This window comes from Talpa europaea (assembly GCF_964194135.1).
Source record: "Talpa europaea genome assembly, chromosome: 16".
Lineage (NCBI taxonomy): Eukaryota > Metazoa > Chordata > Mammalia > Eulipotyphla > Talpidae > Talpa > Talpa europaea.
The window spans coordinates 17,603,518-17,747,696 of record NC_140084.1 but is presented as its reverse complement, the minus strand read 5'-3'; the positions used below and the strand labels follow the sequence as shown (position 1 = coordinate 17,747,696).

General features: G+C 46.6%; 2 protein-coding genes across 2 annotated transcripts; one reads left to right on the top strand and one right to left on the bottom strand.

Moving 5' to 3' along the window:
- Positions 1 to 4,003: 4,003 nt before the first annotated feature.
- BCO1 (beta-carotene oxygenase 1) lies at positions 4,004 to 40,046 on the bottom strand (the record flags this gene model as incomplete). The annotated part of the gene is made up of 11 exons (XM_084256838.1): positions 4,004 to 4,221; positions 6,095 to 6,206; positions 7,251 to 7,345; positions 10,071 to 10,176; positions 16,180 to 16,437; positions 19,398 to 19,615; positions 21,950 to 22,097; positions 23,676 to 23,823; positions 25,385 to 25,514; positions 34,902 to 35,030; positions 39,983 to 40,046. The coding sequence occupies 11 exons, from the start codon at positions 40,044 to 40,046 to the stop codon at positions 4,004 to 4,006; spliced, it is 1,626 nt and encodes a 541-aa protein (XP_084112964.1).
- Positions 40,047 to 52,703: 12,657 nt separating this feature from the next.
- On the top strand, positions 52,704 to 138,325 carry LOC311185950 (polycystin-1-like protein 2; the record flags this gene model as incomplete). Its single annotated transcript, XM_084256837.1, has 43 exons — positions 52,704 to 53,004; positions 54,943 to 55,107; positions 56,853 to 57,038; positions 58,810 to 58,920; positions 61,351 to 61,498; positions 70,057 to 70,277; positions 72,376 to 72,783; positions 73,539 to 73,616; positions 75,679 to 75,728; positions 77,441 to 77,558; positions 78,915 to 79,122; positions 80,623 to 80,743; positions 81,407 to 81,548; positions 82,606 to 82,782; positions 84,585 to 84,730; positions 85,384 to 85,578; positions 85,947 to 86,078; positions 87,404 to 87,586; positions 89,202 to 89,326; positions 90,251 to 90,374; positions 90,986 to 91,117; positions 94,982 to 95,204; positions 95,682 to 95,875; positions 99,389 to 99,619; positions 101,613 to 101,714; positions 103,253 to 103,431; positions 104,988 to 105,134; positions 106,753 to 106,952; positions 107,605 to 107,822; positions 108,362 to 108,575; positions 113,197 to 113,428; positions 114,333 to 114,537; positions 115,785 to 115,881; positions 118,604 to 118,741; positions 120,156 to 120,341; positions 121,838 to 122,165; positions 123,831 to 123,964; positions 125,473 to 125,600; positions 128,910 to 129,070; positions 134,270 to 134,480; positions 135,990 to 136,091; positions 136,618 to 136,749; positions 138,167 to 138,325. The coding sequence occupies 43 exons, from the start codon at positions 52,704 to 52,706 to the stop codon at positions 138,323 to 138,325; spliced, it is 7,392 nt and encodes a 2,463-aa protein (XP_084112963.1).
- Between the last annotated feature and the right edge of the window lie 5,854 nt (positions 138,326 to 144,179).

Sequence of the window (144,179 nt, the reverse complement as noted above, 5' to 3'; positions counted from 1 at the left end):
CCCGCGCTTCTGACTGTACCCAGTGCTTGTATAAACAAAACAAACAAACAAATAAATAAATAAATAAAACATGCCTCTATTAAAAAAAAAAAAAGAAAATAACAATAACAACCACCTGAAGAGAGAGCAGAATGAGGGGGAAGATGTGAGTTCTAGAAATGGAGGCATAAAGTTGCTGATCTGGCATTACTGACAATAACCAAAAACTGTAAATAATGTAAATTTCCAAGTGAAGGGCTGTGTACACACCATTCCATTTCCTAAAGAGGAAATACTCTGTACCCCCCGCTTAGATTTTAATGATCTGGGCAGTGTCTTGTATCACATGTTAAGTGAGAAAAAGCAGGTTTTAAACAGGTGGGCAGGTTACAAACTGACCACCATACCGTACACAGACCTATAAACTGTACACAGAAAAACCTGTAAACTATACACAGAAAAAAAACAAACTTTCAACTAGAAAGAGACACACCAGAATGACTTCAGGGGTTTCTTTGGGCGGCGGGCCTGCGGGTATGCTCATTTCTTTTTTTAATGTGTCCAGGTGTTCTATAGTAAACACATATGACTTTCATAGACAAAGAAAAAAAAATCCCCAAAATTGCTCAGTCTTTCCGCTGCACTTTCTTGAGGAATTCATACTATGCCCACATCTGCCTCCAAATCCTCATCCCCAGCTGCAAACCCCAGCCTGCGAGCACCTCTGGCCACACGAGGGTTTCCTAAAGGTTCATTCAAGCTTTGGGGAAGCCCTTCCTGATCACCTGGAGGAAAGAGGGTAGTTTGTCTCCACCCAGCCCAAACACAATGCTCCCACGTCTGTTTGCTCGCCTGGTCCAAGAAAACCTTTGGCTTCTTTCCTGGTGCCTGACCTCAAGAGACTACTTCCTGATGCAGCCCAGCAGCTGGGGCAGCCTGTGTGCATCTGCACCTGGTGGCGAGTCTGAACTCCGGAGTGTTGGATAGAGAGGAAGGAGGTGACTTCTGCCAGCATGTCCTGATTTGCCATGGGAAAACTTCTCTTGGCCATTTAAAAACCACCCAAACAGTCTTTAAACAACATAAGAAGTAAGTGATCAAAGGTCTTTGTATTAACCTGGGCCAGCAGCCTTCTTAATGGAGTCAGCCTGACGCTTGGTCACTCTGGCTAGAAGGAAACGAGTATGAACCCATATTTGGGATGTAGCTTAACCCACTTAGGTTTTCATAAATTGAATTGTCCAATTATACATCCAGCTTATTTTTGAAATGGTAGAAAATTAGAGAAAGTGTGGAAAGGAGGAGTTGGTGGTCGGCAAACTTTTGAGGGCTGAGACTTCTCAGAGCACCCTGGGAATAAATAGATCTGGGGTATTTTTCCTTCAGGGACCCCTGGTCACATATCACACCCATGTGAAGGCTCAGAGGACAAGATGGATGGACATTCCTTGCAGAAAGCCACATGCCTCTTAGCCAGGGAAGCTTTTTGACTCAGTTACTCTGGCCTGTGTTTGAAATACAATGGAATGAAGGATGAAGATAAATCGGATATCCTGGCATTGGCCTTTGATGTTTTTAAAACTGAGGGGAAAAAGGTTTGGTGTGCCAGACTTCCTCATCAGCCTGGTATTTCACCTGTCATCTTAAACAAGGTAAACAAACCAGCGACATATTTTTCTTCCCTGCAAGACTGCACCCTCTTTCATGATTAGGTCTGGGTACTATTTGGCAATTGGAATTGAGTAGAATGGAGGTGGGGAAACGTTTCATTCCACCCTCTTCTCAAATATTTAAAGTAGAATAACGAGTAGGTGAGTGACGGTCATGTTTGTCAACTCTTTTCCATTCTGACTGCCCGAATCAATGTGACCTCAATCACGTTTTTCTTAGGCCACAACAGCTGACATTTCCTCCCCATCCACCTTATCAAGACCAGAGGAAAGAGAGACCGAGGAGGAGCAGATGGTCTTCATCCTGCCAACTCCAGGGCTTGGGGTTTGTTTAATGGAATGTATCAGCTGAGGGTAAAATGGAAATTCAGGTTTTGAGGGTGGCAGGGTAGGGCAACCTCAGTGGGGAATTTTATGTGCTGTCATCAGATACTGTCTAAACATTTTTCCTCAGTCTTCCCAGGAGATCTTCAGTAAAATATCCATTTCTTGTTGGCCCATGATGGAGTTCAATCTTCATTGTTTGTTCATTCATCCAACAAATATTTAGTGGGAGCCTGCCTTGTGCCAGATCGTATTCTAGGTGCTGAAGATAAAGTGGTGAATAAAACATATCCTACATAGGATGCCCTGGCTGAATCTCTAAGGAATTTTTGCTGTGTGGAAAAAAAAAATCCCAAAAGGTTAATACCATGTGATTTCATTTATGTTAAATCTTTGAAATGACAAAATTTTAGAACTGGTGGTTGCTGGGACTTGGGGATGTGGAAGGGAAGAAAAAAGGGGTGGTGATAATAAAAGTTCCAGCAGGGTTCCTTCCACCAAGGGACTATTTATTGTCTTGACTGTGGTGGTTATGGGAACTTACATGTGTGATCAACTTACATGTGTGATTGTACACATGCATACACACGCATAAAACTGGAGAATTCTGGAAAAGATCTGTGGACCGAATCCATGTTAATATTCTGTTTGTGATGATGCACCATCATTTTGTAAAATGTACCATTGGGGAAAAATGGATAATGTCTACATGGCATCTCTGTGTATCATTTCTTAGAACTGCATGAGACTCTACAATTAGTCTATTAAAAACTTCAATTGGAAAAAAAAAGCCAACCAACTCCCTGATCTGAGAGGCTCACATTTTAGTAGAAGCTAAGACTGGGCTAAGAGGGCAAAATCAAACTCTTCCAACAAAGGTCCCCACCTCTGGAGTAGCCCATGCATGGTCACTAAAGATTCCGTCCTGTCCTCAAGACATGTCACTGAGTTTCCATTGCGGACTGAAGGAAATCCAGACTCAGGGGAGGAGGCAGATACAGAATTACCCCAGCACCCCTGATCCCATCATACAAGTACTGGAAGTTATCGACCTGCCCCAGGCACACCCTGGACCATACAGCTGAGACACAGATGTCCATTGGGGCTCTGTTTGGCTTACTCCCAGCTTCCTCCTTCCCCACCACCAAGATGCTTGCATCTCTGCCCCAAATGCCTGGTCTGGTCAAGACACCCAGTTTGGAGAGCCTCCATGTGCTCTGGTGTGGCTCATAGCCCAGGTTCTCAGCATCAGGCAAAAACTCCTCAGGCCAGCCCTGGCCCTGGTATACAATCCTGAATCCTAGCCCTGGACCGTGGCCAGCCAAGTCAGTGTCCAGCCTCTCCGCCCCTCCTATAAGGGGATGCCCCATAAGATCTGTCCTCCCTTGGCTGTCCAATGAGACACCTAGCTCCACCACTTGATTTTATTGCCTTAGAAGAACTTCAGAGGAAAGAAGCCATGTAAAACAGAATAAGGTCTGAATAGACTTTCAAGTTTTTATTATTTTATATTATGCCATACCTTTCACAGATTGACCACAAAGCAACATGCCTTCCTGGCCACACGATTTACCAAAACGGCATGGTTGAGAAAGCCAGAACTGCTGGACATACAAGTTAGGTGACTGGAAAAAAGAGAGTGAGGCCAGGAAGAGAAGGGCAGGGAGAAAAAGCGATGAGAAATACTCAGCTATTTCTCTAATAAGTCCATGATTTTTGTTCTAAGAAGAGTTTACGTGATACAGTGCAGTTTTTTGAATCATGGTTACAGTCTTTCTGATAAAGCAAGCTTTCCTAGAGTGCTAGAGCTGATGAATAAACAACCGATGAACTTTCAAAGAAGGTTTTGATGATCAGTACAAGAAGATGATCAGTATAACTTCTCCGTAGAAGTTCAATCTCCACAGTTTTGTCTCAAAGCCACCACGGACAGAGTAAGTGCAAAGTGAAACGGAAGCTCTTGTTCCAAGGCCTTGGGCTGGTGGGGGCCTGCTAGTAGTGCTGTTCTTCCAGACCCAGCCTCTACCTTGTCAGGACATTGAGGCCGCGTAGTCAAGTGAAGCTTCCATGGGAGGACACTCCAACTCTGCTTCCCAATCTGGGGCCGGGATGAATAACCCATGGAGGTCCATGTACATTTCTACATCAAAGGATGCGCGAGCCAATTCTGTAAAACTTTTGGCATCCAGAATAAGCAGAAAAGGATGCTTTTGGGGAGTGGTAGAGAGAACCACTGATAAGATAATTCCTTTGGAGAAATAAGAAAAGACACTTTGTAAAAGTGGAGGGATACATTTCTCAGTCTTCTCCCTGTCCTCTTTGAACTAAAGTAGTTCATCAAAACAGAAGGGCAGTGAATTGGACACTCTGTGTGAGCAGAACAGAAAGGCCAGAGAGCTGACCCAGTTCCAGCCCAGGCGGAGTCTCTCTGAACCTCAGCCTCTTCATCAGGAGCATGGAGATAACCCCCCAACCCTCACAGGATAGCAGAGAGATTCTCTTGCATGGCGAATTATGAAAGAACTTTGTAAATTATTCATGCATTGAGGAATGGCTATTTTTCTACCATTTAGAAACTCCAGTTCAAGAGAATCAGCTTCCAGTCTGCACTGAACCTCATCATTGACCCTCAGCTAAGCTTGCATCAGTAATAGTCGAATAATAGTCTGGCACAAGCCACATAATACTGACACCCTCAGCTTTCCTCTGTAAAACAGAAGCCTCCTAAGCACTGACTCTCAGGGGACAGAAGCACATTCATGAATGCGAACTTCCAGCAAACATTCATGATTCCTCCCCCAAACCTCCCCGGTCTGAGTGGTTGCACACAACTGAGTTAGATCAGTTGGGATTCAAATCCCACCTCTGGAGGCTCTGGGCATGTGAACTTGAACAAGCTCCTTCCATCTCTGGGCCTCTCCTTTGGTGACGTGGACACAGTGCTGCTTCCTGCTCACAAAAGAATGTGGGCTTCCTGTCCACAAGGGAAGCTATGGCCCAGCCCGGCGGGAGGCTGAGCTCAGTGGGAGGTGATACCCACAGTGACACATGACAGTGACTGGTCCCCTGCCTGGTGAGCCATGCTGTGCAGAATCAATAGGAAGTTGTGGCCCAGGTAGAAAACCACTCCCGTCTCACCTGAGGCAAGCAGCTGGCAGGCTCCTGGGGTAGCCCGCCCTTCCCTGCAGGTGTGGGTAGCCCCACCCCTGTTTCTAGTTATGCTCCTTGGCATTCCCAGGGGTGTAGGTAGGGCATTTCTGGGGCAAAGGCAGAATGAAGAAGGGAAAGGACCATTTGGTCCACAGATTTCAGGTGCTCCACAAAAATGGTTCACAGTAGGGTGCATGAAGGGTTCTGACTCAGTCATTGCAATGGATTTTAGAACCAAGATTCTATGCTCTGGGAGGGTATGGGGCTGTTCAGTGGGAAGGAAGTAGGCTATTGTATAGTAAAAAGTGTATCATCTTGCCCAAAGGGAGGCCCAACCTTTGCCCTGGAGGTAACCTCTGAGCCCATGGAATGACCTGCCTGACAGGTGTCTTTATTTCCCCTGGGTCACATCATATTTCCCCAGAAAGTGATTTAGGTGGGGACTTTGGGCCACAAGGTATCAGCTTGACCTTCAGAGGGGCTGAAGACTAAAGGTCAACCCCATAGACAGCCAACCATGTCTACATGACCTGACACTGAAAAGCCTCTGACACCAAGGCTTGGGGGAGCTGGCCTGGTTGGTGATACTCCATGGATACCGCTGGGAGAAGTCAGGGGTGTCCATAACTCCCTGGGGACACCTGGAAGTCCAGGCCTGGGACTCTCCTGGGTGCCACCCCCTGTGCCTCTTCTCTTTTAACCTGCCTCCTTAGGCTGTGATAAGCCGTGAGCCAGAGTACAGCAGCTCTTGGTGTGCCAACTGCACATCCTTCAGTCCAATCCGAGGCTGGTCTTGGGGACTCCCTAACCCCACAGCTTTGGGCTTAGACACACCTGGGCTCCAAAGCATGACTCCAGCAGCTATGTAGTCAGGGTTGGGAGGGGGGTCAGGTAACCTCAAACTCTGTCTCCATTTGAGGGTTGGTCACAAGCAGAGTACAGTGGGTGGGCTCTTCTTTGCAGAGTCTTACCATCATCCTCAGCCTCCGCGTCTGGCTTGGCTACGAATACAGGTTCCCCTGGCCAGCAGTGTTCCTCTCCCCATTCCACGTACGACTTTGTAAGAAGGTCATATTTGAGTATCTGTACATTCAAAGAGCAGAGACACAGGAATGAGTCACCCGGAGAGTGGGCTTCTTCCCTGTGGAGAGGAAACCACCGAGGGCCGGGAGGTTGGGGTGGGTGGGGGGCTCCAGTTCCTCAAATGTGGGCTCCAGGTGTCGATTGTGCTAGACAGTATAATAAGAGAAACAAAAGCAGCTCTCTTCCTCCCCAACTTTAAGCAGAGGTCCTCCTGCTACCACTAAGCTGACATACACACTGAATTCCTTTAAAATAAAATTCCTGAATCTATCTGGTATTGGGTATTACATTGCAGTATTTCTATATGTCTCAAAGCAAACATTTAAAGAATAAACACAATTTCTTCATTGTTTTAAAAGTGCGTCTCTCTCTCTCTTTTTCCTTTCTCTCTCTCTCTCTCTCTCTCTCTCTCTCTCTCTCTCTCTCTCTGGCAGGCTGGCTTCCCTGTAGGGTACAGGATTAGTGGGGAGTGACTTGGGGTGTGTACCTGGTTGTGTGGGAACCTGCATTTTATTGTCTTCTACATTTCTGCACTGTTTGCATTAAAAAAAAGATTTTCCATTTTATTATTAAGAAGTGAAGACATTAAGGTAAAGTAATGTCTATACAGCACTTAGCAGTCTCTGGGTTACATTAAGTGTTCAAAAAAATAGTAATTTAAAAAGCAAAATTAATCCTCCAAGTTTCTGCGATGACCTGTCTGCTTGAGAGGGTGAGTTCCTTGGGGCAGGGGTTGGGATCCTCCTATCCAATTCCTGATCCTCACAGTGGAGCACATAATCGGTGCTCAAGAAACATCTAGTGAATAAAGAAATCAATGGATAAACTCCAGCCACGACCTCCATCCTGAGCTTCACCCCCTTTTCTCTTGGATGGTTCATTATTGCTGCAAACGTATTTTGACATATTCTGTCCCCAAAGGGCTTCCCTCAGACCTCTCTATTCTGATCCAGGGCACACAGTCTGCAAAACTGAAAATTCAGCTTTGCAGACAGACACGATGGCTGTAGGGAAAGCCAGCCCAAGATCACACAGGGGTCGTACCTTGGTTGGGATGGGATTCCACTTAACTTCAGTAGCAAAGACATATCTGTATGGCTTCCCGTTGTAAGCATAATTGATCTGAGGCATCTCTAAGCCTAGGGTGAAAGACAAAGCTGATAAAGACCCCATTAGCAAGAGGTGGGGACATCTGCCTTCTGGGCCAGGTAGGGTACCCCTTTTCTAAAATAGCTCCCAGGCTAGAATCCCTGAATTTGATCCAGACCCTGTACTGGGTCAAACGTGGTCCTAGCTGAGAAGGGGGTAAACTCGAATAATTACCCCCACTCTATTAGAAGGTTCAGGAGCAAAGTTAGATAGACTTGAGTTAAGTGTATAAACATCTTTAATTAACCAAGATAGAAATCAAAGAGAACTGCATGATTAAAATCAGAGTCCACTGCAATTTCTTAAAGCTCTAAAAAAAAAAAAAAAAGGCCTCATGGGCAGGTATTGTGTGTGGGTGTAAAAGAAATTTCTGAATGCGTGGAAAGGAGTGTCAATGGGGAATAATTTAATTAAATATTCCTGGTGAGTTCATATAATGACATTATTTAACAATAATGTTTCAAAAAAATTTTAGTAACATGGGAAAGTGTTCATAACATAAGATTATGTATAAAAGGAATCATCTCTACTATGTTACAAACGAAGAGACAAAGTTTAGACTGAGATTATCACCTCCTCACAATTTATATTTCGTTGGCTATGTTTTTCGTTCTGTAAAATTCTCATTATAAAAGTGTTAAAATTTTGCCCATATAAACACCTATATATCTATAAATGCTTGTCGTGTCAAATTAAATTTCTAAGTCTAAATAAGAAGTAAAAGCTCCCTCTTATGAAATAACCCAGGTAATTGGAGCCAATGGTCAGTGAAAATGGAATATTCAAGGAAAGAGTAAGCTGGGATGGAGTCAAATGTAGGCCTCTTGAAAAGGCCTTCAGAACAGGAATGTTTATTAGGTCCTGGGGGGCTGAGAATGGACCATGAAGTTGGGAAAATGTGTGCTCCCCCTGACCAGTAATCCTGAAACTTCCAAGAGACAGATGAACCTGATCACCAGGAGGAGTGACAAACCATCTACTTAAATCAGAAAAAGATGCCGCCATTGGCCCCAGAGTAGAACTGAGTCTTCCACCCAACTGTAGGGCCCCCTCCCCCCACCCAGTCAATGGCCAGCCAGAGGCACTTGGTTATGTAAAAGATGATTCACCCCTGCAAATTCTGCATGTTTATTAAGATCCACGCTCTTGAAGGATCTCTAGGATGTGGGAAAATACTCAGCCTACATTCATGAAGTGGAAGAAGCCATCCCAGAACATTCTAGATGGTCTGGTACACATTTCATAAAAGCATAAATGCAGAGGTTAAGGGCTTTCAAGTCAGATCCTGGCTTTGCTGCCTGCCAGTGGGCAAGTTAAAGGATTATTCTCTGCTCTGAAACAAGAACATGTGTCTCTTTGAGAGGTTCTAATAATGGCTACCTCTTGCCAGGCCCTGACAATGGGTCAGGCCCCAAGTCATTCCCTGTATGTGGGTGAACCCACAGAATGTTAACAAAATAGGATGAGACCGTCAGGATGAAATGAAAGGAGAGGATGTGTGAAGCCCCCAGGAGAGGGCTTGACAGATGCCCAAAGTGCACTGCAGGACAGGAGACTGGGAGGTAGGTACAAAATGGGTGGTCACGGGTGGATGGCTTATGAGGATTTTGTCTACTGTCATATTTTTCAGTATTGCCTAAGGTGGCAACAACAAGCAAGAATTCTCTTCCCAGAAACAAAAAGACCATAATGTTGGAAGCCTGCATCTGCCCACTCCATGTGGCAGGTGCGTGGAGATGGAAGGGAAGCTGATGCCTTCAGACCAGGGATGAGGACTGGTCTTGTTGTTTCAGATATGCTGAGAGGCCCGGGTGCCACCCAGAACCCGTTCCAGGTTCGCATGGGGTGTGGTTGACAGAAGTGGTGTTTGGTGGGCAAATACCCATTGGTCCTAGGAGATGTCCCAGGACCATGCCCTTGCAGACGCTGGCACCTGGCAGGCGTGGGGCAGCCGATGCGGGAGAAGGGTCTCAGTTTGGACCACATCCTGCTGCTCTCTAGCTGAGTGCCCCTGGACCAATCTTTTGCTCCCCACGTAAATGTTGAGCACACACCTCTCTCAGCTAGACTTTTGTCCTATGCTGGTGACAGGCAGAACACAGAAACAAGGCCCCTGCCTCAGGGGGCCTGTTGTTTTCAATTAGGGCAGTGGTAACCCCCCCTCCTCACTTTGAACTGAGAGCCCCTCATGGGGCTCTGGGTACATTTTGGGTGGTTCCAATTCAGGGTGGAGGTGCTTCTGGCACCTAGTGGGGTCAAGGTCAAGGAAATGTTCAACACCCCATCATGCCTAGCTCCTGACTCCAAAAATGACCAGGCTCCATGTCTTGTGGCCCCAGGTTCAGAAGCTTAAGTTGCTATGGCCTCTGTTCCAGGCCATAGTAGGATCCAGTAACACCTACACTGCAGGGTGTTGTGAAGGAACTAGGGCAAGAAACCAAAGGGGCTGTGCCTGTTCCATACACCGCAGCTTTCAAAAGAGGGCTCTCCATGAAAGTCCACCCCAGAGTCTTCCTGTGAGGGTGTCTCAAGAGACAGAAGACAACTGTCCCTGAATGCTTTCCACGGGGGGGCATCCCAAGAGCCTACTCCATCTCTCATCCTTCATCCCCCTGCAGGTTCTCTGCGTGGGAGGAGGAATCATGTAAAGAGCAGGGGTCATTCTGAAATTCTGCCCATCCCTAAAAGCACAGAGAGAGGACACCTTCATTTTACCTTCACGGAGCACCTCCGGCTGGCAGTAGACCTGGTCACCTTCTTCCTTCAGGGCTTTCGCTGTTGTAGAAGCCAGTTTTATTAAACTGGAGCCCTTTTCTGCATCCTGGAAGAATTAGTTCCCCAAAACATGAAAATGTGTTATCCAGCCCCCATCTTTGCTGTGCTGTTCATGCTGGGAAAATGCTTTAGCTTGTTCTGGCCTCACGTTAACCACAGGAAGCAGCTACTCTATTTTTGGTGTTTTTATTCTCAGTTCAAAGTGAGGATCAGCTATTTGAACTGGCTCCCCAAGGTAGCAAAGCTGGGAGGTGGTCAGACAGGAGCCCCAAAACGCTGACTCCTTGTTGGAGCTGCCTCATCCCTCACAGGTGAAAGTAATGTAGTAAGAAGTCCTCACTTTTTAAATACCGGATGATTCATGTAGAAAACGCTATTTAGAAATAGTTCATAATGACACGGGGAGTGCTCATGTGAGCATCCTGAGTGGAAAAAACAGCAGAGCAAATTGCATATGCCATCTGAGCTCAACCACATTCAAAAAAATGTATACACTAAAGAGAGTCCGGGAGGAATAGACCAGATATTAATAGTAACACGGGGAGCGGTTTCTGGGGATTTTCATTTCTTTTTCTATGCTTATTTATATATTTTCAGTATTTTCTGAAAAGGAATCACTGTTAAAAAAAAAGCCCACATGCCACCACAATTACTTGGGAGAAAACTATCTTTCATGGGCAGTCGTTGGTGCCAAGTTACAAGCAGACCTCACTCTTTCGGTGCCTTCACCATTACCAGCATCCGTGACCCAGGACGGGGCTTGAGCACAACTGATTAAATATTTAATGAGCATCTGCTATTCCTTGTTTCCCCACATTCCAGCTCTGGGACCTTGGACAAGTTACTTAGCATCTTGTTTCTGCCTCTGTGGAGGGAGGTACAGTATATGCATCGCTGAGTAACTGCACAGATTAAATAAAATCATCTGACGAGAGGCTCACAAGAGGATGGGGTTAACAGTTGGTGCCAGATGATGTTTGCTGCTGCTGGGTTTTTATAATGAACCTATTCAATGAAACAAAACCTATTAAGAAACAGGTTTTTGTTGGGAACGTGGTGAGGGGGGGCAAATTTACTGCAGGAATACTTTGCCATGTGTTAAGTTCAAACCCTCAAATTACAGAAGAGAAAACAGGACCAGAGAAGGAAAGTGGCTTTTCCAAGGTGATTCTGGAAGAAGCAGAGCATGGGCCCAGACCTTCACAATGCCATGTTTCTGCTCAGAAACTGGAGCACTGCGGGCAGAGGGAAAAGCAGGTGCAAAGGCCTTGATGCTGGTCGGTCCCACCTTGCCAGTCCCTAAGCAAACATCCTCTAATAACTCAATCTGCAGTGTCTCCAAGGCACTTGTCCCATGCTGTCATATCTCCTTCAGGGTGCTGCTTCCTTCTTTTATGCTTGTCTCCCCTCTGAATGCCAAGACCAGATTTTGTTCAGTGCATGGCACATAGTCAGTCCTCGGGATGAATGGGTGACTCAATAAGTTCTTCCTTCAACTGCCAAGGGGCAAAACATGTGCTTTGCAGGGTGGTGATTAAGCATTCACCGAGATGAAGTGCAAGAAGCGGTCGCCCAGTGCCCGGCACATCGTCGACGTTGATAAACACAAGTCTGAACGCCTCCACCTTCCTTCCCCAGACACCACCTCGGTGGGAGGCCCTGCCTAGTACCTGGCTAGGCACGTGACAGCAACCAGCCTCTTGTACATGTCCCGGGCTTGATTCTCAGGGAGCCAATCTGCAGAGCAGGCCTGTAACTCTAGCCTGAAACTGGTCAGACTGGTCGAGGGATAAACTGTGAATTTTTCCACACACAGCAGTAACCAACATGACTCGGTTGCTTGCGGCAGCCAACATGCTTGGTTTCAGGAAGAAACTGCATTCCAGCCAGAATTTTACAAATCCTGCAGCTTGCTTGAAATCCCTAAACCCGAGGGACTCCCATAAGCAGCAGCAGCATTTCAGTAAAGCCCCCAAACACTGGCTTTGGGTGTGAGATCTGATTCCTGGCTTTTCTCTATGAACCTGATCAGACCCCTGGGCCTCATGGAGGCTGCTTCATTGTTTATTAAATAAAGGGATGATTTATAGTTTTGGGATGGGTGGTGAGTACAAGGTGAGGATAGGCGAGGTTACTTTGACCTGTGTCTGAGGATTATAGTGAGGATTAAATTAAATCTTGGTTATGAAAACACCGGGTCCAGGGCCAGGCACGTTGTCGTTAGCTTGGAGCAGGACAGACATTCCTTCCAGACCCAACTCAAATCCCATGGATAATTCTGCAATGTCAGCAAAGGCCTTTCTCCCTCCTCCATGGGGATGATAAATAATTCAGAGGGGTGTCCTACCAATTAGGTGAGAAATGTGCAAAGCATTCAACAGTCCCTGAAACTCACAGGACCCAGGACAGGATGTCTACTAACCCTATATCCAAATATTTCAAGCAAACTGTTTGCTCTCCCTACCTTGAAACGTAATGCTTCAGAATGCTGAGGAACTGCAGTGGCCAATGTGGTCAACCGCTAGTTATTTAATGTTAAATTGAAGTAAAATCAAACTCAATTCCCCCTCTACATAGACCACAGTTCAACAACACACGTGGCTGGTGGCAACTGTATGGCACCGAGAATGTTTCATTTTGGCAAATTCTATCCACAGTGCTGGTCTGGAAGGACTAGTGTTTGCTTAGAATTGGTGGGGGGGTTCCTGGCATTCTGAGTTGGAAGAAGATGGCGGAGGAGAGACAGTCTCCAGACCTGGGCTCCTATTCCCTGTCCCTGTCCCTTCTCCCACAGCATGGATGCCCGGCCAACATCACCAAATCAACGGCTAGCCCTTTAGCCCTGGTCCCCTCGTGGGCTGAGGTGGACACACCAGTGGCACCACCTATCTTTAGGAGGGCAGAGGCAGGCCCTGGAAGCAGCTTTTTGGGCTGGGGATTTAAGGCCCGCAAGTGTCTAGCTCATGACTGAGGGGGAGGACTCCTTCTAAATGGGCATGACCCCTTGACCCTGTGATTCCCTCCTCCAGCCCTCCTCCCCCACCCATATATAAGGGATATTGCTGGGGAAAGGCCAGATCGGGGCTCTTCAAAGTGCCAAGATCCAGAGCTCAGGGCACTCTGGTCGGGGACTAAGAGCAGAAAAGGCCTGTTACATGGCGCCTAGCACAGAGTGTGCACTCAGCAAACGGCAGCTTCTCCAATTACTGGCTCTTCAGTTTTGCATCTAGAGACACGCAGCAAACTTACTTACTGAGTGAGGAGTTGAAAGCACCCTTCTGGGGCCCGGGTGATGGCTGCCATGGAAGTCAGGTGCTCGAGGGCCCCCCCTAGAGGCAGGGCCCGGCAGGACAGCCCTGGGACTGCTATACACACCCACACCCCTGTGGGGGGGGGCCTGCCTTAGAGTCCCCACATACCTTCCATAAACAGGTACAGGCTGCCAACAGGCCCTCCCTTCCTTTGACCCCAATTGGCCCAAACGCAAGATAATCTAGGGCAGTTGGGAGGATTCAGACTTTAAATTTACTCTACTCTGGCCCATTCTGTGTGGAAAGGACTTTCCACTTGGGAAACTTTCCAAACGCTACAGGAACACTTCGTGTCCTATTAGAGGCCCTGTTTCATGGTTTTCTTTCATTCATTTAAAATGAAAACCAAAGCCTGGCATAGGTGCTGGGGACAAACTGCCTACAAGACAGAGTCCTGGCCTCCCTGAGCTTCAACAGGAAGAGGGCAATGAATGGGGTCCTTATACTTGAGTTAATGTTGAGCCATGAGCTGTGGGTGCCACGAGGCTCTACAAAGGGCAGTAGAGGGGCTGGGGCCTGAAACTTAAGCAGTTTGCCAGACTCTGAGGCTCCTCCCTGGCTGACCTAGGAATCCCCTGGGGGCTCTGAGACCACACCCTTCTCAGGCCCCCATTCCTGGAGGTTCTGCCTCCATTGGCCTGGGCTGAGCACAGGCATGTTCTTGGAGATCCCAGGAGATTCCTGCCTTTTTGCAGAGGCTGAAATGGGAGCCTCTGCATCTGGCCATAGAGGCCACATCCACCTGCTCAACCTTCCAATTTCAATATGCAGGTGGCGTGACTTGAAAGTGAAGCGAGAAGACATTTTTAAGGGACAATAAAATGCAATTAAAAAGCGTGGCCAGAGCTACCTTTCCCAGGGCTGGCTCTTTACTGTTTCAAAGCAGCAGATGGCTCATTTTTAAAATGTATGCGCTCAACTTCTTAGCTTGGTTCCTAGGAAGGAAATCACTTCTCGAGCCTGATAAAAGGTTATAAAATCCCCTGGTGTGTGGGTAGTGGGAGGGAGTGTTTCTTCTCGGTGCATCATCTCCAGCTGAGGTTGGCGTGAGGTGGGGTGCGGCCTCATGATTTCCACCTGTTTGCTTTGAGACACCTCCCCAGCTCCCTGGAATCTGGAGCTGCCATCCAAGTCACCACTCTGTGGTACTTCCCAGTGTGAGGGTGTAGGGGTCAGGGACCCAAGTGATGATTGTTGGGGGACACAGCCATTCATTTAAAAGCCCTGAATCACACAGGTAGAAAGTTAAGCCCTTTCTTCCAATCTTTCTGGCTGGGGTCAAGAAGAGCATCTCTGTAGGTTCTACCATGCCTTTGACACCCAACACTTTACAAGTTTCTTTTTGACAGAGCTCAGGTCTTGGCAAGCAACAGTGTCTGCTAGGGCGTAAGACCTCTGCTTTATTTCCACTGTTTTATGCCCATGCTTGTCTGCAGCTGACACTGCTGGCTTTCTATCGGGTAGTAATATGTATCCTTTCAAAGCAGTTATGTAAAGAGCCAGTTGATTTAAGCAAAATGATGACCTTGTAAATGTTATAGAGAGGAGAGCAGGAAATATGGTAAAAATCAGGACAGAGGTACACAATGCCTGCAGATGGGGAAATGCTGGAAGAGGGGGAGCCCTCCCCAAGTCTGGAGTCAGACAAACCTGGGTTTAAACAGTGCCCTGCTCTCTGGCTGGAGCTGGGCTGAATCCTTGCATGAAGTAGCCCAGCAGGGATGGTGGAAGAAGTCCCCTAAGCCCCCCACCCCCCAGGCTCCTATAGGAGCTTCCTCTAGCCTATGGAGCCTGAAGACGGTCAGTGGGTCCTGTCTGGGGCTCTTTTTAGGAGTCAGCCCGCCTGGGAGAACAACAAAGTTACACATCTTACCAGCTACAGGTATGGATCAAGAGAAAGGCTGGTGCAGGTGCCAGTGCTACCTCTGCTACACTGGGCAGTGTGACCTTGGGCACTGTCCTTAACCTCTGTGAGCCTAGCAAGTTTCTTCATCTGTGAAATGACGCTAATATGAGGACCTTTCCCATAGGTTGTTTTGGTCATTAAGTGAGGTAAGGAAAATAAAATGCTTAGCAAAGTGCCGGGAAGATACAGGGCCTTTAGCAAATATGAGCCATCAAAATGTAATTGCACTGAATTCAGTTTCATTTAAATTAATTAAGGCATGAAGTCAGTGAGTCCTGGAGCCAGAAGCTTCTGTAGCCTCTGAAACCAAGCCCAGAACCTGGGCAGCATCTCCTTAATTGAGGATAACATCTGGCCTAGTATTTTTTTTTTTTTAAGATTTATTTATTTATTTGTTTGTTTGTTTGTTTGTTTGTTTATTTATTTATTTATCCAAGCACTGGGTGCAGTCAAAAGCACCAGAGGGTGAGAGAATTCACCAGAGCCAGAGTGGGGAGCAGAACAGGCAGACTGATGAAATACACTGCTGAGGGGAGCAGCGGGCGCGGCAGGAGCCATGCCATGTGGGACCCTCGCCGGTGGCCGGGGATCAAACTTGCGCTGCAGAGGCTTCAGGCAGCTTCGCAGCACAGCAGTCAACCGCTGCGCCACCAGGGGAGGCCTTAGTGGTCGTTTTTAATGCAAGAATGGGGCTACTCAACAGTAAGTCACTGGGTAAGCAAATGGTGACGCACCCCTGCCATGTCAGATACATGTTTAAAAGGAAGATTTAATGTCAGGGAAAGCTGTTGAGATATACAAATAGATGAAAAAACACCAAATAGTGTGTTACCTTGTCCACATGCAGGGGCACAGCGAACCTCTTGAGAACAGGGATGGAGGTGGGCTTGGTGTTGTCCTTGAAGTTCTGGGTCAGGTTGTCTAAGTAGAAGAAATCGTAAAGGCTGCTGTCCTCATAGGCCACGACGTCAAACACAACGCAGCCGTCCTCTTCGTAGGCATTCACATGATGGAAGACCACCATGGGGCCCGTGTAAAACTGGGTCATAACAGGCTTCCTGGTCCTCTGGTCAATGATGTGAATGTAAGTCTGAAAGAAGATAAACACCCAGCAGTCAGCTGTCCCTCTGATGACCCGGCACGGTGGCATGGGGCATGGGGTGAGACCCAACAGGGCCACACACCACCTAGCTGGTGACCCTGGAGCTGCCCAGAGGGCCAGCCTGGCAGAAGCATTCAGAAATGGAAACTGGTGATTGTATTGTGATCAGCTCTTTCTGAGAGAGAGGAGGGAAGCGTCACCGTGGGGCCTCTGTATTACCAGGAGGACAGTATTTGGGGGAGGCCCCTGAGGGTGCACTGTCCCTTCTCCTTCACTTGACTGTGATGTAGCGACATGGCAACTCCCTAGCAATGGCCAAGTGGGGGAGAACCTTGCAGGTGCCAGAGCTCTAGGTCTTGCCGGGCTTCATCCATAGCCAGGTTCCCTAGAACCCTGAAGGGCCCCCTGTCCTTCTGAATCCCCTCTCCCAAACTCCGCCTTGCATTGTAATGCCTTTACTGGTTCATCCTGATTGGCTGCCACAGCTTCCACCTGCCCTGGAGGACTGCTGTGTGAATGACGGGTTCTAGTGAAGGAGCCCACATGGGGCTCGGGGCTCCACACACACCCTGGGTGTCTCAGGGGATATTGCTCTGGGTAGTGACTAGCCCTGCCTGCAATTGCAGTTGCCAAATCCAAAAGAGAGTATATATGTGAGTGTATGTGTATGCATGTGCACGTGTATGTGTGTGTCTCTGTGTATGTACATATGAGAGCCTTGTATTTGTGTGTATACCTGTGTTTCTGTGCATGTGTGTGCATGTATATGTGCATGTGTGTTAGAGTATTTGCCTGTCAATGAGTCTGAGTATGCATGTATGTGTATACATGTGTGAGAGTATATATATGCATGTATGTGTGTATTTGTGTCTATGTGTCTGTGTGTGAGTGTGCCTGTGTGTCAGTATATATGTATGCATGTGTGTGTAATTGTGTCTATGTGTATGTGTATGCATGCAGGTGTGAGTGCATGTGTATGTGTGTGTGTCTAAGTGTGAGAATATATGTATGTGTGTGTAATTGTGTCTTTGTATAAGTATGCATGCAGAAATGAGTACATGTGTGAGTATGTGTGTGTCTTTGTGTATGTATGCATGCATGTGTGTGTGTGATTGTGTCTGTGTGTATATGCATGGATGCAGATGTGAGTACGTGTGTGAGTATATATGTGTGTGTGTTTCTTTCTTTGGGCAACTCTGGCTCAACCATCCTCCTTTTGTAAGACTGTCTGTTAGACATTCCAGGCTGTTCTTTTGCTGTCTCCTACTGGCATATTTGGCTCTACCTCTCCAGCCCCAGAAGCAAGAGGAAGGCTTTGATAGAATCATGGGAGTGAGGGGGTCAGGCATGGAGAGGTGAATACAGGGTCATTATTTTGTGCCTTTTCTTTCCCGTTTCCCAATGCCCAGATCAGCTGCAAGGACTTCTCTGAAAGTTCCCCTCCAAAGCTATCCCCAGGGCCATCTGCCCTGCCCTCGGGGGCGCTCAGCCACTTGTGAAAATGACTGTGGAGCAAGTCCAACTTCAGCTGGCTGCCCTGCTAGCCCCCTGCACCACTCACCCACCCGCACACATACAGAGAGGGCCCCCCTTCCTTTCTCAGGATCTGGGGAGACAAAATAAAAACAATCCCCTGCTATCATGGAGTTTCTATCCCAGTGGCGGGGGGAAGCCAATACCAATAATCCAGCATAAACCCTGCCAGGGACATGAGTACACTGAGGAAATGGAGCAGATGGTGCTCTTATAAGCATCTCAGTCAAGGAAGGCCTCAGGCATCAGGGACCTGGAGACCTGGACATACTGGGGGAAGAAGCCACCTGGGGAGAAACAGTCCTGATGGAGTGACAGAAAATGCAAGGGTCCCGGGACAGGAACGTGTTTGGCTCGTTTGAGATACAGGAGATGCAGGAGGGTGAGAGGGCGGGTGGCCAGTGCTGGGGACAAGGGCGTGTAGGGATACACAGGCTGGTGAGTGAAGCCTTCGGATTATATTCGGAGGAAGATGGAAGCAATTAGAAGATTTTGAGGAGAGGAGGGACCTCGTATAGGTCTTTGTTTCTTCAAACACCTCACTCTCCTCCTTGAGGAGAGGGGATAGGTCTTAGAGTGAGTAGCTGAGACGGACACATAAAGATATGAGTGAGGCATAGAAAGAGGAGGAAGGCAATGAATGGATGTTTTCCTCTGAAGAGGGGAGTGGGTGGGGGGTAGAAGAGGGTGTGATACACTGCTCTCTGTGCTTGGGTATTATTTATATACTTAAGCATTTAATCCACTGAGAAATCCCTTGATACTTTTCACAAGCAACAACAGGGAAAAAGCACACATTTACATATATCCACATACATCTACAGACACCTGTGCATATATGCATATATGCACATAGACATACAATGACTCAGGCCTATGTACACACACACACACACGCATGCTCAGACAGATACTTAGACACTTGGTGTATCTGAATTGATGATGCTTCTGTTGTACCATTGAACAGAACTTTCTGTCACTGTGATGTCTAAATCATCCATGGTCCCTGCTCTCTGACCCCTGACATTACACACTGGCTTCAGGGATGTGGAAAGGGTCTTGTCAGTGGCTGGTGGAGCCTGCCAGGAGCCCAGATATTGGTCAGCCCTGAGGAGCGGGCCCTTTGGGACTCCCTTGGCTCCTGAGAGTGGCCTGGCCTAAAGTCATACTCCCTTCTGGAGACAGTCCTCTCTACTGTCACTGAATTGAGAGTATAAATTCTTATCACACTTGCCCTGATTTGGGACTACTGGGAAGGTTCTTCAGAACTCTCTGGAAAAGCCAGGTGAAGTCTCTGGAGAGACTGCATGGTAGCTCCCTCCCTTGCTCCTGCATGCTGACTTCCACCTCAGAGTCTGCTTTTGGGGACACCTTGCTCTGGGGGCGTGCCTTGTGTGTGCCCAGCAAGGCCTTACCTTGTCATCCTTGTGGAAGTTCAGGCAGGATGCCCAGCTCACTCCCCGGACATATGCCGTCGCCATCTTGAGAATATCCATTTTGAAAGGCTGCTCAAGAAAAATGATGTAGTTTTCCGTCATTCCAAAGCTGTGGTAATAGCTCGGGGAGAGGAGGGAGCGAGAGTTGATGGAGCAGAGCACCTCTGCGTGCTTCCAGCAGTTCTTCTTTTTGCCTTCTAGAGAAAAGTAAGGAGGAGGGCCTGGTCAGGCTGCCCAGACTTCACACCCCCTCCTGCCCCCAGGCCTCTCAAACCCACCCAGTAGCCAAGAACCCCCTTGGAGTAAGGGTGACAAGTGAGTGGGTGAGGGGGTGCTGCCTGACTACAGAGGCCTGGGGCCCTTCCCACTCGGGCCCCACTCCCCCTGGTCCTATAATCAGAAGATTCTGAACCAGAGTCCAGTGTCTGGGCCAGGGGTCTTCAGGGCAGCTTGGGGGTCGACTCCAGCCTCCACTCCCTTTTGTGCACTGCTTCAGCCTCTGCACACCGGCCAGAGCAGTTTGTTTTCCAGCCACAACAGCGCTGAGGTATATTTGCCCCAGAGGCTACATGTCTGCAAAGCCTCAGATATTTATTCTCACGTCCCTTAAGGAGGGGTCAGCCCTGCTCTGAAACAATGCTTCTCAAACTTTAATGTGCATAAGGGCCCTGGGGGTCCTGGTAAAATGAGATGTTTGACTCTGTATGCAGGGCTGGGGCTATATGCTGCATTCCCATCCAGCTCTAGGCATGTGGGTTTCTGTTTTAATGCACCCCAGAGTTTGGCATGCCATTTCTGGCGTGTCCATGAGGTTCTCCTGGCACTGCCATTGAGAGCATTGGGAATGAAACTGAGGACCTGCCATGGGGGTGGATGGTTGGGGGGGTACTTTTAATATGTTGTCACAGTTGAGGGAGGTTGTGTGAATCCCATTTAAAATATGGGAAACATGTTTGGTAGAACGATCCCTCTTGTTATGGCCAAATTTGCAGAGTTCAGGCCAGGAGACAGAGCCCCTTAGCTTGACTACCTCCTCTGTTACTTGGGATTATCATACAGAGAACAGGGAGAAAGAGTGGAGCATTGTCAGCACCTCACCCTGTGTGTTTGGGCCCAAACACCCAAGGAACTCAGCACACATTGGGTTTTCTTAAGCCTCTGCTGGGTGAGTCACCGCCGGCCAGAAGGCCTCCCCGCCCAGACGTGGGGCAGGTTGGTAATGAGTTATCGGTGGAGCGTCCCCGCCTTTCTTGTGGCCACCTGGGCACACCGTAAACAGCAGTGGTGGGTGGGATGCTGTGGAGCTGTGGGGAAGTTCTTTTCTTCACAAAACAAGTAGAGCACAAAGCAAACAGAAATGAAAGCAGCCTGACTAGGCGGCAGGGCACCTCCATGAATCCCAGGGAGGCCCCCAGCATGGAGCAGGAGCTCAGAGGAGGTGCTGGTGGCTCCTGTGAGCTGCAGGACGATGGAAAGGTGACCTCATTCCCCTGAGGGCCCCAGAGGGCCTCACAGTTCAGCTTTGCAATAGATGCCTAGAACTCAAGTGGCTAGACCACCCCAGGTCTGCTGTGCTGGCAGTCTCAGCTGGACCCTGTACCCCTTTATTGGCTTAGTTAATGGAAGTCCATTTAACTATAATACTTGTTGGACCTTCTGCCCTTGGAGACTCACATCTGCTGACAGAGCCTGGTAATTTGCTCAGGAGGTTCTACAGGTCTGGGGGGAAGGGGGAATCAGGAGGATCACAAGATAGAAACCAGTTTTCCAAAACTAGAAGGTCAGGCCGAGCACCCTTGTACTTGTGCATGGTCTCCAGGCCTTGGAGGCCTGGTCTCTGGGGTGTGGTTCCCAGAAGGGTCCTGGAAAATAAGGGCTAGGAGCTCCACCCTCCTCCCCCTCAGGAACATGCAATCACAATCGGCCTGGATCCCAGCCCTACATGGAGAAGGTCCAGAAAGCCCAGAGAACAGGGTGCGGATCTGGAGTGGATCCCAGCAACCTGGCTTAAGGGGCTGGGATGAAAGTGGAGGAAACAACCCTAACATATGAAGATTTGTTACATGACTACAATAATGCATGGAGGGAAGGATGGATGGATGAATGGAGGGAGGGAGGGAGGGAGAAAGGGAACAAGAGAGGGAAGGATGAGTGGGCAATTGGATGGATAAGTGGATGGGTAAATGGGGGGTGGATGGGTGGATGGATGGATGAATGGATGGATGGATGGATGGATAAATTAATGAACTGGAGCCTAAGAAAAGACTGAAATAAGATAAATGGTGGATGGATGATGAATGGATGGATGGATAAATTAATGCACTGATGAACTGGAACTTAAAGAAAAGGCTAGAATAGTAACAGGATTCATTTCTTCCAGTAACGTGTCTTTTCAAAGGGGAAAAGTGAGGTCATGGTCACCTGACCCACCTATGAGGGAAGTTGACAGATAGAGTCTTATGTCGTCAACAAAAATCAGAGCTCCTCCGAAGGTGGTCTCAGCGCTTTGTTATCGCTCCCAAATGACCTACCTGGCACTGTGGCAGGGACCTTAAATATCACATATTTTGTCTTCCCCTTGTTCATGATGGATGTGCCTATGTTGATAACACTTCCAGCCTCATCATAATGAGGATGCGCTGTGGCCACGTTCACACCCACGTATTTACGATAATCAATCTGCAAAATACAACAACCGCTTGACTTTAAAAAAGGGAGAAGGTGAAATACTATGAAAAGATTGATTTTAGGTTCAGCGAGATGATATATATTTTTGCATAGCTCCTGATCTGAAAATAAGGCAGACTTCACCTTGAACGAGGATATTTACTCTTGTAACCTGATTATTCCCTCACAGAGACCTTCAATATGTAAGCAGCTGGTGGGAGTGGGGGGCAGGGGGTGAGTGGCCTGCATGTGCTTTCTGTGACAGGTGCTCCCACCCTGCTGCCTGGCCCTGCCAGGTGTCTGCTCCCATGGAGACAGTACATGGCACCACATGGAGATCTGAGCAATGACCTGGGCAGAAGCAACCTTAGAGCGAATCTTGCCCACTGTTCTGTGTCTTTCTGTTTAAGTCACTTAAATTCTCCTCCTTTGCATTTGACAGAGGCATAAATCTCCAGACCTCTCTGACAGTTACTCTGGGAATGGAGAAGTAACCAGAACTTTCGGTTAAAGCAAACTTGACTAACAAGCTCCATAATGACCCAGCTCCCAACAGGCCTATATTATAGAACAATGGGGCACAACCATCTGTCCTTCCTCCCTAAACAGTACAACCTCCAGCTGAAAATCGGGCAATGCTCTCTGCTGTCCTAGTGCTCCCTTCCTGTAGTTTTGTAAAAGCATACATCAGTAGGATCTGTGCCGCCTAGCTTAAGAAAAGCTGGTCATAATTTCACAGCTAAGAAAAGCACTCCTTTTAATGGATCATTATAAAGTACTGTGAAGACACTGAGGCTTGAACACCCAGCTGGAGAAGACTGTAAGTGGGTCTATTGATTTTCACAAAAATGTTGACTTGATTCTGCCCAGGAAAGGTATCTGCTTGGGCACACATTTTTGTATCCTTGCTCTCTGCCTAATGCTACCCTCTTCAGGTTAATATGAGGTAGGACTTCTGGGAATCCTGATCATTCCAGCAAAGTCATTCATTCAAATTTCCATTGAGTGTCCACTCAATGGGCACTTTTATGGGGTGAACTATTCCTTCCAAAAGGGGAGAGTTGAAGTCCTCACTCCTGGTACCTGTATGAGGATCTTTGTAGGTATCTGTAGATCCATACAAGTTAAAATGAGGTCACACTGGACTATGGTGGGATTATGGTGGGCCTTAATCTAGTAATTTGTATCTGTAGAAGAAACTGAAACGATGCATTTACAAGTCAAGGAAAACCAAGAATGTCTGGCAACCACCAAAGCTGGAAGAGGCAAGGTCTGATCCTCCCCTAGAGCTGTCAGAAAGAACATAGCCTACCAAAAACCTGACTTCAGATTTCTAGTCTCCATAATTGTGAGAGCATAAATTTCTTATTTTGTTATGGTTGCCCAAGGAACAAATACACAGAAATGAAAGAGATAGCCTCTGCCCTAAGGGAACTTAGAATCTAGTGCCAAGTGCTATATTGAGGAAGTTCAAGGTCAAAGGCATTAGAGGAGGGGGCTTGCCCCTTGAGTTCCTTCAGGCTACTTGGGCTCACCCAGGGGTCCCCCTTCTTGAGTCAGTAACAGGTGCTGGTTGTAGACTTGTGATACCTTCTCGCAGACCTGCAGATTCAGTAGATCAATTTTCCAGATGTAATTGGTCTCCGTGAGCGCATAGCAGTATTTTCCACACTTCATGATGTTAATCAGGCAGTTATCTGTGAAATCAGGGATAGTGTGGGACAGGTAGGAGAAAGCTCTGAGGAGGAAAGCAAACCAACAGGAGTCAGCAGTCACCCAGCTGGAAAATTCTACTCTAGATGACTTGTTTTCCTACCACTTAAAATGCTTTCCTCCAACCAAGGGCAAAAAAGTTCTATATCTCAATGGGTCACTGGAGGACTCCTATGACACAGATATGAAGTTACCCAAAGATAGTAATATGTTGAATTAACTAAGAAGTGAGTCAGCTAGGAAACATGGCTGCCAACCCAGTCCTCCTGGGCTCCCCCAAATCCAAAGATCTCCCACATTAGAGCCAGTAAGGCCTTGTGGATTATTCCCAAGTATTTTAAGCTCTACAAAGAACATACATATATTCACAATGGCGCCCAGAGACTGGCAAAACACCACACTCTGGGCAGAAATGTGAGTATACATTGTGTATCTCAAATTTGTTCAAGAAATTAGTTTTTTTTTTTTAAAGGAAAGCAAGCAAATTGTGAGTTAAGAACTAATAATTAATTTGATTAGAAGGCAAACAAAGCAGGAGAAAAGGAAGGTGAGCTCACGACAGTCTCCATGTTAGCGCTCCCCCTACTGTTAAGTAGTCTAACAGCAAGGATGCTCCACAGCTTGTGGTTTTGGATTCATCCCCAACCCCCTCCCTCACTGGCTCAGCAAATGTGAATGCAGTGTCTGCTGGTGTGCCAGCCCTAGCTGGCTCCTGGAACTTGTCAGATGATGTCAGTTCTGGAAAAACAGAAGCAGTCTTCCATCTCTGGCTACCTTTAACACCTTCCATAGCTCCTCCATTAGCGAGAGCACCAAGAAAGAAATTCTGATGGCAAGACTGAGTCCCTACCAATATTTTTTAATGATCAAATACAAAATATATTCATAGGTATCAAAACCCGGTAGATTTCAAATGTCTACAAATAAAAGTCTTTCCCTCTCCTTTTCCATTTGTCATTTTCCCACTTCCCTTCAGCATTTTTACAGTTTCTTCTTGTAAGTACAAGTGAAAATAAATCTAAATTTCTCCTGCTTTTCTGCACAAAATATAATCTATGATAAGCTTTTTGTATACCTTGCTTTCTTGCTTGTTTTTTCACTTAACAGTCTATCTTGGAAATCTTTCCATTCAGTATATAAAGGGCATTCTCATTCCCCTTCACGTCTGCTTGGTATTTTCTTGCATAATTTTACTGTTATTTATTCAACCTCTTCTCTGTTGATAAAACATTTTGGTTATTTTCAGCTCCTCATTAGAACAAATGACGCAGTCACAAATAACCTTGCATGTTTGTCATATTAGATGCAAGCAAGTCTATCTATAGACGGGAGGGAAGGTGCATTTGTAATTGTGATAAATAATTCCAAACTGCTCCCCCTCCAGACATGGGAAGCAGTTAACACTTCATTAGATGCTATCTGCCTGTCTTGCCTTCAGTGACCAGAATTGCCCACCTTACATGGTTCAAAGGCTACTCATAAACTTCTTCATGCACTGTAGAGAGATTTGTCAAAGGAGCACATGCTGGTGGTTTGGACCACCAGGGATATAAAAAAGCATGGTCAAATTAAAAATGAACAGTTACTTGGAAAATACACTTGTGCTAGGATCTGGATAGGCCATTGTTCCAAACTCTGACACCACAATCCTGTTTGCCTTGATGTTGGCCTTGTAGGTATTGCTCTCCAGGTACCTGTTGAAGTAGTAGACATTACCTGAAAGAGAAGAAACAGAAAAATCCCAGGATGACATCTTTACAGTTTTAAATCAAAGTCAGTGGTCCCAGGGATTTTGCTGGGGAGGCAAGGTGAGCTCATGGGGACAGTCTCTATTAACATTTGTGCCAGATGTAAGGAGCATCTGGAATGTGCTTCCATACATTTTCTCACTTAGACCTCAAACAATAGGGCAGGGCTATTACTTCATGTCATTATGAGGGAACTCAGGCTCAGACACATTCAGTCTCCTGGCCCACCATCACCCCGCCAAGTGATGCTGACCGGTCCATTGACCATCCCTTCCACCATGTTGATATCTGTGCAGTGTTAGGTTCAGATATGAAGGCTGGGGCTAAAAGGCTCCCAACCTGGCTGGGTTTCCCACGGGCCCCATTTAATCCAGGGAGCCCACAGTGACCATTTTAACCCCTCAAGTAACAACTGATAGTGATTACAACCAACAGTGACTGATGCCCAATTCTGTATAGAGAGAAGGTCAGTATGTGTGCTGATGTCTAATTCATCTAAACCTGGCCTAGATCCATAAAGATCAACATGAAAATATACCAGATGGTTCTAGACTCATTTCTGCTTCCTGCTGCTGCTGTAACAAATTACCACAAACTTAGTAGAGCTTGAAACAACACAAATGTGTTCTTACTATTTTAGAAAAGAAAGTTGGAAAGGAGTCTTACAAGGCTAAAATCAAACTATCATCTGGGTGAGGTCCAGATGTATCAGGAGAGGCTGCATGGAGGAGGTTTCACTTAAAATCACTCTTGAAGGATTAGTAGACTTGAACCGCAATGGACTTGGGGGTTGGAGGTAGGAGAGACAGTAGGATGCTCCCATTAATTCTTTCCAGAGAGTCTGTTAGCAAAGGCTTGGAGGAGGGACATCCAGGATGCTTCCTGTTAGAGCTGAGTAATTTTGGGCAGGAGCACCAGGTAGGGACTTGAGAGCAGCAGGAAAGAGGTGAGGTCTGCAGGGCTGTGAAGACCAAGGCTTTTGAGCTTCATTTGGTAGATAATTTGAAACCTTGGGGAATTTATTGTTTTGTTGTTAATTAGAAAATGGCATTATGTTGATTTCTCTCCCTAGAGGACACTTCCCTTGTTGAGTGTAATGAATGCTTCCAATATGATCATGTATGCTTGGTACTACTGTGGTGCATTTTTATGGTCAAATGGCACTTTAGGAACTAGGGGGTGGGGTCTTTATACTGGGGGTTGGGCTTTAGGTTCAGCATGACTATATAATATTCTATTGATATATATACTGTCCCTAAATATTAAGCTAAAGTGCTGTCATATAAACATTTCATTTCCATAAAAAAGAATCTCTCAGAAAAATGCCCATTACATACTTGCTATCATGACCACTAGCTTCTAAAAAAGAGAGAATGCATTTCTGAGAAATTCTTGACAAGTGCCCTTTTATATTTTAAGAAAAGAAAAACAGAACTAAGAGCTAACACCTATTGAGCTTATGGGTATTAAGCACTGTGTAGGCACTTTATGTGATTTATCTGGTTTAATCCTCCAAACAATGAAAGTATATTGAGTACTACAACTAGAAGTATGTTCTTAGGGGCAAAAACTGTAATGTGATGCCATTTTCTAATTAACAGCAAGATAAAATATCATCTGATGGTTTCAAATTTCTTTTTTTCTTTTTCTTTTTAAAGATTTATTTATTTATTTATACAAGCACTGGGTACAGTCAGAAGCGTGGGAGGGTGAGAGAATTCACCAGAGCCAGAGCGGGGAGCAGAGCAGGCAGAAGGACCGAAGTACACTGCTGAGGGGAGCAGCGGGCGGCAGGAGAGGTCTGCGCCATGTGGGACCCTCCTTCAGTGGCCGGGAGCAGTCGGGGATTGAACCGGCGCTGCAGAGGCTGCGGGCAGCTTCTCAATCCAGCGCTCAACCGCTGCACCACTGGGGAGGCCCAGTTTCAAATTTCTTACTACACGAAGCACAAAGGGCTAGGGCACTCACAGCCCTGCAGATACATTTCCCAGCTTATAAAATTGAGGCACAGAGAGGTTAAGTACCTTGCCTTAAGCCACACAGTTAACGAGTGGTAAGTTGGATACAAAGGTCAGCAGTTGGAAGACCCTAACACAGCAACTACAATCAGTATGACCATTCTTTCTGCTCCCTGTTATTCAAAAGATACCTTAGGGCCTCCCTGGTGGCACAGGGGGTTAAGATTCAACCTATGAAGCTATCCACAGAGCCTGTGCAGCACGAGTTCGATCCTTGGCCAAGGAGCAACCCACATGGTGCAGCAGACCTCTCCTGTCTCACCTGCTCCCCTCAGCAGTGTATTTCAGTCCATCTGCCTATTCTGCTCCCCACTCTGTCTCTGGTGAATCCTCTCACCCCCATACCTCTGGCCTGTATCCCAGTTCCTGTATGCATAAATAAATCTTTAAAAACAAAACAAAATACACCTATAGAAACATGCACTCTTAACAATATGCTCCCAGACTGAACATACCCATATAAACTATATCTTGGGGCCTCCCCGGTGGCGCAGCGGTTGAGCGCTGGGTTGCGAAGCTGCCCGCAGCCTCTGCAGCGCCGGTTCGATCCCCGGCTGCTCCCCGGCCACCGGAGGAGGGTCCCACATGGTGTGCAGACCTCTCCTGCCGCCCGCTGCTCCCCTCAGCAGTGTACTTCTGTCCTTCTGCCTGCTCTGCTCCCCACTCTGGCTCTGGTGAATTCTCTCACCCTCCCGCGCTTCTGACTGTACCCAGTGCATGTATAAACAAAACAAACAAACAAACAAACAAATAAATAAATAAAAAAATAAAAAATAAAAAAAAAATAAACTATATCTTGGTCGAGAAACAGAATCTGAGCAGCCCCCGGGGAAGCCTCCCTCCCATCCAACCCAGTCACTAGCCTCTCCCCCAGTCTAGTGGATATTGACTTTGAACAGCCTTGATTTGCTTGCCCCAAGGATTGTGTCCTCATGTCTGTCCCTGAAGGATGTGAGGGTCCATTGTAGTGGTGCTGTCTCCCATGCTGCACTTACAGGAAAATCAGAACAAAATATTGTTACCATCAAGTAACACTAATAATAATAAAACTGCAAGAGACTACGAAATACCTGCCAGTGTTTTTTCCAGTTTTCAGCAGGTAAATTATGTGTCCCCAAGGGCATGAGATCATCTAGCCCCTTCTCAAAGGTGGCTGCTATGAATAAGTGTCCCTAAGATGCTTCAGGTGAGGGAGCTTTGTTGCTAGGGCAGCGGGAGAGGAGCTGGGGTTCGGGGTTAACCAAGGCTCAAGGGTTTAACCAGCATTTGTTTGGCATCTTGATAGGTCAGGAAGAGGGGATAGACTGTTGAGACTAACTGGCAAGAATGCTGAACCCTGCAAAGATTCAAATCTTTACTTAGACATGAACGTTTGGCTCCAACACCTACCAGTGAGGCACTTGACCCTGCCAGATGCCAGTCTCAGTCTCCTCTACTGTCACAGTCTCCTCTACTGTCTACTGTCCTTAAAGTTGCTGTGACTTCTGAGGCCAGTAAACACAGCACATAGTAGGTGCTCCATAGGCTATTGAGAGGCAGCTGGTAGAGTGGGCAAGGCTCTGGCTCTGGTGCGAGTCCCATTGAATCTGTTTCCTCAACTGGAAGTTGGGGATCACACCATCCTCCCCAACTCAGGTTGCAGTTTTTTTTTTTTTTAATTTATTTATTTATTTGTTTGTTTGTTTTTATACATGCACTGGGTACAGTCAGAAGCGCGGGAGGGTGAGAGAATTCACCAGAGCCAGAGCGGGGAGCAAAGCAGGCAGAAGGACCGAAGGACACTGCTGAGGGGAGCAGCGGGCGGCAGGAGAGGTCTGTGCGCCATGCGGGACCCTCCTCTGGTGGCCGGGGAGCAGCCGGGGATCAAACCGGTGCCGCAGAGGCCACAGAGGCTTCGCAACCCAGCGCTCAACCGCTGCGCCACCGGGGAGGCCCTCAGGTTGCAGTTTTAAGTGAGAGGGGAGGATAGAAGGAGTTCAGACTGTTGGCACTCAGCTTGCACTTGGAAAGTGCTGGCTGCTGAAATTCTGGATTCTCCAACAATATCCTGGACACGGATACACACTAGTGTGGACCAGTGACACCACACGCACTGGTCTCCAGCCACGTGCTGCATAAAACCCACTCTGGGGCCACCCTGGTCTCCCCACGAGTCAGGCTGTCCCTTGCTGGTCACTCTCTGGGGGTTGCCATCCACAGGCAATGGCTGCCTAAAATGCTGAATTCTGTTCGCTTGAAATGTAAACATCCAGCCTAGGCTGCCTGTCGACAGGCTCCCTATTTCCTATAAACAACCAGCCCACAGTGCCAAGTGCTCAGAAGTCACAGGACAATGTGTCTCTGGAATTGCTCAAGGCTGACACTCAACATCGAGGTTGAGATTAAAGAAGGAGCCATGGACAGTCCACACCACCCTGCTGGCAGGGGATCCCAATTAGCCACAGTCCTTCTGAAAGGACACAAGTGAATAGCTGTGCGCTTGCTGGAATCTTCTAGAATTGTATTTGTTAGTTTGGACAGGGAGGAATATATATATCTATGTATAATCCAAATATTATATAATTATATATCCCTCCCTACCAAACTAGCAAACATTAACTATTATGTAATATAAAGGGAATTCCCTATTATGTAAAATATAGGGATTTTACATATACGTAAAGAGCTGTTGAAAATTTACATATATCAGTATATCAACATTGATATGTATTTTAGATATATAGCAGGTCTTCAAATAATGTTGTTCTGTTCAATGTCATTTTGTTATGACATTGAGAAGAAAAAAATTCCCAACCACGCTGAATTTGGCGTTAAAGTTCATTTTGCTTGCTGTATGTGAGGACTTAATGTGTATATGTGTATATAAACACCTATATTTTCTATAGCTATATAGAGTTTTTTTTCTTTCTTTTTAAAAAAAATATATATTTATTTATGCATGCAAAAACTGGGGTGTGGGCCAGAGATGTGGGGGAGGGGGCGGTGTGTGTATCACTGGTGTGGGGAGCAGAACAGGTGGATTGACTGAAACACACTGCTGAGGAGAGCAGTGGGCGAGACAGGAGAGGTCTGCTGCACCATGTGGGTCACCTCCCTGCCTGGGGATCGAACTCCTTCTGCAGTGGCTGAGAATAGCTTCATAGCGTTGCGACTTAACCCCTTGCACCAACAAGGAGGCTCTCTTTCTTTTCTTTTTAAAGTATACTTTCCAAAAGGCTACCTTGGAGTAACAATTGGAAAAAAAAGTCAGATTTTGATAAGTTTCAATTCTCAAGAGCTCTTTGTACCTCTAAATCTCGTTGACTCTGGCTCTTAGCATTCATGTATTAAAAGGTTTGTGGGACAATTTTGCCTCAAATCATATGGCTGGGTGATTTGGCTTAGCTCATCTCTATGCCTACTTTATACAAAATTTTTATTTTGAAGTAATTTTTGACTCATATAAACGAGCACTCCTATATGCCCTTCACCAGCTTCCTCCTCTCAGCTCTGCTCTTTATTAAAATCTTTGTTCTTTTGAAGCATCAACATCCACTGGCCTATGTTGAAGGTCACACACCCTCTTTTTCTTTATGCTTTCTTCTCCAAGGTCTTTTCTCATTATTTGACACACTTTAGATGTCTCATGCAGCCTATAAACTAGAACCACCTGGGTATTTTAAAAAAAGGCAGAAGCCTGAACCCCATGGCCCTCTAATAAACTTGGTCTTGGGTGGGTACGGTAAGCAGGTCGGAGGACCACTGTGCAGGTTTGCTGAAACCTCTGTGTGCTCAAAGTCGACGGGGAAAGGTATTAGAAACACAGAAATTCTGTTCCTACCCTTCAGGACTACCAGTCACTCAAGCCCCAGGGTAGAAGGGCTGGTCTTGGGGTTCTCAGCTTTAAGGAGTATGGAAGGTGGTGGTGGGTGGCTACTGAAACAGGCGATTCACAAACCTCCTTTAAGAAATATTCATTTTTTCAGAGACATCCTGCAGGGGAGGAAAAGGGAGGGTGATTAGAGAGAGGGAGGCAGGAGCACAGGGGACTATGGTGATGGTGCATGGGTGCACTGGTGAAGGAAATTCTTTGGGGACTACACCTAAGGGGGGTGGGGGAAGCAAACATTATTTAAAAATGAACAATGATGTAAAAAATATATACAAAAATAAATTTAAAAAATAAATATTGATTTTCTCTGCAAGCCAGAGAACTCTGCTTGCCCCCTGCATGCCCTTGACTCATGTACTGTAGTATTAGCATGTTTGGCTTATAGTTCCATTGTTAGACAACGGGAGCCATTGAGAGTTCTGGAGGAGAGGAGAGAAAGGACAGGCTGTGCCACACCAACAGAGGTAATGTGGCAGCCTCTAGTGGACTGTATGGGAGAGGTGTAGCTTGCAGCAGAGGAGATCAGAGACAAAATTACATAAGGTTTAGGACTTGAGGTTCAGGATTCAGAGAGCTTTGGATTTATATCTGACTGCTGCCACTTCTTGGCTGGGTACATTTGGACAAGTGACTTGGTTTCTCTGGGCTTTAGACAATCATCTGTAAAAAATGACATAATATAGTATCCTCCTCAGGAGCTGTTTGGGGCTGAGAGCATGAAACACACAGGTTGGTGATCAGCCAGTACCCCCTGCAGTGAGGATTAGAGACGGCCTGGGAAAGGACTGAGTCCTTCTACCAAGAACTTCTACCAACACTTGACCTTGTTTGTGCCATTTGGGCTCCATAAAGAGTTTCTAAGTGTCCGTCTGGGCCAGCCCTCACACCAGGTGATGAAGACGCAATGCTTTGGACAGGCGCTCTTCTGAGGTTCCTGTCTATGCTGGAGAGCAGAGCACAAAGCAGGCTGTACCTGGACTTGTGCCGGTTCAAGGGCAAGATGGGTGAAGGGCAAGAATTGAGTGTATTCTCACTGCCCACTTTCCACCAGTTCCAGGTTGCAAATAGAACTACCTCTTTCATGCTACTGCACTATATTTATTTTTAATTTCCTGTTTATTATGATGCTATAACATCTTAGAAAGCCATTTTGCCTGGGGAGAGACTGTCCTTCCCTGAACCAGCCAGTTAGAGGCTGAGAAGGCCAAGTCTGTCTTTGATATACAAATTAACCAATCCAGAGTCAACTTCCTGCATCTGGGCTGTACACCCCAGAAGGCCTTCATTATCCCAGGGCCTGGTGCAAGAACTCAGACCACCCTTCAGCCCAAGGCATGCCCACCAGAATCATTTCAACCAGCTAGTCCTAAGTTGGTCACCCTGCCTTGCCCTTGGAAACCGCAAAAAAGGCTGTGGCCAAGGAATCTACCCTGCTGCTGCCTTTCACCTCTTGACCTCTGCTGTCACCCACACAGCCCAGGGTACTCTCCTGTTTCAGCATCTGTTGGCACAGCCACTGTTGTCTTCCTGAGCCTTTCTGCTTGTGTTCACACCAATTCATGAAAGAACACAAGCAGCTACTTACCTGTAATTATGCTTTTTTAGTACGAAAATCTACTAGAATTATTTAGAAAGTCTAAAGCATGTGGGATAACTTTCTGATGAAAGTTAGACACATAGTACTTGCCTGTTTGGCTCATCAAGAATTTTGGTGGAGGGCACTCAGTCGGTCATGCCTTGCTGGTTCCAGTGTCCCTTGAGCATCCATGGACGAATATAGGAATCCCCACCCCATAAGCTACGAGAGGTGAGCTCAGCAACCTGCCAGTTGGTCTGTGTGTGTATGTGTGAGCTGAGGTGAGGAGAGGGGAGACAGGTGCAGACTTTGCCCCAGACAACCAGGGGGCTCAGATCCTAGCCCACCTCAGTGCCCTCCCTCAAAAGTTGCTCACCCTTCCTCAAGTTCTGCCTCTGCAAAGACAAGGCAGCTCCTCCCACTCCCCTTAATGTGAGACCAGAAATGGAGCATGAAGGACCTGGCAGCTGATGAAGCTGGTCCTCCCAGAAAGGAGGCCTCTGGTCCTTCTACCTCATCCGGAATAGTGTTATTTCCCCAGGAATCGCTGGTAACTTCTGTTTAGAGACACCCACTCAGTGGCTGAGTCTCTGCTCAGGAGATGTTAGAGCACGTTGCTACCAGGGAGTCTGTGAGCAAAAAATAACTGCTGTCTGGCTTGAAAGAAATAAATCCCGTGAAAGTAATAGCTAGTGCTTACGGAGCACTTTTCATGTGCCATACATTATACAAAGCTCTGTACACATTAATCCCTCTCAATTCCACAGCAACTCTATGAGCTACGCTATGAGAATCTCCATTTTACAGCAGCCCAGAGAGGAACAGTAAAGGTAACTGAGTGAAGTTACCAGTAACTCGGTGAAGGTCACACAGCTGAGGTGCATGCTAGGATGGTGGAGCAGGACTTCCAACTTGGCCATAGCAATGGTAGTTTTAGCCTTTGTCTGAGCCTTGCTAGACAAATAGTACTTGGAATCACCCCAACAGCTCTCCAGGGGACTATCAAGCTCTTTTTACTGATGAGGAGACAGAGGCTGAGGGAGGTGAAGTCACCACAGTTTAGTCATACTGGAATATATGGGGGGTAGAGAAAAATGTCATCAAGCTAAAGCTTTCAGACATGAATTTGCCCACGATGTGACCCTGAACCTGATGATGCCCCTTACAACCCTACCTGGGGAGAGGAGAGATGCTGAACTTTTGCTTGAGCTTTGTGGCACCCGTGGGCTGGCAGCAAGCATTGGTCTTCCAGCATTCTACTCTTCCTCGTTTGGTTTGATGTGCGTCTGACTCTGAAGCCTGTGACATTCCACAAGCTCTTGATCATCTTATTGAGAATGAGTAATATTTTGCAAGTTAAACTCTGAAAAAGATCCTTGGCTACCTTTCCAGAGAGTTTTGTGTTTGTGATAAATAATGGCCTCCTCAAATGTCCATGTCCCAATTCCTGGAACCTGTGAATATGGTTCTTTATGGGGCAAAAGAGGTGTGATTAAATGAAGGGTTTTGAGAAGGTGTATGATCCTGGGTTCTCTGGATGGGCCCCCTGGCATCACAAAGGTCCTTGTAAGAGGGAGGCAGGAGGTCAGAGTCATTGAAGAACTGATGATGGAAAAGAGGGGGGGCAGGGAGAGAGGGTGAGAGGAGAGTGGGCACCACAGGTCAAGGAATGCAGGCGACCTCTAGAAGTGAGAAAGGGCAAGGAAATGGATTTTCTCCTGGAGACTCCAGAAGGAACATAGCCTTGTCCATGCCTTGGTGTTGTCCTACCAGACTCATTTTAGACTACCAACTTTCAGAACTGTAAGAGAATAAATTTGTGTGGTTTTAAGGCACCAAGTTTGTGTCATTTGTCACAGCAGCAATAGCAAAGTACTCGAGGGCTCTTACCGGATTTGATTGTAAAGCAGTGGAGCAGGGCCAGGCCATCAAACCAGTGGCTGTATCTGGTCTCACCCACTGTATGCATCCCAGGCCCATTGCGCAACAGCCTTCCTTGTAGCCACAATGGAATGTTGCCTGTTAAGGAAGGAATGAGGTTGTATAGCTCAGTACTGCTCAGGGCATCCATCCATTTACTCAGCTGTCACTTCTGGGAAGTATATAATGCACCTGACATTTGCTCACACTGAGGACACCAAGATGAATAGACATCACCCCTGCCCTCAAGTATACTCACTGTCCACTGAGAGGCAAAAACAGAGGAACCAACAGACACTAAAAATACAGGGTGAGCATTGGAGAAGATGCGGAGAAAGAGGAGCCCTATGACACGGCTGGGGAGAATGTAAACTGGTGCAGCCATTTTGGAAAGTGACCTGGATTTTCCTTAAAAAACTAAAAATTGAGGGCCTCCCTGGTGGCGTAGCAGGTTGAGCGCAGTGCTATGAAACTGTCCACAGCCTCTGCAGCGCGTGGTTGATTCCCGGCCAGCCAGAGAGATTCCCACATGGCGTGGCAGACCTCTCTTGTCTCGCCCATTGCTCCCCTCAGCAGTGTATTTCAGTCAGTCTGCCTGTTTCGCTCCCCACTCTGTCTCTGGTGAATCCTCTTACCCTTCCGCACCTCTAGCCTGTACTCCAGCTCTTGTATAAAAATAAATAAACCTTAAAAAAAAAAAAAAACTAAAAATTGAAATCCTCTGTGGCCCAGCAATTCCCCTCTTGGGGATCTTCCCAAAGAACATTAAACCATGAAGTCAAAAAAATCCTATGCTCCACAGTGTTCACTGTGACATTGTTCAAAATGGCAAAGACATGGAAACAACCTATGTGCCCCCCTGATAGAGGACTGGATCAAGAAGACACGGTCTATCCACACAATGGAATACTGTTGATATTTGGCCATAAAGGAAGATGAAATGTTGCCACTTACGGCCACAGGGAAGGAGTTCCAGGAAATGATGTGGAGTAAAGCACATCAGAAGGACAAAGATAAATATTGGGTATTTTCATCTATATGACAAAAACGAGGAGTCATAGCAGATGAACTGATGAAGCAACATAAATACAAATTAGTGGATGCTAAAAAATGAAGCGAGGGGGGCCTCCCTGGTAGTGCAGGGGTTAAGACACAGCACTGTGAAGCTATCGGCAGCCACTGCAGCTGGCCAGGGAGGTGACACACATGGCGCAGCAGACCTCTCCTGTCTCGCCAGCTGCTCCCCTCAGCAGTGTATTTCAGTACACCTACCTGTTCTGTTCCCCACTCTGTCTCTGGTGAATCCTCTCACCCTCCACATCTCTGGCCTGTACCCAGTTCTTGTATGCATAAATAAATAAATCTTTAAAAAAAAATGAAGTGAGGTTTCTGAGGTTAAAGAAGGTAGCGGGAGAAAGAAGGATGGAAAGAAAGAAAAATTAAACAAAAGATACTAAGACACTGTGAGAAAGACAACTTGAAGCCTCAGGAACAAAGCCTCCCTCTGGAATGGGGTGAAGACAGGAGGGTGAGGATTCCTTCCTGCGGTACGGGCAGGAGACAAGCTGCTGGGGTCTGAGGGGGTTGAGTATTTGCCTCACAAAGACATGAGGAAAGAACATTCTAAAGTTCTGATAGGCAATATGGCGCCATCAGCCCTGAGAGGACACTAAGTGTGAAAGACAGCCCAGATTTCCAAGATTTAACATGGGAAAAAGGGTAAAAGAGCTCATGAGCAATTTTACAATATTGATTACACGTTGAACTCATACTACTTTGGATATGTCAGGTTAAATATACTGTTACTTTTAATTTCACTGGCTTCTTTTTACTTTTTGAATGTGGCTGTTAGAAAATTAAGCATGACACCATGGCATGTGTTATATTTCTGTTGGACAGCACTGCTCTAGAGATAGGCTTGTTGGGATAACAAATAAAACTACTTATACCTGAATGGGTATCACTGGAGGAAGGTGATCCAAGGGATCAAAGACCAGGAAATGTTACAAGCTGCTTAGTAAAGACTAGACGGTAATTGTCATCTAAGCAAGTCCTAAGCAAGTTACCAGGCACCAAGTGACACAGAGGTCAATGACACCACCCTAAGGGTTTTGATTTGCTGCTCAGAAGGGGGCCCTATTGACAGAACAGGGAATGACAGCATCAAGTTTGTCCCTTGCAATATTTTTATTGCAATAAAATTCATATAACAGAAAATCTACCATTTAGAAGTACGCAGTTCAGAATATTGAGTGGCCGCTACCTCTAAATAATTATAGAATATTTCCATCACCCCCAAAAGAAGTACCCATTGGCAGTCACTCCACATTCCCCACTCCAGCCCCTAGTAACCACAAATCTACTTTTCTCTCTCTAAAGATTTACTCTTCTCGGTGGAATGTGCTCGGATTGGTTTCTAGCATTTGTCTCTGATGGCAGGTAGTATGCAGTGTGGACCGGAAAGGAGCCAAGGGGAGGCAGGTAGACCAGAGACCCAGGGTAGCAGCAGTGGAGAAAGAGGAAAATGATGGAGGCCAAAGACATGGATAGAATTTGGGAGTTTGACTAAATATGGGTAAAGGACAAGAAGCACTCAATGCCAGTGTGTCTTGCCTGGAGCAACTAAGTGGGTGGTGGGACTACTCAGAGCCCCCAGACGCAACAGAAAGAGCAGGCTGAAGCAGAGTAGGGCAAGGAATCTGAGAAGGTGGAGAACGTGCTAGATAGAATCATGTATATTGTGTATATGCAGCAGCTGTTGCAGGTGGATTAAATCACTGAGTCATGGCATAATTCTATGTGGCAGGTGCACAGTGGACAAAAGAGAAAACTGAGGCAAGAAATACCTAAGAAACTGACCAAGGAAGGCCCAGAGCCAAGCATGCAGAGCCGGGCACAAAGCCAGAGGCCTGGACAAACAATTTCACATAGACACCACCTTTAGTTTAGCTGTTAGCCAGTGGCCCCTGGCCAGTTCAGTGGACTTGACCCAGGGTTGGAGGATGAGATTGAGATCAGAGGCTGTCTTATCCTGGCCACCTGGCTTTGGGCACATCACTGCCCCTGTCTGACCATCAGTGTCACATCCATCCAGTATGGAGACATGCTTTACAGAAGTGAGTGGAATCAGCTAAAGGGCTGGTGAAAACAGATTTCTGGGCTCCAACTGCCCCCCACCAAGTGCTTGATTCAGTGGTGTGAGTGGGCCCAGGAACCTGTGATGCTAGCAGGTGCCAGGCAGGGCTGGGGGCTATTCTTTAAGAATAGCAGAGTTAGAGGATCTTTGAGGTTGACTCAGTTTCCTAAGTTCTGGGATTCTTGTTTTATTGACTTTCCAAGCATTTCCAGGCAGTCATTAAGTGTGAGGTGTAAAGGGAGGGAGAGTGGCAAAATGCTGAGGGCATAAAAAGAATGCTGGATATAGTGTGACCTCTTTTATAAAATTAAAAAAAATACACCTTTGGTTTTTTGGAAACAAATAATTATAAATATAGTATGTATTAGTACTATCTATATCTACCTTTTAAAAACTTAAAGAACAGGGGCCTCCCTGGTGGCACAAGGGGTTAAGATGCAACCTATGAAGCTGTCCGCAGCCTCTGCAGCACAAGTTCGATACCCTGGCTTGCCAGGGAGCAACCCACATGGTGCAGCAGACCTCTCCTGACTCACCCGCTGCTCCCCTCAGCAGTATATTTCAGTCAGTCTGCCTGTTCTGCTCCCTATTCTGTCTGGTGAATCTTCTCACCCCTCATACCTCTGGCCTGTACCCCAGCTCTTGTTAAGCATAAATAAATAAAATCTTTAAAAATAATAAATCCCTAAAGAATATACTCATAAAATATTAATAAAGTTTAAGAAATGGAATACATTGATTTTAATTTCTCTGTTCTCATTGTTCTTTCAAGTTACACGCACATGCATGTACACACACAACTGTGCATTACCTCCCTAATCAGAAAAAATATACATAAAAGCTACTTTTCTTTCAAAGCCTTGCAAGGCAATTCCTCAGTCAAAAAGCTCCAGTATGGGGGACCTCCCTGGTGGCCTAGGGGTAAAGTCTCAGTGCTATCACTGCTGCAGCCTAGGTTCAATGACTGGCCAAGGAACTGACCCACATGCTGCAGCAGACCTCTCCTGTCTCACCTGCTGCTCCCCTTGGCAGTGTGTTTCAGTAAATCCATCTGTTCTGCTCCCCAATTTGTCTCTGGTGAATCCTCTTACCCACCACACCTCTGGCTTATACCCCAGTTCTATGCAAAAAAAAAAAATTAATTAAAAAATAATAAGTAAATAAAAGCTCCAGTATGCCTTTCCTCTTAGGGGGCTCCCACTGTTGTCTTCTGCTAGTGAATATCATTCCATCCATCTACCTGAAGATGAGAACACCTGTGTGCCCAAGCTGACCTGCTCAGAACACCCCATAGTCACCCTGGGGTCCAAGAGTTCAGAAATAGCCACTGTCCTTTACAATCTAAATAAGATGGTCCAGGAAAGTGGACACATGGAAGAGGAGGTGAGAACTGGAGAAATAACGGATGAAGAAAATGAGACCCACAGCCCTGTGAGGCATCTCATTGGGCTCTGCAGGTCCACGTGATGCTGAAACCACCCCTGTGAGCACCCGAGAGATCACACTGGCTTCTGCATGTACACCCATGCAGGAGTAGGAGCTCACACACATGTCTCGAACCATTTTGAAGTTAATTTAGGATGCACACATTTGTACACATAGACCACGGATATGGAAAGGGCACTCTTTGGTGGAATCATCTGAGTGCACAAACCAACTGCAGCATTTCTGAGATGTTTCTCTTGGAAACTGTGAGAAGAATTCTTTGGAAATGGAGTTTTTGTGCACAAAAAGCATAGCGAGGTTTTCAGAGAATGTGTCTGGATTGAGTCATCCCCCTGCTCCCCCAACACACACACTCACACACACACACACACACAGCTTTCCAGATTTCCCAAAAATAAATTACACTATTACTTTCATAAATAGAAAAAAGAACACAGCTGAGAAGAGCCAGTGATTTAAACACACTCACCTCTCACTTTGGCAGTCACGGCTTCCTTGTATTCTTTCATATTTTTGCCAAATAACATATCCATCCTAAAAGGCAATGAGTGAACGTGATATTGACAGTGACTGGTCCTCCTCTGTGCTCTTCTGTCCTGTTCTTCTTCGCTTCCTCTTCTGCTGCAGCTTCTTTCTTTGATATCACCTTCCCTTGGGATCCTGTTTCTCTAGTTGCTTCCCCCACTTGGTTGGCTCTGAATTTCTCTCTGAGGGCCTGGTATATCTTGGCATATGTGGGGAAAGCTGTGCTTGGTCAAAGGCCACTTTCCCTAGCCGTGAGTCCTAGTTAATCTTCAATCCTCCTATTGTACTCCCAATTCTGCCACGCTTGTTTCACTTTTGACTTTACCTTCCTCTTGCCCCCTCCTCCAAAAAAAAAGCAGGTTTCTGGGCTTAAATTGGCCAGATGATTTAGTGGTGCTATCAACTTAGATATGTTTTCTGAAATGATCTAAGCCAGGAGGTGGAAGGTTTAGGATCAAGATAAGAAATGAGGCTGTAAGGCCTGACATCTGGAATCGGGGGTGCCCAAAGCACGTCCATCAGCAGAACTGCTGCTGCGCATGAACTGGGCTTCCTCTGCACAAGTGGTTATGGCTTGTTGCTTTGTTTTGCATAAAAGTCCCTGAGGTTCCTTCTCCTTGAAAAATCATACATAAAGAATGACAAAATTTATTATATATATATTTTTTGAGAAGACAAAATGCTTTGTGTAACCCATTTAAACAATAAATCCAGGGAACAAAATGCTCTATTGAGAAGCTATGAGAAAAAAGTGAAACATTAAAATTCAGCTCTATTTCCTGGTCTATCAAGAGGGGGCAATGATGCCTAAATTTGACTCCATTTGATGCCATGGCCTAAAATCCTATTCAAGTAGAGAGGAACATGGGATGAGGAACACGGGATGAGTTAGTGAATTCATCTGAACTCATGTTGCTTAAGGAAAGCAGCAGCCATTCCCTCTCTGGGTAGAGTAAGAAGAGGTTCCCTGATGTAGCAGTTGAGCATGGTCGTGAGGTTTGGGTGGAGACTGTTCCAGCCTCCTTGGCATTTATGGCTTCTACCCATGACCACACATTCTGGTTGACAGCTTTAAAAAAGTGCCAGGGTAGGTCCCATTCCACATACATGGATTTGAAAGAATCTTTAGTATCTTAAAAATACGTTTACCATATTGAGTTGGCTCACACACTGTTGTGGAGGGCTGGTAGATCTAGAATCTACAGGGTAGTGTGGCAGGCTGGATATCCAGCCTTTAGTCCAATGACACCCTCTTGTTCAAGGGACGTCAGTCTTTGTTCTATTAAGGTCTTCAATTGATTGAGAGAGGCCCACCCACATGATGGATGGGACACAATTCAGTCCATGACAATATCACAATGGCACAATGAGTTTATGGTAGAAGCTTAGGCTGAAAGTAATGGAATATCCACTGAAACTCCAAGGATGTACATGCACCTCAGCTATTGAATATTCTGGGTGTCCTGGGGGCTTGAAAGCCCATCTAGGCCAGAGTGTCCCAACCTCACAGCCATCCCCAGGGGGCTGGTTGAATTCACATCCTCTTCACCATCAGCCTGAGTATAGATGGTTAGCCCCATTTGACAGATTAGGAAAGTGAGGCAGAGAAGAGCACCCAGCACTGGGCTTTATGCTGAAAGCAAAGGTGTTCCAAGCAAGAGACCACATCCAAAGAGGTCATTAATGTGGCCATTTATCTATGCTGTCCCTCACAGTAGCCACTAATCAGACATGGTTATTTAAATTTAAATATAAACATAAACAAATTACAATGACATTAAATTCCTCCTTTACACTAGCCATATTTCAGGGTTCCAGAGACACCTGTGGTCAGTAGCTCCCCTTTTGCTCAGTGCAGACACCAAATACTTCCATTCTTAAGGAAAGTTCTATTGATAGTACTCAGCTAGCAGGGGAGCTGAGATGGCATTTCTATGTGATTAAGATGGACAGAGGCTGGTATGACCACATGACAAGCTGGTTAAGGGGTTATAAGTGTCACAGCAGTCCCTGATGGGCGATAGTATAATTGTGAATTAATCCATCATGCATTCATTCATTCAATCATTCTTAGTTCCACAAATACAGAGTCCCACCCAACCAGCAGGAGCAGTTCTGCCTCTGAGGTAACACAGCCTGGGGACAGAGGAAGGAGGAAAATCCTCCAGGGCAGGGAGGCATGGTGAAGAGGTAGGAGGTCCACAGGCTTCCTGAAAGGAGCAATGCTGAGCTACCTGAAGGCAGTGACTACATACAGAAGCCAGGAGGAGCCCTTCGAAACAAAACAGCTTCTACAAAGACTTGGAGACATCATACCACATGGATTAAGGGAAAAGTGTGCATGCAGGAGAGGGAGTGGGAGCCAGAAGAAAAAGTGAAAGCCAGAAGAGGGAGGGAGTGAGGAAAGAGGCAAATTGTACAGACTGCAGACTGGAGGCTGGAGTTCCCGAGAGGGCAGAGAGAGAGAGGAGGGTTGGGTTTCCCTGCTGATCAGCAGGTCCCTTCTCAGAGTTCAGCTGGGTGTCTCCTAGGGATTCCTCCCAGTTCACCAAAGTTTGCATCCATTGGAAAGCTGCCTCCAGCACCAATCCACAGTGCAAGAGGATTGCTTCCACAGGGGGCAAGGCATGGTACACAGTCTGCCTTGGGAAGGCCCCAAGATACTCATGAGCTGAGCAGGAGGCTTCATCTCCTCCCACTGGGTGTGCTCCCCTCTGGATCTTGCACACACCATATCCTCTAATCCCACAACAGACCTGGCAGTCACTAGTGTTACCCACAACTAAAGCTCCGGGAGGTAGTGCCCCTGGGCCAGAGATCACATGACAAGTGGCAGGGAGGAAGATTAAAAAAAATTTTTTTTAATTGTTCATTTGTACAATATTTGATTTCTCCCCTCATGTGGAGTCCCCATAATTCTCCCATTACTACAGAACCTGTGACTATGACCATAGTCCCTTGTGCTCTTCCCTCCCCTGCTTTTACCCTTCTCCCTCCTCTTCTCTTGCTATATGGCTCGGATCTATGATTTGCCTGCAAGTTTTGTCATTTTCCTGATTCTTTTGTTCAGTTTCCCTATATTCCCCCGATAGGTGAAACCATCCAATATTTACCTTTTTCCTTCTGACTTATTTTGCTTAGCATAATCCTTTCCAATTCCATCCGTGTTGCCACAGATTGCATGTGTTTAACTTTTTTGATTGCTGAGTAGTATTCCAATGTGTGTGTGTGTGTGTACACATACACACATATATATACATATACTACATCTTCTTGGTGCATTTATCTGTTTTGGAGCATTCAGATTGTTTCCATATCTTAGCTATTGTAAATAGTGCTAGAATAAACATAGGAGGACAGGTTTCACTTCAAATTAGCATTTCTTTGCCCTTTGGGTATATTCTCAGGAATGGAATCACTAGATCATATGGTAGATACATTTTTTTAGTGTTTTAAGGAACTCCACACAGCTTTCCGTAGTGGCTGAACCAATATGCATTCCAACCAGCAGTATAGGAGAATTCCTTTTTCTCCACATCTTTGCCAGCATTTGTTGTTGCCAGTTTTTTTTTTTTTTTTAATATGGATCATTCTCACCAGTGTGAGGTGGTATCTCATTGTGGTTTTGATTTGGATTTACCTGATTATAAGCGATGTTGAGCATTTTTTCATATACCCATTGGCCATTTGCATTTCTTCTTTTGAAAAGTGTCTTTTAAGCTATTCTGCCTATTTTTTCAATTGGGTTGTTTGCTTTGTTTTTGTTGAGTTGTGCAAGACTTTGAAGATCTTTGCTATTAGTCCCTTATCAGTTGTATGGTGTGCAAATATTTTCTCCCAATCTGTAGGGTGTCTCCTCATTTTGGTTACTGTCTCTCTTGTCCTGCAGCAGCTTTTTAGTTTGATGTAGCCCCAGCTATTTATCTTTTTCTTCATTTTCTTTGCTTCTAGGGATGAGTCTTCAAAGATATTTCTGAGGTGTATGTCATGGAGTGTTTTGAGAGGTAGGAGTTTTGAACATTTAACCTCCATAATTTGGGGAAGGATGTGAGAAAAGGAGGCCAGATTTCCCAGAGAATGTATCACATCCATAGAACAAGTCATCACGGGAAGAAGAAAAGCTGGATTTTATAAGGAGAGCTTTTGTGCCATAAAACAACAGGCTTATTTTGCAGTTCTGTATCTCCTGTTATAAAGTTATTGCTTAAAAGGAGTTAATATTTCCCTTTTGGAGATAATGGTATCATATCTAAATTGCTTTGCAATTTTCCAATTAAGCTAGCTTATAAACGGTGCCTCTAATTAGCCAGGGTGATACAATAGTTAACCCAGTAGTCTCAGATAGCAAGGTTCAAGGTAACAGGCAAAGGCCCAGGGGAAGTGTCAGTCCCCTCCCTGAGAGAGAAGCATGGGTGGCAAGTTCAGAAAACTCAGCTCTCCACAGGCCTGTTCAGGAAATGGGGTGTTGGGAACGTGGAGGGAACTGCCCTAGGACTCCCAAAGCAAACACTTCATCACCAAACAAAGGACCACAAATTGCACCATTAACAATAATGAGGATTCATTAATTCCACAAAGTATTCTGGCACAATAGAGTCTGGTGTCAGGTTGGGTATTAGAGATAGAACAATGGGAAATCATAGCCCCTGATGCCAATGACCTGAGAGCCCAACAAGGGGGAAAGGAATACAGATGGCAATCCCAGTAATATCAGGTCACACATGGAGAGAGACTGAACTAACCTGAGACACAAGGGCTTTACTGGTAGAAAAGAAATGCCTTTTAAATCTAGAGCTAGAAGGCTTCAACTTCCCACCATGTACTTCAGGGCCCAATCAGTGAGGCTTAGCAAAACTTCAGAATGGCCTAAATGATAAAGACTAGGGATCACAAGCATTGGCAAGGGTGTAGAGAAAAAGGAACCCATATGCACGGTTGGTGGAAATGTAAGTTGGTGACCCTTTTATGGAGAACAGTATGGAGATGCCTCTAAAGAGTAAGACTAGAAATGTTACAAGGCAGTCCCAATACAAAACGAGTTGCCTGACTGTGGGTCCTCACCCGCGTGCTTAAAAGGACTTATTAATACTCTACTGCAGGCACACACAAAAGGTTAATAAAAGGTTTATTCACAAGGGAAGGGGAAATGAGGAAATGTACAACTCAGGGAGAAAAGTGGGAGACAAAGTTTTAAATGAGTCCTACCCGATCCGCCGACCTGGAAACCCAATGGCACTCTGAGAGCTGGCGGTGAGCCACAAGCAGTGAAGCCAGGAGGCGTGCGAGAGCCCCCAAGGCCCATGTGTCTGGTTTTTATACCCAACCTGGCTGCTTAACTCCACCCTCAGGTCCCAGCCACCTTCCCTTTGGTGGTGACGGGATTTGTCTTTCCCAATGTCTTGATGGCTCCGGTCTGGAGTGGGGGTGGGGTCCACAAAGCCTGTATGAAATTAGCTCAGGACATCATTTCCCCCCAACAGAAACACCATATGATCTACCAATTCCCCTTCTGGTATTTATCTGAAGAATATGAAAACAGTAATTTGAAGAGATAGATACACTCCTAGTTTCAGAGCCCACACATAGAAACAAGTTAAATGCCCATCAACAGATGACTGGACAAAGAAGATGCAGTATATATACTCAGTGGAATACTACTCGGCTGTTAAATCTTGATGAAATCTTGCCCTTTTTGACCACATGGAAGGATAGAACTTCAGGTGATTATGGTAAGTGAAATAACTCAGAAAGTAGAAGACAATTACCAGATGGTTTCTCTCTTAAGTGGAATATAAAGAAGCAAAGCAAGTGAATTAACAAAATAACTCAGAATCTGACAACGAAATAGAGGCTACTAAAGAGGCAGGGGAATGGAGCTGGAGACACTCTTCTCCCTACCAGCAATCCCCCCATTTCAACCCCCACCCCATACCCATTTTTCCTGGTTTTTTTTCAAGATTCAGTTTACCAGACAATCTCTAGAAGCAAACAACTAAGCACATGTGAGTGAACCTGCAGGCCTCACCTATACACATGTCTGAAAAATCAAGAGAACACTGCCTACTCTTTAGTGACCAAGGTCATTTTTCACTCAGAGATGGTTCTCAAGTATGGAATTGAAACCTCAAGCATGGAAAGTAGCAGGACACAGCTCAGCTGAACTGTGTGAGTGTGTTTCTCAGGATTTGATCTGACAATCTGTGACGTGAAGTGGAATCAGCAACATGAACACCAGAAAGATAACTTAGTTAAATAGGGTGTGGAGTCCACAGTACGAATTATGAAGATGTTCATGCCAGACATCCCAGCCCTGGGCATTGACCTTTGTAGGCAAACCCCAAGACGAGGAGGTTTACTTGGGTGGTAAATCCAGGAGATGGTGCATTTGTAAGGCTGTTGCCAAGATAGGCAACTGAAGCTCCTTCTGGCTGAAGAACGCTGGAGATGGTGTGAACATACCTTGGCATTATCTAGAGGGAACTGGGGGATTGATCCATCAACTCTTGTCAAACAAGGATGAGACTTTTTCCCAAGAGACAATAACTTCCTGGTACTTCCATCTGCTCCTCATGCAGAGGGAGACTTTGCAGGTGTTTGCACTTTAGAAGGCTTACAGGGTGAGCATAAGGGTCAAGGTGGGTCATGGTGTTTGTTATATTAACTGAAACTAAAGTACTCATTAAATAAAGCAAGGATTCGAACCTGGGAAGCAGTCCCGTATATAGATATCACTCTGGGAGAGCTGTTCTAATAAACACAAGTTTGAATTTAGTTTACATAGGTAGGAGCAGTGAGTCACAGACATTAAGAATGCAATTATTAACAGGAGGGGCTTCTAGTTCTAAATTGTTCCAATCGAAAGATACGCTGGTGCTAGAGGAAGGCCATGGGGGGTTGACTGATTATTTTAGTGAGGTAACATTGGTTAACAACACTGTATGTGATCCAGAGGCACAGGATCATATATCTTCAGATGCATGTCACCACAGCACACCCACCACCACCACACCATAGTCCTTTACCCTAGACAATTGTGCCCCCTTCATTCTGCAGATTTCTAGTGACTGATATTGGACTGGGTTTGGTTTACTCTTTGTTTTATTTCTTTATCAGTGAAACTAAGTAATGCCTGCAGGACTTAATTGTGCCCCCTTCATTCTAGAGATTTCCAGTGACTGACAATGGACTGGGTTTGTTTTACCCTTTGTTTTGTTTATCAGTGAAAGCAGGCAAAACCTGCAGGGTTTAATCCCTTGCTAAAGAATGCACTGCAGGGATGCAAAGCCTGGATACCCATTGTTAAATGTTCTTTACCTGGCTCCTAGGTCTTGGGTCGGTGTGGAGACTGACTTTTTCTTCAAGCAGCAAAATTCCTGCATAAGTGACTTGATGGATCCCGTTCACACAAAATAAATCTATGAAAATGGTTTTGCATGCCTGCTAGACAGCAGGTTCTCAGAAAATTTGACAATATGTTCAGTTACAATTCTTAGGAGATAATGCAGCCTAGCTAAAGGGGTTAGTGCGAGAAGATATTCACCGCGGTGTTGACTAGAAGAGCCACGCTGAACACAACAGATAACTGGAAACCACACAAACTAGCAATAAGGGAATGGTATTTAGTAAATATCCATTCAGTAAAAGGAGACTTAGTCACCACCATCCCAATGTCAAAGCCCTTAGCTACCTGGAAAAGGTTGGCCTTCTATCTGGGAATGCAGGCTCAACACGAACACTCTAAGAATGATTCTAAACATCTATTTTCTGGGAAGAAGTATACAAAGAAAGCACACAAAAATGAAAATATATTAGAGTGATGCAGCCATGAGGATTCTTTTGCTAGTGCCATTTAGATGGAATGGAATGCAGAGATTCATTATGAGCCATGAAAACTCCAGTCCATATGCGATACTGTACTCTGGTTGTTGTAGAGCAACCCCGATACAAAACGGGGTGCCTGACTGTGGGTCCTCACCCGCGCGCTTAAAAGGACTTATCAATGCTCTACTGCAGGCACACGTGAAAGGTTAATAAAAGGTTTATTTACAAGGGAAGGGGAAATGAGGAAATATACAGTTCTGGGAGAAAAGCGGGAGACAAAGTTTTAAATGAGTCCTACCCGATCCGCCGATCTGGAACCCCAAAATGGCGCTCTGAGAGCTGGCCGCCAGCCAGGAGCGGTGAAGCCGGGAGGCGAGCGATCGCGAGCCAGAGAGAGCCCTAGGCCCACGTGTTTGGTTTTTTATATCCAACCTGGCTGCCCAACTCCAACCTCAGATCCCAGCCACCCTCCCCTTGGTGGTGATGGGATTTGTCTTCCCCAATGTCCTGATGGTTTTAGTCTGGAGTGGGGGTGGAGTCCACAAAGCCTGTATGGGATTAATTTAGGACATTACTTCCCCCTAACATGGTCTCTGCCATTGTTCTCTGGATCCTCTCCTGAACAGACAGCTTGCCCTTAAATTCTTGCTTCAGTTAGCAAGAATAGGTTGCGAAACCCAACCTAAGTGGGTCTATTCCTAGGACTGAGAATATGTGGGCCACAGGCATGAACATATTTGTGGCTCTTTTTATGGATTCCATGCCTGATTTAAACCTAACTCATTCTCTATTTTCATTTGCTGAGCCCCAGAATCAGGATATGGAGGCTCAAACTGCTAAATGAGATGACTGGAAATGCACTCACATGGACCCAGCCATGTCTTGCTCCTTTTCTTCATCCACACAGAGGTCAACTCATGCTGGGAGCTGACATCATCCAGATGGATTTCATGGCTAGGAGTCTGCAATTTAAAGAAAGGGAAAATGGAATTTAGCCTGCATATTTGCACTTGTTATCAAATGTCTTCAAGCACGTTCCATGAGGGACATAAATTGCGCCTTTATCCCCACAGATACATTATCTCTGCCCGCAGCGCTCCACGTAGTCTTCCAATGGGAGTCATTAGAAGCTTGGCCCTAGTGATAAGAGACCAGTTCTGCTCAGTCCGAGCTGTAGCCTGTGAGTCAGCGAGGACATGGAATCCTGCCCCGGGTGGGGTCCAGATGTTAGAGCCACCCCAGAGGGCTTGGAAAGGAATCTGGGAAATACAGGGCAGTCCCAGGGTCAGTCCCAAGGCCCTGGAAGATGGGCCAGGCTGATAAATTCTCCTGGAGGGGTACTGGGTGCATGGCACAGAGGCTGAGTGATAATACTCCTTCCCCTTGAGAAATTCGCAGAATAAACTGACCCAAGTGACCACTGCTGGGTGATGGGATAACAAAACCTGGTAAAGCTCTACAACCGGATGTCATTCAGCTATAAAAAGGAATGAAATACTGGCACCTGGTACAGCACTGATGAACCTTGACAACGTCATGCTGAGTGAAAGAAGCCAGATAAGAAAGGTCACATATTGTAGCATTCAGTTTACACGGAATGTCCAGAGCATGTGGGCCCCAGGGCCTACGAGGAGAGAGGGGTGGAAGCAAGTTAACAGCTTAAGACCAGGTATTAGACAACTGTGTTCTCTAGAGTCTTTGGCTGTTTACCTGACACCATTTTTGAAGGTTCCAGAGCCCCACCACGTGGCCTGGCTCCCTTCTCCAACCTCTAACTGCTAACTTAATTTTGAAAGTTATCATGAACAAACAACATGATTCTAGAAGGGAAACCAAGAGCTAAGGTGGGGGATCTATTTGTTCTGGGAAGACCTTCATTCAACATTTATCCTATAAACATATTGAGAACCACAAAAATGAACAAGGAGTGAAACATGGATTCTTGTGACACTATCGATGAAACTTGAAGACAATGATGCTAAAGGGGCCAGTCACAAAAGGCAGTTTATATAAAATTCCCAGAATAGGCAAATGTGCAGACACACAAAAAGGACACTTGTGGTTGTCAGGGGTTATGAGGTAGCAGGCAGGGTGGGGCTGCTAATGCGTCTGGGGTTTCTTTGGGGGGAGATGAAAATGTTCTAAAATTGGTTGTGGTGAGGGATGTACAATCTTGTGTAATATTTAATAAAAAAAAAACTATTGCTTGTGTTAAAAAAGAAAATTAGAGAACAAAATGGCTTTATAGAATGATTCATGAGTCAGGCAGCATTCACTTAGATACTGCAATGAAATTAAGTATTAAGTCTTAATTTGGGGGTCTTTTCTCCTTATTTTTAACACTTTATATTTTATTTTTTAATAATAAATTTTATTTTTATATTCCCCATTCAATTGCAACCCCCTTATTTTGACCCCAATCCCTCCCCTCCTGCCCCCTACCCCCATAGAGTGTCTCTGGTTCATAGTTTTTTGTTGATTTTGATTTTCACTTTCTTATAGTTATTCATTTTCCTGGTCCCTTATTTAAGTTTTCTAGATTCCTGCTATGAGTGAGACCATCCGGTATTTTTCTTTTTCTTTCTGGTTTATTTCGCTGAGCATGATCCCTTCCAGCGCCATCCATGTTGCTGCAAATTGCATGTGTTTATCTTTTTTGAATGCTGAGTAATATTCCATGGTGTATATGTACCACATCTTCTTGATCCATTCATCTATTTTTGGGCATTTGGGTTGTTTCCATATCTTAGCTATTGTAAACAGTGCTGCTATAAACATAGGGGTGCAGGTGTTCTTTGGAATTGATGTTTCTGTGTCCTTTGGGTAAATACTTAGGAGTGGAATTGCTGGATCATATGGAAGCTCTATGTTTAGTAGGTCCAGAAATCTCCTCACAGCTCTCCATAGTGGTTGGACCAGTTTGCACTCCCACCAGCAGTGCAGGAGAGTTCCTTTTTCTCCACAACCTCGCCAACATTTGTTGTTGCTAGTTTTTTTAATACGTGCCATTCTCACTGGTGTAAGATGATATCTCATGGTAGTTTTGATTTGCATTTCCCTAATGACAAGTGATGTTGAACATTTTTTCATATGCCTGTTGGCCATTTGCATTTCCTCTCCAGAGAAGTTTCTTTTTAGTTCTTCTGCCCATTTTTTGACTGGATTATTTTCTTTGTTGTTGTTGAGTCTCATCAGCTCTTTGTGGATTTTTGTGATCAGTCCTTTATCATTAGTGTTGTGTGCAAAAAAATGTTCTCCCAGTTGGTGGGGTTTCTCTTTGTTTTTGTTATTGTCTCTTATTTTAAATGGGTGGATTGTATGGTATATGACTTGCAGCTTCATAAAACTTTTTATCAAAAACAACATTAAAGAAACCCACAGGGGAGAAGCATATTATACAAAGTTACCAAAGAAAGTGATGTTGGAGGTGAGATTTAAAAGGGATCAAGGAATGATGGAAGGGAAGGAACAGCACAAGCAATGAGTTAGGATACTTAGCAGACTGTGATTTTGACCTTGTGAGGAGATGAGTCCTTGAGATTTGGGGAGAAAAAAAGAAACCATTATTTTTCGAACAGGTGAAATATTTTCATGGCATAAAAAAGAAAAGCTCCAAAAATGTGGCAAACGAAATAAAAGTCCCTTCCACCTCTGACTCCCACTCACCAGCGATCCCTTCCTCAGGAAATCACTATTACCAGGCTCTTACATGTTGTTCATGTCAAACGTGTACAAATAACTCTACATACATGTGTATATGTACATGGACCACTGACATGTCTTCCACTTTGCTTTTAATATTAGCAAACATTTTAGAGAGACTTCCCAATTTGTATGTAAAGAATTCGCCCACTTCTTGTGGGCTTGTAGGATGTACCACATTTTGTTAACCAGTTTTCTAGCAATGGGCATTTAGTTTGCTTCAATTGTTTCTTCTTGCAAAGTTCTGTAGTGAATAATCTTTTATACATAGGATACTTCACATAGGTACAACTTCATTGGCACCAAGTTTCCTGTAAGTGGAATAACTCCAAGGCAGAGTTTGTGCTTTTTAATGCTGATTGATATTATCAAGCTGCCCACAATGGTCAAGGGTCAGAGAGTCTACTTTCCCCACATATTGGGGGTGTGTTTGGAAATATTGTCAGGGCCCAGCTCATACATAGCATTGTCTACAAAGCTAGGAATTTTGGACTTGATCTCAAGAACATAGGCATCTGCTGAAGGCTTTTGGCTGTGGGTGAGAATAGGCAAGTCTGAAGTTTTGAAGATAATTTTCATGAGGACATAAATACATTCTCTTTACAGACATGAAATGTCTGACAGGGGAAAACACCTCCATCAGGATTGAAGCCATGCTGGGGAGACAGTGATTATCTTTTGGGTACAGTCATCACTCTAGACAATGGACTTGGAGATGAGCACACCCCAGGGTTTTTTACCCATAACTCTCACTTTCCTGACATTTTTCTTTTATCACATACTTCCCACATGCTGATGGTGTCTCATGAAACATTTGGTAATCAAGGGTAAATACATAAAACCAATAGCAAGGAGTTTTTATCTGAAGCCAAGCATTGACCAAGTGACAAGCAGACCGGTGATAGAACAGCTTTATCTTTCTCTGCAAGACCATTGTGCAATTTAATTAAACAAAGAGCTGGGGAAAGCAAAAGGGCAAATACATTCACCCTGAGTCTTTTGTTTCTTCAAGAACAAGCAGGTGCTATTGTTTGATGCAAAGAGAGAAGGGATGATGGATGGCAGGTGGTTGCAAAGGCACCGGCATATGAAGGACCGAAGAACGTGTTCGATCCATCCAGATATTCTGGGGGTGGTTAAGGATGAGTGTGGTAGGCTTGATACTCTTGGGGTTGGCTCTGTGGTTCAAGGTCACCACAGCTAAGGCAGAGGAGAGCAGCTTTTGCTCTAAGAACCAAGTGACTTTCAGAGATGCTTGCTATGAATTTGTGCCTCTCGAGCGTACCTTCTATGGTGCCCAGAGCTGGTGCGAGGTTCAGGGAGGCCATCTGGTCTTTATTCAGGATGAAAGCACTCAGAAGTTTCTGCAAAAGTACATCTCCCAGGACAGAGAATGGTGGATTGGACTCACAGGAAGCTCAAGTCAGAATGGAACCATGGAAGGTAGGTGCTGTGAGGGTTGTCGTGTTTTACAGGAAACATATTGCTGTGATTCTTTTTTTTTTTAAAGATTTATTTTTATTTTTATTAATATTTATTTTTATTTATACAAGAACTAGGGTACAGGTCAGAGGCACGGGAGTGTGACAGAATTCACCAGAGACAGAGCGGGGAGCAGAACAGGCAGATGACCAAAATACACTGCTGAGGGGAGCAATGGGGGAGACAGGAGAGGTCTGACATGCCATGTGGGTTGCTCCCTGGCCAGCCAGGAATCGTACCCACACTGAAGAGGCTGAAGACAGCTTCACAGCGCAGCGCTCAACCCGCTGTGCCTCCGGGGAGGCCCTTGCTGTGATTCTTACCCAGAGCTCCCTGGAACAAATTCACCTGTCTCAATTCTCATGGTAAAGATACGTCCCTCTTTGGTTGTTTCAGGAATCGAATCAAAAAACCCCTGACAGTGCTGAGCACAGAATCTGGCATGCTGAGGATAATGGCAGCAGCTATGACTTCTTCGGTTCTTGCTAGAATAATGCTGGGCACAGTCCTGACTGCTTGCTATCCATTATCATGAATTCTTATGGTAACTGCTGAGATCATTCTTATTGCTGTCCCTATTTTACAGAAAAGAAGTCTCAGAAAAGAATTGCTAAGTTATTAATATGTTCAAAACCGTCCACATGTCTTTCCCCACTCGTTCTGAGACTAAAGTAGGTTGAGTTCAGCAAAGCTCAATTTGAGTTAGCTTGTCTTGTTCCACGTTCCTTCTGGGAACTCTTATTTTTCTTGGGGAGGGGTCCTATCCCCAACACAGCCAGGTGGGTCCTTCTCACCTGTGTACCTGAGTGACCTTGTGCTATGTTAGCATTTTTGGTGTGATTTAGCTTTTAGGTATCTTCCCCCCTACACTAGGAATCCTTCAAAGGAAGGAACCACATTCTGAATTTTAGTTTTCTCAGTGGCTAGACATAACACAGAATGGACAGATAATTAATTCCATTAATTTCTGATACCTCTCCAACAAGGGTTAGTAATACAATGTGCCTCTTACTTAACCATTGAGGAAGATGAAATCCTCGGAGAAGAATAGACTCGCTGCAGCTAGGGAATGGCAGTGAGGATTCAGATCAGTGCTGGAGTCACACTGGTACCCAGATGCTTGCCCTGTACATGCTACTGGGTTTTAGGAATGAGTAACTTGGGCTGAGCGAAGCACCCACAGAAACACACCAGCAGAGATGGAAAATGCTTTGCTGAAAGATCAGTGGGAAGATGCATTTTTGGAAATCCTCGAGACAAGAGGTTTGAGTTCTAAAAGGCACCTTCAGGCAATATCTGCTGAATGGTTTCTTGATTTTAGATGCAGCAGTTACTCGGTTTACTGAGCATCCATTCAAATGCAATGAAAGGAGCTCTGTCTATTTAAAATCTCCAAGGGATACTGCTTGGCTGTTAGAAAAAACAGAGTCCACCCAAGTAGGCTGATCTGTAACAGTCTCCAATATCAAAGGTTATTTAAGATGTGAGGGACAGAGTGCTGTGTGCAAGATGCTGGTGTTTGTGTAAATAGATTTCTGGTCCTCAAAAGTGTTGCTTGGTGGGTGAGATTCAACATGGAACAACTAGCAAGAAATGTAACCACCATGGGCATCAGCCTTTGGTGGTAAATATGTTCTAGCTAGGGCTTTCTTGATCTCTAGTGTCCTAGAAATGCCTTTGTGTCACGTGTACACACACACACACATATTTCTGCAAGGGCCATATCCAGGCAAGCAAGACTCTGCAGAGTCCTGGAAACTGCTTCCACTGTTACTCAGTGCTGCCATCCGTCCGCACTGCTGGAGCCTTTGAGGCACACGAGGACTGAGCTAGGGTGAACCCTGGCCATAAAAGAGGATCAGAAATGCTTCCAAGTCCTGAGCTCACCTTTCATCCCAGGGTCGGGGATCTGGCTGGACACCTCAAATGTGAGCTACAGCCACTGGCAAGCCGGGCAAGCTGCTCCTGCCCCCAACACCTGTGGCTATATCGGGAGAGATGCCTCCTCCAGGTGGGCAGCCACAGACAACTGCACCCAGCCCTTCGCCTTCATCTGCGAGTTTGGTGAGCTGGCTCTGGTGTGGGGTCTCCCTCCCTCTCTTTGTCTCTCTTTGTGTCTCTATCTCTCTACGTCTCTTTGTGTCTGTCTCTTTTTTCTCTGTCTCTGTCTCTGTGTCTCTATCTTCCTTTCTGTCCCACTGTCTATATATTTCCGTGTCTCTTTCTCTGTCTCTATCCCCCTCTGTGTCCCTCTACCTGTCTCTCCATCTCTCTTTGTTTCTCTCCATGTCCCTGTCTGCCTCTGTCTCTAAATACCCACCTGTCTCTGTGTGATGCTCTGAGTCTTCAAAAATGCAGCCCCAGGAGGCTGTTCTCACTCACCCTGGACACTGGCTGCAGGGGCCAGCCTGGGTCTAAGCCCTCAGCCCCTGGCTCCTGAATTCCTATCTTCTATTCGTGTGTCTTCCCAGCCACTGCCTATGATTGACCCCTTTGGGTCCCTGCTACATGGGGCCTGATCTTGATGCTGACCTGCCCCACAATTCCTTGACACTCAAGCCAGGCTATATAGAAGCTTTTGGGGTTTCTGGGCCTGCCCCCTTTCCTGGCTATAAGCCCTTCACCAAAGACTCTCAACTCACAGGCCCCAGTGTAGGTTTGGACACTAAAGGGATCCCTGTCCTACATGCCCCACCACAGGCTTACTGACTTCTGCTGTCATTCTGAAAGTCTGCAAGCTTTGGGGACCTGTATATGATGCAACTTCCCTCTTTTTACCACAGGTCCCCAAATTCCCACCTCCTCCGCTCCAACTTAAGCCTGTCTCTGACTCTGCCAACCCCGGGGTTTTGGAGCCCTTGGCACAAGTGTTAAATTCCTACAGTATATTTCTGGTCACAAAAACATCACCAAACTTGTAGATAATGGCCCAAAACAATCCCGATATGAAATAGTCCTTTGTGTTCATCTACCCACTCAGTGTCCAACCTGCTTATTCCAGTTCAGGGTCATGGAGGGCCATAGCCTTTCTCAGCAACTCAGGATAAAGACGGAGGGACCCAATCATGGACAGGATGCTCTTCTAGCAGAGCGCGCGTGCGCGCACACACTCACACACACACTGGCCGGAATATTGAGACCTGCCCATGAATCTCACATACATATCACTGTGGTGAGGGAGGAAACCAGAGTCCCCAGAGGAGACTCTACATAGTCATGGGGAGAATGTGCCAGCTCCACCCAGTGATCCTGGCTGGGAAATGATTTTTTTGATCCTCAACATTGTAGCAACATGATGTTGAATGACATAAGACTATATGTCTATGGTGTCCTCTTATGCCCCGAACCTCTGGCCTAGACCCCAGTTCATCTATGCAAATATAAATAAAATTAAAAAAAAAAATTAAAGAAATGTGACTATATGAAGATCTGCTGCATTTAGTACCTATCATTTATGAGGCATTGACTTCAGCTAAGGCTTGGGAGGTATTTGTAATAGGAGCAGTAATGGCTACCACCTGTACAGCCCTTGCTCTACATGTCATCCTCCTAATAACCCTCTGGGGTGTGGCATCCACATAATCTTCTACAGAGGAGGCGCAGAGAAACTAATGACTTTGCAGAACATCACACATTTAGCGGATGACTGGGTTGGCTCTGACCCTGGACAGCCTGGATCCAGACCTTCTTATGACCACCACATTACATTTCTCACAATGCTCTGCACCTGTGTGTCTGGAATCTCACAGTCCTAAGATGCTGCCCATGACCGTGACCCCTCCTAAGTTGTCACCTTCCCTTTATCGCAGGTGTGGGCCAGAGCCTGGCCTGCGAGGGCTTCAATGCCACCATGCACTGTGGCTCAGGGGAGGTCATCCAGATCCAAGATGCCTTCTACGGGCGCCAGACTCCCCATTACTGCACCCAAGAGCCTGGGCACCCCTTTGACCGGGAGGAGGAATGCAGTTGGGTCAGCGTCAAGGACGAAGTGGCAGGTAGGGCACTTCCTGGTGTTGTGTGCCCAGCAGAGGACTCTGGAAGGCTCAGACTATCTGCATATCTGAACTTGGGCTTCCAACATGTGGGAGAAAGTAGCCAGTCTCTGCTCATGGCCCTGAGCAGGAAAGCCAAGGGGCCGTGCTTTACCCCTCACCTGTCATCAAACCCACCCCTATGGGCCAGGAGCGCATTTACTCTCAACCCACTTGGGTTCAAGGAACTTTACTTTCTTAATTTAATTTATTAAATTTTGAAAGATTTCAGACATACAGACCATGGTAGAAAAAAATTTCAGTGAATTCTCATAGATCCACTGCCCAACTTGGCCAAATCTGGACATTTGGCACTAGTTGCTTCAGATTCCCTCAAAAGAGACAAAAACCTCACTAGATACACAGCTGCACTCTTGTGAGGCCCTCCTGGGTCTGTCCCATCACCAATTCAGTATTTAGTGATCATGTGCCTGGTCTGTTCCTGCTACTTTCTCTCTATGCATCCCTGAGCATTGCATGGTATACCCTGGCAGGTTTTTTTTTTAATGTTTCTGTGAATAGTATCCTATTATATAGTCATTTTGCAAAAACTTTTTTTTCTTTTTTCTTTTTTTTGGGGGGGGGGGGATCTGGGGGATTTGTTTCTTTTTTTTTGTTCAACACTGGGTTTTCTCAGCCTATTATTTATCCTGATACATGCCATCCCCGTTTATTAATTTGGTCTGTTGTATTACTATATCACTTGTCTCTTCCTCAGTGGAGGTGTGCACAGGTTGCGTTTAAATCCTTGCTGTTGTGAATAATGCCCAGCTAAGCTGTCCTGGGGGGATCTCTGGGCTCTAGAGGAAGAGATTCTCTAGGGCCTTGTTTCCCTAAATCAGAGCTGCATTTGTCCCATGACGAGGATTCCATTTCAGCGTTGACAGGGGCTCCCGGTACTCTCCTGGGGGGTCCAGAGACCTCAGAAACTTCTATTGCCAGCACACAGGGGGGCCTTCTCCTGCAGGGTCCCTTGAAGGCAGGTGCTCTGCTACTTCTCAGCCAAGTGAGGACACAGTAATCCTGTGCAGGAAGTTCTAGGGCTTTGGGGCCAGACCCCGCACCCCCAACAGATGCTGCTCAGCAATCACCCATGGAGACCTGCCTAAACCCAAAGGCCCTGCAAAGATTCAGAGGGGATGCCTACAATGCCCAGAACCTGCCTCCCCTCCCTTGGAAGGCACCCATACCATCCACATGGCACCCACACCGTCCTTGCTACGCTGAGCGCAGATGTGGGGGAAGGAAATGCTGAAATCAGCTACTTGGTTACTTGGTTCTCTCCTTCTGGCTGCAGCACCCCTGAGGCTGTGGTCCCTCCAAGGAGGAGGAGCTGGGCTGGACTGGCTGTTTCTACTTTAGGCCAGTGGTTCTCAAAGTGGGGTGCCTGGGTCAGCAGCATCAACATCAAATTCTCACATTGCCCTCACATCTATTGAATTAGAATTGCTGGGGGTGGGCTCATGAAATCTATCTTCTCAGAGCTCCTGGGGATTCTGGTACATGGCAAAATTTGAGAGCTCCTCTGATGCACCCTGAGCTACTTGAGGGAAGAAATTCTCCTGTTAGTTCCCCTGAGTCCCTGGCACAGTGCCTGGTGTTTGGTAAATAGCAACAGAAGGTGTTGGGAGGATGGCAGGTGAATGAATGGAATAAAGCTGATTCATCTCTGTCTGCACCTGTCCCTTTCTCTCCCTCACACCTTCGGCTTCTGCTGTGATCCGGTGCTGCCCAGGTCAGTGTCAGGGGCTGCAGGCATGCCAGGTGGCAGCTGACAGAAACTACTTTGGAGACCTGTGCCCCTCCTGGGGCAGCTACTTGTGGGTGCAGTACCAGTGCCGAGAAGGTAAGTTCCGAGCCTCCTAGGGTGTGAGAAACACCTTCTTTCAACACCAGGTTGGCCTCCCTCAGGAGCAGACCTCACCCTAAACAGCTGCCCTGAACTAGCCCTCCCCACCTGCTTAGCCTCTGCTCTGGGAAGTTGGAGGGTCCTGTTGTAGAAGCAAACCATCAAACCAGAAGTGAATATATATATGTATATGCTTGTGTGTATGTATGGATGTACGTATATATGTGTGTATATGTATACATATATTTATAAATATATATACATATAATACATATATATTATACACATACATTATACACACATTGTATACATATATACATATCAATGCATGTATGTATTATACATGTTAATGCATGTGTATTATACATGTATTATGCGTATATTATATGTGTATGTAAATATATACATATACATATATACATATATATTTATAAATATATATACATATATATATATATTTAGTCCCAAGATGCTGAAAATTAAATTTCATGGGTGAAATAGACACAATAGACACAACAGACAACTGTAAGTTTAGGTTGCCGCTGATTCCTCTTTGATATATATCACTCTGCAGTGATTATTCTTCAAATACATTAACATGTGCCTGGGATTATGTCCAGGAGTGAGATCCCCAGTGGTGGAAATGCTGGGACACAGGGCATGTACATATTAAATATTAATAGATATTGCCAAATCACCCTCCCAGATGTTTTATGGATTTACATACTTATTGGATATGAGACAGTGATCGTCCCTAAAGGCTGTAAAATCACATCCTGCCAGCATCCAACTTCTACCTAGGTAGTGAGCAATGGTGCAGGGGTTTCTGAAGGAAAACAAGAAGTCAGGGAATGCTGGGGTCCCCTGGGGCTATCCAGGGGAGCAGGGTCTGAGGGAAGAAGAGGGAGGCCCACCAAAGGTGAGGATGAAGGAAGGAGAGAGGGCATGAAAGAGAAGTTTTGGCAGGGGCTTTAGCCTTCTAGATACACTGGGGTGGAATGAGCTTGGGGAGAGGTCTCCACTCTTTTTTCTGGGAAGAGGTGGCCATGTGCTTCAGCAGCGATTTCTATTTGGTGGTTTTGCTAGCTGGAAAGGATGTGCCTTTGGAGATCTGCCAGTCGCAGCGTGGCTGAGATGGCATCATTGGACACACAGGTAGCTTAAGGCAGGGAGTGTGTGTGGGGTGACCACCATGTGGATCAGATTTTCTGCCCCAACCTTAATTTCAGATCTCCTCTCCCTTGTGAGTTAGTGTGTTCTGCGAGTCAATGGAAAAGAACAAATCTGTGATTTATCTAGAAGCCCCTTCACCTCCTCCCACCCTCCATGCCTGTGCCCAGTAGGGTCTGGCTGCTCCCTGAGTCTCCTGAGGTAGTTAGGAATCAGGCCACCAGGGTTTTCTCAGCAGCTCAAGAAAGCCCCTTTCAGTCACATTCAGCACCTTACATCTTTTCCCTTCTCATCTGTGCTCTGAAGTAGTAAGATGCTGCGCCACAGATGAGCCCAGCGCTGGGGGAGGCCCCCGGCCATCAGTCATGTACCCTGCCCTCCGTGCCAACTCTGTTTTGTGCATGTAATGTGCATCAGATGTCATGCAGTGAGTCATCGGCCACCTCAGCATGTAGATTTTCTTAAAGGTGTTTCACCTTTTGTCTTTTTAAACATTACAAGATAACATTAGGGCAATCAATAGAATCCTGGTTACATCACAATCCACCATGCAGCTCTTGATCAGCACGGGAGTTTTGACCTGCTCCGTTTCCGACCTGGGCCGGTTCACCCCTCCTTAGGCAACCTGGTGGTCCCCCGCTCCCGGGAGGTCACCATATTGATGCCGAACTTAGTGCGGACACCCGATCGGCATAGCGCACTGCAGCCCAGAACTCCTGGACTCAAGCGATCCTCCTGCCTCTGCCTCCCGAGTAGCTGGGACTACAGGCGCGCGCCACCACGCCCGGCCACCATGCAGCTCTTGAAAAGAATGAGGCAGCTCTAACTGAATTCACGCAGAACAAGCTCCCAGACACGCTGAGTGAGAAAAATGGAAGGTGGCAAGAAGTGAGTGGAGTGTGAGCCATTGGCTGCAAGAGCATGTATGTGCTAGTGAATGTGAAGATGTTTCTGGAAAGTGACCCAGGACACGGTAACTGCGGTTGCCTCAGGGCAGCAGAATTGGGGAGTATTCCTTGCATACTCCCTTTCTACATTTCAAATTCTATACCTTGGGCATGCATTACCTTTGAACAACAACAAAAAAAAAAAAAAAAGAAGAAATTTAAAAGAACTTTTAAAAGTAAAAACAAAATATCAAAAGCCCCAGCTAAAAATAATAAAGCACAGGTGAATAGGAGAGAGCAGGTTTTAAACAGAAACATGCACTTGTGTTTTGTGACAATGGCACCGTACATTCTGCATCTTCGCCCGCAGGCCTACAGCTGATGGTGTCCCGGGACAGGGTCGTCTTTGACAATGTCACCATCTGCCTGACGTGGCTCCTCTCTCCCTACAATGGAAACCTGTCCTGTATAATCAGCACCGGAGATGGTCACACTTTTGATCCCTACTACCCCCCCAGGTGAGAGGAATCTTTGTGCCTTGAGTCAAGACGTAGCAGTTTTCACTGCTTAACAAAATCTAGAGGCTTAAAACAATGATGGAATTTCTTATGGTTCTTCCTTATCGGCTAGGTGGCCTTTCTTTTCTTTCTTTTTTTTTTTTTTTAAGATTTATTTATTTATTTATTTATTCATTCATTCATTCATTCAAGCACTGGGTACAGTCAGAAGAGCGGGAGGGTGAGAGAATTCACCAGAGCCAGAGCGGGGAGCAGAGCAGGCAGAAGGACTGAAGTACACTGCTGAGGGGAGCAGCGGGTGGCAGGAGAGGTCTGCGCGCCATGTGGGACCCTCCTCTGGTGGCCAGGGATTGAACCGGCGCTGCAGAGGCTGCGGGCAGCTTCGCAACCCAGCGCTCAACCGCTGTGCCACTGGGGAGGCCCTAGGTGGCCTTTCTTGTCCGGGCTGATGTGGTTGGGACTGGATGGCCTAGAGAAGTCTCCCTTGAGTGTCTGTGGTCAGCTAGATCTCAGCCATGGGCATGTGCTTCTCATTACCCAACAGGCTAGCCAAGGCTCATTCTAGAGTGTGAAGGGTCTCTGGGAGCAAGTGGGAACAAAGCCCACGGTGTGAGCATTTTCAAATTTCTACATGTGTCCCATTTTCTAATGTCCCATTGGCCAAAGCAAGTTCTATGGCCAAGCCCAGATTTAGCAGGTGGAGAAGTAGACTCCCCAGTGGATGGAGAATGGGGCACAGTCACAGTACAGAGGGGCAGGTCTCACACTCAGCAGTCCTCTGAAGCTGTCAAAGAAAATGGTGCCCAGGAGCTGGAGTTCTAATCGCAGCCACCACCAATACAACATGAGACAGACAATCCCTGCTCTTAGGTGTTCATTTCCTTCTTTGTCACATTTACATGGATGGCTGCCTTGGTTGTATCAAGGAGTAAAAGAAATTACATGGTGGGGGGGAATGGCGAAGTGATACCAATCCCTATGGCACTGTTTTGTGGGTTTCTTCCCATTCACTACTGCTTCATCAGGCAAACAAGTGCTAAATTACATAATCTTTCAGCCCTCAAATCTTATGCAATGTGAATTTGATATCAGCAAAAAATTGACCGTATGGACCCCTGGCTAAGACCTTTAGACACCAGGAACTTTCCCAGTGATAAGCAAACAGCGTCTAAAAACCACAGCAAATGGCACCAACTGCTAATATTTGTTAACTCTGTACGGTGAGCCCGAGGGGGTGGTGACATTACCCTTTGGAGTTCTCTGTGTGATTCAATTTTTTCATAATCTAAGAGAAGGAACAATGAGCCACGCTTTACACTGCAACACCCCTGGGTATTAGTTCTAGTGAAAAAAGCATTCTTTTTTTTTTCCTTTCAAAGGAAATAGGCTGATACTTTTCCCCATCACTGAAACCAAATAATGCAATTTCATCTGCTTTAAAGACTTATTGGACCTTAAAGCTATCCTGTGCCTTCTATGGTTTTTATTAATGCTGGGAGATATATTTCTGGGGTTGTCTTTTCAGCACCAGCCACCTCAGCACTCTTATTTACAATATAAAAAATGCATGTGCATATATATTTGGCATGTCACTTTTATGTGTCTGTGCAGATTCCTACTTTTTTTTAAAAAAAGATTAATTTTGTATTTATACAATAGCTGGGGAACAGGCCAGAGGTGCGGGAGGGTGAGAGGATTCACCAGAGACAGGCAGGCAGACAGACCGAACAGGAGCAGAACAGGGGAGCAGAACAGGCAGAGAGAACGAAAGCACTGCTGAGGGGAGCAGCAGGTGGGTGCCAACAGGAGAGGTCTGCTGAGCCATGTGGGTATGTCTCTGGCTGGCCAGGAATCGAACCCGCGCTGCAGAGGCTGCGGACAGCTTCACAGCGCTGTGCTCAACCTACTGTGCCACCGGGGAGGCCCAGATTCCTGCTTTTGATTATGGTCTTGTTAGGCTAAGAGGTGCGCATTTTAAAACTGGATGTACCATCCCCATTGTAGATAAAACACAGAGAATCCAACCTCAAATAGAAACAGTGGGAATAACAAGCAAAGGATTTCTCCTTTAGAATCTCCTTCTCACCTTGCTCTCCCTGAGTCTCATGTTCATTTGCACAGAAGGATGTTTCGTTTCTCTGTTGGGGGTGGACAACTTTCTACATATCTGACATTGTAGGATTTTCCTCCTGGAACAACTGGCAGATGTGATTTGTCCAAGTTCTGCAGTGGGTGACTCAGCGCCACCTACTGACACGTCCCGGGAAGGAAGACATTTTTCTGTCTCCCCTTCAGTTTCTGCACACCACTTGGTCTGGAGTGGAGACTTCCCTAAAACCCGTAATTCATAAGACAGTGCAAGCCAGAGAGTGATCTAGATGCACTAAATTGTTGGGTGATGCAGAGGGAAGAACTCTGTGGAGAGTGATGGTCTGAATGACCCTAAAGTTGAGTCCTCCGCAGCAGTGGTGGATCTATTTAAAGATTTATTTATTTATTCATACAAGAGCTGGGGTACAGGCCAGAGATGTGGGGGGTAAGAGGATTCACCAGAGACAGAGTGTATTTCAGAAGTGGATCTATTTAAAAGAGGAAGCATATGGATGTGAAAGTTGGAGGCCACCTCAGGTACCTGCAAGCACCTCACTATACCTGGAGTTTAGGGGTGTGAGGAAAAAAAGGAAAGATGCTGCTGGGAAACTCATCAGGGATCTGGAGATGAAAAGCCTGTGGTGCCAGATAGTTTAAAGAGAGCCCGGTGTTAACAGCCTAGGACGCAGAGCTGAACCCACCTCTAGGTTATTTCTTACCTGAAGGGAGTTGGAACTTTAGCTCTAGAGTCATTCTGATCTACAGTTTTCATTGGTGCTGGGGGAATGCTTACCTTAATCTTGAAGGTGGGATCTGGGCAACAGATCACTGCATCTGCTACAGAGGATAGATGAGAGTCTTTAGCCATTGAAGTTACATGCTCTGCCAGTATTACTGAGACTGTTGGGTAATTTTAAGGAGTAAATGAGACTATAGTAACTGGTGCAGAGTAGGTTCTTTAAAAAAAGGACACTGTTTCTACTATATTAAAATTATATAAAAATATATAATTATTTTTAATAGGCAAAGTGGCATAAATGTCATCCTATTATACAAAAAGTTACAATAATTAACTCTACTACACGCCAGATACTCACTCAATCATGGTCTGATTTAAACCTTACAACCACCCAGCCAAAAATGGTTCTTACCTCATTTCACGGACATGGGAATTGAGACTTAGTGACTGGGCTATGCCGTGAACTGATGGAGCGCAGGGGAAGCTCCTGTCCAGTGTCCTGCCTTTCCATTTCACCACATGGTCCAACTGGGTCAGTTGGCTTCATCCACCAAGCTGGCCGGCAACTTCAACAACATGACACAGACACGGTATTCTTAACAATTGGACAGTATGAGCTAAGACCAAAACAGTGAGCTTTCTATCCCCCTTTCTTCTTAAACAACAGTTATATCTCATTGATGTCAACTATCCAAGCAATGTATACAACTTTGAAGGCATTTTTGAAGCATTTTATACACACACACACACACACACACACACACAAGTGCTCCAAAAAGACACAATTCAACTGATTTTTCCACAATAATTACACCCATGTAACCAGCACCCAGATCAAGAAACAAAACATGACTTGTCCCCCCTTGGGTCCCTCAAAGCTACTAACTTCTTCCATCATCAACACAAGTGACCTGTGTTTGAAATTTATACAAATGGAATCATAAAGTATATATTTGTTTGTGTCTGACTTCTGCTCAGTACTTTTTGAGATTCAGCCTCATTGCTGTAACTGTGATTCCTTTTTTTTCTTTCATTGCTGTGTATGTATTTCTTGTGTGAATATATCTCACTTTACTCATTCTACCACTGATAGGCATTTTGGGTGGCTTCCCACTGAGTTATTATAAATAGTAATCTGTGAACATTCTAGTACATGTCCTTTGGTTTCCTATGTATAGAGTGCTATTGGGCTTATACCCAGGAATTGCTAAGTCAGAGGATGATAACAAGAATTTTTAAGCTGTTCATCTCCTTGTGCTCTGAACACATTTTCTCTTTGCTAGCAGCAATTTCCAAAAGCACTTTGCAGTCTTCTCCCTTGGGTGAGCTCACTGGGAGGGAAATCAGGAAAAATCCATTTCTCTGCTTTTTAGTCCTGGGCAATTTCAGCTGGCACCAGAATTCAAAGAATGGGATCAATTTCTTCTTCCAAACAGATCACTGAAAAACAGATGGGATTTGCTCTTTAAAACCATCTTTCACCTATCAGTCAAGAGCTAGTGTTTTCTTCTTCTGAAATCTACTTTAACTGATGTTAGCAGGACATTCCAGCCTACTTTTCACTAGTGTTTGCTGGTGTCTCCTTCTTTTAGTCTACGTATATGATTATTCCAAAATGGGTTTCTTCTAGACAGTATAGGTTGAGCCTTGGTTTTTTAAAATCCCATCTGGCCCAATAATTGGCATGTTAAGATCATCCTTAATTGAAGTAATTATCAACACAGACTTAAGTCTACTATTTTGTTTTACCCCTTTATCTCCTGCCCATCCTCTCCTTTTTTTTCAATAATTTGAATCTTTTTTAGTATTCTGTTTAAACTTATCTTTTGGTTATCTATCTTTTTGGTTATGTCGCTTTACATTACCTTTTTTTTTTTTAAAAAAAAAAACGACCCATAAGGTTTTGTGTGTTTTTTTTAAAGATATCTTTATTTATGCATACAAGAGCTAGGGCACAAGCCAGAGATGTGGGGGGTGAGAGGATTCATCAGAGACAGTGGGGAACAGAACAGGCAGGTTGACCGAAGCACAATGCTGAGGGGAACAGTGGGCGAGACAGGAGAGGTCTGCTGTGCCATGTGGGTTGCTCCCTGACCAGCTGGGGATCGAATTTGTGCTCTGTGCTGCGGATTGCTTCATAGTGAGGACCTTAACCCCTTGAGCCACGAGGGAGGCCCTGCATTACTTTTTTTAAAAAAAAAGATTTATTTATTTATACAAGAATAGGGGTACAGGCCAGAGGTGCAGGAGGGTGAGAGAATTCACCAGAGATAGAACGGGGAGCAGAACAGGCAGACGACTGAAAACACTGCTGAGGAGAGCAGTGGGCAAGACAGGAGAGGTCTGCCTCGCCATGTGGGTATATTTCTGGCCAGCCAGGAATTGAACCCGTGCTGCAGAGGCTGCGGACAGCTTCACAGTGCTGTGCTCAACCTGCTGCACCACCAGGGAGGCCTTCTTTGCATTACTTTTACCCAGTTGCTTCAAGAGTTACAAGAGTTATACATATCTAACTTTCCACAACCCACTCTGAGTTAATATTTACTACTTCAGGTAAAATGTTGAAGTCTTACTAGCATATTGTGACCTTGCCTACCCACCTTTAAATTACAATTGTTATATGTAAGACATTACACTTGTTGACCAAGATACAGAATTCTGGTCAAGTCACAGCAACCTGGTCACAGCTAGTATGTCACAGCAGAAGTGGTAAAGCTGGCATGTTACTGCAAATGTTTATTCTAGACTTAAGACTGGTCTGGGGGATACAGACTCAAGCAGCACCTGAACTAAATGCAGAGCTCTTAGCTTTGCAGGAACAGTGCTTACATAAGCAAAATAGACTGGACAAGGTAGGCTTCATGCAAATGAGGTTTTCACTCAGTACAGTTCTGATTGGTAAAGTTTGTTAAATGGTGATTGGTTGAATTTCAATCCTGGGCAAGCCTTGTTGATGTGTTTCAATTCTATATTGCGGACTTGTCTGGACCCCAACATGCCCAGGCACCTGAATGTCCCTGGGACCTGCCCCTCAATAGCCTCCCTGCTCTATTTGACTGAAACCTAGGCTTGGGATGGCTCCAAGTTAATTTTTCTGTATTTGATGTTATCTGTCATACATCTGAAACCACCTTAAATAATCATACATATTTAAAAGCACTTAGAGGAAAAATAGTCTATACATTGGCCAAACTAGTTACCATTTCTTGAGCACTCCCATCATTCCTGAATTTCCAGGTTTCCCTCTGGCATCATTTTTGTTAAAAAGACTTCCTTTGGCATTTCTTGTAGATTTTCTGGCAACCAATTCTGAGAGAATTCCTCTAATCCTGAGAATTTTTATTTGCTTTAATTCCTGGAAGATATTTTTGCTGAAAGAGAATTATGTGTTACTTGTTTTCCCTTGACACTTTAAATATGTCATCCACTTCCTTCTCACCTCCGTGATTACTGAGGATAAATCTATAGTCATTCAAATCACTGTCTTATCTACATGTATTATTTCTTTCAGGCTAATTTCAAGATTGTATCTTTAGTTTTGGTCTTCAGAAGTTTAATTATACATTTGTGTGTGGGTTTCTTTCAATTTTTTCCTGTGGAGGGTTTCACTGAGCTTCTCAAATCTTCAAATATGTTTTGCCAGATTTGGGGAGGGGTTCAGCCATTATTTCTTTAAATATCTTTCTACCCCAATCTCTTTCTCCTCTCTGGAGATACAATGACACAACTATTTTCCCTTTGATTTTTGCTACACAGATTGCTGGTGCTCTGCTCATTTAAAAAAAAAAAAAAAGAAGTATGTTTTCTGTTTTTCTGATTGGGTAATTTCTCTTGCTCTATCTGTAAGTTTATTGACTTTTTCTTTGGTTACTCCTATTCTGCTACTGCACTCATTCAGTGACTATTTTATTTCAGACATTTGGGTCTTCATTGCTACATTTTCCAGTTGATTCTTTTTAATAGTTTCTGTTTCTCGGCTGAGAATGTCCATCTTTCCATTCATTTCAAGAGGTTGGTTTTATTTTTACTCAAGAGCATGGTATATAATAGCTGGTACAAGGCCTTAGGTCATTCCAACATCTGAGTCATCTTCAGTCTGACGTCTATTATTGGGTTGTCCCTGGAAATTTGGTTAGCTTTTCCTAGTATTGTGTATATTGAATAACTCTGGATTACATACTAGATATTCTGAACAGCAGGTTCTGAGAATGCTCCCATTAAACTTCTCTGGAAAATACTGATTTCTTTTGTTTGATTTGTTTTTGCAGGAAACCAACCCAACCAGGTTGAGACCAGACATTCTGATTTGTCTTCTGTGAGCTTTGATTCCAAAGTCAGTTCAATTTGCAAAGCTCTTTTGGGTCTGTCCCACTCAAGCAAAAGACTTTGCTGTGTATCTTTGGCTCTGTCCTGCATATGTGTAGTTTGTGGGTAAACATGATTTATACTGGATAACACACAAAATTAGGTAATAGTTTTCTAGACCTCTCCTTTCCAGGATTTCTTCCATAATCTCTAGCACCCATAAGTCCAATATCATGTTTCCTTTGTACAGAAAGATGGATTTTATCTTGATGACGTAAGTGTCTGCCTTACCCCACGCAGTCAGTGCAGTTCTAAGAGAGAGGGCAGCCCAGGCAAGGTGGGGGTGGGGGGGAAATAAAAACAAAAGTGGGTGTTTCTTCTGTGCTCTCTGGCTCACTGGGTTCCTTTTCCTGGTTCTCTGGTTAAACAGAGCTTGCTTTTGGGATTTTTGTTGTCTTTACACGGCTGTGAAATTCTGTGACTCAAGCTGCCCTCAGGGCAGAGCCAAGAGATGGACAACAAAAACAAAAAAAGTACCAAAAAAACTCCATCTTTGTGGGTGATTCTTAAAGTTGTGACTTTCTTCTCTAACTTGTCTGCTGCTGTCTACTTTTCAGAGTCTTCAGGTAGTTTCTTTTTGTATTCTGTTCAGGTTTTCAATTGTAAATAATGAAGAAATAGGCTGTGGTGGGCTGACTCTGTTTTGGCCAACAAGAGGAACGAGGTTTACTGTTTTCTCAGTTTTTTTCCACAAAGATGTTCATTTGTCAATGATTTCTCAAGCCCTCACTATATGCTCAGTTCTGTCCCAGGTCTCAGGTATATAGCAGATTACTAGACAGACCATCTGCACTGACAACCTAGCAGGGAAGAATGACAATGAATAAACAAGCACACGGGATGAGAATCACTGGGGGAGTATCCAGGCAGTGGCAGGTATAAAGGGAGGTCAGAAGGGGAGGTCATGGGGATCTTTCAGATCATGTTAGAGATTTTTAACTAGTCCCACTGGGTTACTGAGAAGCAAAACATACCCATACTTTTGATATGACTGGAATTGGATACCATCTTATAGCTCAGGAAACTAAAGCTCAGAAAGTAGCTGGTGGCATGGTTTTTACAAATGAAATGAGAAGGTCCAGAGAAGGGGTTTATGTAAGCCACAGAGGGAGTACACAGCACAAAAAGGACTTGTTGCTAAATATCCAACTCCCTGGTTGGTCAGTGCTCTGTCTTGCACTTCTCCCCTGCTCCGGGATGTCTCACTGAGAGCCTGGTTTGGTTCTGTTGTCTTTTTCTTCATCTTTTCATCTTTGAAGGGCAGGGGGAGGTGGAAGGAGGGTGAGTATATATGTATGAATGTGTGTTGCTTGAGTGTCCCCAGAGCTGGTACCATTTCTGATTGTTGCCTCAGTTTGTCCAGCAACGTGATTCACCAGTTCACAGCTCCTGGAGAATTCACTGTGTTTGCTGAGTGCACAACCAGTGAGTGGCATGTGATGGCTCAGAAGCAAGTGACAATTCGAGACAAGATGGAGAGGCTCAGTGTAACTGGGTGCTCTGGCCTAGCTGCATCAGGAGCCACTCCTCTCTGCCAGTCTGTCTTCAGGGACCCTCTGTGGATTCAGGTGGAGCTTGATGGAGGTAAGTCTGCAGACATGGTCAAAGTCAAGGGAACCTTGATTTCCCTGAAATCTATTTATCCAGGTTTTAATTAAATAATAACAGTGATCACTTATGGAGTTAGCTTTATACCTATCCATTTATTTAGCACCTAGGGTATGCCAGAAACCAGTATAAATGCTTTAGGTATACTAGTTCACCCAATATGTACTATTATCTCCATTTTACAAATGAAAAAATGTTCAGAAACTTGCCCAAAGTCACAGGCTAGTAAGCTAGTGAGAACACCCAGACCTACAGACCCTTTGTTGCATGCCAATACTCCCACTACAATAACTGAATTTCCAAGCTATTCCCTGTTGGGGCAGTTTGAATAGGGCTCAGAGTGCTCATCAGCATAGCCAGCATTGATCAATTTGGCATAATTCTGTTGCCCCAGTGAGGGGTGGTATTCAGCTGTACACATTGCTATAGTCATTACAGCTGCTGTGGCTGGTGTTCACTCTGATTGGCCACAGAAACTGTTTTTTTTTTTTTATAAATTTTATTGTTATATTCCCCATACAATTGCAGCCCCCCCATTCCACAGAAACTGTTTTGATTGGTCATCATGTCCATTCTGATTTGTCAAGACATCTATTCTGACTGATCATAACAACATTTCTCATTAGTCATAATGTCTGCTCTCACTGGTCACATTGTGCATTCTGATGGTCACTACATCCATTCTGACTGGTCACAATGTCCATTCTGATCTATCAGAACATCTGTAGAGAGAGATGACACACATCCTCACTTAAGGCAGTATCTTCCCTTACAGCACAGGTTCAGTTTGAGATCTGGGCAGAGGCCTGTTGATGTAACCTGTGGAGTACAGCACTCCAGAGGTGAGGGCTGATTCAGGCCAACTTCACACCACCTGGAGTCTGACTCATAGCAGTGACTTAAGGGAGTTAGAACAGGCTTTAAACACCAGGCTTGGGCTCTTTTCTGCTCTTGCATGCTTGTTGGCTGAAGATGGCAGCTGCAGTGTGCATCTGAGGAAACTTAAAATAATCCTTCATTTATTTATTCCTTCTACAAATATAATTGGGTACCTATGCTTTGCCAAGTAAGGGGAGCAGCAATAAATGTGAAAGTCAGGGTTGTTGCTCTCAAAGGAGATATAGCATCATCATTATCATCATCATCATCATCATCATCATCATCATCATCATCAAACAAGAAATATACCAGCCTGACTTCCATTGGAAAGAATCAATTTGGTAGCTTAAATCATATTTTTGAGTCAACCGAAATACTCAGCATCCACTTTGGACAGCCATCCCCAAATGTAAGGGAGCGCAGCCCATCTTATTGTGAGCAGATTGAGTTTCAGCAGGGGGAAGAAAGCAGCTACTTAAAACAAGAGTGAGGCTAATTCTCATCTATAGTAATCAGATGCCCTTAAGAGATGCACCCATTTCTTGGGGCCTCCTTGGTGGCACAAGGGGTTAAGTCTCAGCACTATGAAGCTATCAGCAGTCATTGCAGCAGGAGTTCAATCCGCAGCCAGGGAGCTGACCCACATGGCGCAGCAGACCTCTCCTGTCTCGCCCGCTGCTCCCCTCAGCAGTGTATTTCAGTCAATCAGCCTGTTCTGCTCCCCATTCAGTCTCTGGTGAATCCTCTCTCACACACAGACACACATACACCTGTACCTCTAGCCTACACCCCAGCTCTTGTATGCCTAAATAAATAAATAATAAATCTATAAAAAAAAGAGAGAGAGAGATGCACCCATTTCAGTCTTCTTCCCCCCAAGGATATTTCTATCAACAAAATGTTTTAACATTTATAATATAAACTTTTAAGTTTATGGTTAGGACATGCATCATACAAATAAACTGGAATCTGCTGTATGCAGGTAAGCAGAGAGGACACCCCCTTCCAAGAACATTCATGAACCTTTTACTACTAATATCTGGGGGGTGGGGTATACTTTGGCATATGTCTTCATATCTGCATGCATATCCATGTCTGTATCAGGATTCACACCTCAGAGCTTGAGTCTGAACAATATCGGTATCATCAACAGTGGTTGTTACTGACATTCCTAAATGTGTCTTTCTCTATCTAGGAAAAGGGGTCGTGACTTACACTGTGTTGTTGAGAAACACAATCCTGGCTGAGTCTGCCACACAGAGGGGCCCACTCCCCTACAACCTTACCTTGGACAGCGCAGCCCAGGAACAAATGGGCCCAGGGATGCATCACCTGGAGATCCGAGCCTCCAGCAACACCAGCATCGCTGCCCTATCCAGAAACATCACCGTCTGCCTTGTGGAGCCTCTGTCGGGGCTGCAGGCCTCCTGGGCCTCTGACCAGCTAGAGCTGGGGCAGGACTTACTGGTTAACGTCTCGGTGGCTCAAGGCATCCCAGAGAGGCTGACCTTTGAGATGGTGGGACTCAATGTAACTTTCTCTTATGAGGAAGATAGTCTTGGGGGATCATTTGGCATTTACCACCTGGCAGTTCCTTTTGAAGGTACTCGAAGTCAGTGGCTCCCCTTCCAAACTTCCCTCCTCTTCTTTTCTGGACTTGGCATCCAGGGTCCTGCCAGCCAGTATTTCAGTGTTTCTGGACACAAATATGGTTCATAGCATCCAGCCTGGGTCACAGAATAAGAAAGAGAGAAATAAGATCTGCCCTCTTAGAGTTTACAGGGGTTTCAACTTTGGGGACCAGATTATTCTTTGTGGTGAGGGTTGTACTTTACCCCGTGAGATTTTTAGCAGCCTCCCTGGCTTCAACTTGACCCCCCAAGTCATGACAACCAAAAATGTCTCCAAACACTGCCAAAATCCCCGCCCCCCTGCCCTCCACCACACACACACTGAGACCACTGGCAGGCAGCAGGATATCCAGATTTCTGATTATCCTTGGAACTTTGGCTCTAGTCTAGTCCTGCCTCACCCTATAGGCCACTCCTCCCCACTCTGAGTTTGGTGTGACCCCAGCACCCTCCCACCACACACACACACTCCCCCTGCTGATTCCTCCACAGTTTGACACTTAGTCCTGCATGTGTCCTAGACACTCTGAGGACATGAGCATGATTTCTACGTTCCTAGATCACTGCCTGATGCCTGACATAATGACATTATGCATTAAATGCTCTGAGGTTGAAGATCCTGGCACTGCCAGCAGGGGACTGGAGAAGCATGAGCTAGGAGCCTTATCTCTGTGCTGGTTGAATCAGGGATGACAGTGGCCACAAATCTCCACCCTCTGCATTGCAGGCTCCTTTCTGGTCACTGTGGTGGTGAGGAATGCCTTCTCCAACTTGAGTTTGGAAATTGGAAGCATCACTGTCACAGGTAAGAGGGTATATAATTTATGACCAGGTATATAGGGTGTGACAACTACTTGTAATCTAGTGAGGACCCTAAAACAGAGCTCTGAAAATGCATATTGTTCTATAGATGTTAAGAATTCTCTGGGTACTGTGAAGAACCAAATAATGTCTGTAGTCAGACATTCAACCATGGATACAGAACCCCAAAACATCCAAGTTTGTATTGGTTTAGGGTGCTTTAGGCTGCAACCTAAGTAACTTTAAATTCAAGCCTTTACTATCTCATATATGCAGAAGTTAGGAGGTTAAGAAGTTTCAGGGCTGGCTTAGTATTGCCATTATGGACCCAAGCACATTCTGTCATTCTGCTCTGCCAGCCTCAGAGCTTTTGCTATGTCATACTCTTGCATCTCATTCTATCAAATTGGCTGCTGCAGTTCCAGATATCACATCAAGTTGGCTGCCACAGTTCCAGATATCACATGCAGGATCACAGCATGATCCAGTGGCAGAAAAAGTCTCCCATGCACCTTTTTTTTTTAAATGAAAAATATTTCCCTCGAGTCCCTGGCTATCTTCCCCTCCAATATCATTTGGCCAGGGTAGGTTCTTGGGACTAGTAGTAGTAGTAGATGCCAGGAAAGTAGGTATCTGGCATTTTCAGTTCTGTGGGAGATGGTGGATTTTGGCCAGGACTCTTTGAGTAGCAAGGGGTAGAAAAGCAGCTCAAGTTGAGAGGAAATGTTATCAACACAGAAAAGGAAAAGTCTAAGGCTTAGGCACATCTGGATCCAGCCATGCCGTCTTCAGAAATCTTTCTCCATGGCTTTGTTCTATGTTGGCTTCATTCTGACTCCTGCTTCCCAGGGAGCCTAAGATGGCACCAGTTTTTGATCCTTAACCTCAGAGAAGCACCACACCTTTTTTGGTATTTATAGCAGAAATCCTGAGGCTCCCTCTTACTGTTCCAAGTTCAGTTCATATTTCTTCTTGTTCTGGCTAATGAGACCCAAGGGAACCTGCACTTAGTCTGGATGGACCATGTCTATACATTCACCTTGGAACAGGATGTGGGGTCAGCTTCACCCAAGCCAAGGACTGAGTGTGGGGCAGGATGGTTCCTCAGGGAAAACATCACCTATAACTTCCAAAAGAAGGGGGGTCTAGATGCTTAGACAGGAGGAAAAGCAGATGTTCACTCTATTGTGCATAGCCCTGTTTTTCCACGTGAAGAATTTGAAGTCCAGAGAGGTTAATTCACTTTGCAAATGTCACTCAGCTAACTCGTGGCAGAATTGATGGTAGCAACTACTCCTGTTGATTTCTTCATTTGGGGTTATTAGACTATCTTCCTTGTTAAGGTCAAGCTCTATATCTGACATCTTAGTTGTGTTTTATATAATTTAACAGAGCTTTGAAGTTATAGTTGTGAGAATGAGAATTTACTGGGAGAGAAGTTTTTCAAGATCAGTACTAGCCAGATCTTAAAATATCCAAGCCACTGAGGTCTAGTGAATTACATGTATTTTAATCACTATGCATAGATTCAACATTAATCATATTCATATTTCAGTATCTTCAGCACATGCCAGTTGAGAGAACCTTCTTTTTTTAACATGACACATTGATCTTCTTTACAGACACACAGATGACAAAGCAGTAGTATATTCAAAACAGTATGCAGTCTTCTGGTTCCTTAAAAATGGGGGCTGCCTTCAGCTTTTTCATAAATGGGAAACCTAAGACTCAGAAAGAATAGCTAACTTGTGCAGGCTCACACAGCCAGTAAGAGGCCAATAAAAGGCACTGGTCACACACACCATGATGAGTTCGGGCCAGCTCCTACAGTTAGAGCTGATCATATCTGCCTTTTTTTCCACTGCATTCAAGGAGGTCGGCGTGGGAGTTGGCCTAGTAGTGAACACCATGGTTTTGCTTTTGACCCACTTCCTTATTTCCCTGAGTGTCTGCTATGTTCCCCTAACCCACTTCCAAAGACTGGAGGATACCCCATCTGACTCTGCCCTTTGGCAATCTCATAAGCAACAGTCAAAGTTTAATACCCATCCCCACTGTGTTCACAGCTCCTTCTGATCTCCAAGGACCATACGAAATAAATGCTGAGGGAAAAAATGTGAGTATTTTTTTTAAAAACTTAACCTCACAAGAAAAAGATATCGAAGTACTCTGTTTTAGTTTAGACATTTAGTTTGTGGTGTTAATAACTAGAACATTAGGAATCACCAAGGTTTCTTCCATTTGAAAAAATATGCAGAAGGTTGATGTCAAACAAAATACATTTTCTAACCACAACAGAATTATATTAAAAGTCAATAACAGGGCATCTAGGATATGTAGATATCTTTTAGACATCATGAAAATTAAATAGCACACTTCTGAAAAAGTAAATGAGCAAAGAAAAATTCACAAGGCAAATTTTAAAATATTTTTAAGGATAATGACACTACAACCTATCCACATGTATTTTGGGGATGTAGCTAAAGCAATACTTTGAGGGAAAATTATAGTTGTTATATCAGAAAACAGGCCCAGGTTCTTGACTCCTGGCTGTTGACATTGCTCATGTATGCATTTATTTAGCAACAGACTTATTGTGGATGTACAATATTCAAGTCTTGGGACTACAAGAGATGTGGTCCTTTCTTTATGATGCTTAGTCAGTGAGACTAACAAATTAGTATAAAATTAGCAATTGTGATAAAAGTCTAACAATAGGGTTCAGTGATAGCAACTGACCGGTGGTCTAGCAAATGTGATCAGACAAGGCTTCTTAAGAGGTGACATTTAAATGAGGAAATAAAGATAAGATGGTCAGCTAGGCTGGAAAGCAGAACAAGAACTTTGGGACTGCTCAGATGAGAAGGCCTGAGGCTAAAAGTGGCCTAAGATCTATGTGGCGAGAGCCTGGTGTGGGAGGAGGAGGATGTAGGAAATTACAGAGATTAATAGAGGCTAGATCACATAAGGCCTTAGGTGCCAAGGCAAGGAGGGTTGGATTTTATTCTTAGGCCATGGCAGGCCATTGGCGTGAAAGTAGATGGAGATAGGGGTGAGGGTTGAACTCTATCGTAGTAGCCTCCTGTTATTCCAGGCCACTCCTCTGGGTCTGATCTGTTTAGCAGGTCCTACCAAAATCAACTCCAAGAACCTATGGTATGCCTGCCCATTCCCCTTCCTAGAATCCACATGCTCTCGCCATTTTTGCCCAGCTAACCCTCACTCCTCCTTCATGACAGTTCTAGGGTCCTGTCTTCTTAAAGCTTGCCCTGAAACCTTGCTTCGTAGAGGTAACAGTTTAGCACCCTCCTCTGCTGCAGATATGAGAGGGAGAATGTCATTAGTTTCTCTCTTCAAATCCACAGCAACTCCAGAAGTCAGTTGCTATTAAATCTCGAAGTTCAGGGAGGCTTAGACACCTCTCAGTGGTCCGAGTGCCAATGACCCAGTCTGAGATCTGGCTGGACCCAAAGCCTATGTTCCTAACTTACTACCTCCCTCCTCCATGTTCTCACAGTTCCCTGAAGCCTCTCTACTGTAGCAGTTAACTCTGTTTTAATCACTAATGCCCTTGCCTGCATTCCCTGTTAAATGTAACAGCAAGGGCTGGGTCTCCATTGTTGTATCTCCAGCATCAATTCCAGGGGGGCGTCCAGAGATGCTGAACACATGGTAGACCCTAGCATGGAGCCCAAACTAGGGGAGCCAGGTAGATCGAACAGTTTGCTTCTATTCTATAACCTACACCTTGGCACAGAAAGCTCTGGAGTAGAGGAATGTATACAAGCCATCGAGGGGAGACTCACCAGCCAGCTGTTTTTTCTACAGAAAGATAAAGGGCATGTGGAGCTGTACGTGGAACCTGGTCCATACGTGGATCCTTTCACAACAGTGACTTTGGGCTGGCCGGACAGTGATGAGGACCTGCGTTTCCAGTGGTCGTGTGGTAGGTGGCCTCAGAGCTCTGCATCTCTTCTATCTCACCGGGAAGTGACGGATGACAGTGGCCAACTTTGCTGTTCTTTTTAAATCTTCACATGGGCATTACTTATGCCTGATATTAGCTGCATAACATGGGGAGAAATGGTGGGTATTTGCAAACTAAGGTGAGGTGGCCACGAAGAGAGGAGATACGTAATCTATAGAGAGTTTAAGAACAGTAATGAAACTCTAAAAGACAGTCAGTTCTCCTGTCTTCAGTGGGTCCCTCCTTTCACCTCCAAGCCCTGGGTAAGCCCCTGGGAGGAGTCTTGGAGGGTGAAGTGATGAGGCATTTTATTGTAACAGACCAAGATGGCAGCACTAGTGAGTGCTCAGTTGTTTCTATTTTAGAAATGGTTGTCCTCCTTAGTCCAGGGATAGAGCTTAGCCACATGGGTATTCTTGTCAAAATAAAATGCATGTCTTTCATACTGTATCTCATTGCTTTTCTTTAAATGCACAAGATATTCCACATATTTGAATGTCACAGTATCTTCTCCATTTTGATTTTCATAATACAAGTATTCCTTATCATCTGAAAGTAGAATGCTCCTATTTTGTATAAATTGATAGGTTTTGGGGGGTCTAGGGATTGTATTTCCACTCATTTATATGGGGATTTTTTTGAACATTCCTATATAATAGAATAAGAGAGTCAAAGATCATACAAAATTGGAAGACTTTTGAGTTTAATTGGTAAATGTTCAGGTTACCCTTCGGAATATTAGTTCTCATTACCTAGATTAATAGGGTATACAAATACAGAGTTTAGGAGAGTAAGTTGATGACCTCACTCTTGACATGTCCCATGAACAGCTATCATGTTGGGTGTTGTGGGGGAGCAAGGAGATTGACAGGTAAACAATCAGTCAAAGGTTCAGAATATGGAGACTTAAATGAGTTGGAACCATAAAGCTGGAGATAACCCCAGGTTCCCCAGGGCTCCCCATAGGAACACATAGCTGTGGATGATTGCTTCCACATGGAGTGAGAATGACACCAAGGACCAGAGTTGCTATAGACTTTCTCCAGGGTGGGGCTACATGTTCTCCTGGCCCCTCTCTTGCCATAGGCCTGCCTGCTCACCTGTGCTAGCAATGGGTACAAAGCAGCAACATGTCCTGCAGGTATATTCAGAGACTGGATGAAACAGGTCATTTTCCAGAAGCATTCACCTGAGGCACCATTCCTGCACATCTGCAAGAGAAATTGTATTTGGAGTTGATTTTCTTGTCCATCACCTTTTCTTTGAAACACCCTGAACCTGAAGATAGCCCCATGGGTTTGTAAATAGACACCCATGTTTGCCCATTTCTCCCAGGACGCTGCTGGGTTCAGTGGGGTAACTGTGTTGAGAGGAAGCTGATCCACACAGACCAGAGGGAGCTGGTGGTTCCACCATCCTGCCTGCCCCCACCTGGCTCCGCCGTGACCCTGCGCCTGGCCATCGGGAGAGGCCAGGAGCCGGATAAGCAGAAGGAGCAGTGCCTCTATGTGTCTGCACCTCTGGAACTCAAGCCTCAAGTCAGGTGGGGGCATGAGAGCAAATTTCTCTGAGGTTGTCATTCGTTTGTCTTTCAGTCAACATTTACTGACAGCCAGCTTGAGCTGGCGCTAACTTAGTGGTGGGAAAAGCCAGATCCAGACTCGGTTCCCTATAGTTACTGCCTGGGTCAGAAGTGATTTGCACAGACATAGAGGGTGTGATTCTGTGACTGCTTCCCCAGTTCAAGGTCAGGGAAGGCTTCTCTCAGGAGAGAGATAGAAAAGGAATAGGAATTGACTTGGCCAGGAAAATGGGGATTGGAGAGGGAACAGAACGGCCAAAGGAGGAAACAGAGAATACTCTGGATGTGAAAGAGGCTGGCATGGCTAGAGCATGGAGGAAGAGAGGGGCAGGAAGAAGCTGAAAGAGTAGGCAGGGGCTGGCTCAGCATGGTTTTGCACATCAGGTTTAAAATATGACTTTGGATTTCATCCTAAGAGTTCTGGAAAGCCATCTCAGCATGAAACAGGCCTGGGGCATGAGCACATCTTGCTTCAAGATGCTCTGATAGCAGGTGGAGAGCAGACTGGAGGGGGCAAGAGAAGCCCAAAGAGATTATTTAGGCTTTTCCAGGAATCAAGGCAGGAGCTCAAGGTCTTGCTCTACGAGCCAGGTGCCTGCAGGAAGCAGATGGCTCACTCAAAGTAGGAATAGATGAGGGTTGGGTAAAGGGTCTATTTAAAATGTGGACAGGTAAAAATGGAGCTTCCATATGATCCAGCAATTCCACTCCTAGGTATCTATCCAAAGGACACAAAAACATTAATTTAAAAGGACACCCGCACCCCTATGTTTATTGCAGCACTATCTACAATAGGTAAGCTATGGAAACAACCCAAATGCCCAAAAATAGATGACTGGATCAAGAAGATGTGGTACATATACACCATGGAATATTACTCAGCAATCAAGAAAGATAAATTCATGCTATTCTCAGCACATGGATGGAGCTGAAAGGGATCATGCTTAGTGAAAAAAGTCAGAAAGAAAAAAAAAATACCAGATGGTTTCACTTATAGGAAGAATGTAGAGAAGCCAAATAAGGGATCAGGAAAAAAACGTAATTATAATAAAGTAAAAATCAAAATCAACAGGCACCTGTAAACCAGAGACATTCTGCGGAGGCGGGGGTGGGGGAAGGGAGTCACTCTGCTCTTACCCCAAGACTTTGCAGGTGAGGAAACTGAGGCTCTGAGATCAAGGTGACCATTTTGAAGTGGCAGTGACAGGATTCTAGTACCTGGGGCCTCCTGTGCTTTGCATATTATGACCCTATGCAGTGAATGAAGTGGGAATCCAGCCCATTACTAATCACCCCACCTTCATCACCTGGGACGGTTATGGGGGCAAGGGGTAGGAGGGAAAGGGCTTGCTTTTATTCCATCTTTTATTTCCCACCTTCTCAAAGGACTTGAGAAGAACAGGGCAAACAACCAGGCAGGTGGCCACCATGCCTAGTGACATTCGACTGTCTCCTTTGCAGCTGTGAGAAGAACTGCAGGCCAGTGAATGCTAGTGACAATGTCATGCTCAGGGTCACCATGGGGGATGATTTCCCAGCAGCCATGTTCACCTGGTACTTAGATGTCACCCCATCGGAGAAGGTGAGGACACTGGCAACCATTCAAAATGGAATTGTCCCCCCACCACACCCCTTGATTGACCAGACTCATGCCAAATTCCAGTACTGGGCCAGGGGGAGAGAGAGAAAAAGAGAGAGAGAGAGAGAGAGAGTGAGAGAGAGAGTGTGTGTGTGTGTGTGTGGTCTCCCCAAGGAAATCCAGGGAGCCAGTCAGGATAGAGATGGAATGCAGCAGATGCTGTTGGTGCCCTAGCTGAGTCCCTCTTGCCAGGCCCCTGTACTCATCCCCAGTTGCTTTGGAGTAGAGTGGCCATGGGCTAGTACCAGATAGGGAATCAGGCTGAGGCTGGAGGCATTCAGGAACTACTGCTTTGCATAGTTCTGTCCTCCACTCTGCTCCACACACCCATTCCACCCCCACCACCTATACTCCCAGAGAATCTCCCTCAATACCAGGCTTGCACAGGAACCCCTGGCTCAGAGTCTACTTACAGGGAACAGCACAGGACAAATGTCCTTAACAAGGCTGGGAGCGGTTATTTGGGTTGAGCTGGGGAGGCAGGTGGTACCTGCCATCCATCCATTGGACACAGAGCAGAAAGGCCTCCTTGGGGTTAAAAGCCATCGTGTTGTTGAGGTTCAGGCCAGCTACAGACTCAGGGAATCTGGGCCTGTTCTCTTTCAGGCTGAAAGCCTGCCGGCGATCTGCAGACTTCCAGGACTCTGGCCCCGTTCTTTAACCCTCCTTCAGAGGGACACATCCACGCTGCTGCTGAACAGCTCCTTCCTGCAGACTTGGGGCAAGGCCATCCGGATCCGAGTCACAGGTATGAAGTCTCCCTTTGATCAGGGATGCTGCCTGCCTTGGAAAGAGAACCAACTAGAACCCAGAAGCCAGAATTATGGGCCATCGGTGTAGGGTGGGGACCACACTGGGCTCTGGTATTCATCCCTCCATTTTCCAGCTGGGTGGCTTGAGGCAAGGGACTGAACCTCTCTGGATCTGTGTCCGTACATATTAACTGTACGGACATATTAACTGTATAACATATTACATATCAAAACTCCCACCTCCGAATTACACCATGCAGACGGATGAGATCACAGCATGGTACAAGCAGATCAACCTGAGGTTGTGCCAGCTGCCCTTCTCATGAAAAACCAGCCCAATGTGGCAAGAAATGTAGATTCTAAAAGAGACCCTAAAATGGGGTGATTAATCCTTTTGAGATGGTTACCTTCGATTCAGTGTTTCTCAGAGCAGCCCATAGACCACCCAGCAGGGTAAAATGCATACCCCTAGGCCCACCACAAACCTTCTGTATTAAGTCTAAGTCAGACATTAGTTTTAGTTGCTGAAAATTCTCTTTAGACCCCACTCTTCCACATTCTTTTTTGAAAAGCCAGATGATGATACCAGGTGACGTACAGGAAGGAATGTGGCTTTGGGTGGGATCTGTCTAGATCTGGCTGGGACATTTCCATGGTCATCTTGAGCGAGTCATTGTCTCCCTCCTCCCCGAGTTCAGTGAGGAAGGTGGTCTTCTTAGCCTCATTTTACAGATGAGGAACTAACTCTCACAAAAGTCAAATCCAAGGTCACATGGCTAGTAAATGGCAGAACTGGGGCTCAAGTCCAGGTCTCTCTGATTCTGTTCCTCTCTCTGTACAATTTTTAAGTGAGGCCTTGGGAAGGCCTGCATCAGAGGCCGCTGTTGGATATGCAGATTTCTGTGCATTGCCCAGAATCTCCAGAGGCTGAGGCTCTGGATCGGGACAGGGGTCAGGGAGCTGAGTGTTTAACAAGCTGGGGTGATCCTAAGACATGGTGGAGTTACTGTGACCCATACAGCCCCCTAACTATCCTCTGTCTTCACTCCCCAGCAGTGACCGGGCATGCCTATGGGGAGGACACCTATGTCATCAGCTCTCTGCCTCCCCCCGAGGTGCCCACCTGCACCATTGTCCCAGAGGCGGGCACCATTCTGACAAGCTTTGCCATCTTCTGCAGTGGCTCCACCTCCCTGGGCCCCCTGCAGCACTGCTTCTGTCTGGAATCAGGTACCACCCAGGACTCTGTGCTCCCTTCAGCACCAGGGCCCTTCCGCTCTAAGAATAGGGCCCTATCTCTCTGGGGGCTACAGAGAGTATATTACACATGTGAGAGGTGTGAAGGATGAAGACACCCCTCTCTCATTTCAAACCTCAGCCACCACCCCAGGTACACACCTCAGAGGGAGGAGAAACAGGTTCCCTCAGTATCTTTTCTACCATTACAGAGGCCAAAATGATCTCTGTCCTGGAATGAGGGACATGAGAGGACTGAATGGCTGAGAAAGCCCACAGGTATGGCCATGTGGGCCACAGCCAGGACCCCACACCCCAGCCTACTCTCAGGGGAGCCATGAGCCCTTGGAAGTCTGCAGCTACCCAGTAGAGAGGGGTCTCATTCACAGACTTATCGGTGCTCTTGCTGACCACTTAGCAGGAGGCAGCTGGGAATGGGGGCGTCACAGAACACACTGAGCTGAATGGTAACATTTCTGGTGGGACTGGGCTTCAGACCCCAATCCCACTGTGCAACACTCTGCAGCCTGCATCACCTCAACAGCTCACACCCCAGGATGGCAACAGGGCATCAGCAGGAGACACAGGGTGATGGCCCACACAGCATGTGCTCTCCCGGTTTGGAAATGACTGGCCTCTAGAGGGCTCATTTGACTCCTGGGCTGTTTCCAGTGGACTCTGGCATTTGACAACCCTCGCAAGAGCTCTGAGGATGTTCAAGTCAGATGGAAACTTTCCTCCAAACACAGTCACCAGAACAATGGCTGGAGGGCTCCCTACTATCCAACACAAACCACAATGACATAAATGAAATGCCTCGATTAGGGAAAGGTGGGTGTAAGCTATCCTGAGACCCCAGGGAGGGTGGTTTAATCCATGGATCTGACTGGACCTGAGCTTGGAGGAAAAACCTCAAGGAATGGAAGTAGATTTCACTTCAAACCTGCATCCCCCTAAATGCAAAGGCCAGGCTAGTGCTCCAATCGCGACTGGTGAGGCCCCTGTCCTTCCTCTGTCCGTCCACCTCACACAGGTGAGTAAGGAGGCAGGAAAGTGTGATCACCTGAAAATGAGCCATTAACTGTCACCCCATGCTTCATGATTATTGGCACATGACAAAGTGACCAGTGATTCCAATGAAGGGGGTCCCCTTTAGGGACAGAAAGGACACTCGTGGATACATTTTTACAACAGATGTGTACTGAATGTCAGATTCTGTTTTAGGTGCTAGATATGCAGCAGTGAACAAAATAGGGGTGCTGCCTTTGTGCCCCCACGGTGAACAAAGGGCTGTGTATACAAAGCATGGTTGGGACAGGCCACACCACACAGCCGGTGTAATTACCTGTGCGTGTTCACACGTTCATCACAAGTGATGCTTGACTCCACAGCTAGAGGTGGCAACAGACAACAGGAGGCGCTGCTGTGGAGATGGCAAAGCCTTCGTATGGACAGTGACCTTTGAGCTTGGATAGGCTTGGAGCTAATCTTGACTATCTCCTCTTCTCGCTCCTCCTCCTTTCTTTTTGTAGTTAGGTTTTCCATCTTTATTTTAAAAAAAGAAAAAAACCACGAATGAGAGATTTTTGGAGACATTTTCTTAGATTTTAGTAATATTAGTCCAAAGTCACAGCACCCTGAGATTATCTGGAGAGGAGAGTAGATTGGTATATATGACTGTCTTCATGCTGAAAATATTGAGTCCCTGAGTGTCTGACACGCCTTCATGACATGTGGCTCTTTATCTCTCCCTGGTTGGGGTGCTGCCCCCTGAATTGTTCAATTTCCACTTCTAGGTTCCTGTCTGCGCTGTGGCCCTGAACCTGACCTCCTGTCAGTTTATCTGCCACTGGGAAAAGAAAACAATGACTTTGTGCTGACAGTGGTCATTTTCGTCTCCAATGAAGTGGGTGACACACGGCAGACCCATGCAGCGGTGAAGGTAGGGGGTGGCCACTGTTGTTTCTTTACTGAGAAAACCTGACCCACCTGAACCTCACCGAGAGGGTGGCTGGTAAACAGAGAGATGAGGGCATGACCACATGAGCTGATACATTCGTTTCATCAACAAATATTTACAGAGCTTCTCCTGTGTGCCAGGCCCTGGAGATGCAGCAGTGGTCTTCCCCTCTGTAGATTTTATGATGTGTAGTAAGAATAGGGGTAGGGTTGTAGTGGGGTTGTAGTGGGGTGTGGGGTGGAGGCTTGTGGGGTTGGAGCAGAAGGACCCAGGAATGTGCTAGATGACCACTTCATCAAGTCACCTTCAGAGCCCACAGAAAGAAGGACCAAGATCAGCCAACAGAGCTCCAGGCAGAGGCAGGACAAAATCCTAGTAAATGTAAGGATCAGAAGCCAAGTGGAGTGGGGAGGGATGGAAAGACTGACCAGGAGGGAAGTGAGGGGTGAAACAATGACTTGCTTGGGCCTTGCCTGGTACAAGAGAGTCCCAGCTGCCCTCAAAGCCCCAGAAAGTACCCAGAGCCCCCACGTCATGTCTGCTCTGGTTTTCCACATGAAGATCCCTGGCTTCACACCCCAGGCACTTGAACAAGTGCTAGGGCTTGCAGCCGCCCCAGGAATGCTTCCCCTCAGGTGGGACTTGGAGACGCCCGTGTTGAGGATGTGGCATTCCAGGCCGCAGTGTCTGAGAAAATCACTGTTGCTCTGCAAGATGAGCAAGGTCCTGAGAGACTCTTCCAGCTAGTCAGGTCCGTGTCCTCCATGCTGGACCAGGAGCGCCAGGGGCAAGGCTCTGGGCAGTCGCCAGGAATGGACGCCAGACAGAAGGTACTCCAGATGGGCTCTTTTATCCCTCTGCTGGGCGCCCTGGGGTCTGCATGCAACCAGGTTGGAAGTGGGGTTCATGATTCTGTATATTCAAGGCAATCAGAGCCATTAAACTCAATTTCCAAAGTGATTTTGCATGTGAGGTGACATAGTCACCGATTCCAGGGTCTAGGATGTGCACATCTTTGGGAGGTTACACCCTGGGCACAAGATGCCTACCAAGCACCCTATGGGGAAAACAGAGGTCTATGGGTTTTGGAAAGCCACAGATGAACCCAATCTTGCTCTGACCCCACGATTTTCTGAAACCACTTCATCAAGTCACTGGAATTACATTCCCTCTCTCCTCTTCCTCCCTCTGTGTCAAGGTCAGAGAACGCATGCTGGTATCACTATCTTCAATCACTGCCACCCTGGGGGACATGCAGAGGGTGCACGGGCTGGCCAAGGTATTGAGAGAGGTGACCCACCACAGTGAGGAACTCTCGCCCTTGGCCCAGGTGAGTAGTTCACCTACTCAGTCAGGCAGAAGGTCCCTAAATGTTGGGGCCACAAAGTCTTCAGCCATCTTATTTCCAAGGTTCTGCCTGGGTGGCTCTAAGGTGGCTCTAAGAAGCCCCACAGTCCCAACTGGTGAGCACCTTGAGTCAGTAACTGCCTAACTAATCACTGGTTCATGTGCATGTCCAGATGCTGAGGCCCACTGACCATTTCCCCTATTTCAGCCTGATATCCAGCTGCCAACTCCTGCCTTTCTTTGTTGGGAGCCTTCTCTGACCTCCACTCCCACCCTGAGCCCACTCTGCCTGCCCACATTGAAGACTGGACTTATCAAGAGATTGATGCAGCACTGAATGACTATTGGAGCCAGGGTGCAGATACCCCGGCTCTCTCCACTTTGTGGATAACTCCAAAGCAGGACCAAGCCCCAGTAATAGGCTGATCACACCTACTGTATCACACCTCCTGCTCTTCCTGGTCTCATGTCCTATGTGTTTCCAGGGATCACCTCCAGATGCCTCAGGGCATGCTTCTCCGAGAACTCAAAATACCAGATTTCCAAGGCAGCCAAGGTTTGAAAAAGAATCCCTAAGACAGTAAAAAGGGATCTACCCTGGCTCTGCCCTCCCACTATGTCAGGAAGTTGTGCCCCTCAAATTACCCAGCCTGAAGCCAGTAAAGGTGACCTTTAATTCTGGAGCCATAATACTGTGATCATCACACTTCCCTTTTACACACCCATTTGCTCATCCATTCATTCTATGTGCAGGCATCTATACATGCACCTATTTCCATCCATTCCTCCCCCCTTCCATTCATTTATGACTGCATTAATATACTCATTCATTCAACAAAAACCTCCTGAACGTCTAGCAACTTGAGAATTCAGCAGCAAACTGTGCAGACATAGCTGTACTCATAGCACTTTCAACAGCCAGACATTAAAGAAATAATTTCACAAATACATACATAACAAGACTATATAAAGTTCTATGCCCATCCACCCATCCACCATCCATCCATCCATCCATCCGTTCAGTCAATGTTTCCTAAATGCCTACTATGTGCTGGTTGTGCAAAGCACTCTGGGAAGGATTCAGAGATGGATTAGGCTACTCTTTTGAAGGAACTTACCACATTGTAGGGCTGGAGGACCTAGTTTCAAGTCAGCAATACAGGCAGCTCGTGTAATAGGCGTGGCCCAGATCTTCCTTGTCGGTGTCTACAATTCACTCCTCTCCACTGCAGCCCTTGAGTGGCACAGGGGATGGCCTATCCCAGGGAGCATTCATGCTGTCTTTTCTTCTCCTTTGGGTGAACCCAGTGGGAGGCCAGCTGGGTGTTGCAGCATGCCAGTGAGGCCCTGTTGGCAGCGAGTGCCAAGGCCCATCCTGAGGACCAGAGGCGCAAGGTGGCCACGAGGGACCTGTTTCAGGCTGTGGGCAGCGTGTTGGAAGCTTCCCTGAGGAACAAACCAGAAGAGACTGAGGCGGCCAGTGATACCCAGGTAGGTGTCCCAGACCAGACGCAGACCTCTACACCCATGGTGTGCCCGGCTCCCACCAGCATCTCTACATGACTCTCCCCCTTGCAGATGAAGAAACTGAGGCACAGAGGTTAAAGTCCTTTCAAGGGAGCTGGGAGAAAGGTTGCAGAATACAGCTTCCAGGACTAGTTAGTAGACTGAATGCAGGCTCCAGAATGGGGCAGGCTGAGTCTAAACCCTGCTCCATTGCTATAAGCCTTGTGACTTGGGCAAGTGACAAAACTCCCTTAGCTTTACTTCATCTAAAAATTGAGGGATTCTGCCTCATCCTGCATAAGCCACCAGTTGGAGAGCTCACATTTCCTTCTTGCAAGTTTGGATTGAAATCCTCATTTACTTAGCCAAGAACATGAAATATTCTTAGAAGAAAGGCAGCCCCAGAGTAAGAACAGATACAGCCCAGCTACATCTGGTACTTAAGGGGCCCGACCTCCCAGGACCGCATCACAAGTTGCCTCAAAGCCCATTTCTGGCTGCTTCATGGTCTTTATCACATGGGGCCATCACCTCTATTCAGGAAGAACTGAGACACACATTCAGGGACGCACACACTTACCTACAGGTACTCAAACACATCTGCAAATTCATACACACCCATCAACACCCATCAACACACATTCAATCACACCCACTTAGAGACACTCACACATACCCTAAGCGCACAGCCTCCCACACTCACAGAGATGCACATTTATACACGTCATCACACTCAACCACACATACACTTACAAACACACAGACTGTCACCTATAGTTGCAGTCACATGCGAAATGACATTCACACATCCATGCTCCAACATTTCTACTTACCCTGAAACCCACACTCACACCCACACACATATTCACCAACTCACACACATACTCACACTGACACCTACACACTCAAGCACACTCACACAGTTACCTTCAAAGACATAGTCTCACATGCACACACGCTCCCTGGGCCCTGATAGGAACTCTGTGCAAATACCCAGCCCTTCCTGGGCCTCATGCCAGCCTTGACTTCAGTGAGGCTGTCTTTTCACCCAGGAGTTGGGTAAGGTGGGGGGTAGCTTGAGCCCAGGTGACCCCGTGATATGACTTGGCCTATAGTTTTCCATTTTGCCATGGGTAAGACTGGGCCACGAGTGGATGTTGGGGAGAAATGCAGTGGCAGGAGAGACCCACTGTAATGGCCCAGCACATGGAGCCACATGCTTTGCTGCCTCATCGCTTCTTGCTGACTCACCTGGCTCTTCCCTTGTCAGTGTATGACCTCCATAGGTCACCAACTCTGTCTGTGCCTTTGTTTCCCCTTCTGCCAAAGAAAGACAGTAAAGGCACTGGCCTCAGAGTTGTCTGAAGAGGAAACGGGCTAGCATGGGCCTCGGGCTGGAATCTTTGTAAGCGCTCACTCTTTGTTTCCTACAGCACCTGGCACTAACTAAACAGTGTTCCTTCACCATCCCTTCTTATTCCTCTGCCCTCTCTGGGTTCCTGTTGGGTCCCTGCGGAATGTCCCAGACTAACCTGATGACAGTACCCAGAGGCGGCCACGGAGACAGGTCCATAGCAGTATCTCCTGCTTCCTTTTCCAGATGGCACCTGTGCCCCAGCTGCTCGGAGCTGTTGAGCGGCTGCAGGCTGCCCTCCTGCTGGGGAGGCTACCCGGGGGCCCTCCAGTCACGTTGACTGCCCCCTCCATCGTGGTGTACACAAACAGGTAACCAGTGGCACTGTGGCTCCCCAAGAAAGTTCAGCCCCTGACCTGGCTCCTCCTGCACCCACATGTCAAGACCTGTGACAGCAGAGAGCAGGAGGCCAGCCTGGGAGGGGTGATCGGGGCACAACCAAGAGAAGGAAGGGCTTCTCATGGAGAGAGCCATTGTGGGGTTGGACAGCAGAGGCAGGGGAACGCTGAGTGCCAGTCCCAGAGTTAAAGCTACCAGGAGTCCTGAGAAGTCCAGGCTGTGCAGTGCAGGCCCCGAGATGGCTGAAGGAAGCGCAGGACACTTTCAATTCACCTGGTGTGTCTGGCCAAGCCAGGGCTCCTCAGTGCCTCATGAGCACCTGTGTCCCATGGACCCCCTCAGTACTAGAGGGGCCCTTCAATCTCCATTCCTCCAACACACAAGCCAGGGCTGGACGACACTGCCAGCACTGCTAGGACTCCCTGAACCTAGAACCCGTCCTTGGCTCCTTGTGCAGAGGAAGCCCTCTTGGGTCCCAAGGGAAGTTTCCCAAAGCAACACCTCAGTCAGAGCTGGGATCTGAAACCACATCCCCTGTCTACACAGACATCACAAGGCCAAAGGCCAAAGCAGATGGGGCTGGGAGCCCATGACCTCAGATTTAAGTAGGCAAGGGAGATGAGCCTGCGGAAATGCCCACATTGAAGCTCACTGCTCCTTCCATTGTGTGCCAGGCACTAAGCCAAGCTGGCAAAAGCCCTGTCCTCAGGGAGCCTGCCATTGGTATAGGACACAGTGGCTGCTTTCCAGCCTCCTCTGAGGCAAACACAGAGCCACTGGTAGCCACCCACAGTGACGGGAACAGGGGGCTCCCTGCAGGTTGAGAGGCACGCAGGTCTGCCTCTGACACTGACTTTTTCCTGTCTCCCACCGCTGCGGTTCTCACCTGGGGCCAGAATCCAGCCCCGGAGTTGGTGGAGCTCCTCCATACACGTTGCTGCTGTCAACTCTGCCACCTTCACCCTGCCTGGCGCCTCCTCCCTGGGCTTTGAGGACGCTCAGGATCCTGTGGACATAAGGGTAATAGTAGTAATGAAGCTGTAGGACCAGCCCTTCAAGTTTGCAGAGCTTGCTGACATGTGGGACTCAGCCACATTGAGTAGGTCTTGTCAATGACATGACATCATTATGCCCATGGACAGATGAGCATCGATGACTTATCCAAGCCACAAGTAAGGTGGCAGAGCTGGGATTCACACCAGGCCTCTGACTCCCCAGTCCCTCCTCTTTGCACTATACTGTGGAACTCCTGCAGCCTTGGTTGCGTGATTCATTGAAAATAAAGCTCTTCAGCCTTTGCTGCACCACCAGGAAAAGGCCAACTTGGGGATCTTTTCTGTTTCCCAATTAGGCGCATCTGACTCTCTGGTCCTTGAGCCCCAACACAAACAAATAAGCATCTTTCTCTTAAAGACTTGTTGGTTTTGTGGGAAGAATGGATCAGAGTGTCTGATAGTCCAGTAACTGCTCAGCTGTGACAAACCCAGTTTTCTGAGGCCACATCCCCAATGGGCAGACACATGCTAGTCAGCAGCTATAGTTCAAAGAGGGCCCCATTCACCTTTCAGGGCAAGTGCTCTGGTTCACAGCCCTCAAGAAGCTGTGCCAGCACTCCTTATTCTTGGTTTCAGATGATGAGCTTCCCAAAGAGCCCTTTCCCAGCCCAAAATCACTTTGACGTCAGTGGAACCATTGGTGCCCTCTGTCTGACCAGCCCCAGTGGACAGCGTGTCCCTGTGAAGAACATGTTGGAGAATGTTGAGGTACGTGTTACTAGCTGCCACTGGCGAGATGGCTTCTGAATTTCTTCTTCAACTTGGTTGGTTCCAGAAGTTGATCAGTTATGAAAACATGTATGAGAGAGGAGAATCATTAAAAATGATTCTCACCCTACCTTAAATATTGTATTTTATTTCCCCCATCAAAAGAATATTCGATGAAACATATATATATATATATATATATATATATATATATATATATATAGTTTACGTCATTTTGCATTTTTGTACAATGTATGCTTTCTCCTCTCAGGTGTAGTCCCTGTGGAATTCCTACCACCAGTTCACCCATGTCCCATCACTGTAGTTCCCTGTGCTCTTCCCACCCCTGTTTTGATCCTTCTTCCTCCCCCTCCCCTACAGAATATCTCTGATTTATAGTTGCCTGTTGATTTTCATTTTTAATTTATTATAATTAGTTTTTTCCCCTGATATCTTGTTTATTTCCTCTACATCCCTCCTATAAGTGAAACCATCTGGTAGTTTTCTTTTTCCTTCTGACTTATTTCACTGTGCATAAGCCCTTCCAGTCCCATCCATGTTGCTGCAAAAAGCATGAGTTTACCTTTTTTGATTGCTAAGTAATATTCCATGGTGTATATGTACCATATCTTCTTGATCCAGTCATCTATTTTTGGGCATTTGGGTTGTTTCCATAGCTTAGCTATTGTAAAAAGTGCTGCAATGAACAAGGGGTGCAGGTGTCCTTTTGAATTAATGTGTTTGTGTTCTTTGGGTAGATATCTAGGAGTGGAATTGCTGGATCGTGTGGAAGCTCCATTTTTTAGTAGTTTGAGGAACCTCCATATAGTTTTCCATAGTGGTTGGACCAGTTTGCATTCCCACCAGCAGTGTAGTAGAACATCTTTTAAATTAAAGGTCATACTGGACCTCCCTAGTGGCACTGGTGTTAAAGTCTCAGCGCTATCAAGTTATCACCAACCAATTTGGCCTGAGTTCAATCCCCAGCCAGGGAGATAACCCACATGGTGCAGCAGACCTCTCCTGTCTCGCCTGCTGCTCCCCTCAGCAGTGTATTTCAGTAGATCTGCCTGTTTGCTCCCCACTCTGTCTCTGGTGAATCTTCTCACCCCTGGCACCTCTGGCCTACATCCCAGCTCTTGTATGCATAAATAAATCTTTAAAAAAATTAAAGTAAAAAAAAAAATTAAATACATACCTCTTTCCCATAATCCCCCACCACAGTCCCTTGGGTCTCCTCCTCTGGTAGCCTCAGTTCTGCAATCTGATTGCTAGGGTTTGTTTTTGTATGTTCCTTTGCTTTGTTTTCACTCATATTCTGCATGAGTGAAATGATCCAGTATTTGTCTTTCTTCTTCTGACTATGTCTCTTAGCATAATTCCCTCTCATTCCATCCATATTTTTGCAAATGGCCAGATTTCATCTTTTTATGAGCAGTATTCCATTAAGTATATAGACTCCATTTTCTTTATCCACTCATCTGTCCTTGGGCACTTAAGCTATTTTATAAATAGTGCTGCAATGAAAATCATATTTTAACTTAAGATTCTAAATGCACATCATTGCTAATCTGTGGGTGTACAACTTAAAAGTTCCTTTGTGTCTGTTGCCTGGAGTCTTAATTATCTTCATTACATGAGTTTTCACCAAAGTACAGCCTCTAAAATGTCCAGCTAGATTTTTCTTTAAAGTTAAGCAAAACCATAAGCACTCCCATGGTGCAATGTAAGTGAGATTCTTTTCAAATTTTAATGACTTTTTTCTACCGTTCTCATCGATGACTAATTCAATAACAATTTTTAAAAACTCACCTGCTTCTCAAAGCACTCAAGTTTTTATGCAAATCATTCTTATCACATTGTCACTTTCTATCACTCTGAAATAGTATAAAAGTGGACCTTTAGAATCACAGTGGACAGAAGCAGGTTTGGGGTCAAATGCAGCTGCCTGTTGGTGAGCCTATAACTTGGAGGAAAGGAAAGAGCTCCAGGGTTACTAGGGGAAATACGGCAAGGGTTGGGTTTTCTGGAAGCAGGCAGAGAAAGAAGGTTCAGTGTGAGGTATACACTAGAGTTCAATATCTGAGTCGAGTGAAGACAGGGCCGGGCAGAAGGAGAAGTCACACAGAGCCTCAATCTGCAGCAAAGTTTAGCCATCAGGTTTTTAGTAACTGCATGTGTTTATTTTCTGTTATTTATGACGTTTTGATATTTTTAAAATCTTGCTGGCTGGGGAGAGGTTGTGGCTCCAGGGTCAGCCAATTCTTAGAGATAGCAAAGAGTTCAAACAGGGCACATCGTTCACGTGCAGACCAACCAACCCCCAGCGCAGCCCCCCAACCCACTCCTATATCTTACTCTCATGCACCATGCTTCTATTTCCCTGCCCTAAAACCATCCAGGGTTCCCGGCCACTAGAGACCACCCCTAGAGTCAGAAGCCCACTGGAATTATTCAAACTGACCAAACCTAAACTGTTTACTTGGCCCTGCCTTGCCTTGCCTCTGGAAATCCCAATATAAAGGTTCTGGCCTGGCTTTCTACTGTACCTGCTTCTGCTTCCTGACCAGGTACTTCTCCTGACACCCTGCATAGAGGGTGGCCCCTTCCTCACAGGAACTGTCAGTCACAACCTCTTTCACAGTACTGATCTCCTCGTGCCATCACTCAGTCACTTCTATAACTTAAACTTGCATAGTACACATGAGACCAAGCGGCCCACTGCAGGCCAATGTGCCTGGGCCTTTCATCTCTCTGCTTGCTCAGGAAGGCAGGAGCCCCAGGAAGGCTGTGCCCTCTAGGGAGGCAAGAAAGACCCTGAAGGAGCTGAGATCTAAGAGCTCATCACATCCTGTGACTGACAGCAGGTTGTCCCTAGAGGGGGAGTTGGGTGACAGAGTCCGACATCTTTTCTTGAAGGTCAGGAGCATTAAGTAAACAGTGTATGATGGGCATCAATCAAGATGTTTTTAAAAAGGGAAGGAGACATCAGCTAATCTGTGAGTGCTGCTGTGTATCCAGTCCTGGGTCAAGCTTTTTGTACATGGTAACATCTTTCCTACTCTCTATGGGTCTGCATTCCATTGATGACAAGGAAACAGAGGCTCAGAGTGGTTTGTTAATTGTCACACAGTCCCAGAGCTCATATGGGGCAGAATCAAGGTCCACACTGACATCTCTCTGCCTCTATGGCCTGTGCCCTCACTTACACTTACTGACTGCTACTACCATCAATGCCATGTAGCATGACACAGCACTTTGGTATATCTGTCTGTGCAGATGCACCCTTAAGCCAGGGTGCACAGTTTGATGAACATGTTAGGCTGACTAATGGTCCACAAAAGTGACCATGTACTCATCCAGGTCACCTGTCAGGGCAAATGTGATTTGCCAGTGTGATTAAGTTAAGGCTCTTGAGATGGGGAGAAATCCTGGATGATCTGGGCAGACTCCTGTCATCACAAGGTCCCCAAACAAGCAGGCAGAGGGGAAACTGAGTACAGAGGGGAGAAGGCAGTATGATGACAGAAGCAAGAAATAGGGGTGATGTGAGGAAGGGGCCATGACTAACCCAGGCAGGCAGCATCCTGGGAAAGGCAAGAAAGTGGATTCTCCCTGGAACCTCCAGAAAGAGTCAGCCCTGTCATCATTAGCTCTCTGGGGCTGATTTTGTACTTCTGACCTCCAGGACTATAAGACAACTGATATGTGTTGTAAGCCGCCAGGACTGCCAGCATTTGTCACAGCAGCCCGAGAATACCCACATCATTCTGGGGCCAGCTCCAGGTGCTACCCAGCTCCACACAGCAGCCCTGATACCGGCATTCTCATCCGAGCACACCTGTGGTTTGTCTCTGGTGACAGATCCTCCTGCCTCGGCTTTCACAAGGGCACAGTGAACCAGCTGTGTTGAACCTGACCCGACCCGAAGCTTTGTGGGTGAACCTGACATCCACAGGGGCAGCTTTGGGGATCCATCTGCACTGGAGACCAGATGTCCCTCTCGTACTCAGCCTGGGCTTTGGCTACCACCCCAATGAGTCCAGCTTTGACGCCAAAGTTCACCTTCCACCAACAGTTGATCCAGGTAGCTCTGTCACCAGGCCAGTTTCTTGAGTGGATTTAGGGTGGGGTGGGGAAGGGAGCTTAAAACTTGAGAATCAGAAGCTTTAGGGCTTATTTTTGTTGTTGTTGCTTAGCAACATTAGATGAGCATTTATTATATGCCCTGAAGAAGCTTGGAGAACTGACCTTATGGCAATCCCCATGAAAACTCTGGGGTTGGGAAGTATTGAAACTTCTACTTTCCAGACAAGACCAGAGGAGTTAAGCAACTGGTCCAAAGTCACACAGCACACAGCCAAGAAGGGAAAGTAAGAATTTGAGTCCTCATGGGTCTGACCTGGCAGCATGCTCTGCACACGGACCTGGGATGTCTCCTCTTCTAGGTTCCTGGTCTCAGGGGAGAAAGTACTTGTAAGACATGGGGGAGGCCATCAGGGTCCTATGATGTTATCTCCAGTCTCACTGAAGCATCAGGCTAAACACAGGTCCCTTCCTGCAGAATGGTCATCCACATGGATCCTGAGCCCAGAGGACCTGCAGTTTGGAGAAGGTGTCTACTATCTGACTGTGGTCCCGGAGTCTGATTTGGAGCTGAACGGCAGCAGAGATCTCACAGTTGGCATCACCACCTTCCTGTCCCATTGCGTGTTCTGGGATGAAGTCCAGGGGACTTGGAACAACTCTGGGTGCCAGGTGAGGAGAGTGAAGGAAAGAACAACATGGTTTTGTGTATCCAGCTCACTTAGAGCCCCCTTTCAGTGACTCTGGGGTGTCCTCCATGGGCCTTTGCACATGCACATCCTTGCACCTGAATGCCCTTCCGCCCAGTCTAGTTAACTCCTTCAAATCCTACCACAAGCATCACTTCCTCGAGAAAAATCTTCTCAACACCTGGGGGAAGCCAGACCTCCTACTCTAAGCTCTCAGAGCACACTGGCCTGACTCCTTGTGACCCTAGGCAGAGGGCTGGGCTTCTATTTACTTAAGTGTGTGTAGCTGGGGGCCCCTCAACACAGGAGCAGTGTGCCCTGCTCACCAATGGAACAAATGACCATTGAGCAAATGCACGAGTAACCGGAAGCCCTGTGACTTTGGGCGGGTGAGGCACCAGGGTGTCATTTCCAAGGAAATGAACTCACAGCTAGTCCTTTATTCTGTACCAGGTGCTGTGTTCCTTGCTCTTCCGAGCTTCTGAGTAGAGTTATGGGTTTTCATTGATAAACCACCAGTACACACATACACCAATGTGGGACGTACAGAGGTCATGTGTAGAAGTGTGTCATAGATCAAATATTAGTCTAGTACTGTGTGATTGACATTCATTATTGATAGAGAGGCAAGGCTAAGCTAAAGATGTAGGTACAGCAATACATAGGGTTATATTCTGAAGATGCTTTGTGGGGTGATTTCATTGCTATGTGACTTCATCGAGTGTAATCACATAAACCTAGGTAGTACAGCCCACCACACACCTGGGCTTTATGTGACAGCCTGGGGGGACCAGCTGTGTACATGTGGTCTGACATTGACCGAAATGTGAACCAGAGATGCCTGACTGGACATAGATACACAAGGTCACTGAGGAAACTTAAGTAATGGGACCATCAAGTTTGGACAGAATCTCACCACTGAATTCTCTACACGGCTAACAAAAGCTCTAAATCCATGAACTGCAGACATTATCAGGGTAAAGGCAAAATTGTTATGGGGTGTGGTGTGGTCTGAAAATCTGTACTCTAACTTATGTATTCTCTCGAAGGATACTAAAGGTGCAACTACTGTTGTGAGGGGTTCCTCAGATCCATTTCCAATGCTCAAAGGGGTCTGGTGCTAGAAAGGTGGGGAAGCCACTGCCTTCTGGATCTTTGTGATGACCCCAAAAGATGAGGGTGTTAGGTGTACCTCACCTGGCCCTGAGTTCCCAGCACTGAGGTGACCTTGTAACTGGTACCTGCTTGGGTTTCTTCTCTGAAACTAACCTCACCCCTTCTAGGGGTGCCAGGTGTCCACATAAGCCTCACAGCTGCATGCCAGATGTTGACTAGGACTGGGAAACAGTGAGACGAGCAACAGGGCAAATGCAGAACTGAACCCCGCGTGAAATCTGTCGATAAACAGCTGGCGCCATGCCTGGGGGTGGGATGGAGGTGTGTCAGCCTTTCACTGGGTGACTCATTAAAGGAGGCAGAGAGGGAGACAAGCGTCACCTGTTGGGGCTGCAGGGCTTCTTCCTCCCAGGCAGGCAATGGTTAGAAAAGTCTCTCTGGCCAGCGTGCACTGCTCCTCCCACTTCTTCACCTCCCTTGGACCCTGGAATGGAAAGGTGGAGTGGATAATGGGTTGGATCAAATCTTTCTCCACCCAAAGGCCCTGGGGTGATTGGAAGCTGGTCCAAAGCTTTCCCGAAGGCCTGCCCCTAATGCAGGGGATGAATGAAGAGCGCCTATGGGATCCCTATCCTGGTAGTTTTCTGTCTCCTCCCTTCTCCAACCTCACTGCCCAAGTGTTCAAGTTCCAGCCACCCCCACATCCCCAATAACCATGTCTTGCCACTCTCTTGCCCGGTGTGGTGGGGGTACACCAGGGGCCAGTTCTCCATGGCAGCAGGATCCTGAGGTATCAGGCTATGCAAGCCCTGCAAGTACAGAATTCTGGACCCAGATCTCCAAATCACAGGTCTAGAATTGGGGATCCCAGGGCTGAGACTTTGTCTAATAAGGCAAGTGAGGCACCTAGAGCACAAAATTCAAGGAGACTCATTCTCGGTCACGCAGGGCCTTGGCATAGTCTTGCCTTGGTAGTAGATGCCATGGTGGGCACATCTCCTTAGCCCCCTCACTCTAGACCTTGTGCAGAGGGGCACAACCTGAAGAAGGCCAGAGTGGGCCCTCCAAAACAGGAGCCAAGGACAGGGGTGCCAGATGCCCAGATCTAAGAGGGTAATTTTTTTTAAATTTTATTTAATTTTATATTTTTTTACATCATTTTTCATTTTTGCACAATGTATGCATTTTCATCTTGGTTATATTCCCCATACAATTTCCACCCCTTTTATTTTGACCCTAATCCCTCCTCCCATCCACGCCCCCCATAGTGTGTTTCTGGTTTATAGTTGCTTGTTGATTTTGATTTTTACTTTATTATAACTAGTCTTTTTCCTGGTCCCTTATTTAGGTTTTCTAAATTCCTGCTATGAGTGAGACCATCCGGTGTTCTTTTTCTTTCTGGCTTATTTCGCTGAGCATGATCCCTTCCAGCTCCGTTCATGTTGCTGCAAAGTGCATGAGTTTATCTTTATATTGATTGATTTTTGGATATTGAACTGTCCTTGTGTCCCTGGAATAAATCCTACTTGGTCGTGGTGAATTATCTTATGGATACATTGTTGGATTCTGATACCTTAAATTTTATCGAAGATTTTGCATCAGTGTTTATTAGAGAGATTGGCCCGTAGTTTCTTTGTGTGTTGTTCTTGTTCGGTTTTGGTATTAGTGTAATGTTGGCCTCATAGAACATGTTTGGTATTATCCCTTCCTTCTAAAAGGGTAAATTTTAGAGAACACTTTCCCCGTGCTGAGACACCAACTTAGGATTTAAACATCTATTGTTCCCCTTTCTTGCATTGTGCCCTGGTCTCGGCCTTCTTTTCCTCTTCAGTGTAAGATGACCAACAGCCCCAGCTCATCCTGGCCTGAGAGACCCCCAGGGTTCTGGACATTCAGCTTGAAAACTGGGAAAGTCCCTGGCAAACTGAGGCAGTGACCCGGGGGTTCCTGACAACACCTAGTCCACTGCCCAGACTAGAGTTAACCCTCAATATATTGATATATCTGTCCAGAGAACGAGCCATCAGGTGGGAGAATATACCAGAATGGTGCATGCCAAATTGAGACAATGACTGTTTATGGAGTCAGGGGACAGAGAGAACTTCAGTTTTACCTGGAATATTTCTCATCTTAAAAAAATACAGCAGACTGGTAAGATGGGCATGGTTGTCACATACAGTGGGTGCAAAGAGGTTATAGATAATATTCTCTGTATTTTAAAATTTATTTTCAATTAAATAAAAAGCCCCAAACTGGCCTCCTAGCAGTCTCCCGGTCTCTCCCCAGAACGGTGTCTATTCCTCCTCATTTTCCTCACATGGGCTGAGCAAGCTGGGGATAAGTTCCTAGCATTTCCACCAGGACCTTTCTGGTTTTGCAGGTGGGGCCACGGACTACTCCATCCCAGACACACTGCCTATGCAACCACCTCACCTTCTTTGGAAGTACGTTCCTGGTGATGCCCAATGCTGTTGACGTCCGCAAGACCGCCGAGCTCTTCACCACCTTCGAGGAGAACCCCGTGGTGGTGACCACTGTGGGCTGCCTTTGTGTGGTCTATGTGCTGGTGGTAATCTGGGCACGGAGAAAGGATACTCAGGATCAGGCCAAGGTGAGGTTGCTCAGTCCCAGGGGACAGAAGGGAGGACAGGGTTGTCCCCATGGAAGGACTCCAGGGAATGCATTCAGGTAGGGAGCCTAGAGACCAGCTGCTAATCCAGGCTTTAACCCCTGGGGTCATCTCAGGCTAGCTGGACCCTTGATGCCTCTTTGTCTGTAAAATGTCCTTTTTATCAAATTATCAGAAGGATTATGATACTGACCACTTACTGATGTCACCCATTTAATGCTCACAGCAGCCCTAAAAGGAGGGTATCATATTGAGGGTCCTCAAGACCACCGTCAAGTTCAAAGATTTGCTAGAAGGGCACGCAGAACTCAGAAAAGCTGTTACACTCATGATTCTGGTTTAATATGGTGAAAGGATACCAGCTAAAATCAGCCAAGGGGAGGGTCCAGGAGACCGGGAGAGTTTCCAGCATCCTCTCCCACTGGAGCCCAATGGACAGATTAGTTCTCCTAGCAATGACATGTGACAATATAGGCAAAGGACTGCCAACCGGGGGCGCTACCCGAGCCTTGGTGTCCAAGGGTTTAAATTGGGGTCAGCGACACAGGTATAATTATAAACATACTTAGTTTTAACATAACCCACCCGATTAACTTTAGTTCTTCAGTCTCTACCATCCCCTACCACTTCCACCCAGGTCAAACTGACACCGTGTGGTGCAAAGCCCTCAGTAAAAATCACACTGTTAGCCTAGAATACCTGGAGCCACCTGAGGCCCAGGTGTTCAGACATTCTTATCCTGCAGGATATTCCAAGGACTTAAAGGTTGTCTTCCAGGAGTTGCTTAACACCCAATCCTGTCTTCAGAGCATGCAGGTTTTAGACAACCCTAGCCTGCTGAGTTCACCATTTACTACTTAGTACCTCTATCATCTCACAGAGGTTCAGAGAGAGCAAGGCTTCTGGAGCCCCAGGAGTCAGAAGTCAAACCCAGACGGGCCTGAATATAAGACATGCCCCTGACCTAGGTCAAATTTGCATGACAAATTGCAACGACCAAGTTGTAATTATTAAGTATGCACCAAGTCTGATACATAATGAGCCTCCAGTAAATACGGGTGAATGTCCAACTAAGCATATAAGCACAGCCAAAGATGCACTGTCACAAAGTTCTGGAACAGTCTGCAATTTCCACCCTCTCCACACACATCAACATAACTCAGAAAGTTAAGATGGTACCAAACTTAGTAACGGTTTCAGCATTTTTATACTACTGTCTTTGATTCAGCCAAAGAGTAATGCCTCAGCTGTATCTGGTTCTCTGGAAGTCACTTTAAGACGAATTGAGTCTTAGGGTGTTTACTAGGGACTGCCTCAGATTAGCCCCTGAGAAGGGAGGGGAGGAGGCAGAAGGGAGAGGGAGTAGTCAGCTAGAATGCAGCCCCCTGAGGGTCAGTTGACCCTTGGGGAGCTCTGGCACTGTCCCAAGGTGGGTTGAGGCACCCAGGCTTTGATTACACTCTGTCACCGGATATTGCCTCCCCAGGAGTGCATGGGAAATTTGGCTTTTTCATCCCTGACAATGACACCTTGGCAACTAGGGTGACAAACCCCACATTGAGAGTTCAGGCATCACTGAACACACAGGAGCCTCTGACCAACTGTGGCTATTTTTTTCTTTTTGCTAAACTACCTCCATTAAATTAAAGTCCCAGAGAGGCACAATCTGGTTACCAATGTTATCAGAAATCATAAATGAACCAAGTTTGTGGCATTTACCAGATCAAACACTGAACATTCTCAGTTTAAAACAAAGCTCATTTTCAAGTTCACTACTTTTGGTCATACTTAATAATGAATGACTGTTGTATTTCTTTAAAGTGTTTTGTTCTTACTTGTTCTCACCTGGTAGAATGAATACATAATATGCATAATTTTGCTTCCTCTTTGAACTGTCATGAATGCCTGGTCTACTCTTAGCTGCTGTAGCAAAGAGGAATCCACCTCGTGGGCCTAACAGCGTCCTTCTGTGCAGGTGAAGGTCACAATGCTGGGGGACAATGATCCCTTTGCTCAGTACCACTACCTGGTGACAGTCTACACCGGACACCGGAGGGGGGCAGCCACTTCCTCAAAGGTATCTGGCCCCACAGGACCTCTCATTCAATCCATATGCCCCACCCAGCAAAGCACTAACCAGTATACTGTTGACTTGCTTTACCCAGAGGATTTGTATTATAGGTTTTTTCCCCCTCTTTTGCTTTTTATTTTTTTCCTTTTTTTTAAATAAAGATTTATTTATTTATGTATACAAGAACTGGGGTACAGGGTAGAGGTGCAGGGGGTGAGAGAATTCACCAGAGTGGGGTACAGAACAGTCAGTCTGACTGAAATACACTGCTGAGGGGAGCAGCTGGAGAGTCAGGAGAGGTCTGCTGCACCATGTGGTAGCTCCTAGCCAGGGAGTGAACTTGTGCTGCAGTGGCTGCAGACAGCTTCATAAGTCGTATCTTAACCCCTTGCACTACCAGGGATGCCCCTCTTTTGTTTTTTAGAGCAGGGAATCTTTTGGTCATAAAATTACCTGCTAAGCCCCAATACTTAAAAAGTTAAATGACATCCTCCCTGGTGGCACAAGGGGCTAAGTGTCAGCACTATGAAGCCATCAGCAGCCACTGCAGCAGGAGTTCCATCCCTGGCCTGGTTGCTGACACACCTGGCGCAGCAGCCCTCTCCTGTCTCACCCGCTGCTCCCCTCAGGAGTGTATTTCAGTAGATCTGCCTGTTCAGCTCCCCACTCTCTCTCTGGTGAATCCGCTCACCCCCTGCACCTCTGGCCTGCACCTCAGCTCTTGTATGCATAAATAAAATAAATCTTAAAAAAAAAAAAGATACACACTGATAAAGAAATGAGAGTTGTAGGGCAGGCTGCATAATGCAGGATGCTGCTGAAGAGCAAGATTCTGGCTTTTTTTATTGATACACAATATCTGTTGTAAGGGGGAGGAGCAAAAGGAAAGGGGAAGGAGATTAAAGAAAGGGGAAGAATGTAGATGGGGTTGTGATTCTGCCCTCCAGGCACTTCTTATCTGCTGGATAAGAAGACTTGGTATTGTCATTGAGATTACCCCCTAGTTCCCCAGCCTTGGTTTTAATCTTATCAACAAGATGTTCCACTGATCAGCTTCTGGGGTCCTTTGTTATACATTGGTCCTGGGCCCCCCCAAGCATTCCCAGTCATACCACGTGATGTACAAGTCTGGAGTCCGTGTTATGCATCTGTCATCAGGCCCCCCACCCCACCCCGGGCATTCCCAGTCATACCTTGTGATGCATAGCCTTCCCAGCGTGATCCAGCTTTGTGCTCTTGTTTGATTTGAAAGCCACCTTGCAGGGTTGGGCTCTGTACCTAACTGAATGGGTCATTTTGACCTTGTTTAGGATTTAGAACTGTAGGTAACAAAATGGTGGCCGAACAGGCTGCTTAGGAGTAGCAGACCCACAGATAGATTCACCCCAAATCTTTGTACAACTGAAAAATAACTCTGGCAAACCCAAAATAGGAAAAGAAGGTGACAGGGATGTACATCACTGGTCTTCATTGGTGTTCACACACTTTCAGTGAAACACTGCTTATCAGTTACCACATGGCCACTCCTGGTCTCTGCATTTTAGGTGACTGTCACCCTCTATGGGCAGGATGGAGAGAGTGAGCCCCACCACCTGTCAGATCCCAACACCCCAGTTTTCGAGAGAGGAGGAGTGGATGTCTTCTTACTCTCCACCCTGTTCCCCCTGGGAGAACTGAGGAGTCTGCGGCTGTGGCATGACAACTCAGGGGACCAGCCATCCTGGTGAGTCAGCGAAGGGCAAACCATGAGGACCTACCAAGCTCCAGGCCCAGGGCTGGACACTGTACATTTGCTCTCTGCTGATCCAACCATTCCTCTGCAAGAAACATAGAACTGATCCCCATTTCATAGTTGAGGAAACTGAGGGTCAGAGAGGCCATGAGCCCATGGGCCATATAAGCTAATGCAGTAGCTAGAAGAAGGAATGCAAGTTGCATCCCTAGGGTCCAGCCCATCTGTGCCACTTTTGCAGCATCTCTTTTCCCATCTATAGAATAGGGCTGGCTGTCTATAGTGAAGACAAACTCAGTAATAGGAGACTAAATGTGACATTGAACTGATTTCCCAGCAGAGGAGCTCAGAGCAGTTGCAGGCTGCTGTGTGCCAAGCTAAGCCTTTCTGTGCTTAGCTTGTCCCTCGAGGACAAGCCCTGTTATGATCCTCTTTTTTCAGGTGGTAAGATCTAATCTCAGGGAAGATAACGACATGCCCCGAGGTCACACAATGGGCAAGCTCAGATCCAAGGCTCCTCCCCAATCTGAGGCCAAAACTAGTAACCTGGATGAGTGGTTTCCTGACTCATAATCAGGGGCTACAGCTTTAGGAAACTATTAAACTGTTGTCTTTGATTTACCCAAGGAATTAAAGATTACTACCTTAAGTAACCTATAGGGTTAGGGGAAGCTGGGACGCTGACTTTGTGAGGGACTGAGCCTGCAGGGTGTTTATCAAGTGCCTGAGGTCAGCCCCTGGGAAGGGTGGGAAGGAGGCAGCATGGCAGGAGGAAAGGAGTTTTGATGCAGCCCAGTGTCTTCTTGGCTGAACCCCCGGGAGCTCTGGGGTTGTCTCCAGTTGGGTTGAGAGGCCCAGGTTTTGATCATACCTAGGCACCACACCCATCAATCACTGGATTTTGGCCACCCCAGGAGGACATGTGGCAGATATAGCCCTTGCATGCCCAAGGGGCTGCCCTTCCTGAATGCGAGAGCTTCTCAGCATCATCTCCATCATGTGGTAAATGCTCATGGACCCTCCAAGACAGAATCATTTCTCTTCAGGGCAAAACGCCTTTCCCCAGGGTCCAAAACCCAATCAGGTTAGATGATACCCACAAAGTGCTGAGTCCGAGATGGCAGGCTTATCATCTGGCTGGAAGCCCACAAGGATCAGGCATGTACTTCCTCCTGTGCCTCTCCAGAAACACCTGACTTAGACAATTTGCCTTTTTTCCCCACTTGTATTTGGGCACTGGCCTGGGGTTGGCTGCTCTGCACCAAAGCTAACCGTTTCAGACTACACCCTCTTCAGCATGGTTTCCATGGCAGCCTTCAAGCTCTGGCTCTCTACACTAGCTGAACTCCCCACACATTCAGGCCATGTTCATCCACTGACTGGGATGTGTTGCTTAAGGCACTTAAGGGCAATGAAGAAAAATCTCTTTTTCTGGGAGCTCTTGTTTAGGGCACTCAGGTTTGCAAGGTGTTTCCTTCCTGGTGTCTCAAGAAGTCTCATCCTCCCCACCCCCAATCTTGTCCTCAAAAGTGTGGTCCCTTCTCCAGGTACGTGAGCCGGGTGCTGGTGCATGACCTGGCGAGGGACAGGAAGTGGTATTTCCTCTGCAACTCCTGGCTGTCCATTGATGTCGGAGAATGTGTCCTTGACAAAGTGTTTCCAGTGGCCACAGAGGAGGACAGGAAACAATTCCGGTATGGTTGTTTTATTCCTTTTTAAGCAAATAGTTTTTCACTTTGTACTTTATTTCTAGGGAAGTAGCATCTTCTTTTTTAAAATAGGCAGTTAGATTTATTTATTTATGCATACAAGAGCTGGGATACAGGCCAGATATGCAGGGTGGTGATGGTGGTGGTGGTAAGAGGATTCACCAGACAGTGGGGAACAGAACAGGCAGACTGACTGAAATACACTGCTGAGGGGAGCAGCAGGCGAGAGAGGAGAGGTCTGCTGCACCATGTGGGTTTCTCCCTGGCTGGCCGGGGATCAAACTCGTGCTGCAGAGGCTGCGGATTGCTTCATAGTGCAGTGCCTAACCCTTTGCACCACCAGGGAGGCCCTAGGCAAGTAGCATCTTGACCCAGTAAAAGCACATTTTAGCTACTGGCTGGCATAGCTTTGAGGGTGCGATGTTCAATGACTAGTTTTTCTTACTGGGAATGATGGTCCTTGGACAGACATGGACCCTCCAAAACAGAATTATTTCAAGCTGGTGAAATACCTTCATAAGGTATTTTCTCATGAACGTCACCAAATAATGTATTTTACATGAGAGGCTTATCTGAATGGCGACTCAATGTTTGGCCACTGGGGTGTCTTCTTGTCATTTCACCCCAGATGGGTCTCTCAGCATGTGCTCCCTTTGCTTTACTTGCCTTCCCACCTCATTCCCTGTGGTGCATCCCTCTACATCTCTCTCCAAACACATAGGAGCAGATACAAATGTACACACATGCGCGCACACACACATCACTATAGACTGGTGTTCATTTTCTATCTTAAAATGACACATGACTCCAAATGTATTCCCACCTTTTGCCTTTCGTGGTATATTCTTCCAAAAGAGCATATGTGGGACAAACTTCTCCTTGTTGGCTGCATGTTTCCATAGAATGGCTGACCCACAGCTGTGGACCTTCCTCCAATCAGTGGGCATTTAGTCTGGTGCCTTTACTCAGGTGACTTTTCTTTCCAGCTGCTCCAAGGTGTGAGCAGCTCAGGCTTCAAGGGGCGGGGGGGGGGTGGGGTAAAGTCAGAATCAGGAAGATTGGACCCCAAGAGAGGTTAAAACATAAATGTGGGTACAGACCTACTCTCCTTCTAATTACGACAAATTATAGCCTAACTAATTATAATAAAATTATGGTAAAACAAATTATAATTATGTTAAATTATAGCAAAACTAATTCTAGCTACATTACTGCATTGAAATTATAACAAAAATAATCCTTGCTGACACAGATAATGAACACTCACCTGTATGCCAGTTTCTTTGCCAAATGTTTTGTGAAAATGCTCACTTCAGTCCTTTAGCAATCAGTGAAGCAGGTTTTGTTCTTAACCTCTTTTTACATCTGAGTAAACCGAGATGCAAAGAATAAAATAAGTTGCCTCGGGTCACAGTCAGAAGGGCAGCTCAGCATTTGAACCCAGCTCTGTCCAGAGTCCCCATTATTCACTCTAAGTGACACTGCTGTGACGAATGATAGAACTAAATCCCGCCCTCTCATCCCAGGACCAGCTCCAAGAGACCAGTCTCTCTTCGAGCCTGTGTCCCTAAACACCTGTCCCTCTCTCCCTGCCTGTCCACAGCCACCTGTTTCTCATGAAGACCTCCATGGGCTTCCAGGATGGACACATCTGGTACTCCATCTTCAGCTGCTCAGCTTGGAGCAACTTCACCCGCGTCCAGAGGGTGTCCTGCTGCTTCTCCCTGCTGCTCTGCACCATGCTGACCAACATCATGTTCTGGGGTGTCCCCAAGGACCCAGCTGAGCAAAAGATGGACTTGGGTAATTCCCTCTGCCATGGCAGTCAGGGCCAGTGTCTGGTAGACATGACCATCACTGGCTCAACAATGCCACACAACTCACAGGTGCCAAGATCACCTTTAGGCTCAAACATTCACTAGACAGTCATGCAGAAGTCAGAAACGCCATTATACTCATACTTAATGGCAGAGAAAGAATGCAGATTAAAATCAGAAAAGGGAAGAGGTGCAAGGACAGGGTCCAGGAGAGACCAGGGCCTTTCCAGTTGTTCCCTCCAAGGGAGCGACAGATAGTGCCAACTTCCGACAATGGTGTGTGACAACGTGCATGGAGAGCTGCCAACCACAGACACTTCCCTGAGCTCGGTGTCCAGAGTTTTTTCTGGAGTTCGTCATATTCATGGCTGTCCCCCTGCATGGATGACCTTGGCCTCCAGCCCCACCAGAGGGTAAAGAGATTCCATTTGGGCAGGGCCCCTGCCATAAATTACACGGTTAGCACAGACTGTCTAAGGTGAGTGTGGCCTAAGACCCCAAGGTGCACCCACCAGGCAGGACACCCCAAGGAAGCCAGTTAACCCTTTACTGTACAGCTACCTTCTAGAAGGGGTAGAGGGGACTGGGCTCTTGGGGACAGCCTCTCCTGTTGACATTTTCACCTCCCTCTGCTTCAGGTAAAATTGAATTCACTTGGCAGGAAGTGATGATTGGGCTGGAGAGTTCTCTCCTCATGTTCCCCATCAACTTCCTGATAGTTCAGATCTTTCGAAACACCCGTCCTCGGGCCATTAAGGAGCAGAACTCTGGGAAATTGGTCCAAGGGCCCCACAGCCTGGTCCCCTCACTGCAGTCTGTGGAAGATGACCTTCTGACAACTGAAGCGGTGACCAAGGTATGTCGATAACATTGCCAGTGTGGGGGTGCTCCAGCAGAGTGGGAGTGGAGGCAGGGATTTGGGGCCTGGAACCCCATGTTGACTGACAGCTCAGCCACCAAGATTCATGAACTATAATGCACACATGCATATATACATGCACATGCACACCCAACACATACAGAAACACACAAGCACACACATTACCTTGGCATCTACTATGTGGAAAACAATACACTTTCATTATGGAACTGAAGCACTCAACAGGCAAGTATGAGCACCTACTGTGACACACCTTGAGGCCAACAGCCTGGAATGCCTCAGCTCAAATCCTAAAGGGATTTTATGGATGACAAAAGAGAGGCTTGGAGAGATGCAACATCCCATATCAGTGGGCCAAGATGATGGTCCAGCCCCTGGGAGAATGTTCCTGACCCTTTTGCTGTCCCTTCACCAATTGGGCCCTTGGACCAATTTCCCAGTGTTCTGCTCCTTAGTGGCCCGAGGATGGGTGTTTCTGGCTCACATTCCTTTACCTCACCTGGACTGACTTGCAGGATGTGTGGAGACTCGTCAGTTCCCTGTTCAAAGCTCTGAAGGTGCCATCCCTTGCCCTGGACAGTGACTGCACAAACATGATGGACATCAACCAACTGCTGGCCTTGGTGGAAGATGTTTGTCTGCAGAATATGGCAGAGCAGATGTCCTTGGAGGAAGCCAAGTTGAGGGAGGACCCTTTAATACTCACTGTGAAGCCTGTGCAAGAAAAAGGTAAGTTCTGACACATTTGTGCCAAGAGAGGCAAGGAGAAGGCAGGTGGAGATAGTACTGAGGGCCTTGTCTATACACTTAGGGGTCAAGAAGTCTTCCCAAGGTCCCCCTCACCTCCTGCCAACACTCGCCACTTCTCCCTCTGTACTTCAGGCACTCGACTCTCCTCACCACCCCAAGTAGCTTCCCACAAAGGGTTTTCACACCTCCCAGTCCTTTTTGCTAGAAAGTTCTTTCTCTGCTCCTCACATGGCCAATGACTACTCAGCCTTCAGTCTTGACTGAAACACCCCTTCCTCCGGGAAGCAGCCCACACAGGGTCTTCAGTCTTGTGCTCTTTAGCCCTTAAACTTTCTTTACTTTCACACAGCTTGTGTGAAGAGCTGTTTAAAGTCTGGGACATGAACTCTGTGAGACAGCCCTCTTCTCAGCTGTCTCCTAGTGCCTGGCTGGGGAACACAGTTCATCTGCTAGCAACAAACATTCCTGGGATGACCTCAGCACAGGAGGTTATTATGGAATGCACAGAGCGAAGAGTCATTTTCTTCTCCGACATGTAACAAGAGGAGCATTGGCCAGACCGATAACTGGGAGCACTCAGTACAGCCCTTTCTGGGTAGTGGCTCTGCTGTTGACAGGCTGTGTGTGCTTGGACAGGTTACTTCTGTTCTCCAGGTCTCTGTTTCTTTTTCTGTGAAGTGTTAGGGGGTGCAAAGTGGAATCAGATATTCTTCCAAATGTGCAGGGCAGGAGACCAGATGATGGACCGGCAAGAGAGAAACATTAAATAACATTGAATTCTCAGGGCGAAGAAATTACTCTTTCAAGAGCATTTGCTTCCATTCTCTTTCAAGTAAGTCCAGGAGTCTCAGTTTGTTACTTCTGTGTCTTTATCACCTCTCTAACCTGTTTAGTGAGTAGCAAATCTAAACTCAAGAGTCTTTTGAAACAATATTCTGATAGTTTAGTGCCATTATTTCATGTTTATTAAGTTCTGTTTGCAACATTTGAATTAGTCTGACTCCCTCTTGCCCCTTTTCTTTCCATCTTCCACCCACATCAATGCTGCCAGTGGCTGAACCAGGCAGCTCAGTAGAACTTCCCCTAGGGGAATGTCCTGTCTACACTGCCCAACATGTCAGCCAATGGCCACATGGAGCTGCTAAGCACTTGAAAGGTGGCCAGTGTGTCTGAGGAACTGATTTTTAAGTTTTAGGATTCTTTTCTTTCTTTGTTCAGAAAAAAAAAATTGTTTTCATCAATGTAATTTAAATAGCTGCATGTGGCTGTGGCTGCCATATTGGATCCTGGGTTAAGAATACTGCCATATTTAACATACAAGGCTGGTTACTATCTATACCTTGTTCAGAACACACATCTGATGCACAGGATGGAATGTGAACTCATAACTCTTGGACCCACCTCTGAATTTTCTGGAATGAGACCAGGAATCTGCATTATTAACCAGTCACTTTTGTGACATATATGTACACTGAATGCTGTAAGTGTCTCAAGACAGTCTCAGCTCCTTACTATAGCACTCAAAGCCATCTTGGCCAGGCTGTGCTGACCCTGTGTTCTGGCCACCCTGGAGGAACTGCCCCCCCAAGGGCTGGGCATGGGTGCTCACGATAGTCACCCTGTAGGAGCTGTGCTCATGCCTCTACTGGACACTGGCCCTGAGCTAGAGCGCTTTGGCGTTCATTGTGTACACTTTAGACCTTGAAAACATGGAGCTGGCTAGGCCCTGGACTCTCCTAGTTGCAATGGCATCTGTGTAACTTTGGACAAGCAGCACAACCTTTCTGAGCCTTGAGTTCCACCCCCACAGCATGGAAATACTGATCCACCTAGTTCCTTGACTTGTTCCAACAATTGAATGAGATCATGAGACACGCCAGCCTGACACAAAGCAGGTATTCAGTGAGTGATATTATAGCTGGAAACATTGCCAGGACACTTTAAAACATAGGGTGTTGATGCTGGAACTGTCAGCTGAGGCTTCAGTGAGTGTGGTCCAAGAGGGAGAGGGAAGAGGCTTGAGTCAGAGGGAGGCAGAATTTTCCTTGCCCTGAGCCTTTACCAACGTGCCTGGAAGCCTGAGAGGCCACCCATTCTCCACCCTCTCGTGCTATCTTCTCATTCTCACTCACTTCTCACTGGTGACTAGCAAGGGACTGGAGGCCCTCCCTTTGCCATCTTTTGTGATCATTTTCATGCACCCCTGGCAAAGGTGAACCCTGGTCCAGACCCAGGTCCCTAGTACTCCAGGAGCAAGTATCCCTGGGTACCAGTCCCACCACTAGGGCCCAGGGATTCAGGCCTCATTCTGTCTGAGAGAGGCCATGCTTCCCTGAACAGGCAGGATAAGGAATAAGGGAAATGTCCACATTTGTTTTTTTCCCTGTAATGAGTATTACCTGTGTAATCTGAAGAATTACCTGTTTAAAAACAATTTTTTTCAGGAAGTTGAAATTTGAACAAGCCAACCATAGGAAAACATTTATGAGCTAATTGGGGGAAAACCTGATCAGTGATTGCCTGCGGGATGCTATTAAAGTGTTAGGGGGAAATGATGTCCTTAGCTAATCCCATACAGGCTTTGTGGACCCCACCCCCACTCCAGACTAAAGCCATCAAGACATTGGGAAAGACAAATCCCATCACCACCAAAGGGAGGGTGGCTGGGGTTGCTCTACAACAAAAGGATTATTGCTAACTTTTATTTGAAGATTGATAATGCCATTACGGTTCTGTTTTTCAAAGAGTCCTTACCTTCTGTGAAGCAGATTAAAAGAATCAGTGAGTGACATGGGATTAGAATTTGCTTCAAAATAACCCACATGGAGAAAGCTGGTGAGAAACATGGCCCATGGCCATGAGTTAGTAATTTGAATATGGGCATATGCTAACTTAGCTCAACATTCTATTTTAATAAATGACCACTTTTTCGTAATAAAAAATAAGTTAAAAACAACACACAAAAAGACATACCATCTTTGGCACAAGACAAACTTGAGTTCAAATTTAACAAAACTGAATTATTCATATTAAGATAACTGCTGATAACACTATGTACAGGGTTTGCTTTAAGGTATACCAGACAGAAAGTGATGGATGGTGGAGTTAGAGCTGAAACAAGGTTGGTGACTGTGGCAGCAAGGGGGAAGGTACATTTTTTTTTTTCTTCTCCTCTGTGTGAGGAAGTTTTGAGAAGTTCCTGACAAAAGGCTAGAGGAGGAACATTCAAGTCCTAATTGGCTACATTATCCTAGTACCCCATCTTTCTGAACCTTAGGTTTCTCATGGGTTGGCACGTCCTAAGTGCTGACACAAGCAAGCTGTTCCCAACAAAACCAAGGCTAAGTGGTTCAATTGATTTCAGATCTTAAAGTATGAGAGAAGAAAAATAACTAAACTTCTCTTCAAGGTTTGCTTTTACAGACAGTATCAGCAAATGACCCAGCCCCTGAGCAAAACAGACACAGCTAACACTGAACTGAGTAATGGAGGCAGGAATCTGTGAAAGCAGAGGGAGGGTGACCCAAGGCACAAGGCCCACCAACAGAAATGCAAAACTCCAGTTATCTGAAAAGATACCTCTGATCTCTCTTCATGCATGAACTTCCCTGTGACCAGCCAATGAACTTCAGCCAAGTCCACACTTCTTTACCCCTAACCTGCTTTTCAGCCCATACAATTTTACTTCTTTGTTTTCAACCCCAGTTCCCAGAACCTACATTACCTCATTTCCTTTCTTAATTGCAGAGGTAGATTTGAATTTACCTCTTTGCCAACCGATTGGCAATAAAGCCGATTTCTCTCCTCAAGCCCTGACATTGATGGAAGATAAGGTTAGAAACACTGGAAAGGAGGCGCCACAAGATCAGAAACTTGGCTCACACAATGCCAAGAGCTGGATGTGGGGGGTAGAAGGAATTAACAGCCATTAATCCAGCTATGGGAACTAGGATCCTTAGGCCCCAAAGCCTAGATCACAAAGCACAAGACCCAAGCAGGTATAAGACTATTGTAGGGGGTGTCAGGAGCACAGACCTGAGGTAAAGATGTGAAGATTGAGGGTGATTGTAAAAATCTGTCCCCTTTCAAATTCTACATAGTTTATTCAAAGTCAACAACAAACAAACCACAGTGAGCCCCTCCCTAAGGGAAGACTGTATCAGCACAATCTCTGCACTGACCAGGGGCAGCAGTCTTTCTGCCCATCTGTGCCTATGCAGGTGCTTCTCTTTGCCAACTCTGTCCCTCTGCAGGGCAGCAGCCTTCCTGCCTGCCTGTGACCTGTACCATGCAGGGTTTCGCGTCACTGACCTCCCTCAGCAGAGGCAGCTCTCCTCAAGGACGCCTGCCTACGACCATGCAGGCCTCTCTCTCAGCAAACCTGTCCCTGGGAAACTCACTGCAGGCTGCTGAAAGGTGAAACCTTTCCCGGAGTGAACCCAAGGACCCCCGCTCTCTGAACCCAACAACTCCAAAAACAACATCAACGTCGTGGGTGATCTATGCAGGAGGGAGAGCGACCCCTTTGCTCAATTGCACTGAGGTGGTCTGCTTTGTCGCTCTTCATCAACTGATGCTCTTTTTCTCCCTTATGCTCCAGAAAAAAGACAACTCGTCACCCCTGAGGAGGGCCTAAGTGACCCCTGGAAGGACAGTGTCTTTAGGAGGTGTCTCTACCTTCAGCTGGAGCATGTGGAGCAGCTCCTGAGGCTGGTGGGGCTCCATCAGGGCTTCTCCCAGAGCCAAAGCCACACCCGGGCCCTCAGGCAGCTGCAGACCCTGAAGGGCTGCCTGGGGGGACAAGGGGACACTCCACCCCTGGTTCACATCAGGTAATCCACTCTGCTGAGTATTGACTGGACTCCACAGCTGGGGGCCATGAGGACAAGGTATTTGGGGCCACTTAAAAGATTGTTCACAGCTCTCCCCAAGCAGGGCGGCTTCAGGATTCCAGTACAAAATCAGGGAGGAAGGCTTGGCCCTTTGTACATTACTTTACAGTTTATAGCCATTTTCACAGGGGCTCTTTCCTGTCCCTGTGCCCTTGGACAAATCCCTCAGCCTCTTTGAGGAGCAGCTTCCTGATCTGTGAAATGGGGATACTAATGCCTACCTCCTGATTCAGGCTTAAACCACGTGTAAGACAAGCAGTGAGATTTGAACAGAAAGGTTACTCAAGGACTCTAAGGAAATACTGATAATTGTTTCAGGTGTGATCACAGCACTATAATTCATTAAGAAAAATAACCATTTTTGAGATCTACTCTGCAGTCATTAGGGATGATTTCTATATTAAGTCTGGAAATTATTTTTACATATTCCAGGAAAAAAACAAAAGGGTGAGGATAGATAAATATGAGAAGGAGAGGGTGGATGTTGGAACTAGTTGATGAGGGTTCGTTGTGCTTGCTGATTTTTTTAGGATGAGAAATTTTCATAATAGCTTTTTAAGAATTATGTAGTATCAATCTTCTAAGCTTGTTGTGAGGAGTAACAGAGCCAGTCTGTATAATCAAGGTGGGACTGGCTCCTAGTAAGCACTGAATGAATGTGACCTTAGTAGAGTATGTATGTATCCCAAGCAGAATACAGGACAGCCCTTCAAGGTAGGTACAGATACAGAAAGAAGTTGAGGGTCTGAGAGGTCAAGGCCAAGTTCACACAGCCAGTGGGGTGGAGTGGGATTTGAATTTGAGCCCATAGGTGCCACCTGACTATATTCACCCTCTGTTGCAGCTCCCCTTGGGCAAGCAGGCCCCCTCGAGGCCTGCCCTGGTGGTGTGTCCTGGTGGGCTGGCTCTTGGTGGCGGCCACCAGCGGTGTGGCAGCCTTCTTCACCATGCTCTACGGCCTGCACTACGGGAGAGCCAGCTCCCTCCGGTGGCTCATCTCCATGGCTGTGTCCTTCATGGAGAGCGTGTTTGTCACCCAGCCGCTGAAGGTCAGGCCTCTCCTCTTCTCCACCCGTGCCTTCCCTCCTGCCAGCAGCCCTGTCTTTGGGTTTCAGCTGTTTCTTCCTTCATTCAGCCAACCTCCACAGACCACACCCTCTGGGCAGGCCCTGGGTTGCCAGGGTAGCCCCAGCTCTAGGATGTGCACTCTAGGTCCGATCCAGTGGCTCCCACAAAGGCTGGTTCAGCACCACACGACCAGCAGGAGGGTCCTTGGCACCTCTCATAGATGAGAAAGCCTGAGGTTAAGCTCACAAACAGCAGCCCTAGGAAAGCATGGTATTTCCTCAGTTCTAACATGCATTTCTTTGCGAGCTGTACCAGCAATATCCAGACTCTTTATCCTCTGGGGAAAAAAGATAAAAACCCAAGTCATTGAATCTGTGCATCGATTGGGAGATAGGCTCCAATTACTGAAGCATAAAATTATGGGAGAACAAGTCAGGTTCAAAGAAATACTGAGTCCCAGCCTGGAGCTGGGGGTCCAGCTCCCCTTGGAAGGGACCAGGAGGATGTGGCAGCTGCAGGCAAGAGGGGACGTTTACAATGAATCCTTACACCTATGAGACTGCACCTAACCCCACCCCCACTTGACCCTTTGGTTCCCCCCTTCTGCCCTGAACAGTCCTTAACAGAATTAACCCCTGAGACCACCCCAACTTAGTCTGTATATATTAAGAAGAAAGGGTGTGTCTTCAGCCTTTTTGTTCAGCAGCCAAGCCACAGAGCCCTAGTAAGCTTGTGCACTGTGGTCATGTCTGGGGATATGTCCTGAGAAACACACTGTAAGAAATTTCCTTGCTGTGTGAATGTCATTGATGGTGCAGCCGACACATACCTGGGCCATATATGGGGACCACCATTGTATACATGGTCCTCAGTTGCCTAAAACATCATTATGTGGTGCAAGACTGTATAGGAAGAGAGGGAGGACAGAGGGAGAAGGGGGGTGGGCATCAGCTGCTGGAGGTTGAAAGGGAGGTGAGAGAATGGCCTGTGGGCAGAGGGCAGCAGGTGGGGGGATGGCGTTCTCTGTCTGGTTGGTGGTCAGGTGCATGCATGCCTAACCCTCAACCTTCACCACCACGTGCCCTCTCTGTAAGCCATGGGTTGGTTTTCCATCTGGCTTCCCCAGGGCCTGGCTTCATGTCCAGGACACAGTGTGGCCCCAATCCTGCCCCCACTCAGGCCAGTAATTGATAGTGTCCAATTCAAGCTCATGGTGGATGTTTCCCAGGTGCTGGGGTTTGCTGCCTTCTTCGCACTGGTCTTGAAGAAAGTGGAGGATGAGGAGGAGCCTATGGGCCCCCTCCCAGGACATCTGCCCAGCACAGGTAATGGTGCTTCGGTGGAGGAGGGGCCTGGAACCTGATGAGGCTGAGAAAGTTCCAGAGCCCAGCCTCAGGTGTGGCCCTGGTCTGGGACTCTCTCTCCTCATCTGCCTTACGTCCCTGATTGGTGAAGCACCCCAAAGCATGCAGAAACAAATGACACCTTTGTTGTCCCTTGAGCAATCTTATTCCTTCCTTCAAGGCCTTCCAAGCAAAACCCCTGGCCAGAAGAGGCTCTTGGGGGTGTTGTTCTCCATGTAACACCCAGCAAGCAGCTGCCTTCTCTGAGTTTTGGGTCCCTGTCTTTAGAATGAAAACCAAAAAAGAACGCGCTTTCAGGTAGGCTGCAGAGTTGCTGCAAATGAGAGTTCCAGGACAGGGGTCTGCAAACTATGGCCAGAGATCTGAAGCCCACCACCTGGTTTTGTGCATGTTTACTGGACACAGCCATACTGACCTCTGTTGGAGGAGCCAGTGGCCAGCCCCCTTACCCCACCCACTTCTCACTTTCCAACCAAAACTCTTGAGGGTCCTGACAGTAAGCGAATTACAAAAAACAAACATGCAAATAGAACAGAAAAGACACCCTAATGGCAAATGCAGGGGTCCTGACTTCCATAGAGAACTACCAGGAACAACCTACCAAAGTCTGAGCACCTTCTCCACTGGGCAGCTCAGGCCCCTTCTCATGGGACTGTGGTCTTCCACTCCGGGCCAGAGTTTTGGCTTTGCAGATGCAAGAGGCCGATTAAAATCTTCTTCCCAAGACAAGTGCATAATTTTTCTCCGAAGAGACGCCACCAGGTCAATTAAATATTCATTCAATCATTCCTTTGGCCATGGAGTGCTTGCCATGCGCCAGGCAGTGCGAGGGCTTGGGAACACGATAACATCTACTCATTGTAAATGTACAATCCGTTGACTTCAGTACATTTATACAGCTGTCCAATCAGTGCCACAATGCAGATTCACAGTGGCTGCATCAGTCCCAGAAGGTTCTTTCTTGCCTATTTGAAGTCAGCCTACACTCCCCCTATCCAGAGGTGGAGGCACAGTACTGACTGGAAGGAATAGATTTCTGCCCTTGGGGAGACACATCACACAAGTAAATGCACAAGTAGACATGGAAGTGTGAACTGTAACAAGAATAGTGGCTGGGAAGGAGAGAGGGCAGCCTCCTAGCTGAGGTGGCACCTAAGCTGGCTCCTGGAAGAGGAGGGGAAGGAGGAGTGGTATGCTGGGCATGTGCAAAAGCCTTGAGGTAGGCCAGAGCTTGTCATTTTGTAGCAATGACTGAGAGTCTGGCTGAGGTAGGGAGTTTGGGGGTGGGGTAGGGTCCTAATGGTCCAAGATGAAGGCAGAGTGAGTGGCAAGTGAGAAACAGGTCAGGTAGGACCCTGCTGGATCTGGGTCAGTGTAGGATTTTGGAGTATTTTAAATAGGAGCAGCATGGTCTGCTTTGTGATTTTAGGAAGAATATTATGGCTGCTCTGGGAGACCAGGGGTATTAGGAGGCTAGTAGGAAGATGGCTCCCACAGGCCAGAGAAGACAGGACAGTGAGCAGAAGGGCATGGAGCCAAACACAGCTGAGGCAGTATCTTCCCATTAGAATAGCTAGAATGAAATCCGGTGATAACACCAAATGTTGACCAGGACGTGGAGAAACTGGAGTGTTTAGACAAAGCTGGTGAAATAGTATGCCACTGTGGAAAACAGTTTGCCACTTCCTTTCAAAACTAAAAGTGGACTTAGCACACATCTCAGCAGGTGAACCCTTGTGCAGTTATCTCAGAGAAATGAAGACCTACTTTCCTGCAGGAACTTGTCCACAAATGTTCATAGCAGCCTCTTTTGCAATCATCAGAAGGTATTTGCCACTGCTAGGAATCCACTCAAGAGAAATGAAAACATAGGTTCACAGGAACGCCAGCACAGGCACTCCACAGCAACATTATTCATCATCATGACACTAAAAACAACCCAGGTGTCCAAGATGGGTGAGTGGACAAACAAAATGCAGTACAGCCACGCAATGGAGTGTTGCTCCACACAAGGAGAACTGCCCGCTAACACACCATTGTGGGTGAGATCCAAAACGTGGCAGTGAGACATGTTTCCCAGGTATGAGAAACTATATACTGTGTGACTTCATTTACGTGGATTGAACAGAAAAGGAAAACCTGGGGAGGCAGAAAACAAAAGAATGATGTTGCAGACAGACTTCAATGGGACTTGAGGGAAACTTTGGGGGTGATGAAAAGGTCCTAAAACTGTGTCGTAGTGATATCTGCACAACTATATACTTACTAAAATGTCTGAATTATAGACTTCTGATGGGGACATTTATGAAAATTATTGCTCAAATAAGTGTTCTGGAAAAGGTGGTTATTTGGAATCAAACATGATTAGGACTTTGGAATACTAGTTTCCAACATATTCTTTCTGTCCAGGAGCACAGAAAGATGCATTCAGGAATCAGGAGAATGTCAGGGAGAGGAAGGTGTCTGTGCCCTCAGCATAAGGAGAATTCTCTGGATGGAAAAAGGGCAGAATTCCAGGCACCGGATGGCCTGGGCAGAGGCACGCAGGGTAACGCCAGGAAATGGCTTCCGAGGCAGAGACACCAAGGACTCGTACCTGATGAACAGGAGTCCTCTGGTTACAAATGCAGAGCCTGGTTTCACTGTCCATTTGAGAACTGACCTTATGTCCTTGTTTCTACAGACCCCTCTGCCTTGTTCCGAACCCGAAGAAACAGCAGACGGGACATCTACCAGCCGCCTCTGGCCGCTGACATTGAGAAGATGAAAAGCACCCACCGCAAGGAACAGAAAGCATTTGCCCTTATCAGAGAAATACTGGGTAGGCAGTAGGCTTACCCACAAGCCATCTTGCTGCTTCTCAGCACAGCCTTGAACAGACGAGGCGCAGCCTCTGATGAATCCACACGGCTCTGGTCCCTTTTCATAGTGAGGGACTAGCCCCAGCTTCTCTCCGGCAGTTAAACACCTTCAGGGGTTCCTCATGACCCTTTGGATAAAGTCCAACCTCGTGACTGTGGTTCCAGCTACCACAGGTCCCCTCCTTGGTGCCTTGAGTTGCACAGCTCCATGTCCCTGACCCCAAGCCTTTGCCTAGGCTGTGCCAACCAGTCAGCCTGTACCCCCTCCCACTTCTGCTTCTGGCTAAGTCCTCTAATTCTTGAATTCTCAGCCCAAAGCCTGCATTTGCAAACAGGCTTTTCTGGGTGGTCTGGCGAGCACCTTTCAAACCTCAGTGTATATGTATGTGTGTGTGTGGGGGGTTTCCCCACAGGTAGATTTGGGTAAAGTTGTTGAGCTAGGAGGTACCCTGAGAGGCATTGGAAGGGAGAGAAGCGGAGAAGGAAGCCAGTGGAAGGTTTGGTAATGAGTGGTCTGCAGTGGCCACGTGGGATCAGTCCTCGTGACCCAAGGGGGGCTTGTAATACATACCCCTGGGTTATCACCCTCCAGCCACGGGCAAGGGCTGCTTTCAAGGAGGGCACTGACCCAGCACTCCTTGCCTGCTCTCCACTGGCTGAGCTTGTGGCCAAAGCACAAAGCAGGAGGGCTGGGAGTTAGGGGAGCGGCAGGTGGAGAAGAAAGATGGCCCAGGGTGGCAGGTAGACACGTTATAGGGGATGCTGGTCCTGGGTCAGTCAGACTCTGTGACCAGAGAATCTGGTTCAGTAAGACTTGCATCCCCTAGCTGATTCTGATGTCCAGTCTCCTACACCAAACCCCTACACCTAAAGCACCTCAGCATCACCCTCACCCGTCTCCCACAGGACAGGTGAGTGCCATGAGGGCAGAGGACACAGCTGTCATTTCATTGCTCTCTCCTCAGCAGTGCAATATGGCAGAGGCCCCACTTTAAAAATATTCTAATTAAGAACCACTATACAACATGAACTCAGTGCAGGTACTATTTTAAGGATTTTATAAACATTAATTTGTTGTCTCGGTCATCACAATGCTGTGTGATAGAATTATCTCCATTTCACAGATGAGGAGGGTGATGTACAGAGGGATTAAGTCAGTCTGGAAGGGCACACAGGCAGGAAATGGCAGAGCCAGGATTTGAACTCAAGGGGCTTGTGGTCTGAGGACTTTACTCCTTTTCACTGGCCCTGGAGGGGTAAACAGCTGGTCTATAAGACCTGACCGTCCTGAATCTGAACATGACTCCATCGCCTGCCCTGGGCTAGCTGGCAGTCAGGGACCGTGTCTGACCAGGGGCTGACCTCCCTTCCCAGCGTACCTAGGCTGCCTGTGGATGCTGCTGCTGGTGGCCTACGGGCAGCGGGACCCCAGTGCCTACCACTTCAACAGACACCTGGAACGCAGCTTCACCCAGGGCTTTGCTGGCGTGCTGGGTTTCCGGGACTTCTTCACGTGGGCAAACACCACCCTCATGAACAACCTGTACAGTCATCACCCAGGTAGGTCCGTGAGCCTCAAGGCCCTGTGAGCAAACTACTTTCTAGGAACAGGTATGGGTCACTGTTAACATGCTCCTTAGAGAAAACCGATCACCCAGGGCCTCATGCTTTAAAGGCGAGCCCCTTGCAAGAACAAGGGAGCCTCCCCTCACCCTGGGATGCAGAGTGGAGCACTTACTACATGAGAGCTAACTAAGCAGGCAGCAGGGACCACTTGAGGGAAAGCAAGCCTGAAATACCATGTCATGTTCCTGGCACCACAAAGTATGCACCAGGCCTTGGTGGAGGGTAGGAGCTGAGGGCAGGTGAGAAACAAAGCAGAGACAAGGCCCAGATCGTCAAGGGTCTCGGATGAAGAGAAACCATTGAGAGCTTCTCCATGAGGCAGAAATGTCAGCAACCCTGGGGTGCAAGAGGGGCCATTCTGGAAGCATGTAGAAGTTGGAGTGTAGGGAGTTGGGATACCTAAAGAAATGATGGGGATAGAGGCCTCCCTGGTGGCCGAGGGGTTAAGTCTAAGTACTCCAACTGCTACAGTCTGAGTTCAATGCCCAACCAAGGAGCTAACCCACATATGACACAGCAGATCTCCTGTCTCATCTGCTGCTCAGCAGTGTATTTCAGTAAATCTGCCTGTTCTGCTCCCCACTCTCTCTGGTGAATCCTTTCATCCCCTGTACCTTTGGCCTATACTCCAGTTCTTCTACACATAAATAAATTAAAAAAAAAGAAAAAGAAATGATGGGGCTGACCCTCAATGGGGGGCAGAGGTGAGGGAGAGAAGAGGATGGAGAAGACAATGTGAAGAGGAAAAACTGATGGGCCTATGAGCCATTAGGATGTGTGATACCAAACGCTGGCCTCAGTTTCCCTCAGCCAATAAAAGGAAAGAGAGTTTGAAAAAAAGGAAAGTGGTTTGATTTGACAACAAGGAGGGCAGCACACTCAAGTCTGAAAGACCACAGTCCCGCTCTTTGGCAGGCTGCAGGGTTATTTATACAAAGGGAAAAAAGGGGGTGGGGGGAGATGGGCAAGGGTCTGCAAAGGGGAGGGAGGAAGGGGTCTGCATGGAGACAGGTGGGCACCAGCTTGCTTTTTCAACAACTGCTGTTTAACTCCATTTTCCTTGGAATGCGAGAAGACAAACCTGTTAAACAAGGGGGAAAATTGCAAGATATAGGGGGAAGACAAACCTGTTAATGCTTATCTGAGAGACCAGTCATTTGTAACTGTACCATGTGGACACTCTGGGCAAGGGCACTGCTAATCTCCAGGTGGTCACAGGAGATTGGGACACCCTTCCCCAAAAGCAGTTATGCAGGAGAAGACCAGGCCCAGCACGGGGAGGCGGTGAGGAACGTAACCTGTGATTGGCCATAAACTTGACTGTCTCTACGACAGAGACACTGAAGGTCACATGAACATCCAGGCCAAGGAGTCTGGCATACAAGATGACTTGGGTAGCTAGAATAACCCGCCCTGGTTTTTACCTTTAGGCTTTATCACTGATGGAAACTCCAAGCTGGTTGGCAGTGCACAGATTCGCCAAGTGAGGGTTCGTGGAAACTCCTGCTCTCTTGCTTGGCAGCTTCAGGATTCTCTTGATGGGTGCCATGCGCCATATTCCCTGGACGTTGAAGATATGTTAGACTACAGGGAAGGCTGGAATGCCTCCATCCTCAATGCCAGCAATGGCTTTTCCCAGGCTTGGCAGTACCAGAGCCAGCATCAGCGCCGAGGCTATCCCATCTGGGGCAAACTCTCAGTGTACCGGGGAGGCGGTTACGTGGTCCCCTTGGGGACTGATCGCAAGAGCACTTCAAGGTAAGGCCCATTTGATTTACGTGCAGTTGAGGAAAGCCATCTGTTAGAGCCCAGGTCTGACTGATGGGCACAGCATTCAAAGGAGGCCTGAACCAAGCTTGTTCAGGTCATTGAGGGGAGGGGCTGGGAGAGTCACAAGCCTTCAGGGCCTATTTCTACTCCCCTGGGAACTGTGCAATCCCAGAGTTGGAAGGGAAGTTTCTTTCCGGCATTCTCAGTATGGTGGTCTGGGGCTGGTAGCCTCTGCTGGAGCTGGTGCAAGAATGGAGACTCAGTACCACACAAAGCTGTCCAAACCCTGGCCAGCAGGATGGGTTCAGGCTGAACCTTCCCAAAAAGCATGTGGGCTCCAGGCTTTCCCCTACTCGTCTGCTCACAAGCTAGCCTGCTCCTGGTCATGGGTGTTTGCAGAAGATACAAGGTTCTGGGTCAGAGACAAAGGATCCTCTTATTCACAGCAAAAGCAGTGGCAGAGCTTATGGTGGTTTCAGTCAGGTCCCCAAATAGGGCCGTGGTAGATGGCCTCTTAGGCAGCGAGTTGTGTAACCAGAGACAAGCCCTGAGCTTGCAGCATTCACTGGTTTGGTAGCAACAGAGGCAAGACTGCTCTTTGTCTAAAGGAAAGTGTCACCTCACTGCTCAGGGTGCTCACTGCAAATACATTCCTGAGAAATGATCTGGGTAGAGCTGGTTAGGGCCATGCGTTTCTGGAATACCCCATAACAAAATGTAAGGACACAGCCTACCCCTCCCAGTATACTCTGGTCTCAGGCCTCTGTACCTGTGTAGCTTCAGGCTGATGGTGAACCTCAGTCTCCTCCAGTATTACTACAACACCCCGGTTGTTGTGTGGGCAGGATTCCCATCTGTCTTCAATAATCCCCAACTGAAAGCCAGGGATAGGAATTCAGGCCAGGCCAGGGAATGGACTATTTCAGAGGAAGAGGTATTTTCCTGCCAGTTGGAATAACTGACATTTTCTGCTTTTGTGGACCAAGCAGGATGCAGACTCAAAGGAAATGGGCCCATTATTATTGCTCTAAGTAATAAGAGCTATCAATACTACAAACATACACACACACATACGCATTTTCTCTTCTCAATGATGCTCAGGTGCTGGTGTTAACATCACTGTAGATGGAGAAAGGGAAACCCAGAGAAGTTATTAACTTGCCCACAGTGCACTCGGGATTTAAACCCAGCTCTTCAGGAAGAGGTCTCTTGTGAGCTGCCAGCCCAAGAGGACAGCTGCTGCCACTGCCTACTCCCTGACATTCTCTAACCCTGAGGCCCTCAAATGTGCAAAACATCCTAATCCCTTGAGACTCTTCAAAGCCCAGAGCCCTGGGTCCTGCCCACAAAGGTTCTGATCCAGGAGACCTGGGATGGGGCCTAAGAATCTGCATCTCTAACAAGTTTCCAGACTCTGTTGGTCTGGGGACCACACTTTGAGAACCTTTGCTCTGAAAGCAGAGTCTCAGGGAACAAGGCTTTGCAACATGGGTTGGGAAACCCACTCTTCCAGGAACAGCCCCAAAGGCCCTCTGCTACAGGGAGCAGACAGGAGCAGAGAGATAAGTTTCCACAAGAAACTCTGGCCTCCCCACTGGGCCAAGGCAGGGAGCCACTGGGATGACATGTCCCTCATCGCCCCTCTTCCCACAGAATTCTCCAGTATCTCTTTGACAACACCTGGCTGGACAGCCTGACCAGAGCTGTGTTTGTGGAATTCACTGTCTACAATGCCAATGTCAACTTGTTCTGCATCGTCACTCTGACCCTGGAGACCAGTGCCCTGGGTGGGCAGGCTTGCCGTGAACCCACCAGCAGTGTTTCAGAAGATGGAGACCTCTCTCTCCGGGCGAGAGCTCCTGACCCAGCTGGGTCCAAACACCCTAGGGCCAGAGTTCTGGGACAAATGGCTGTGTGGGAAATTGGGGGGTGGGGGTGGGTGTTGGTTTTCCATGCAGCTTTGTACCCCTGGGCACCCAAAGGCAAGACTTCAGGGCTGCCCCTCCCCCATAACTCTCCCTGGCCTTTTCTCCCAAATTATTCTGAAGGAAGCAGCTGGGGTCTGAAGTTAGCTCACATGAGTTTCCCACTCTCCAGGGGAATGGGGTAGAGGCTGGCAGCGAGGGAATGGAGAGGGGGCGACCTGTTAGAAGATACCTACACTTGAAATGGTATTTTACAACTAGTACCTCAAGCTCCAGTGAGAAGTGTATTTCACACCACAGTCTAACACATCCATGCACAAATATGCACAACTGAGACAAAAACTCCCCAAACAATATTTCCCTTAATTACATGTGATGTGCTGGTTTTGTGTTCGATTACATTTCTTCCTCCCCACTCCCTGCCCTTCCACAGCTTTTAACGCTCATCGCAATCTCTTCAAGATATTTACCTAAGGCCTCAACTAATAAGCAATTTGCCTAAAACTCAACCACCTCTCTTTGAAAAATCAAACATTTTTTTCAATATTACATTTTGTTATAAAAGTAATAGGCAGGTAGACGTTTTGGGGGTTTATGTTGTTGTATTTCAGAACTGTGTAAAGCACCACTTTCCACTGCTGAAAGTCTCTTTCAAATCTTTTTGGGCATTTAGTTGTATCTTTTTCTGTTCTGTTCCCCCCCTTTTTTTGGGTCATCTTTTTGGCTTTTTTAGACCTCAAACAACTTGTCCAAAGTCACATCTGATTCAAGTCTGTATTTCTAGAAATGAGAACTGTGGGCAGGCTTCAGACCTTGTTGATTCAGCAGCCCACTGACGTCAGCAAGAACTCAGCTGCTTGCATCTCTCCACTGCCAACCTTGTGGCTGGCTCTGTCTTCACAGGCAGTAGCCCTAACAGTCTACCTGGTTTTTAAAAAATCATGACAAGGCCTGAAAAAAGGGAAAAAGTCACACACATAGATGAAGAATGACTCAAAAGGTTGAATTTTAGGCATATTGGTCAATAGGGAAAGCGATCTTTAGTAAAATCTCTTTAGATGAAATGGATTTAAATGAGACAGTTTGCAGTGAGTTGCTGCGGCTGGAGGTGACTACAAATGATCATCCCCCAAAGCAGAGGGTATGAGGCAGGTCAGTCCCTGCAGTTCCCTGTCCTTCTGTCTCATTATCTCTGGGGTCCACCATGAGTCTCGTTCAGTTCCTCAGGGCTATGGGTCTGAATGATCTTTATCTGCCCTCCACCAACCAGTCATGGGAAGGACTTGAGTATGAGCCATCCAATGACCACAGAGTGGTAGCGCTAAGTGGGTGCGTGGCTAGGGATAAGTGGAATGTTCTCTGCTTCCCAGGAACCTTCTTTGCTCATGCAAACCTGCAGAGTCTACGCCTGTACCCCTTCACTAACGGCTGGCATCCCTTCCTGGTGGCTGCAGAGGTGGTCTACTTCCTGTTCCTCCTCTACTACATGACCGTGCAGGTGAGAGGGGAAGTGTGGCTCCCTGCAGAGGGGATGCAGGTGATGGTGTCTGCTTTCTGACCCCATCCTTCTTCCTCGGGGAGGGGACTAAAAGAGTGGGAGCTCCTGCTCCCTTGTTTGCCATGGCAACCTTTCAGGCCTTCTGCTAGCCCCGAGGGCACACCCAGATCAGGCACCCAACTTGGACACCTATCAGGAACTGAGACTCAGAGGGTGGTCCTTCCTGGGTGGGAAGGCGAGAGGAGAAAGGTTCCTGTCTCTGTTGAACTAAGACCCATTTTTTTCTGTTCAGCTGAGCCCAGGTGGGGTAGAGAAGAGGTGGTGTCCTCACAGCTGGGGGATTCTCCAAATGTAATTGTGGGAACTTCTAGCATCTTTTGTTCATACCTATGGTCCCTAAGAATCAGATAAAATCCTCTTTGCCACCTTTAGCAGCACAGTAACATGAGGACACAGATGTAGATGATGACGGCTTGAGGATGCTGGAAACTCATCTGAAACCTGACGTATACCCCACTGTTTCCTCCCCCCCACTTTAAAAATGCAAACCAGAGACCTTAAAGGGGCATGTTAGCCTCATCATCTACTCCAACCACCTCTTTATAAAGTCAGGATGATACTCAGAGTGCCTATTACATGGCAGGCACTGTGCTAAGAACCGCCCAAGGATATCTGTCCCTTAACAACACCAGGAGAAAGGGTCTGTTGGCTCCAATCCACAGAGTAGGAAGCTAAAGTCCAGAGGTGTTAAGTAGTTTACCCAAGGTCAGAATTTGAGTCCAGAAAGTCTGAGCCATGACCTTGATGCTCAACCTCTATGGCACACCAGAAGCCTCAGAAACTGGAATCCCAAAGCACCAATTCAAACCTAACAGTCAACAGTGATCGATTAGCACCTTGCTAAGAACATTTTACCCCTGCTTCTTCTTCTTTCCCCTCTTCCATTGCTCTCTGCCTGCAGCTATTTCAGAAAGCCTCTCCAAAACCCTCCAATCTTTCTCAAAACGCTGCTTGAGCATCTTAAAAGAAAACCTCCCCTTCTCTCCACTCCTTTCTATGTAAGGGACCTTAGCCTCTTACCAGCCAAACACTAGTAGTGGTGAGAAGGAAGAGGAAAAGGGAGGCAGAGAACACACAGGGGATCTTTTTATATAACCTGGGACATCTTTGGGGTCACAGAATTAAAAAAAAAAAAAAAACCCAAGTCTCTGACCAGTTCAGAAAACCTCTCCACAAAGACAAGAAATCTACTTTAAAAATAATTTAGGGCCTCCCTTGGTGGCGCAGGTGGTTGAGTGCAGCCCTGTGAAGCTATCTGCAGCCTCTGAGGCGCCGGTTCGATCCCAACTGGCCGGCGAGGGTCCCATATGGCGTGGCAGACCTCTCCTGTCTCACCCGCTACTCCCCTCAGCAGTGTATTTCTTCGGTCTGCTGTTCTGTTCCCCACTCTGTCTCTGGTGAATCCTCTCACCCTCCCATGCATCTGGCCTGTACCCAGGTTCTTGTATAAATAAATAAATAAATCTTTTAAAAAATTTTAAATAAATAAAAATAATTTTTAAAAAATTTTTAATTGTGGTCAGTACACGTAAGTTACCACTTTAACCACTGAAAATGCACAGTTCAATGGCCATAAGTTCATTTATATTGTTGTGCAACCGTCACCACCACCCAGCTCCAGAGCTTTTCTCCTCTTGCAAAACTGAAGCTGTGCCCATTAAACAACAAATCCCTCCTGCCCCCTAAGAAAACAACTTTCATTATTTGTTGAAAAAGCATGAAATCAGAATGTGATGTGCACCCCAGGCAATCTGCGAAAAAGATTGCAAAAACAGAAAGAAATCTCACCCTGGTAAAGGGCCAGGCAGATGCAGGCACCCTGGGAGGAAATGTGGGCTTGGCTCCAGGCCACAGCACTGAGCAAACATGGCAGTAAAGTGAGCCAGAGCCACACGAGTTGTCTGTCTTCCCAGTGCATATAAAACTATGTTCACACCCAACTGTCATCTAAGTGTGCAGTAACAGCATTTCATTATATCTTCAAACAAACAAACAGAACAAAAACACCAATGTGCATAACTCAACTCAAACAATACTTTATTGCTGAAAAATGCAAACCATCCTCTGAGCCTTGGCAAGTCTTCCTTGTTTTGCTGGAGGGTTTTGTGAAAAACTCACAATCTGTGAGTGCAATACAGTGATGCACAATAAAACGAAGTCTGCATGCAGACTGTGTTACACAGTCTTAAGTCTGTGTTACACAGGTCTTAAGGGAAAGGCAAACTAGTCCTTAAAAGACTTACTATGCCTTTGACCCACTGGTCCACCCCAAATTCACAGGGTTGGAGTCATTGTGTTCATCCTGTGTTTGCTCATCACCATCGCTGAAAGGAAAAATAAACGTCTTATTTGTTTACAACAAGATATAGGTTTGCATTTGGAGCCAGTGCAAAGTGAGGCCCCTACCCTCCCTGGGACACCCAGAGAGAAGGGCACGGTCTTCCTTGAAGATAACATTTCAAAGCAATGGCTCCCAGATCCCTGAGAAAGACATTTCTGAATTATAAAACCCGCAAGAGACTTGTTTAGTTTTTAAAAAGTTTTACACATAACTCAAAGGTACAGAGAAAGAAGACAGTTACAACTTTTCTAAGTAAATGCTCCATGACACGGAGGGGAGATCTTTTCCCTCATCTTCTTTCCCCCCACCCACTTTGCATCAGAGAGGATTACATAGTTTTCCTATTAGAAACTGCAGTTATTCTTAAAAAAAAAAAAAAGATTTATTTTATTTATTTATACATACAAGAACTGGGGTGGAGGCCAAAGATGCAGGGAGGGGAGGTGAGAGGATTCATCAGAGACAGAGCGGGGAGCAGAACAGGCAGAATGACTGAAATACACTGCTGAGGGGAGCAGTGGGCGAGACAAGAGAGGTCTGCTGTGCCATGTGGGTTAGTTCCCTGGCTGTGGATTGAACTGGTGCTGCAGTGGCTAAGGATAGCTTCATAGTGCTGCGACTCAATCCCTTATGCCACCTGGGAGACGTGCAGTTATTCTTATACAATTCCAAATGCCGCAGTTTGGGCGGTGGGAGCTGATGAGGTCGATGTACAAGATGGGAAGAGGCCCTGGCATTCTGTGCAAGTGGGACAGGGCTTGGGGAAGCCTACAAGGATCCAAAACCCTATGTAGCCAGAAGGCTATCCTGGATGGTGTGGGGAACCTCAGACCCCACAGGGATGCAGGGATTTGGGGGGCACCACAGTCTGGCCACAGCCTTTGTAGAACCTCTGATTCCTTTCCCAGGGCAGGCTCATGAGGAAGCAGAAGTGGTGTTATTTCTGCAACAAGTGGAATCTGCTGGAACTGGCCATCATCCTGGCCAGCTGGAGTGCCCTGGCGGTGTTTGTAAAGAGGGCCATACTGGCGAAGCGTGACATCCAGCGCTACCGGGACCACAGGGAGCAGTGAGTGACTTTGTAGCAGACCCCAATTCCCATCACTAAGCCTCCTTCTTCAGCTCTGTGAGGCCCAGGGGTCATGTGGAGGCTTTTAAAGCCTTGTTGACCCTCATAGCTCTGATCAAAGGTCACTCTTTAAAAAAAAAACAAACCGCAAACTATAGCTATCATTTCAATTCGGGTTGGGCCCTAAGCATATAAAATTTAAAACAAAATAGAACATTATCTTACTTCTGCTAATCTTATCAAAACACAGGACCAAGTAACTTCCTGTTGAGGTTCCTTTGAGCAGAGTAAGCCCCCCAATTGGCTGCATTTACCATGAGTCTGCTCTGTGCTAGGCTGATACACTAATGGATGGAATCTTCTCTGGATCCCTATTTTACAAATAAAGAAACTGTTATAGGGCAACCCCGATATAAAACGTGTTGCCTGACTGTGGGTCCTCACCCACGCACTTAAAAAGGACTTATTAATACTCAACTGTAGGCACACAAAAGGTTAATAAAAAGGCTTATTTACAAGGGAAAGGGAATGAGGAAAAATACAACACAGTGAGAAAAGAGGGGGATAAAGTCTTAAATGAGTCCTACCTGTTCTGCCGACCTGGAATCCCAATGGCGCACTGAGAGCTGGCGAAGAGCCAAGAGCCGGGAGGCCAAGAGAGAGCCCCAAGGCCCACGTCTGGTTTTATACCAACCCTGGCTGCTTAACACCACTCTCAGGTCCCGAGCAACCCTCCCTTTGGTGATGATGGGATTTGTGATTTTCAGTGTCTTGATGGCTTTGGTCTGGAGTGGGGATGGAGTCCACAAAGCCTGTATGGAATTAGCTAAGGACATCCTTTCCCCCTAACAAAACTGAGGCTCAGAGAAGTAGTGTGATTTTCCCAAGGTCAAAGTGGAAGAGAGGAATTTAAACCTCCCTTGTGCATCCTCAGGATCCCAGCTCTTACTCTGAACCATGTGTTTTTGTGACTGATTATATAGATACAGCTGACATTTATCAAGTTATTTTTGTTGGGGGCCCTATAGTCATCAAAATACCACTTCAAATGCTTATCATCTACTTTGATCTTTTCAAGACTTCAAAAAGATATTATCATCATCCCTTTTTTTAAAATGAAGAAATTAAGGTTCAGAGATTAAATAGTCTGTGCAAGATCACAAAGCAAGGAAATGTAGGACCCAGAATTTGAACTCTATTGGTAACCTCGCTCTAGACTGTCTCATTCATTCAACAAATGGGCATTAAGTTCTTCATGCCACACCCATGTTATCACATTAAATATAGGACAAAAATTCCACCCTCCATGCTTCCTTCCATTGAGATATATCACATATCAATTGAATTTTTCATAAATTATCAGATGCACTATAACTTTTATTTAGGCTCATTGTAAACCTTATGTAGAACAATTATCTTTAAAATGTAAAGGTGTTTTAGCTTGTAAAGGACTATGCAAAAGATGACCTAGTGACCAAGTCCACCTGCCATCTGCTTTTATAAATAAAGTTTTATTGGCATGTTTCCTCACTCATCCCTTTATGCAAGGCCTTAAATATGTGCCATCTGACCCTTTACAGAAAGTTTGTTGACTCCCGCTTAGAGGAATAATCTGAGTGCTAGCAAGGAAGGGGGAGGTTATCCAGGACTGAGGTCATGACAGAAGAGGGATCCTTCCTGTACCTTCATTGTTCAATACTCGCTCTGCATTATGGCTTTTGCCAGTCATCTGAAATGGGTTTCATTTCTGATATCCACACATACAACTCTCTTGCTTAGAGGGATAATAAAACGACTTTTCAGCAAGAGACTTCTCTTTTTACATGGAGCATCAGAAAACATAAGAAAAATCTGTGACTTTGGATAGACTCCCAAATCTAGTGAAGTCTGGTCTTACCTAAAACCTTCAGTTCAATTTGATTCATCAATGAACCAAAGTTTTGTATTTATTTTGCATATTTTCTTTTCTTTTTGGGGTGATAAGTCATTTTAACAACCAGGGCCTGAATTTTAAGAATACTTTCCATGATCAAATGATTTTCTCCAGTCTCCCTTTAATGCAGTGGTTTCAGGCCTGGGTTTGTACCACAATCATCGAGGAGATGATCAAACCAGTGCCCAGGTCACATCCCAGACGCCCTGGATCAGGATGTCTGCAGATGGGATCCTGGCACCAGTATTTTTAATGTTTCCCTGGTTATTTTAAAATGTAGTCAAGGCTGGGGCTTCCCCTGGTGGTGCAGCGGTTGAGTGCTGGGCTGCGAAGCTGCCCACAGCCTCTGTAGTGCCGGTTCTATCCCCATTTCGATCCCCAGCCGCTGGTGAGGGTCCCACATGGTATGCAGACCTCTCCTGCCACGCCTGCTGCTCCCCACAGTAGTGTATTTCATTAGTCTGTCTGTTCTGTTCTCCACTCTGACTCTAGTGAATTCTCTCACCCTCCCGCGCTTCTGACTATATCCAGTGCTTGTCTAAATAAATAAATAAATCTTTTAAAAAAAATAAAATGTAGTCAAGGCTGAGAATTGTGTTTGAAGTAAAAGTCATGATCATTATAAAGGAGGGCTGAGTTACTATTCCAAATATATGAGCAATTACTGTACCTGGCATGGGAGTTTAGGTCTTTTGAAAGAGGCAGAAAAAAAGGTGCTGCAGAGGCTGAAAGAAGCAGCAGCCATCCATGCCAGCAGCCCCTGTAGGCTCAAGAGCAGGAAGATTCTAGATGGCAGGTGATTAGGCAGGAAGAAGGCTTTGTGTCAGGGCTGACCAGGACCTAAGGTGCCAAATCCAGTCCAAACCCCTGCTCTATGAAGCTCTGCAGAGACCTGCCTCAGTGGGCTTCTTTTTTTTTTTTTTAAATTTATTTTTATTTATTTATACAAGCACTGGGTACAGTCAGCAGCGCGGGAGGGTGAGAGAATTCACCAGAGCCAGAGCGGGGAGCAGAGCAGGCAGAAGGACCGAAGTACACTGCTGAGGGGAGCAGCGGGCGGCAGGAGAGGTCTGCGCGCCATGCGGGACCCTCCTCCGGTGGCCGGGGAGCAGCCGGGGATCGAACCGGCGCTGCAGAGGCCGCGGGCAGCCTCACAACCCAGCGCTCAACCGCTGCGCCACCGGGGAGGCCCTCAGTGGGCTTCTAAAGATCCTGGGGACTGTATAAGGAACGCCCTGAGGGATGGCGCTTGGTGAAGGCAGGCTCTCCCTGGGCCTGTTCAGAAAGCCCCTGCTGTCAAATGGACTTTCAAGCAGAACTCACAAGTTTTTCAGTGAATGAGAAAGATAACGTTTCTGAATAAAACTTGAAAATATAGATCTAGCATCCCAGAGAAAAATAATTCTAGTCCAGCATCCCAGAGAAAACCACCTGTTTAGGTGGTCAATTTTCTTAGAAGAATACACACACACACACACACACACACACTTATGCACATTAAATAATTAATTATATAATTATACACAGAAATAATTACACATGTGTGTATATGTGTAATTATCATGTAAATATATATTGTTATAATGCATTACACTGTATCTTGTAATATATAAATATATAATTACATAAATATATTTTATTATTTATATAAATTTATATTATATGGGCCTCCCTGGTGGCGCAAGGGGTTAAGCACTGTATTATGAAGCAATCCATAGCCTTTGCAACAGGAGTTCAATCCCCAGCCGGCCAGGGAGCAACCCACATGGCGAAGCAGACCTCTCCTGACTTGCCTGCTGCTCCCCTCAGCAGTGTACTTCAGTCAGTCTGCCTGTTCTGTTCACCACTCTGTCTCTGGTGGATCCTCTCACCCTCGGCACCTCTGGCCTGTACCCCGGCTCTTGTATGCATAAATAAATAAATCTTTAAAAAAATAAAATAAATAAATTTATATTATATAGCATTTTATATATGATTCATTATGAATCATTTTATATGTGAATCATTACATATGATTTTACATGATAAAACAATATTACTAAATCTAAGGAAATACAGTTAATATATTAGATATAATAAATTATATATGTATATTAAGTGCTTTTATAAAACAGATTATATCATTTCATTCTATAACCTGTTCTCCTTCATGAAAGTAGATACAGGTTTGTGTCATTTTCAAAGGCACACAAACATTGACATGGAATTAAAAGTGCAAAAAGAGAATGCAGGGAATGGTGGGAGGGCTGGAATAACCTGGACTCTGGAATCAGGTTCACCTGATTTCAACTCTATCTCTCACCACTATTTATGTCACTGTGTCACTAGCCATGATGCCTGTGTTAACTATGTGTCCTTATCTATGAAATGGAGATGGTAATATTAATTACTCACACAATGGCCTTGAGAACCAATGCTCTTGAAGGTCAAATGGGGGCTCACTGGTCTGTCACTTAGTGCAACTAGCTGAATTTCCATCCTTCTGAAATGTAAGAGCATTATGGACACATACATTCAGATGATTGTGCATGGGGACATTTCATCTATCTAAAGGCCCCAAACAGGGCCTGGTGGCGCAGGGCGTTGGGACACAACCAAGAAGCTATCTGCAGCCACTGCAGCGCAGTTCAATCCCCACATGGTGCAGCAGACCTCTCCTGGCTCTCCCGCTGCTCCCCTCAGCAGCGTGTTTCAGTCAATCTGCCTATTCTGTTCCCCACACTGTCTCTGGTGAGTCCTTCACCCCTCCCCCCACACCCCTGGCCCATACCCCAGTTCTTGTATGCATAAATAAATAAATCTTTAAAAAAAATAAAAAATAAAAAATAAAGGCCCCAAACAGGGAGGAGTTGCTAACTAAATGCCTTTACCTCAATCCTCCTGATCCTGGGAGAATTCCAAACCCTTTGCATTCTCCAAGAGCGCCACAGCCATTAGCCAGACCACTAGGTAACAGCCCTATGAACTAGCTGCTGAGGCCCCTTGACCACCATCACCCCTATCATAGCTGTGGTTTTCACCATCACCCTCATCGCTGTCACCTCCATTTCTATTGCCATCATCTCCATCACCATTTTACAGTTAACATCATCCCCACCATAACATCATCACTATCACCCACTGGGGGAAGTGGGACAGGTCAGTGTCTCAGGCCTGTTGTTGTGGGAAGTGATGGCCACTGATCACAGTAAGTCTAATCCTGCATCCCAGATGAGACTAGCTGAGTTCCTCAGCCTCTGAGATCCAAACTGCCTTTGGTCCCACAGGGTGATCAGTTTCAGTGAGACAGCAGCAGCAGATGCTGCCCTTGGTTACATCATTGCCTTCCTGGTACTCCTGTCCACAGTGAAGCTTTGGCATCTGCTCAGGTTGAACCCCAAAATGAACATGATCACGTCAGCCCTGCACCGTGCCTGGGGGGACATTTCGGGCTTTATCACTGTCATCCTTATCATGCTCCTGGCTTACTCCATCACGGTGAGTGGCTCCTTTGGGAAAACCTTCAGGGCTGGTATCCCTGGAAGCCAAGGGTTTTCAGTGGTGTGGAGTTGGGGTTAAGGTTAGGAAGACCCTGGGAACTTAGGGAGATGGTGGATTTTCTGAGACCAGGGTCTTTTAGCTGGATGCTCATAAGCCAGTCACTACAAATAGCAAAGGCTGGAGAACTCAGTTGGGGCCAAAACTGTCCCCAGAAATGATTCCTTTTCTGCATCGACATCCTGCCCTGACATGCCCGACATCTCAATAGCTGAGAATGCACAGACAGTGTTGGGGGATATGGAGAGGTCCTGGGTAGTAGGGCAGAAGTGGGGATGTGAGGGTGGAACTTAGTAGGATCAAAATCATTCCACTCAGTCCCTTAACACAATTTTCTGATAATCACATCTCTCTTGTGACTGAAGAAAATGTGAACTATGAAACCTTTATTATCAAGCAATGTAAAACAAAAACCATCTGTCACATTCCCGATCTCCACTTGGTAGGCCTACATTCTCGCCATGATTCCCATAATAATCTTGGCCCCAGTCCTCTGTGACCCTTCAGTGCATTCCAGACCCACTGCCCAACCAACCCTCTTCCCTAGTCTCACCCTGGCCCCATTCCGTCTCTCACCCCCCACCACTCCCCTAATCTCCAAGCCATTCACTAGCCCATCTGACTGTAGTCCTTACTCCATCTCACCCTCTCCCCAGTCCTCGCCTTTCCTTGTCCCTGACTATCACCTTGAGTCTATCCCTGTCTCCCCCACCCATCTTCCTCTCTCTTTCTCAACAACAGTGAGGAGTGGTGATGATGTGATGGCTGGGAGATGATGATGCAAAGCTGGAATCTAGTTTTGTCTGATACCCTCACTTGCCTGCATGCATTTAGTCCCCCATTGAACTGCAGGGACACGTCAGCCTCCTCTGAGGCCAGACGGGATACATTCAGATAGAACAGCCCTTGTGGGAGTGGGGTGCAATAGAGGGAAGACCCTGCCCACACATAAACCTGTTATCCATCCAGCCCAACTCCCCAAAGCCAACAGGCAGGGTCTCAGAGAGGCCAGTTCCTCCCTGAGTGGCCATTTAGGTGAACATGGTAGTGGTCTAATCAGAGGCACTTGAGCCCCCAAAGGGGACTGAGCACCCTCTCTATGCTGGGAGATACAGAGAAGGATATCATCAACAGACAATGAACAATAGCAAAAGGCCTGGACAAGCTGGGCAGACAGGCATTTCCAAAGCACACAGCAAACAACCCACGTACTCTCACACAGGGTTGCACGTATGGCCTTGCATGTGCTCACCCATAGAGACATACACACATCTGGTACAGAACTGGGTATACACACACACCCACTTGCACACCCCTGTATATACAAACAGCTTGGCCAGGCCAGGCCAAGGATATGGCTCACCCAGATCACCGATACTGTTGTCTAACAACAGGCTTTGGAGGGTGAATGATTTCTTTCCATGCTGACAAGGACTCCTTCCATTACAGTCAAACCTAATATTTGGTTGGAAACTCCGTTCCTACAAAACCCTCTTTGATGCGGCAGAAACAATGATCAGTCTTCAGATAGGAATCTTCAACTATGAGGAGGTAATGGGGAGCGGGGGGGCCATGAATGCTGCCATTGGCACTGAGTCTTAGTGACATTTAGAGAAAGCACCACCTCAAAGGCTCCATAATGGATGCCACCCCTTGGGTCCAGGGTCTGGCAAGCACAGTTCAACTTAGAGCAAATTAAAATTTTATTTCTCCAAAGCTCACAGCTCACCTTGGGGACCCCTACTTACAAATGAACATTAGGCAGTGGTTACTTAGGGGAGGGCTGTACTGGGCTGGGGGAGGTGTCTCTGGAAGGCAATGCTCCCCACCTAGCCAGAAATGGGGCCCCTATTTGGATTGGTGGTAGTGGGGAGTAAGGGTGCTGCCCTTCTCTCTTCTGGTAGCTGGAGTGCACTGCTCCTACTCTCAGCCCCCAAACAGAGGGCGACCCTCCTGGCGCCTGGCCAGGCGCCTCCCTAGCCCTGAGAACCATGTTTGCCTCTGAGGGTGCCTCTGTGGGGAGGTGGCTGCTAGGACACAGGAGCCCGGGGGATGATACTGGCTTTCTTCCTGACAGGTCCTGGACTCCAGCCCAGTGCTTGGTTCCTTTCTCATTGGGTCCTGCATCATTTTCATGACGTTTGTGGTGCTGAATCTGTTTATCTCTGTCATCCTGGTAGCTTTCCATGAGGAACAAAAATACTATCTGGTAAGTCTCTTTGATCTATTCTGCAAGAGTCACTGACCTTGAACAAGGACAAGACTAGCTGAACAGCATTAGACATCAGGAGACTTTAGTTCAAAGGCCTCATTTCATGGGAGGGGAAACAGGAGGAGGAAATCATTTCCCCAACATCACAAGCAAGTGAAGGGCTGACTAGAATCGGAGTCCCCTGATTCCCAGTTCTGCATTCCACTCATTTACACTACTAACTTCCAGCCCTGATTCTACATTAAGATTTACTTGCAGGCTTTTGGAACCTACTGCTGCTGTACCTGAGACCAGTAAGAACAGAATTTCTGGGAGGATGCTCCAAGCATTAGTATTTTTGAATTCTGCCCTTGTGATTTTAATATACAGCCAAGGTGAAACCTGTTTAAGAAATGATTAAAGGGCCTCCCCGGTGGCGCAGTGGTTGAGCGCTGGGTTTCAAAGCTGCCCACAGCCTCTGCAGCGCCGGTTCGATCCCCAGCTGCTCCCCGGCCACCGGAGGGAGGGTCCCACATGGCGCGCAGACCTCTCCTGCAGCCCGCTGCTCCCCTCAGCAGTGTGCTTCAGTCCTTCTGCCTGCTCTGCTCCCCGCTCTGGCTCTGGTGAATTCTCTCACCATCCCGCGCTTCTGACTATACCCGGTGCTTGTATAAATAAATAAAAATAAATCTCTAAAAAAAATTATTAAAGAAGATAACTTAGTGATATCAACAAACTTTATGTAATACTTCATGAGGATGACAGTCTCCATTTAAAGAATTGCAAAATGGGGCAAAAGGCAGGAGGCTTTTTATAGTATAAAGAATAAAGGAGGAAGAAGAAAAATATAAAAATATCTGATTGGCTGGGGCCACACAGTCAATCTTGTTTGGGGTGAGAATGAACAAAGAAATAAGCGCCCAGAGTTGGCACTTAAAACAAAAACCATCTACATTTCTGGTCACGTGGAACATTTTACAGGGACTTGAAAGTTATCTAAGCCTCAGACAGCAGGCATGGCAGCCTGAGCAGGAGTGGTTCCATTTTGGGTCTAGACATTTATTTCAACGAGTAATATGGTAACTTGGGTTTAAACTTGGAGGAACTGCCAAACTGCTTTCCAAAGCAGCTACACCATTTGGCATTCCCAGCAGCAATGTATGATGGTCTTTGTGCATAAATTCCTAACATGCTCTACTGGGGGTGGGATGGGGGGGAGCAGTGAAGAGCTTTTGGACATTCTCAGAGAAAGGGAAGAAAGAATCCCTGGGGATAAAGGTGAAGCACACACCCTTGTAATTCCAAAAGCAGGTGAATCCCAATGCAAAAGCACCTCTACTCAGGGAAGAGAGCAAACTGGGTAATAAAAAACCCTTAGAAAAGCCACCAAAGAGGACAGTTCTGTGTATATCACGGGTTTTTTCTCCCTTTGCAGCTGACAGAGGAAGGAGAGATTGCTGATTTGTTGTTGATGAAAATACTCAGTTTTCTGGGCATGAAATGTAAAAGAGGACAGGAGCCTGGAAGCAGTGGTGAGCATTCGGGGTTGCTGTCAGAGGCCCGGCCCCCTGAAGCTGCACCAGCAGGCTCCTGAGTCTAAGTGGTTCATCACCTATAGCACTGGGGAAGGCCAACACTTCAAGCCAACCTTTACTAGCTATTCCATAGTCTCTCCAGGGCAATATTTTTCTGTGTCTGTCGAAGAGGTACCAAGTCTGGCAAGCAAAATAATAAAAATACATACAGCAGCTACTATTGCGATAGACTATTTGTTCCAATGTATTTCCTCCTAGAAATAAAATGAATATTGTCTGGAGTTCAGAACAACAATGACAAAAACCCAACTCCTCTGCAAACTAACTAATCATTTCATTTCAAGGGTCAGTTAGAGGTTCCCTTGGAAGGATTCTAGCTCAGGTTTTCTCAAACTGTGTCAGAGAGATGCTAGTGGGTGTATTAGTTTCCTAGGGTTGCTGGACAAAGCACCAGGAGCTTGAAACAGAAATCTGTTGTCTCACAGTCTGGAGGACAGAAGACCCAAATCAACAGGGCCATGCCCCCTCTCTAGATTCTGGAGAGGAATCCACTCTTTCAGCTTCTAGGATTTGCCAGCACTCCTTAATGTCCCTTGGGTTTTAGATGCATCACTAATTTCTGCTTCTGTCACCACGTGGTCTTCTCCCCAGTATGTCTGTTTCTGTGTCTCTTTTCGTCTTCTTATAAGGACACTGGTCACAGTGGATTAGGGCCCATCCTACTCCATTATAACCACATCTTAGCTAATGATGTTACAGGGCAAGCCCAAAAGGAAATAGGATGGCCTGGGTGTGAGACCCAACTGAAGACACACATAGAAAGGTTAATAAAAGGTTTATTTACAAAGGGAAATGAAATGAAGGGGAACCCCCAAAGAGAGATTAATTGGCGACTGTGTCCTATCAGTAATGCTGTCTGAGCTGGGACCCCCAAGAGCACCCTGAAGGCAGGCAAAAAAACCAAGAGAGTGCAGGTCCACATGTTTTTGGTTGTACACCGAGCATGGCTGCTTAACTCCACCCTTAGTCCCCAGCAATCTCCCTTTTAGGAAGTCAAGAGTCTATGGCATGATGGGAGTTGGAGTCCAAGGCCCCAGGGATCTCTTTGGCGTGGAGATGTGGTGGAGTCCATAAAACATCAGCAGGTAGAGTTTGTTCAGGACATACTCTTCCTCCAACAATTACATCTGCAAAAACCCTAGTTCTAAATTTGGTCACAGTGGGGGGCTAGAATTACAATGTCTGTCTTTCTCTCTTTTGGGGAGGTTTATTATTTTTCAGTGCATCTCTTTAGGGACATGATTCAACCTATAACAAGTATCACCCCCCCCCCAATATTTCTGGTTTAAATAAATGCAGGAGAAAAACTGAATTATAAAAGGTTATTCGGCTTCCTTAGCATTGAGAACTAGCAGAGCTTTTAACATGCCACATGTGCATGTGTGTCTGTCTCCTAAGGCGGAAGGAGCTTGAGAGACAAAGTACAAACCCCCAAATTTCTATGACCAAGGATCTTGCAGCTCCATCAGTACTCATGTTACTAGAACCCAGCCGCCTCAGCGGTGGGAGCCGGCAAGAGCAGAGGTCTTCTTTCAACCTGCTGCTCCACTATAAGTCAGTGTGGCAACTGCTCCTTAGAGACCTTTTATGTAACAGTGTACTTCCTGCATTGTGGAATGAACCAATCAGGTGCTATGAGCTGATTGTTAAATGGTCCAATCAGCCACAGGATTGAAAAATGGTCCAATCAGACTTATGGGTGGGGCACCCTAAAAAAAGGATATAAGCTAGGGTTGGAGGGAGCTAAGAAAGAGACCGGATCAGCCACTGAAGAAGAGAAGAGGATGCTAGCCCCTGAAGGAGAGAGCCACCAACACTAGCCCCTGAAGAAAAGAAGATGGTTACAGCCTCCAAAGGAAGAAGAAAGAAGGGGAGGACTCTGTTCCTGGCCTCTGAAGAAAGAGGAAAAGAAGAATCCAATAGCCAACTGCCAAGGAGGGAAGAGAAGTCAAAGACTTCTGCAGGGACTGGGCCTCTGGTCCTATCTCTGACATTATCTGAAAGGAGCACCAAAAGCCCTGGGCCGGGTGTCTCAAAGAGCTATTTGTTGTTGGTATAGCCCAACAACTCACAAAGAGCTGAACACTGGGTGTCTCTGACACTGACTCTGAGGGACCAGTAGTGACCACCACTCCTGACCAGTGCTGTCCAGCACTCCTGGTGACCAGCGGTGACCATCACTGATGCTATCTGGGTAAGATAGCTGCCACTTGTTGATACAGTGAGCTCTTTGTTTACCCTGTTTGTAAAATAACCCTGTTTGTAAAATAAGCCCCATGGTGGTTGTTCCTGGAACCTGAGGTTTCTTGCAATTGTGTGCACGGGTGAGAACCCACAGACAGTGACCTGTCCTCTCATCGGGCACTGTCCTTTGTTAGGCCGTAGCCCATAGGCCCCTGTTGCGTGGGTGTTGTATTACTACAGCCTTGGTTTTGGTTTTTGGCTTTTTGGCGGCTCTGTGGTCTCAGAGCCTGGGCAGATGGGTGGCCATTCCATCCTTCCATCTGGCCTCCTGCCTTGTTGCCCTGTTGCGCTGTGAGCCCTGTTTTACTAGTATTCCTTAGATGACACTTTGGGAACTGTAGATCTACACCCATGGCCCTCAACCTTGGCTGCATGTTGGAATCCGCAGACTTCCTTCCAATACATCAGAAATACTGGGCTGGGAACCAGGAGGCAATATTTTTTAAGCCCTGCAGGTGATTCCCTTGTGATTGTGATAACAATGCTCTAAAGATAACAGAAAGCTTCTAGGTATCTGGGCGGGCCAGTATACATTTCCCTTCCAGCATGCAGAGCATCCCTCCTCATGCCCTCTGGGAACAGATACTTTGGTTTGCCTCTCAAGTCTATCCCATGTTTACCTCTTTGCTGTCAGCATCTCAACTTTATTCAGGTAGCCCTCTCCCACATGACTCAAGGGAAGGTGACCCTGCAGCCACTAGGTAATTCTTTTTTGTCTTAGTCATGGTAATCCATTTTCCTTGACAGTGAGCAGCATAGGGTGGCACTGTGACCCAGTTTTGGCAAATAAAAAATGAGATCTCTAGGACACTTCCTGGGAAGATCTCCTTGCTAATAAAAGAACAAAGAGTATACTCTATGCTGCTGGACATTGCCTGACCCAAGAAAGAATCCTGGAACTGTGTTAGGCAGTAGATACGGTCTCGAAAGTTTCAGGAAACATATGATACTGGACATTAAGTCAGGCTGAAACTGACCAAGTCATTACAAAGTGACCAGTGGAGATGGTCTTCATAGGAGATGCAAGGCTGGGTCACCTACCCACACTGATAGTGACTGACTGTTCCTAGCTCTGAGAAGTATGTATCTCCCAATACATACTTCAGATGAGACAGTTTTCACCACTAAAAAACCCTTTAGGCTAACTACACTCTAGGCTACAGGTATGGATTCCATCATGAAGAGGTCACAGGCATAAGGAGATCACAGTTCAAGAGATGGAATTAACTGTTGTTAAAAAACAAACAACTCCAAAATGGAGTCATTCATGTGGGAGGGGAGAGCATGCAGACCTAGTATCTAATGTAATTGCTGTTTCAGTCTCTCCCAAAGGTGGATTCTAAACCAATCTATCTGAGTTACCATGGTCAGCACCCGTGAGTGAGGTCATCTACGTAAGACCCCCCCTACCTTCCCCTCTCTCTGCATATAAAAACCTTGCAGAGCCTTTCTCCTTGCTGAATGGGGAGGTGCCGGATTCATGGGATTCATGAATTGTTTAATAAAGCAAATGAGATCTATAAATTTATTTGGATGAGTGTTATTTTTTAACACTGTAAATATCTGCTCAAAGAGATGAATGGGCCCCTTCTGAGATACCTGAAAGGAAAAAAAATGCAGTTTTCAGGTTCCTGTACAAAATATGCAATGAGATGACCTTTCAATCCCAGCAATGGATGGTGCAAAGATTATAAAAACAACAATAATTTTTTATTATCCTCAATGGTTGCTATCTAAAAAAACAAGTAACATTCTTCTTACTGTTTCAGTGGCATTGGGGAAAGCAGGCAATTTCCCCTTCCCCTCTAGTTTCTTCTAGGGTGGCAAATATTCAAATTAATGAGACATATTGACAAAAGAAAACAAGTTTAACAATAACATATAAATCTCTTGCATACATGGGAGAAACCCAGTAAAAGTAAGAAAGTCACTAACACAGCTTAAGTCAGCTCCTTAAACAACTTCAGCTAAAGACAAAGGATGCTGGGGAGAGAAGCTCAGTTACCAAAAGGCAAAGCAAACAGGGTGAAGACCGTCAGCCAGATTAAGTCGTTGCCTTCTCCACTGTTGCTCTTCCTGGTACAGTGAGGGAGACACCCTTGCAGAGGGAGGATTTCTTTCATACATGTAAATGTCTCTTACAAAAGGGCAACCTCCACTCAGCTTTCAGAGCCTGCAATAATCTTTGTGCCAAAGAGACATATTTTGGGGGCAGTGGTGTTTGTTCCCTTACAGTAGAAAGGTCTGCAATACAGCCCACACACTGATCTTTTTCTTACTACCAAATGAGTAGCAAGTGGAGCTGGGAATAGATATTTTAGGACATGATTTGCATTATGCTGCACCAGCTTGTAAAAAACAAAAACAAAATCCACAACAATAAAAACAATTTTGACATAGAAGTTAGCCAAGATCTGAAGCTTAGAGTAGGCGACTATGAGCCAATCACCACCCTAAACAAAGGCAAGTAGAACAGAGCTTCAGGACTGTTGGTTGCCACTCAAACTAGAGGTCAAGTCCAGCCACGGCTCACACTTGCTTAAGCTATAAAATGCCTGCGCCATCCCACTCCTGGGCAAGCTAGCAAACCTTCCTGAGCCTCCAGCCCCTTGTCTACGAGAGGAGAATAATAGCTCCCAAAAGGAGTTCTGGAGAAGACTGAAGAGATTATGTTTGTGCATGCTAGTCATGTAACAAGGGCTCCTAAATGGTTATTATCTGCTCGTCGCAAATTAGCATTACAATCCTTGCAAGTCACTAGAGATGTGCTGGCAATTCCAGTTTCTGAGTGGGGCAGAAGCTTGGTGCAACAACTTATGGGTCTCTCTCTCTCTTTCTCTCTCTCTCTCACTCACACACACACAGGCACAGGGGCTAGTCCTGAAATACTAAAGGTGTGGAATTTTTCACTCTAGTTTACTGACTCATGCCCACTGTTGAAGGTGAGGTCATTCTAGAACTGTATCTTCCTCAACTCTCCAAAGGCCTTGGTCACCATGCTTGCATTAGCAAAGAACTGAACATGCCGTGTCTTAATTTGATTGCTCTAGCCTTAGCTGACTGGCTTCTGGCCACCCCCACCATCTGATAAATCCTTGCCCTTCTAAGAGTTTCATGATTCTGTCTGCCCCGTGGAGGTTCCTGTGCCTCTTGGCATCCGTAAAGTGGGTTGGTTTCTGGATTGTTTTCAGTATCTTAAAGTCAAAGAGAAATTGCTTATGTGTCAGTGCTCCTCTGGTCAATATCCAAGCAGCGTTTCAGCTGGAATGACTGACCCTGGCCACGAACCCTGTTCTGAGCGACCTTGTTCCTTCGTGGAGGGTAGGACAGCATCCTTTAACAGGACTGGGGCACCGTGCCTCTCCTGGGGCCTCAGCCCCCTACAGCAGGTGAACGCACTGACCCCATAGAAGAGCCACCCCGGCCGGAGCCCGTCTCAGCACGCAGACCCCGGAGCCCGCAGTAACTGACCCTGATCTTTGATTCGCCTGGAAGCGACGCCCGGGGCATGGCTCCGCCCCCACCAGCGGCCCCGCCCCGCCCCGCCCCGCTCGCCACCTTAGCCCCGCCCCTCTCGGACAGCCCCTTCCGGGTGTCACGCCCCTCGCT